The 120,118-nt window shown below is 42.2% G+C and overlaps 1 protein-coding gene, 2 long non-coding RNA genes and 1 other non-coding gene across 4 annotated transcripts; 1 reads left to right on the top strand and 3 right to left on the bottom strand.

The window, feature by feature from the left end:
• Positions 1–16,754: 16,754 nt before the first annotated feature.
• Positions 16,755–16,858, bottom strand: LOC125342247. Its single transcript, XR_007209185.1, has one exon. It is a non-coding gene; the product is annotated as a U6 spliceosomal RNA (small nuclear RNA).
• Positions 16,859–23,277: 6,419 nt separating this feature from the next.
• LOC125342223 lies at positions 23,278–25,850 on the bottom strand. The gene is made up of 3 exons (XR_007209176.1): positions 25,240–25,850; positions 23,832–23,835; positions 23,278–23,288 (listed from the first exon to the last, which is right to left on the bottom strand). It is a non-coding gene; the product is annotated as an uncharacterized LOC125342223 (long non-coding RNA).
• A 7,808-nt stretch (positions 25,851–33,658) lies between these two features.
• LOC125341794 (zinc finger protein 782-like) lies at positions 33,659–103,470 on the top strand. Its single transcript, XM_048333880.1, has 13 exons — positions 33,659–33,784; positions 39,425–39,551; positions 40,232–40,315; positions 83,934–84,047; positions 87,257–87,333; positions 88,317–88,382; positions 91,231–91,261; positions 92,962–93,041; positions 93,694–93,724; positions 95,556–95,635; positions 96,928–96,958; positions 103,110–103,271; positions 103,451–103,470. The coding sequence occupies exons 1-13, from the start codon at positions 33,728–33,730 to the stop codon at positions 103,468–103,470; spliced, it is 960 nt and encodes a 319-aa protein (XP_048189837.1). The 5' UTR covers positions 33,659–33,727.
• On the bottom strand, positions 56,665–79,624 carry LOC125342224. The gene is made up of 3 exons (XR_007209177.1): positions 79,614–79,624; positions 71,579–71,974; positions 56,665–56,677 (listed from the first exon to the last, which is right to left on the bottom strand). It is a non-coding gene; the product is annotated as an uncharacterized LOC125342224 (long non-coding RNA).
• Positions 103,471–120,118: the final 16,648 nt, after the last annotated feature.

The raw sequence follows: 120,118 nt of genomic DNA, 5'->3' as shown, positions 1-120,118 counted from the left end.
CTATCGATGTCTCTCTCTCACGCTCTCTCTGTCTCTCTCTCTTATTTGGGCAAGCTTCACACCTTGAGCCCCAGCTCAACTTCTGCTTTTTTCTTTTTGTGGAAGTTCTAGAACTTGAACTCAGTGCATAGCCACTTCGTCTCAGTTTTTCTTCTTATTTTTCCTCACAGCTAGCAGGCTCTACCACCTTAGCCACAGCTCAACTTCTGTCTGCTTTTTGTTTTTGAGTTGTTGTGGTGGTTAAATAGGAGATAAGAGTCCCAGGAGTAGTCAAGGCACAACAGAGACTTGAAATGTGAGGATGGTGGTTTGAAGACAACCGGGGCAGGAAAGTCCATGAGACTCTTATCTCCAGTTAACCACCAAGAGGCAGGAAGTAGTAGAGCTCTAGCCATGAGCAAAACACAGCAAGTTCAAGCCCACAACTGGCACACGCGAAAACCGGTCTCATGGACTTTCCTGTCCAGGCTGGCTTTGAACCACTATCCTCAGATTTCACCCACCATGATTATCTTGGATAACAGGCATGAGTCTCAATATTAAAATCTTTAATTGGCTCTCGTTTGCCTTTTCTTAAAATTTACAGTTCTGGTTATTGTTTTGCTGTTCTTGACAGTGCAAGTTTTATAACTTGTTATTAAAGGCCTTGCGATAGTCCCTGAACTTCTTTTCTTTCTCTCTCCCTGATTCTCTCTGTCTCTCTGTCTCTGTCCCTGCCTCTGTCTCTGTCTCTCTGTCAGTCTGTCTCTCTCTCTCTTTCTCTCTCTCTCTCTCTCACTCTCTCGGCATGGTTCGTCTCCGTTTTTCTTTTCTTTTTTCCACACAGATAACAGGCTCTACCACCTTAGCCACAAGTCAACTTCTCTCTGTTTTTTTTTTGTTTTTTTTTTTTTGGTTTTGGTTTTTTTTGGCCAGTCCTCGGCCGTGAACTCAGGGCCTGAGCACTGTCCCTGGCTTCTTTTTTTCTCAAGGCTAGCACTCTGCCACTTGAGCCACAGCACCACTTCTGGCCATTTTCTGTATGTGCGGTGCTGAGGAATTGAACCCAGGGCCTCATGTATACGAGGCAAGCACTCTTGCCACTAGGCCATATTCCCAGCCCCCTGTCTGTTTTTTGTTTGTTTGTTTTTGAGGGGTTTTTGGTGGTTAATAGGAGATAAGAGTCCTAGGAGTAGTCAAGGGACTATATAGAGGTTTGAACTCTGAGGATCATGGTTCAAAGCCAGCCTGGGCAGGAAAATCCATGAGACTCTTATCTCCAGTTAACCACCAAAAGACAGGAATTAGCAGAGCTCTAGCCATGAACAAAGCACCTCAAGGTTAAACCAGATGCCTGAATACACACACACTAAAACAAGTCTCATGGACTTTTCTGCCCAGGCTGGCTTTGATCGATGATCCTCAGATTTCAGTGACCGCAGCAGGTAGGGTTACAGGTTTGAGCCAACATTTAAAAATTATTGCCTTGATTTTCTCTTTTTTTTTTTTTTGGGGGGGGGGGGGCAGTCCTGGGTCTTGGACTCAAGACCTGAGCACTGTCCCTGGCTTCTTTTTGCTCAAGGCTAGCACCCTGCCAGTTGAGCCACAGCGCCACTTCTGGCCATTTTCTGTATATGTGGTGCTGGGGAATCAAACCCAGGGCCTCGTGTATATGAGGCAGGCACTCTTGCCACTAGGCCATATCCCCATCCCCTGATTTTCTCTTCTTTCACCTTCCTTTTCATTTATGTATTTAATTTGCTATTGTTCATAGAGCTTTGCCACTTTTGCTCAGTTTTTCTTTTTTATTCTCTGAAAACTAGCTTGCTCTACAATTTCTTTCTTTATTTTCTCCCTTCCTTCTCTTTCGTTTCTTCTTTCTCTCTTTCCTTCCTTCCTGTCTTCATTCTTTTCTTTCTCTCTTTCTCTCTCTCCCTCCTTTGCTCTCTTTCTTTCTTTTCTTTTCTTTTCTTTTCTTTTTGGCCAGTCCTGGTGCTTGGATTCAGGGCCTGAGCTTTGTCCCTGGCTTCTTTTTGCTCAAAGCTAGCACTCTGCCACTTGAGCCACAGCGCCTCTTCTGGCCATTTTCTAGATATGTGGTGCTGGGGAATCGAACCCAGGGCCTCATGTATACGAGGGAAGCTCTCTTGCCACTAGGCCATATCCCCAGCCCCCTCTTTCTTTTCTTTCTTTCTCTCCTCTTTCTCTCTCCAATCCTTCCTTCCTTCCTTCATTCTCTCTCTCTCTCTCTCTCTCTCTCTATCTTTCTTTCTTTCTCTTTCTTTCTGGTGGTTAATGGGAGATAAGAGTCCATAAGATGCCAGGGGGACTACACAGTGTCCTAAAATCTGAGGATAGGGGGCTGGGGATATGGCCTAGTGGCAAGAGCGCCTGCCTCATATACATGAGGCCCTGGGTTCGATTCCCCAGCACCACATATACAGAAAATGGCCAGAAGGGGCGCTGTGGCTCAAGCGGCAGAGTGATGCCTTGAGCAAAAAGAAGCCAGGGACAGTGCTCAGGCCTTGAGTCCAAGCCCCAGGACTGGCCAAAAAAAAAAAACAAAAACAAAAAACAAAAATAAAATCTGAGGATAGTTGTTCAAAGCCAGCTTGGCAGGAAAGTCCATGACACTCTTATCTCCAGTTAACCACTGTTGTGCCAAGACGCAAGACCACCCCCAAGAAGACCACCGAGATTCAGACACTCCGAAATGCAAAAGCAAGGCAAGGCTTTATTTAACGAGCTGCCAACTCGGGCCTCGTCCTACCCACCGACACAGCGGAGGTTAGGAGGAAGCCCCGAGCTGTGATTACACAGGGCTTATAAAGGCAAAGAACAAGGTTACAACAATCAGCTGTGCAAGCAAGATTAGAACACAGGTACAAATCTGATTGGCTCAGGGTTCGATACTAAAATAGGGTTCACGTGGTGGGGCCTGACTTCAAAGTCTGGCACCTCATTTCCCCCTTTTTCTTTTTGGTACCTTGGAGCCAATCATGGCTCCATTCTGTCCATTTCAATGGCTTGCATGTCTAGGGGATGATATAGAGGTAAGGCATGGGCCAGTAGGGCCCAATGTAGTAACCAAAGGGCCTGTCACCATTTCTTACAAGAATAGTCTCTGTACCTCTGTTTTGCATGCCTCTAGTTTATCCTGCCTCATCTTCACAAAAACAACTCTGGTCCCTTGATTTTAAAGGGGGGCTGATGGGTGAAGATCATCCATCTTCTGTAACTTCTTCAGGCTGACTCAGGGGCGTAGACCTTACCTAGCCAGGGACCTATAACCTTAGTCTCAGTCTAACTTTCTTTTCTTGAGGCGAAGGCAAGGTGGCTGAGTTGGGTGCTTGGAGACCTCCCATGTTCCATCACGGTAGTTGTCATCCAGGGCAAAGGGGGTCAGCTGGCCTGGCGTGGAAGCAATGAACCCAAGTGGCGATGCCATCTAGGGTCCCTTCCACCGTGGTTAATCTGTTGATTGGGGGCATTGGCAAGCTGACAGGCCTTTAACAGATCTCAATAAGGACACAACACAATCTCAGATCTACAAGCTTTCTTTCCTAAACAGATGTATCAGCTTAAAATTCTCACTGCCAGTCAGGGCTTTGAGTAAATGCGGGGGGTGAGATTTTAATCTATCCTCTCATTTGACAAACTTACCCTTACTAACCACTATCACAGATGACTGGCAAATTCCTGCCCAGTAGACAGACATGGGCATTGGAAAGGCATGCTTATGAACTATTCTTCTAGGACTTCCCGGCTTTAACTTTTGAAAGGCCAACAGTAGTGACTCTAGGATCTGACACCATCTCTGCCATCCAAGCAGTGGCTTACTGCCTCTGGATGCTCCATCACTTTTGTCCCAGGAGGAGTGACTTTCGGCTTGGACTCAGGGCCTGAGTGCTGTCCCTCAGCTCTCCAGCTCAAGACTAGCACCGTACCACTTTTGAGCTCCACACTACTCCATTCCCAGCACTCTGCTGGCTGATTAGAGACAAGCCTCTCGCAGGGACCTTTCTTTGCCCGGGCTGGCTTCGAACCGCAGATTCAGATCAATGAGTCTTATAAGGGGCCACTTTACTCCAATTATAAGCAACAAGGTGGTCCACACAGAAGTAGTTTTTAAGCATGCTCTCTTACCTGGAACTTATTAAGGGTCAGTATTAGATCTTGACAAACTTGTAGGAATCACCTGTGCTTCTCTGTGGGCCTGCTGGAAACTGTTACAAAAAAACCTACAAAGAAGCTGGAATGGCAATTAAACATTTTGGTAGCCATAATTCTCCTTTTCTCACTTTGCAATAATTATTTAGGACAATTTTACTTCCAAATTTCTTCCAAAAGGCTACAAAAACAAAACAATTAATACAAAAGGAGGAAAACACACAGGCCTAAGAAAAGTTACGAGTTGGAGATCTCCCAAGCTGGCCCACAACCTCCTACAAGGGTGCAGAAGGAATGGACCCGAGTTGGCCCACAACCTCCTGTAAGAAGGAGTGGACCCGAGTTGGCCCACAACCTCCTGCAAGGGTGCAGAAGGAGTGGACCCAAGTTACGAGTTGGAGATCTCCCAAGTTGGCCCACAACCTCCTGCCAGGGTACGGGAGGAGTGGACCCAAGTTGGCCCACAACCTCCTGCCAGATAAGCAGAAGGAGCAGACCCAAGTACAAGGTGGGCGGGTTGAGTCTCGTTTAGGAGGTCCTCCTGGTCAGTTCCGGCCAAAAACCAAACTGACTCGCGCCCTACAAGCAAAAGCAAAACAGACAAATTACAGGACAAGACAAATGAACAGTGCTGTTTTCTTACCTTCGGAGTCTGGGATCTCGGGGTCTCTGGGGCTATCCCGGACGAAACCCCAAATGTTGTGCCAAGACGCAAGACCACCCCCAAGAAGACCACCGAGATTCAGACACTCCGAAATGCAAAAGCAAGGCAAGGCTTTATTTAATGAGCTGCCAACTCGGGCCTCGTCCTACCCACCGACACAGCGGAGGTTAGGAGGAAGCCCCGAGCTGTGATTACACAGGGCTTATAAAGGCAAAGAACAAGGTTACAACAATCAGCTGTGCAAGCAAGATTAGAACACAGGTACAAATCTGATTGGCTCAGGGTTCGATACTAAAATAGGGTTCACGTGGTGGGGCCTGACTTCAAAGTCTGGCACCTCACCACCAAAAGGCAGGAAGTATTAGAGCTCTAGCCATAGGCAAAACATAGCAAGTTGAAGCCCACCCCTGGCACACACCAAACCCGGTCTCATGGACTTTCCTGTCCAGGCTGGCTTTGAACCACTATCCTCAGATTTCACCCACCATGAGAATCTTGGATAACAGGTATGAGTGTCAATATTAAAATCTTTAATTGGCTCTCCTTTGCCTTTGTTTATTTCATTTACAGTTCTGATTATTTTATTGTTGTTGACAGTACAGGTTTTTGACTTGTTATTGAGGGCCTTGCCATAGTCACTGAACTTCTTCTCCTCCTCCTCCTCCTCCTCCTCTTCCTCCTCCTCCTCCTCCTTCTTCTTTTTCTTCTTCCTCCTCTTATTCTTCTTCTCCTCCTCCTCTTCCTCCTCCTCCTCCTCCTCCTCCCCCCCCCCCCATCCTCTTCCTCTTCCTCCTCCTCCTCCTCCTCCTCCTCCTCCTCCTCCCCTCCCCCCATCCTCTTCCTCTTCCTCCTCCTCCTCCTCCTCCTCCTCCTTCTTCTTCTTATTCCCTTTGTCTCTTTCTGTCTTTGTCTGCCTCTGTCTCTGTCTCTGTCTCTATCTGTCTCTCCCTCTCTCTCTCTCTCTCTCTCTCTCTCTCTCTCTCTCTCTCATTAGAGCAAGCTTCACACCTTGAGCCACAGCTCAACTTCTGCTTTTTGTTTTTGTGGAAGTTCTAGACTTGAACTCAGGGCATGGCTATTTCGTCTCAGTTTTTCTTCTCTTTTTTCTTCACATCTAGCAGGCTCTACCACCTTAGCCACAGCTCAACTTCTGTCTGCTTTTTGTTTCTGAGTTTTTTGTGGTGGTTAAATAGGAGATAAGAGTCCCAGGAGTATTCAAGGCACTACAGAGACTTGAAATGTGAGGATCGTGGTTTGAAGCCAGCCTGGGCAGGAAAGTCCATGAGACTCTCATCTCCAGTTAACCACCAAGAGGCAGGAAGTAGTAGAGCTCTAGCCATGAGCAAAACACAGCAAGTTCAAGCCAACCCTTGGCACACACAAAAACCAGTCTCATGGACTATCCTGCCCAGGCTGGAGTTGAACCACCATCCTCAGGTTTCACCCACCATGAGCATCTTAGATAACAGATATGAGTCTCAATATTGAAATCTTTGATTGCCTCTCCTTTGCCTTTTTTTCCCATTAATGGTTCTGGTTATTTTCCTGTTGTTGTTGACAGTGCAGGTATTATGACTCTACAATTTGACCATAGACCAATTTCTTTCTTTATTTATTTTCTCCCTTCCTTCTCTTTCTTTTCTTCTTTCTCTCTTTCCTTCCTTCCTGTCTTTCTTTCTTTTCTTTCTCTCTCTTTCTCTCTCTCCCTCCCTTCCTCTCTTTCTTTCTCTCTTTCTCTCTCCCTTCCTTCCTTCCTTCCTTCCTTTCTTTCTCTTTCTGTCTGTCTGTCTCTCTCTCTCTCTTTCTTTCTCTTTCTTTCTGGTGCTTAATATGAGCTAAGAGTCCATGGTATGCCAGGGGACTACACAGTATCCTAAAATCTGAGGATAGGGATTCAAAGCCAGCTTGGCAGGAAAGTCCATGAGACTCTTATCTCCAGCTAACCACCAAGAGGCAGGAAGTATTAGAGCTCTAGCCATAAGCAAAACATAGCAAGTTGAAGCCCACCCCTGGAACACACGAAACCCGGTCTCATGAACTTTCCTGCCCAGGCTGGTTTTGAACCACTATCTTCAGATTATACCCACCATGAGAATCTTGGATAACAGGGATGAGTCTCAATATTAAAATATTTAATTGGCTCTCCTTTACCTTTGTTTTTTTCATTTACGGTTCTGGTTATTTTGTTGTTGTTGACAGTACAAGTTTTATGACTTGCTTTTGAAGGCCTTGCCATAGTCGCTGAACTACTTCTCCTCCTTCTCCTTCTTCTTCTTCTTTGTCCTCTTATTCTCCTCCTCCTCCTCCTCCTCCTCCTCCTCCTCCTCCTCCTCCTCCTCCTCCTCCTCCTCCTCCTTCTTCTTCTCCTCCTTCTTCTTCTTATTCCCTCTGTCTCTGTCTCTCTGTGTTTGTATTTCTCTCTGTCCTTGTCTCTCTGGCTCTGTCACTCTCTATCTCTCTCTCCCCTCTCTCTCTCTCTCTCTCTCTCTCTCTCTCTCTCTCTCTCTCATTAGAGCAAGCTTCACACCTTCAGCCACAGCTCAACTTCTGCTTTTTTGTTTTTGTGGAAGTTTTAGACTTGAACATAGGGCATGGCCACTTCATCTCAGTTTTTCTTCTCTTTTTTCCTCACAGCTAGCAGGCTCTACCACCTTAGTCACAGCTCAACTTCTGTCTGCTTTTTTTATTTTTTAGTTGTTGTGGTGGTTAAATAGGAGATAAGAGTCCCAGGAGTATTCAAGGCACTACAGAGACTTGAAATGTGAGGATCGTGGTTTGAAGCCAGCCTGGGCAGGAAAGTCCATGAGACTCTTATCTCCATTTAACCAAGAGGCAGGAGGTAGTAGAGCTCTAGCCATGAGCAAAACACAGCAAGTTCAAGCCAATCCTTGGCACACACAAAAACCAGTCTCATGGACTATCCTGCCCAGGCTGGAGTTGAACCACCGTCCTCAGATTTTACCCACCATGAGCATCTTGGATAACAGGTATGAGTCTCAATATTAAAATCTTTAATTGGCTCTCCTTTGCCTTTTTTTTCCATTTACGGTTCTGGTTATTTTCTTGTTGTTGTTGACAGTGCAGGTATTATGACTTATTAAAGCCCTTGCCATAGTCCCTGAATTTCTTCTCTCTCTCTCTCTCTCTCTCTCTCTCTCTCTCTCTCTCTCTCTCTCTCTCTCTCTCTCTCTCTCTCATTAGAGCAAGCTTCACGCCTTGAGCCATAGCTCAATTTCTGCTTTTTTGTTTTGGTGGAAGTAATAGAATTGAACTCAGGGCATGGCCACTTTGTCTCAGTTTTTCTTTTCTTTTTTCCTCACAGCTAGCAGGCTCTACTACCTTAGCCAGAGCTCAACTTCTGTCTGTTTTTCGTTTGTTTGTTTTTGAAGGTTTTTTGGAGATTAATAGGAGATAAGAGTCCTAGGAGTAGTCAAGGCACTACAGAGAGGTTTGAAATCTGAGGATCATGGTTCAAAGCCAGCCTGGGCCAGAATATCCATGAAACTCTTCTCTCCAGTTAACCACCAATAGGCTAAAAGTAGGAGAGCTCTAACCATGAACTAAACACCTCAAGGTTAAGCCATATGAGTGAACACACACACTAAATCAAGTCTCATGGACTTTCCTGCCCAGGCTGGCTTTGAACCCTGTTCCTGAGATTTCAGAGGCCTGAAGAGGTAGGGATACAGGCTTGAGTCAACATTTAAAAATTTTTACCTTGATCTTCTCATCTTTCACCTTCCTTTTCATTTATTTATTTAAATTGCTATTGTTCATACAGCTTTTCCACTTTTGCTGTTTTTCTTTCTAATTCTATGAAAACTAGCTTGCTCTACAATTGGGCCAAAGACCAATTTCTTTATTTCCTCCATTTCTTCTTTCTTTTCTTCTTGTCTCTTTCCTTCCTTCCTGTCTTTCTTTCTTTTCTCTTTCTTTTCTTTCTGTCTTTTTTCTCTCTTTCTCGCTCTCCCTCCCTTCCTGTCTTTCTTCTCTTTCTCTTCTTTCTTCTTTCTTTCTTTCTTTCTTTCTTTCTTTCTTTCTTTCTTTCTTTCTTTCTTTCTTCCTTTCTGTCTGTCTGTCTGTCTTTCTCTTTCTTTCTGGTGGTTAATAGGAGATAAGTGTCCAGGACATGCCAAGGGGACCACGTAGTGTCCCATAATCTGAGGATTGTGGTTCAAAGCAAGCCTGGGCAGGAAAGTCCATGAGACTCTTATCTCCAGTTAACCACCAAGAGGCAGGAAGTAGTAGAGCTCTAGCCATGAACAAAACACAGCAAGGTCAAGCCCACCCCTGTCACACAGGAAAACTGGTCTCATGGACTTTCCTGTCCAGGCTGGATTTGAACCACGATCCTCAGATTTCACCCACCATGAGCATCTTGGATAACAGGTATGAGCCTCAATATTAAAATTTTTAATTGGCTCTCCTTTGCCTTAGCTTTTTTCATTTACAGTTTTGTTTATTATTTTGTTGTTCACAGTGCAGGTTTTATGACTTTTTATTAAAGGCCTTGCCATAGTCCCTGAACAATGACAACTTCTTCTTCTTCTCCTACTGTTCTTCTTCCTCCTCCTCCTCCTCCTCCTCCTCCTCCTCCTCCTCCTCCTCCTCCTCCTCCTCCTCCTCCTCCTCCTCCCCCTCTCCTCCTCCTCCTTCTTCTTCTTCTCCTCCTTCTTCTTCTTCTTCTTCTTCGTCCTCCTCTCTCTGTCTCTGTCTCTCACTGTCTATCTCTGTCTTTCTGTCTCTGTGTCTCTGTCGCTGTCTCTCTTTGTCTCTTTCTCTGTCTCTCTCTCCCACTAAAGCAAGCTTCACACCTTGAGCCACAGCTCAACTTCAGCATTTTTGGTTTTGTGGAAGTTCTAGAACTTGAACTCAGGGCATGTCCTCTTTGTCTCAGTTTTTCTTTTCTTTTTTCCTCACAGTTAGCAGGCTCTACTACCTTAGCCACAGCTAAACTTCTGTTTTTTTTTGTTTGTTTGTTTGTTTTTAAGGGGTGTTTTCTTTGGTGGTTAATAGGAGATAAGAGTCCTAGGAATAGTCTAGGCACTACAGAGAGGTTTGAAATCTGAGGATTATGGTTCAAAGCCAGCCTGGGCAGGAGAGTCCATGAAACTCTTATGTCCAGGTAACCACCAATACGCAGGAAGTAGCAGAGCTCTAGCCATGGGCAAAACACCTCCAAGTTAAGCTGGAATACTGAACACACCAAAACAAGTCTCATGGACTTTCCTGCCCAGACTGGCTTTGAACCCTGATCCTTAGATTTCACTGACCTGAGCAGGCAGGGTTACAGGCTTGAGCCAACATTTAAAAATCTTTACCTGGGTCTTCTCTTCTTTCACCTTCCTTTCCAATTATTGTGTTTTGGGGTTTGTTTTTTGTTTTTGTTCTTTGCCTATTCATAGAGCCTTGCCCATTTCATTCAGTTTTTCTTTTTATTGTCTGAAAACTATCTTGCTCTACAACTTGGGCCACAGATTAATTACTGACCTATCTTTTTCTCCTAGAACACAGGTACTGGTCACTCACTTTTGTTTTACTACATTTATTCTTGGTGGTGTTTGTAAGGGCTTGAAATTAGGGCCTTGTGAGTGTCCCTGAGAGTCCCCCCCCACCCCGCACCGGCCCATCATGGCAGGCACACTCTACTACCTGAACCACAGCTCAAATTCCATCTTTTTCTCTTCTCGGGGGTTAATAGGAGATAAGAGTCTGTATCATAAAATCTGAGAAGTGTCTTTCGAAGCCAGCCTAGGCAAGAAAGTCCATGAGACTCTTACCTCCAATTAACCACCAATAGGCAGGAAGTAGCAGAGCTCTAGGAATGAGCAAAACAACACAAGTTCTAGCCCATCCCCGGAACTCAGCAAAACAAGTCTCATGGACTTTCCTGCCCAGGCTGGCTTCGAACTGCCATCCTCAGATTTCAGCTACTTGAGCCAGAAGGATTACAGGTTTGAGCCATAATTTACAAATTTTTAATTGGCTCCTCTCTTATTTCACCTTCCTTTTCTTCTATTTTGTTGTTCTTTTCTTCTTTTCTTCTTTAGTTCAGTTCCTCTGGCCTGATGTTAAAATATAGCCACTTAACCTCAGTTTTAGTTTGCATTTTTTTCAGTTTATAATACGAGACTCTACAACTTGAGCCACGGCTCCACTTCTGCTTGCTTTTCTCTCTCTTCCTTACTCTCTCTCTTTCTCTTTCCTTCCCTCTCTTCTTCTATTTCTTTCTCATTCTTTCCATCCTTCCTTCCTCTTTCTTTCTTCTTTCATTCTTTCTTTCTCTTTCTTTCTGGTGGGGAATTCGAATAAGAGTTCATGAAATGCCAAGGGGACTAAAAGTGTCCTAAAATCTGAGAATCATGGTTCAAAGCCAGCCTGGGCAGGAAAGTCCATGATTCTTATCTCCAGTTAACCACCAAGAGGCAGGAAGTAGCAGAGCTCTAGCCATGAGTAAAACACAGTAAGTTCAAGCTCACCCCTGGCACACACGAAACCCGTCTCATGGACTTTCCTGCCCAGGCTGGCTTTGAACCACTATCCTTGGATTTCACCCACCATGGGCATCTTGGATAACAGGTATGAGTCTCAATATTAAAATCTTTAATTGGCTCTCCTTTATTTTTGGTTACATTTACAGTTCTAGTTATTCTTTTGTTGTTGACAGTACAGGTTACAGGTTTTATGACTTGTTATGGAAGGCCTTGCCATAGTCCCTGTTCTTCTTCTTCTTCTTCTTCTTCTTCTTCTTCTTCTTCTTCTTCTTCTTTTTCTTCTTCTCTCTCTCTCTGTCTCTATCTCTCTTTCAATCTCTATCTATCTATCTATCTATCTATCTCTACCTCTATTTCTCTTTAGAGCAAGATTCACACCTTGAGCCACAGCTAAAATTCTGCTTTTTTGTTTGGAGAAGTTCTAGACCTTGAACTCAGGTCATAGCCACTTCATATGACTTTTTCTTTTGTTTTTTCCTTAGAGCTAGCAGGCTCTACTACCTTAGCGACAGCTCAACTTCTGTCTCTTTTTTGTTGCTTTTTTGTTTTCAGTTTTTGTGGTGATTAAAAAGGAGATAAGAGTCCCAGGAATAGTCAAGGCACTACAGAGAGGTTTGAAATCTGAGGATCATGGTTCAAAGCCAGCCTGGGTAGGAATGCCCATGAGACTCTTATCTCCAGTTAACCACCAAGAGGCAGAAAGTAGTAGAGCTCTAGTGATGAACTAAACAGTTCAGGGTTAAGCCAGATGATTGAATACACACACACTAAAACAAGTCTCATGGACTTTCCTGCCCAGGCTGGCTTTGATCAATGATCCTCAGATTTCAGTGACCTGAGCAGGTAGGGTTACAGGTTTGAGCCAACATTTAGAAATCATTACCTCGATTTTCTCTTCTTTCACCTTCCTTTTCATTTATTTCGTTAATTTGCTATTGTTGATAGAGCTTTGCCACTTTTGCTCAGTTTTTCTTTTTTATTCTCTGAAAACTAGCTTGCTCTACAATTTGGCCATAGACCAATTTCTTTCTTTATTTTCTCTTTCCTTCTCTTTCTTTTCTTCTTTTTCTCTTTCCTTTCTTCCTGTCTTTCTTTTCCTTCTCTCTGTCTCTCTCTTTGTCATTCTCTCTCCCTTCCTTCCTTCCTTGCTTTCTCTCTCTTTTTTCTTTGTTTCTATCTTTGTTTCTTCTTTCTTTCTTTCTTTATTTCTTTCTCGTGGTGAATAGGAGATAAGAGTCCATGAGATGCCAAGGGGATTACACAGTGTCCCAAATTCTGAGGATTTTGGTTCAAAGCCACCCTGGGCAGGAAAGTCCATGAGACTCTTATCTCCAGTTAACCACCAAGAGGCAGGAAGTAGTAGAGATCTAGCCATGAGCAAAACACAGCAAGTTCAAGCCCACCCCTGGCACACATGAAAACCAGTCTCATGGACTTTCCTGCCCAGGCTGGCTTTGAACCACGATCCTCAGATTTCACCCACCGTGAGCATCTTAGATAACAGGCATGATTCTCAATATTAAAATCTTTAAATAGCTCTCTTTTGCCTTTTTTAAAATTACATTTCTGATTATTGTTTTGTTGTTGTTGTCTGTGCAGGTTTTATGACTTGTTATTAAAGGCCTTGCCAGAACTTCTTTTATGTCTCTCTCTCTCTCTCTCTCTCTCTCTCTCTCTCGCTCTCTCTCTCTCTCATTACAGTAAGCTTCACACCTTGAGCCACAGCTCAACTTCTGCTTTTTTGTTTTTGTGGAAGTTCTAGAACTCAGGGCATGGCCACTTTGTCTTAGTTTTTCTTTATTTTTTTTTCTTGTGGTAGCAGGCTCTACTACCTTATCCACAGCTAAACTTCTGTCTCTTTTTTGTTTGTTTGTTTTTGAGGGTTTGTTTTTTTGTAGTTAATAGGAGATAAGAGTCCTAGGAGTAGTCAATGTACTACAGAGAGGTTTGAAATCTGAGGATTATGGTTCAAAGCCAGCCTGGGCAGGAAAGTACATGAGACTCTTATCTCCAGTTAACCACCAACAGGAAGGAAGTAGCAGTGCTCTAGCCATGAACTAAACACCTCAAGATTAACCCAGATGGTTGAACACACACACTAAAACAAGTCTCATGAACTTCCCTACCCAGGCTGGCTTTGAACCCTGACCCTTAGATTTCATTAACCTAAGCAGGTACCGTTACAGGTATGAGCCAACATTTAAAAATGTTTACCTGGCTCTTCTCTTCTATCACCTTCCTTTTCATTCATTCATTTATTTTGCTATTGTTATAGAGCTTTGCCACTTTTGCTCAGTTTTTCTTTTTTTCTCTGAAAACTAGATTACTCTACAACTGCGCCACATATAAATTTCTTTTTTCTTTCTTTCCTACCTTAAATCCTTTCTTTGTTTATTTGTTTGTTTTTGTTGCCATTCCTGGGGCATGGACTCAGGGCCTGAGCACTGTCCCTGGCTTCTTTTTGCTCAAGGCTAGCACTCTACTTCTTGAGCCACAGTGCCACTTCTGGCTTTTTTCTATATATGTGGTGCTGAGGAATCGAACTCAGGGTTTCATGTATATGAGGCAGGCACTTTACCACTAGGCCCTATTCCCAGCCCACATCCTTTCTTCTTTCTCTTGTTTTCCTTTCTTTTTCTTTCTCCTCCCTCCTTCCCCCTTCCCTCCCTACCTCTCTCTCTCTTCTGCCATTCTTCCTTTCTTTTCTTTTCTTTTCTTTCTTTCTGGTGGTTAATAGGAGATAAGAATCCATGGGTACTACACAGTGTCCTAAAATCTGAGGCTTGTGGTTAGAAGCCAGCCTGGGCAGGAACATCCTGGAGACTCATCTCAATTAACCACCAACAGGCAGAGAGTAGTAGAGCCTAGCCTTGAGCAAAACCTTACAAGTTCAAACCCACCCCTTGAACACATGAAACCAAGTCTCATGGACTTTCCTGCCCAGGCTGGCTTCGAACCGTGACCCTCAGATTTCACCTTCCATGAGCAGCTTAGATTACAGGTGCAAGTATCTATTTTTAAAACCGAAATTGGCTCTTTTTTGCCTTTTCTTTTATTGTGCTTGTTATAGCAGGTTTTATGGCTTGTTATTGAAGACTTGGCCACTCTCCTCTAAGTTCTCTTTTTTCTTTGCCTTTTTACAGCAGGCCTCACACCTTAAGTCACCATTCAACTTATATTTTGGTTTTGGTTTTTGGTGGAAGTTCTAAGGCTTGAACTCAGGGCAGAGCCACTTTGTCTAGTTTTTTGTTTGTTTTTTCTTTCTTCCTACCTAGCAGGCGCTACCACTTGAGCCACAGGTCAATTTCTGTCTTGTTTTGGTTTTTTTTGGTGGTTAATAGGAGATAAGAGTTCCATGCATACTCAAGGGCACTACAGAGAGCCTTGAAATCTGTGGATTGCGGATCGAAGCAAGCCTGGGCAGGAAAGTCCATGAGCCTCTTATCTCCAACTAACCACCCACAGACAGAAGGTAGCAGAGCTCTAGCAGTAAGCAAAACACCTGAAGTTCAAGCCCATCCCTGGCACACACAAAATACTAGTCCCATGGACTTTCCTGCACAGGCTGGCTTGGAACCGCCATCCTCAGATTTTACCCACCATGAGGTTACAGGTGTAAGTTTCTATTTTAAAAACTTCAATTGGTTCTTCTTTGTCATTCTTTTCATGTATTATTTTTCTTGGTGCTTTTTGGTCTTGTTGTTGTTAGTGCAGGTTTTATGGCTTGTTATTAAAGGCCTGTCCACTCTCCCCAAAGTTCTTTTTTGTTTCTTCCTCTCTGTCTCTCTCATTAGAGCTGGCTTCACATGTTGAACCACATCTCAACTTCTGTTTCTTGTTTAGTTTTTTTGGTGTGTAATATGAGTTAAGAGTCCCATGAGTTAGACAAGGGCACTGCAACGAGGCTTGAAAACTGAGGACTGTGGTTCGAAGCCAGCCTGGGCAGGAAAATCCATGAGACTCTCATCTCCAAATAACCACCAGTAGAAAGTAGTAGAACTCTAGCCTTGAGCAAAACACCTCAAGTTTAACCTCTAAAATAAGGTTCAAGGACTTTCCTGCCCAGGCTGACTTCGAACTAAGATCCTTAGATTTCAGTGACCTGAACACCCAGCATTACAGGTGTGAGCCAACATTTAAAAATCTTTACCTGGCTCTTCTCTTCCTTCATCTTCCTTTTTAATTAATTTATTGTCCCTCTTTTTGTTTAGGGCCTAACTACTCATTTTTTTCCTGTCCAAACTAGCTTGTGCTATAACTTGGGCCACAGCTCAGCTTCTGCCATTTTTTTTTTTTTGTTAGTAGGATGTAAGAGTCCCATTAGTAATCAAGGGAACTTCAGAGAGGCCTGAAAAGTGAGGATCATGGTTCAAAGCCAGCCTGGGCAGAAAAGTTCATGACACTCTTATCTCCAATTAACCACCTAGAGGCAGGACGTAGTAGAGCTCTAGCTATGAACAAAACACTTCAATGTCAAGCCCACCTCTGACACACATGAAAACAAGTCTCATGGACTTTCCTGCCCAGGCTGCCTTCCAACTGCGATCCATAGATTTCAGTGACCGGCAGCAGCTTGCATTACAGGTATGAGGCTAGATTTTAAAACATTTAATTGGATCTTCTCTTCTTTTTACCATTTATGTATTTACTTACTTAAGTGTAGATTCTCCAGTTTATATTTAGGGCCTGGCCAGTCTTGCTGAAGGGGTGTGTGTGTGTGTGTGTGTGTGTGTGTGTGTGTGTGTGTTAGCAGATAAGAGTCCTATGTTAGGCTATGCTACCACAGGGTCCTGAATTGTGCTGATCTTGATTAAATGTCAGCTGGTAGGAAAAGTCCATGAGACTCTCATCCAATTAACCTCCAAGAGACCAGAAGTGGTAGAGAGCCACCTTTGAGCAGAAAGCTCTAGTTCAATCCCTGAATTCATAACCCAGATCTGCACACACACACGCACACACACACACAATCACAAATGTGAAGTGGGCTTTCCTGTCCTGGATGGCTTTGAAAAGTGATCCTCAATTCCAGTCCTTTGAGTAGCTAAAATTACAATTGTGAACTGTACAAAAAATGTACCGACTGCCTTACATATGAAACTAACCTCTGTATATCACTTTGACAATAATTATTCAGAAATAAAAAGAATTACAAGTGTTAGCCACCAGCATTTTGTTCATTTTATCATTCATTCATTTCTTTATTGTCAAAGTGATGTACAGAGGGATTACAGTTTCACATGTAAGGCAGTGAGTACATTTCTTATCAAACTTATGACCTCCTCCCTAATTTTCCTCCCTCCTCCCATTCCTAATTCTCCCCCCCATAAGTTGTACAGTTGGATTACAACATATAGTTTTATAAGTATTGCTGTTGCATTGGTTCACATTTTACCCTTTGTCTCTCCATTTTCATGTTCTCTTTCCCTTCCCTAGTTCCAATAAACTTAAGAAATATGGAAGGCTTCACGAACTTGTGTGTCATCCTTGCACAGGGGCCATGCAAATCTCTGTATCGTTCCAATTTTAGTATAGGTGCTGCTGAAGCGAGCACATCATTTTGTTTCAATTGACTCTTAGTGCTTCTCTTCCACTCTGATTTTTACTTATTTATGTTTTGAGTGGTCTTAGTGCTAGATCTGTGTGTTTTTTCCTTAGCTTGTTTGGTTGTTGTTGTTGTTGTTTTTTAAGCTTGGCTGGGCTGTACCACTTCAGCTACCACAACTACACTTGTGGATTTTTGCTGATTAGTGGGTGGGAGGTAAGAGGCTCCTGGATGTCCTGCCCAGGCTGCCTTTGAATCACAATCCTCCAATTTCTGGATACTGTGTAGTGCCCTTGGCTTCTCCTAGGACTCTTATGTTCTATTATCCACCCAAACCGGGGAGGTGTGGAGGGAAGGGAGAGGCAGAAGTTGATCTGTGGCTCAAGTAGTTGAGCCTGCTAACCATGAATTTAAAAAAAAAACTTGCAAGTCCAGTTTTGGCACCAGTTGTACACCCTTCTTGATGTATGAAAAATAAAACAAAAAACCCAAAACATTTGGGCAATGACCAGGTGATTCCTGAACTCATCTCCCATAGGCTTTTTACGAGGCGAGCACTTTACCACTAGGCCATATTCCTAGCTCTCCCATAGGTTTTTTAGATATAGGTGGTCAGGGGCTGGGGATATGGCCTAGTGGCAAGAGAACTTGCCTCGTATACATGAGGCCCTGGGTTCGATTCCCCAGCACCACATATACAGAAAACGGCCAGAAGTGGCGCTGTGGCTCAAGTGGGGCTCAAGTGGCAGAGTGCTAGCCTTGAGCAAAAGGAAGCCAGGGACAGTGCTCAGACCCCGAGTCCAAGGCCCAGGACTGGCCAAAAAAAAAAAAAAAAGATATAGGTGGTCATTTGTGTCAGCTGAGGAGAGATTAAAGAGCAAGCTTTATGGGCAAGTTACGTGGGATTCAGCACTCAGGAGCCATTGGCAATGCAGAGCCGAGGAGGACTGCGACATTACCTGAGAAGGATCCACTGACACCATATCTAAAGGTGAGTGCCGGGCTCAGGTGCCTCACACCTGTAATCCTAGCCACTCAGAAGGCTGAGATCTGAGGATCGTGGCTTGAAGCTATCTAAGAAAGTCCATGAGATTCGTTGTTGTTGTAGTAGCTGAAGAACACTTGTGGCTAACTGCAACCCGAGGCAGTGAGATGGGATACTGAGCCAAACAAAAGTAGAAAGTACAGAGGCAAATGTAGAGAAAAAGAAAATCAGTGGGGAGCAGGGGTCCTAAGACTCAGCAGCACTTGGACTCAGCAGCAAGCATATCCATTTGAGTTCACACAGGGAAGGTGACCATGGATACCTACAAAAAAGAAAGCATTTCTATTTCAAGCAGACCCCAATACACAGTTCATGAGAAACACTGATTGCACATTTAAGCATTTAAGCAGAAATAACTAAATACCTTTGTAGAAGAAATTTAGCACTGATGCTTCAAGTCGCTAAGCACACACTTGTAGATGCAATTTCCCAGGTTTTCATAAAACTTCCTATATAGTCCTTGTAGTAAAGTGTCTTTTTGCCTCCCATTTTTATTTATTGCATTTGCATAATACATCATACTTAAGACCATTTCACCTCCTAATTAAACAGTTTTTACCTTGTAATTAACCACCCATGAGACTATCTCCAATAAACTATCAAACAACAACAACAAACAAACAAAAGTGGAGCTGTGGCTTAAGTGGCAAGCCTTGAGCAAAAGAAGCCCAGGGGCAGTGCCCAGGCACCAAGTTCAAGCCCTGGACCAAGCACCACCACCCCCAACACAACACAACATATGCACACAATCAGATGATGTATTTCAAGGTCTCAGGATTATTTGTGTTGCCAACAACTAAATCAAGTATCCATCTCTGTTCCATGCACCTGTGGTAATAGACAGCAGAGCTACCGTAGCTAAGCATGTAGCTAAGACTCTGTCCACAAGCAAAAGGCTGTCATACAATATATCCACCATGATGTCCATCCTTCTTGATGGTGGAGCTGCACATCTTGGGGACTTGATGGGATGCATGTGCTCTTCAACTGGCCTTCCCACCCTCTGTGCCACCTGCTGCAGTGATTCACCAGCCCCACCAGAGGAATTGGTAGGCTTTCACAAGCTCTCCCACGTGACCTGAAATGTCACGGAGGCCCTCGGGGGCTATTCCCCTTTGCAGGTAGGCCATTTTATCTCCAGTCCTCTCCTTGCAGATGTGGGCCAAGGTCTCTTGGAGACCACAGCACCCTAAGCTTTGGGAAGTCATGCAGTGAAGGGGTCCAGGTTAAGGAATGTGGGGGATATACACACCCCCTCCTCCTGGAGATTCTCCTGTGTGTTCTCTAGGACACTGTACAGAAGCTGGGTCTTTTAAAGGGAACTTGTGTGGAGATCTCTGTCTGGCTTGGTCCAGGTGACACAGAAGCGCTTTTCTCCATCCCCTCAATGGTTTTCACAAGCACCACGTGACTTGTGCCTACCGGTGTGCCTACCGGCTCAGGTGCAGTAACGGTGAAAAGGTCAAAGTGGCACAGACAGCTGTCCTTGCTTTGAGCCTGAGTCCCCATGCCAGGCAGGTCCCGCAACTCCACACTGGGGAAGTGAGAGGAAGGGTGGCTGGCTTGTGTCAGGGTGGTCTCAACTACCCCAGTAGGTGCTGACACCTCCTCTTCGTGTCCCGGGTCGCTCAGCACCAAGACCAGGGCCACCTATCACAACAACACTGACCTGGGCCCTGGGCATGAGCTGCAGGGTCTCCCTGTCATCAGAGACCACTTCTCCCACTTTCCCTCCTTCCAAGGCCTTGCCGATCTTCCTCCTTGCCTCCTCAGGTGAAATACTGCTGTCAACGTGGTTCAGAGCAGAGGGAATGCAGGGGACTCTGCCATGGTGAGAAGATAAAGCAATGTGCAGGTGTAGAATAGCCAAGGAGTGAAGATGGTTGTGCACACATGCAATGGCATCGAGTGACAAATAAACGAAGTTCATATTTTTTTTAATTCGGGTGCTTGAACTCGTAACCTGGGTACTCTTCCTGGGGTTTATTTTATTTTTCCCGCAAGGCTAGTGCTTTACCACTGGAGCCACAGCTCCATTTCCAGATAGATATTTTTGGTAGTTAATTGGAGATAAAAGTCTCAAAAGTTTTCCTGTCCAGGCTGGCTTCAAAGCTGTGATCCTCAGATCTTAATCTATATATATATATATTTTTTTATTATTATCAAACTGAATTACAGAGAGGATCTCAATCTCTTGAGGAGCTAAGATTGCAGAGGTGAGCCACTGAGCTTAGTAACAACTCATTTCTTTTTTTAAAAAATTATTAGAGGGCTGGGAATATGGCCTAGTGGCAAGAGTGCTTGCCTCATATACATGAAGCCCTGGGTTCGACTCCCCAGCACCACATATATAGAAAACGGCCAGAAGTGGCACTGTGGCTCAAGGGGCAGAGTGCTAGCCTTGAGCAAAAAGAAGCCAGGGACAGTGCTCAGGCCCTGAGTCCAAGCCCAGGACTGGCAAAAAAAAAGAAAAATTATTAGAAAGGTGATGTACAGAGGGGTTACAGTTACATAGGTCAGGTAAAGGGCACATTCCTTTTGGACAATGTCACCCCTTCCCTTGTTCTCTTCCAGTTTTTCCCTCCCATTGTGACTTTTGTGGCTAAGTGGAGGTAAGACTCTCCTAGACTTTGCTGCCCAGGCTGCCTTCAAACCATGACCCTCAGATATCGGTCTCCTGAGTAGCTAGGATTACAGGCATGAGCCTGAAATTCAGGGATGGTCTGAAGCTTGTTCTGTATTTGTTATGTCAGTACTCAGCCCTGAAGCAAGGCCGGGGGCCTGAATGGACTTAGGTAGTGAGTGCTAGGCAAGTCACTCATCTGATATGCTCCTAATTACTCCTAACCAGCTCTGAGAACTGCAGAGCAAGAGCCAGTGTATGCCAGCTCGCCGGAAGTCCTCACTGTATTTGTCTAATTCAACAACTTTATTTTCATGATACTGTAAGCACTCTTTTTCTTTCCCCAGAGAACATTTTTATTGGCAAATTACAATCATTACGGATTAGTAATGACATCAAGAATTTGGCTTTAATATCTAACCCACATAGGGGCTCCAAAAAATCGTATCAATATTAAGTTAGCATTTAAAGTTATATGTTACTATTATTACTGATAAAGTTCTCCCTCAAACACGTTTCTCTTGTTGGGCAAATCCTTGCGATGAGCTTGAAAGCATCTTCTTGGAACAGGATTGGAAAAGATCATTGGTTATTACCAAGAAGGAAGGATGGAGAAGTGTGAAGACCTGAATTAAGAGACTTACCATGGAGAAGTGTGAAGACCTGAATTAAGAGACTTACCAGTGACTAGGGAACATCTTCCACAGAGCACAGTTTGAACTCAGGGCTTCAAGCTTTGCCTCAGCTTGCTTGCTCAGCTAGAATTTTGATGACCAGAGCTATACTCCAGCCTGGATTTTTGCTTGTGAACTTTGGGGATGAGAGTTTCAATGGTTTCTCTGCCTGGCCTGACTTTGAGCCGGGTCTCAGCATCCTTGACATTTTCCACTCAATGTGATGGTCTATACCTGGAGACACAGTGCCACTCCTCCCTTTTTGGTTGTGCTGGTCCCTGTGTGTTTATTTGAGATTGTATACTTGAGGACTGCTGAGGCACTGATGTCATTTTGTGCTTGGTGATTGTAAACCTATATAGGAATATGTATTTGTGTATGGTTTTTCTTAGCATATAGTTGAATCTTACACAGCAAAAGTACCTCAATAGCTTCCTAAAGAAAAAATGCGGGCTGGGGATATGGCCTAGTGGCAAGAGTGCCTGCCTCATATATATGAGGCCCTGGGTTCGATTCCCCAGCACCACATATACAGAAAATGGCCAGAAGTGGTGCTGTGACTCAAGTGGCAGAGTGCTAGCCTTGAGCAAAAAGAAGCCAGGGACAGTGCTCAGGTCCTGAGTCCAAGCCCCAGGACTGGCCAAAAAAAAAAAAGAAAAAAATGCACCATCACAAACACACCTTTACACATACTGCATATACATTCTATCATCCAGGTATCACCAGAGCTATGCCTGGAGTTTGGTTTGTTGCCTCAGTTTTCCAAGTGGCAAAGCTCACATAGTGATACTAATAATCCACATACAAAAGCTAGTACACTGAAGGACAAAACACAGGCCCACTGAGAATGCCTATACTTGTCTTAGCTAATGGAATTAATTTGGCACACACTAATGGGATTATTAGACATCTGTAAATTCTGGAATGATGACTTAGAAGAGAGACCCCAACACAAAATTTGGCTAAAATATTTCTGTATAGTTTATAAGTGCAGCATAAGGAATGAAATGATCAAATTGTGACCATTTAAGACCACAGAAGACCAGTGAGGACTTCAATTTGTTGGGTATAATAATTTGCATATTCATTTTGCAAGTCTCACACACTAGGTTCAAAAACATGAGTCCCTTCCCCATGCCTCTCCTCTTTGAAGAGATCTGTCCCAAAAGTTGGGACACGGGGCTGGGAATATGGCCTAGTGGCAAGAGCGCTTGCCTCCTACACATGAAGCTCTCGGTTCGATTCCCCAGCACCACATATATGGAAAACGGCCAGAAGGGGTGCTGTGGCTCAGGTGGCAGAGTGCTGGCCTTGAGCGGGAAGAAGCCAGGGATGGTGCTCAGGCCCTGAGTCCAAGGCTCAGGAATGGCCAAAAAAAAAAAAAAAAGTTGGGACACACATCAAGTCAGAAGTTTCATGTTCAGTTTGGGGAATTAATCTGTGAGAGAGGCAATCTGCTAGGCACAACTAGTTTTTCTACCATATATCTGAACTTGGAAACAATGTTCTGCTGGTGTGGGCCCATAGATGTAGGAAAAGCACTCTTTTTACTCTGATCTTTATACGTGTGTAGCAGCACTTTTGTTGTTCTCCTCTTAATGACTACACCTCATTTAAAGGCAACTTTCAGGGGTAAACGACAAGATAGGTGGTTTTAGCTCACTGTAAAAGCTCCTGGGTCCTAAGAGAAAGAGTGAACCATGACTTGGATACATATCACCCAGCTGCTAACACTGGGGTTATATAATTTTTTTTTGGGGGGGGGGGGGGCAGTCCTGGGGCTTGGACTCAGAGCCTGAGCACTGTCCCTGGCTTCTTTTTGCTCAAGGCTAGCAGTCTGCCACTTGAGCCACAGCGCCACTTCTGGCCATTTTCTGTGTATGTGGTGCTGGGGAATTGAACCCAGGGCTTCATGTACAAGAGGCAAGCACTCTTGCCACTAGGCCATATCCCCAGCCCGGGTTATATAATTTTTATATAATGAGTTATATAATTTTTCAGAAAGTCAAAGTTATGTAATTTTTCAGAAAGTGGAAGGTCCTTCCACAAAGTTCATCCTGTAGTAATTTCCAAACTTAGGCTTTAGAAGATTTCTGCCTTTGTATTGAAGATTTCAATTCTAAATTAGATTATTTTCAGATTTCCAGTAACAGTTCAAGGAATGATGTTGTGTAAAGTACACAAACAAATTATGATCTGTGTTACAGGGATTCTGATATCTTTGGAGCGCCATCACCAGGGGCAGTGAATCCACCCAAAGTCTGAAGAGTCTGCTCTCCAGAGAGCTAAGCATTCAGCCAAGAAGCTCCAGTGCTATGGCCCTCTTGACCCTGATATAAAGGACAAAGGTCCTAGAGAATAGGATGACAGGTGAGCTCTGGTATTTTCCTGACATTAACCTGGAAGGATGCACCCTAACGTCTCTGGGAGGGACAGAAGCTGGGATGTTGAGCTAATATCACAGGATTTTCCCTAGACCCCCAGGGACCACCCAAAGTCCCCTTGCACTCCCTTGAGCACTCTCATAGCTTTGTCTCTGCACACCCCTAGGCCATCTGTCCATTATCAAAATGTTAACTTCATGTTTTCTTTCCTGCTTCTTTGTAACACATCTAACCCTAACCTCTGTTTTCTGTCCACCTCCCTCAAGTTCATTTTAATTTCCTTTCTTTCAGGTTTCTGGATCTCAGACGTCTTCGTAGGAAGTCCACATTGCAAAGATCTGATCCCTTTGACAAGATCACTGTCTTGGGCATCCCACAGCCAGCTTTCTTTTGGTTGACTTTGTATATGAGTTCTGAGGCAACCCAAGCAATTGCTTTGTAGTTCTCAGTCTAAATTAAACGTTTCTTGTCAAAAGTTTGTCATCGAGATCCATCTTTGTTTTGTTTTGTTTTGTTTTTTTGCCAGTCCTGGGGCTTGAAATCAGGGCCTGCACACTCTCCCTGGCTTCTTCATGCTCAAGGCTAGCACTCTGCCACTTGAGCCACAGCACCACCTCTGGCTGTTTTCTATATATGTGGTGCTGAGGAATTGAACCCAGGGCTTCATGCATACGAGGAAAGCACTTTACCACTAGGCCATATTCCCAGCCCCCGAGATTAATCTTCACTGGTGTAAGTTACTTGGGATCCTGTTAGGAAACGCCCAGTGAGGAGAGGGAGGGCCATGTACCAGCCAGGCCCTGCAGGCATCTTGGACCAGGAGGAAACAGCCCACAAAAGACCTCTGCTGCCCATCAGCCTGCTATCAGCACAGCATGGCACCTCCAGCAGAGGTCAGGGGGGATCAGACATTGCAGACTGGGGATGGACTAACGTCACTCTTTGCAGGCCCTGCTTATTCTTTTCTAATCTGAGATGCCACTGTTAGCATCAAACTACTTATGTGCTGGCATGTACTTTGGGTTTCTTCATCTTGCTCCATTGATTGATCTGACCAATCAGGATAGAACTATTTCTTTAAATTGTAACTGGAAAAAAAATTGTACATAAAACAGATGATTCCATTAGGACCTCAGAAAACAATTATTCCGATTCTGTCGGTCTCCATTTCCACTAAACCTCCAAGTTTCCAATTAAGTAATATCATTTCAAACATTTACTCAACCCATATGGATACATCTTCCATTCAATGCCATGTACCATTCCAGCCCTAGAGGAAGAACAGACACATTGAAAAGACAGGCCAGGAAGCCTATCTCAGAGTAGCAAGAGGTAAGCAGCCATTATACCTGCAGGAGGCTCCGGGTTATGAAGGTCCTCAGACTTGTTGACCCTGGAATGACTCAAACCTGCACTTCCCAGTTAGGGAAGAATCAAAATGGGCAATAGTAGGTTAATAATAGTAGTTGTGGGGTTTATGAGATACATGAGATATACCCCAATATTTATAAAATACCACATGTACCATTTACAGTCTGGAAGCTTCCTAATGGCATATAGCAAAGAAAACACTAAAGCTTTGTAATAACTTCCAAGTTTTCAAGAACTTTTTTTTATTTAAAGAACATAATTTAAAACAAAAAAGAACACTTAAGTGCTTCCACTTAACCTAACCACTTCTATCCTCTCTCTCCGAGGAACAAAGTCCACAGAGCAGTGGGAAACAGGCACAGAGGCCTCTCTTCCCCATAGCTGGAATTGTAGGGATGTCTGCCTGCCAGGTAGCTCTCATCTTCCTAGCTCCCATTTTCCTCCCACAAACAAGACAGCAATCAGCTAGTGTTAGTGGCATTTCTCAGTGTAGTGAGAGCAATAGAAGTAGCACCTTGCTAGGCAAACCCTGAGGAGCCTGTGTGTGTGCTCAGGTTTGGCCCTTGGAACAGCTCTGTAGAAAAGCAGAATTCTCCACAATAGTCTTTAAGTAACTAAAGAAATAAACAAGTCCTGTCCACAGGTGCTACACTGTGTCATTTTTAATGTTCCGTTTTTCTTAAAAGTTATTACATATGCAAAGAGACAGTGTGACAACTAGAGAAAAAGGTGGCTGTTGTGCCAGATACCAGACTTACTGGACTTGAAAGTACTAAAAAAATAGTGATAACAACATACAGGAAATATAGTCTATGTTGGATAATGTGTCCAGTGCTAGAAGTAGGGAAAATGGTAAGGGTACCTGAGTAAAAAATGTACACATAAAAAGTATATAGCCAATATTCCACTTATAATGGTGAAACCACGTGTATTTATATCCTAAGATCAGCAACACGATGAATATATCTACTCTCAGCACTTTTAAGTTGCACTGTACTTGTGTTGCTAGCACGGTCAATTTGACAATTGAAACATGAGTATCTATGTAGATCAGAAGGAGTATAATTATCCTTATGTGCAGATAACATTATCTTTGTATTTGTGCTGTCCTGGGGCTTGAACTCAGGGACTCTGCGCTGTTTCTGAGCTTTTTCACTCAAAGCTGGAGCTCTACCAGTTGAACTGCAGCTCCACTTCTGGCTTTTTTTTTTATGGTTAATTGGAAATAAGGGTCTCATGACTTCCCTGCCCAGATTAGCTTCCAGCTGCAATCCTCAGAAGTCAGCCTCTTGAGTAGCTAGGATTACAGTCACCAGCCATTAGCTCCCAAAGCTAACATCTTTTATTTACAAAATCAGAATTCACTAAAAATTAATATAGCCAATAACTGAGTTCAATGAAGCAACAGGATATAATATTTGTGTAAAACATAATTGGACTTACATCTGTGAGCAATACATAATTTGAAATAATGTAGGGAGTCAGTTGTATTTAACACTAGTATGAAAAATAAAACTAATGAATCTATCAAAAATGTGCCCTTGAACAATGAAAACTACACTACACAGCTAGTCTTGGAAGCACGTGGTTTTACCTAATCCTTATCTCCTTGCCTCTCAGGAATTTACTTTTAACTTTTACAGAAGGAAATTGTTATATTTTCCTTTATATTGTTAGAGGTGCTCTCAAGTTGAAATCTATACATCAAAACATACCCTATGATCTCCATTTTCATGAGGAATAACAGCTCAGGTCCACAAAAAGAGACCTGGAGAACCCATATACTAGAGGACTGAATATCACGCATGAAAGTTTCCTACCTAATCCTTTCCAATGGTGTTGTATATAGAGGATCATCAAAGATCACAGTAAACCTTTAAGAGTGAAGCATAGGATATCTGATATGAGGGAGGGAAACCAAAGACTTATTCCACAGTCTAATGGATAGTCTTGAAAGACAAGTCTGAGATTGCCTAGATATGTAGTCTAGAGTTATGAGAGGAATTTATAGGATGGGAGAAGAGGTAGGAATTCACAACACAGTAGGGCATGGAAAATGGAAAAACAAAAAAGGATGGTTATGGGGCAAGCCATCAAACTTCACATCAAGGTAGACCTACCCTAAACTTCACTCCTCTGCTCCCACCCATATTCACCCTGATCCCCCCCAAACCACCAACCCTTTGAAGAGCAATGGAGGTGAAGTACTATTCCCTAAGACATCCCTGTAAGGAAACTTTTCACTAGCTAGCTGAAGAAATTATTAAAGGAAAGGCAAGCAGAGCACAGCAAATGCTGACAGACAGTGCCCAAGCTCTGAGTTCAAGCTACAGGACCAATTGCAGAAAGCAAAAAACACCCTTAAACGAAAGGTGAAATTCAGAAACAAATAACCAAACACTCCTTAGTGTTTCATATACGGAAGCTGGGAATTTCTGGGGAATTAACTATTAGATTTTGAGAAATCTAAGTTGACACAAGGATTATGCTGTCACAATCCTGCTGTTTTATTCCAGTGGATACATTAGAGCAGGGGGAAATAATCCAAGCATCAGTTTAGTGGCTGCGAATAACCTCTTTTAAAGTGAGAGGGGAGCTATTCAAAAATGTAAGGCACACCAGAGACATACTTTACAGTCAATGGGACATTCAATAGTATCTGTTGAACAAAAAAAAAGAAAAAGAACAAAACCAACGTTGTCTCAGGGCCTCAGAGGCATGATTGGAAGTAAGAGTTAAAAAGCCTATTTATCCAATGCCCCCAATGCATTTCCACTTTCCGGCTGGTCTCACCGTGTTTCAGGAGGCCAACAGTGATTTCTGAAGAATAAACTCACCTTAGCTCCCCCATGCGTGCACGAATTCCAGGGTTCTAGGGTGCAGCACTGGTGGAAACCCCTTAGCAGCCCACTGCCTCCAGGGCGGCGCAGCGCATTGTGGGAGTTGTAGTCTCCATTGGAGCGCAGACCCTTTGAAAGTGCGGCTTGGTTTTTTGTTGGTTTGTTCGGCGGCGGCGGCCGGCGGCGGCGGCGGCGGCGGCGGCGGCGGCGGCGGCGGCGGCGGCGGCGGCGGCGGCGGCGGCGGCGGCGGCGGCGGCGGCGGCGGCGGCGGCGGCGGCGGCGGCGGCGGCGGCGGCGGCGGCGGCGGCGGCGGCGGCGGCGGCGGCTCCTTGTGCGCATGCGCATCCCCGCCCACTGTGGGTACTTTCAGTCCACGATTTCCGGCTTCTCTCCTTTCGCCTGGCGGCTGGGAGTTCTCTGAAGTGCGCTTGGCACAGCGTGGAGCCCCGAGGCAGGCGCCCAGCCTTCTCTTCGGTGGGCCTCGGGAGCTGTAACTTGAAGGAATCCCAGGCTGCGGATCCCGTGCCAGGTAGGAACCGCGAGCTGGGCGCGCCACCGGTGCCTGCCCTCCACGTGCTCCTCCAGCTTGGAGTTGCGGATTGGTTTCGGGGTTCATGAGTTTGTGCTGCCATAAGCCCCTGTGATGCCTTCCAGATGCCGGACACTGGCTCCCGAAGCTCCCAGAAGTAGTCGTTTGGATCTCCAGTCTAGGGGAGCCGGGGACCCAGAGGTTCTGCTGCTGACCCTTGTGACTCGATCCACTTTGCTGTAAGGTAAGCATGGTGGGCTGGGAATATGGCTTAGGCGGTAGAGTGCTGGCCTAGTACACCTGAAGCCCTGGGTTCGGTTCCTCAGCACCACATATATAGAAAAAGCCGGAAGTGGCACGGCGGCCCAAGTGGTAGAGGGCTAGCCTTAAGCAAAAGGAAGCCAGGGGCGGTGCTCAGGACCTGAGTTCAAGCCCCTGGACTGGCATTTAAAAAAAAAAAGATGATCACGGTAACAATTCTCGTGAAATTGTGAAGTGTGTCCCTGCCTTGGCTCCTCTTATATTGCAGTTTTCTGGGGTGTTTCTCCTAGAGGTGTCTCTGCTCTGCTCCTGCCTCTTAGCCTTCTCAGCATTCCTGGCTTGAGTTCACACGTGTTTGTACACGACCTTGATTCTAGAGACAGTTCTACCTGGGGTATCGTGAGTAGTGTGTGCTGGTCCTGTATTTTTAGGAATGAAGCCTAGCAGTGTTTTGGAGAGTGCACCCTATGAATAGGAACCTCCCTCCTAAAAGGACAGACCTTGTCAACTCTTCACAAGCCATAAAGAGCAGGGGCAGAAAAAGCACAGGAAGGGGAAGATGTTTTCAGCTTTCTTGCATTAACCAATCAATGGTTCTACTTCCCAGAGCGCTAGATTCACTTAGTACTCTTTCCTCCAACAGTGTTAATCACTTGGTGCAGTTGGAAGGTTTAGACCAACTTTTAGGAGGGGAAATGATCTGGGCTAAGAAATCAGCCAGAGCCTAGTTATCAGAGGGGACATAAGGCTCTGGTTTGGGGTGGAGGGATAACTGTCAGAACTTCCCTGTTCAGTTGCCACTTGCCGGAGCCAGCCAGCAGCGAAAGGGAATCCTGATTGAGGGGACGAGGATAACTTCCAGCTTATCTGCAGTTTAGGAACCAGGGAATAGCATAGTGTTACTAAAGTTTAAGAAAACAAGAAAGCCTTGAAGTCGGCAATAACAGGTGACAGTAAAGACAAAATAAGGTTGAACAGTTAACATAGACCAGACTCTTGTGCTGTCTTTTTAGGTAAGCCATATCCTTGCACATTCCTTGAGAAAACAACATAGCCAGAGGTCAGGATGAACTTTGCTGTTGGCTCCCTACAAGAACTGAACTATCTATAGTCTATATACTAATCCCTAATCCTGTTCTCACTAATTTATTAAGCCTCTTCCCCCTGTCATTTCTAGTATGTGATCTCTCAACCTTATTCCAAATGTTTCAACTATGGATCTGTTGATGTTAGCTCTAACACATTGGTTCTTCCTGGCAGGTCAGGAAGTGTTGGCCAGGGACATTTTGTCTTATAAGAAAAATCACAGAAGAAAACTTGTGGTACTGTATCTTGCTCAAGGTTGATTTATAGGTGTTACATAGCCTGAAGTTTTAGCTAGTGTGACCCGTTTTGTCTCGATCTGCTCAAAGGAATATTATTTCACTTAGGAAATTCTTTTTGGGAATGGAAGTAAACAGAAGCATTGTAATATGGAGGTCAGATCTGGCCAGCGCCATCATTGGCTGTTGAGGGGTGTCAGATTGACTCCATCTCAGATTAAAGAGCAGAAGCTGACTCCATCTTCACTAAGATCTCCCCCACCCTATCCAGGGAAGTTCCCCTTTGCTGTGATGTGATTGTGTAAACTGCTTGACCACCTGAGTTGTGGAACGTTTAAAGTTAAACCTGTGCCCTCCCATGAGTAGGCGTATCTGCCTGCATCATGAGAGCCCCGCCAAATTCATGCGCCAGTTCTAACTAAAATGATAGGTTGGTTCAAACAGTTGCTATAAGACAGATTGTAACTCCATTGGCCACCTGTGTGTGGCAGGCTTGACCATGTGGTATTTGCCTTTATAACCCAGCCCCTAGCCCGCGTGTGCTCCCAGCTGCCTGGGAATGGGCATGTGGTCAAGCCTGTTGTTTCGCTTGAGCTTGGGCAGTAAGGCAGGAATCAAGCCTTCATATTCCATCTTTAGATACATAAAAGGATCAGGGCCAAGAGAGGAGAGGCAAGTCCACATCCTTCAGATCCTGTATTTTTCCTCTGCTATTTATCTGTTCTTGACAAATTACAATTTCTCCACCATAGGGCTGGGAATGTGGCTTAGCAGTAGAGTGCTTGCCTAGCATGCATGAAGCCCTGGGTTCCATTCCTCAGCCTCACATATATAGAAAAAGCTGGAAGTGGTGCTGTGACTCAAGTGTTAGAGTGCTAGCCTTGAGCAAAAAACCAGGGACAGTGCTTATGCCCCGAGTCCAAGCCCCAGGACTGACAAAAACAACAACAAACCTCTCCACTATAATACTGAGCTTAATTTACATCACTTAAAATGAGAGAGACTGCCTAAACATGTATGCCAAAACAGTTGGTAATTTGAATACAATACAATACCCCATTTTTGTGTGGGAAGCTCAAGGTCTAGGCACTGACCCTGAGTTTCTGTAGCTCCAGGCTTATGTTCTACCATTTAAGCCACATCTCCACTTCCAGCTATTTTGGGTAGTTTATTGGAGATCAGAGTTTCCACGACTTTCCTATCCCAGCTGGCTTCAATCTGCGATCTTCAGATATCAGACTGTGAGTAGCTAGGACTACAGCCATGAGCCACAAGAGCTCAGTTACAATACTCTTGATACACAGATTATATTTCTAGAAAACTTTAAACATTTAAGGAGGGAAGTTCAGTCACTAATGTAAGTATGAGAACATTCTTGTGATGTAGAGAACCCAGTAGTAATGTTCACCCATTGCTTTCAAAAGATTTATATGTCTTTCCTAGCAAAAACAAGCTCACTGAAGTCTACAGAATAGATTTTCATTTTTGTACATGTCACTGTAAAAGGTTATATTTTATATTAAGTTTCCATTCTACATAATTGTGTAAAAAAAAAAAGCCCAGAACTGGATAATAGCATTTCATATGCAATAAACAAGTACAAGAAAAAGCACATACTTAAAAGCCATCTAATTTGTTTAAAGTTTCATGGATCTACATTTTGGGGTGGCCTCAGCTTAGCATTTTGTGTTGGTATTGTTTTTGTTTTTGCCACACTTGGGGCTTGATGAACACAGGACCTGAGCACTGTCCCTGAGCTTATTTTTGCTCAAGGCTAGCACACTACCACTTGAGCCACAGTGCCACATGTGGCTTTTTTGTTATGTGGTACTAAGGAAGTGAATCCAGGGCTTCATGCATGCTAGGCAAGCACTTGACCACTACTAAGCCACGTTCCCAGCCTTTAATATTGATTAGGTAACATAAGACTTTGATCTTCTGGTTCTTTGCCTGAGGATGGTTGGTTGGGATTGTGTATCTCCTGTAACCAGTACTTTATGTTATGTCTTTACTAGGCCCTTTATCTCCAGCACACTGGCTCACTTCTTATGAGAGTGAGCATTCGGGAGGTCTCAAAACTGTTATATCATCTTTACTCATGTCCTTTTGGCCAAAGCAGGTTAAATGGCTAATTGCAAGTCATTGCACAAGGGTGCTCTTGAGTATTTGGATACAGGGAAATGTGCCATTTGACAACCATTAAAACATTATAGCACAAGAAATATGCACTATATATGCTTTTCCTGTATAACTTTGGGTGAAAAATACAGAGTTATACATACTCTCCATGGCGTTTAAATATAGAAATGAATGAGGTAGAGCACGAATGCTCAATGGAGTCCTAGGATAACTTTCCATTAATAGAAAAATAGTTCATGTATCCCTAAATGTGTTTCAGTAACACCTAGTTTTAGAAAGATGTGGGTTTTTTGTTTCAATTATTTTTGTGTGAACATTTTTATGAATTCTGTATGTATAGAAGTGAATTGCTTTTATAATATCTATATGCCAACTGATTAACTGGATTCGTCTTTAGTAGAGAGTTTAAACACTCTGCTTGAGACAAAGATTCTTCTCCCATAAGAAGTCTTTATGCGGGGCTGGGGATATGGCCTAGTGCCAATGTGCTTGCTTCGTATACTTGAAGCCCTGGGTTCGATTCCCCAGCACCACATATACAGAAAATGGCCAGAAGGCCAGAAGTGGTGCTGTGACTCAAGTGGTAGAGTGCTAGCCTTGAGCAAAAAGAAGCCAGGGACAGTGCTCAGGCCCTGAGTCCAAGGCCCAGGACTGGCAAAAAAAAAAAAAAAAAAAAAAAGAAGTCTTTATGCTTGGGCTGGGAATATGGCCTAGTGGTAGAGTGCTTGCCTCAGATACATGAAGCCCTGGGTTCAATTCCTCAGCACCACATATATAGAAAAGGCTGGAAGTGGTGCTGTGGCTCAAGTGGTAGAGTGTTAGCCTTGAGCAAAAAAAAAGAAGCCAGGGACAATGCTCAGGCCCTGAGTCCAACTGCCATAACTGGCAAAAAAAAAAAAAAAAAAAAAGGCTTTATGCTTTATGCTTTTCCAACCCATGTATAATGGGTTTCTTGGTTTACTTTGGTTTGGTTTGGATTGGTTTTGCCAGTCCTGGAGCTTGGACTGTCCCTGGCTTCTTTTTGCTCAAGGCTAGCACTACCACTTGAGTCACAGCACCACTTCTGTCCCTGGAGCACTGTCCCTGGCTTCTTTTTGCTCAAGGCTAGCACTCTTACCACCTGAGCCACAGTCCATTTCCAGCTTGTTCTATATATGTGGTGCTGAGGAATTGAACCCAGGAACTTCGTGCATGCTAGGCAAGCACTCTACCACTAAGCCATATTCCCAGCCTCCATGTATAATGTTTTTTGTTTGTTCGTTTTGTTGGTCGTGGAGCTTGAACTCTGGGCCTGGGCACTGTCCCTGAGCTCTTCAGCTCAAGGCTAGCACTCTACCACTTGAGCCACAATGCTACTTCCATATATATATATATTTTTTTTTTTTTGTTTTTTTGTTTGTTTCTTTTTTGGCCAGCCCTGGGCCTTGGACTCAGGGCCTGAGCACTGTCTCTGGCTTCCTTTTGCTCAAGGCTAGCACTCTGCCACTTGAGCCACAGCGCCACTTCTGGCCGTTTTCTGTATATGTGGTGCTGGGGAATCGAACCCAGGGCCTCATGTATACGAGGCAAGCTCTCTTGCCACTAGGCCATATCCCCAGCCCTATATATATATAATGTTTTGAGCAGGAAAATCTGGGGTAAAATGACACAGGTTCTTTCCTGACTACCTCATTTGCCTTCTCTCCCAGCCATGCTTCCAGAATCTTCTGTTCATTGTCAGCAGCAAGAAAGAAGGAAAAGATCTCTGGTGAGCTGCTTTTTATTTCTCACTATGTTGTACATTCCATTTTATGAGCCTAAGGGTGTTCAAGATTGAAGAAAAAAAAACATTCAGCTTCAGGACCATGTTCATAATCAGATAAAGAGGGCTTATAGATTTAGCAGATGATAAAATGTCACATTCGGTCTAAATTGATTACAGATTTGCTTCAGTTTGTTTCTAGTTTTTCTGATAAGGGAAAATAGTCACACTTGTTATGTGATTCAGTGACACCGAGCGATGACTTCTCATGGAAGGTTCGCTAGCAACTGGTCAGAGATCACATCCTCGTGAGTAACATTCAACTATCTTAATGAAGTTTTACTAGATAGAGTTGCTGAAATAGTGTGGTCACACATACCTTCGAATGTTTCTAGAGGACTGAGTCAGCTATATGTACCTAAGTTACTCTCCATGCGTACTTCTGGGACTGCTTCATGGTCTTTGTCTTATTTGAAACTTAGGCTACATATTTGATGATACGGTCTATGGTCTTTCTAAAAATCCCTCTGTTTTTGATTCTGTTGTCTTTGTCTGCTCTAACCTCATTTGATACGGTATTACAGTTTTGTTTATTTCTTCTTCCTCCATTTGAATATTTGCATTCACTGCCACTATAAGATAGAAGCTGATTTTAATTTTAAGATTCTTTTTTTTTTTTTTTGGCCAGTCCTGGACCTTGGACTCAGGGCCTGAGCACTGTCTCTGGCTTCTTCCCGCTCAAGGCTAGCACTCTGCCACCTGAGCCACAGCACCCCTTCTGGCCGTTTTTCCATATATGTGGTGCTGGGGAATCGAACCTAGGGCCTCGTGTATCCGAGGCAGGCACTCTTGCCACTAGGCTATATCCCCAGCCCTAGAAGCTGATTTTGATAATCAACAATAAAATGACTAGGGTTTTTATATTTGAAATATCACTGGTGGCAAAATCTAACAGACATTTGCTCAGTAATAGACTTTGATCTCTCAGGAACGTCACAACTAGCTAACATCATGTGTGACAATATAAATCCTTAGAAATCTACTGGGAGAAAGAATCCAGGAATATATGACACATTTGAACAGTCATCATACAAAAACTAAAAGCAAAATGCACAGATGGTAATAATTTGTAGCTTTCATCCGTGTGTGTTATTAATGCTATTTGCAGTGTATGTTTCCAGCTAAAAACTGTTTTAACTCGTTTTAAAACACTTTTTTTTGGCCAGTCCTGGGCCTTGGACTCAGGGCCTGGGCACTGTCCCTGGCTTCCTTTTGCTCAAGGCTAGCACTCGGCCACTTGAGCCACAGCGCCACTTCTGGCCGTTTTCTGTATATATGGTGCTGGGGAATTGAACCCAGGGCCTCATGTATACGAGGCAAGCTCTCTTGCCACTAGGCCATATCCCTAGCCCCTTAAAACACTTTTAATTTGCTTGTTATTCCGGGAGTAAAAAGAGATACATACGTCACTTATATCTGTGATAAAATTCACAGAATCAAAAATTTGGTTCTTCCCTATTCCTTTTGAAAACAGGTGTTGCTGCATAGTCCTGGCTGTTCTTGAACTTGTTATGTTAGCCTAGGCTGGCTTGCAGCCAAGATCAGGGATTTATAGGTGTGTGGCTCTATATAAACCATGCTTAAATGTACAGTTCACTGATACTACGTATGGGCCACCTCGTTGTCCCTCCATCCCTTCTATCCATCTACATTGTTTTTCATCTTCCTTGTAGGAAGCTTTATAATAATTCAATATGCAGCTCCTCTTCCTCTCTACCCCAGTCTCTAGAACCATCTTACTTTTTGGCTCTGTGAGTTTGTTGATCCTTGGAAGCTCAGTAAAGGAAATCATACCATGTTTATTGTATTCAAGGCTCATCGCTACTGTAAAATTATCTTCCTTTTAGGACTCTCCATACCATCTTTGTTTTACATTCCTACCAGAAATGTACCACTGTTCACGTTTGTTTTCACATCCTTCCTAGCAACTTTTAGACTTTGGAAGATTTTTTTTTATTGTTTTTGTTTAAAACAATGTCCATACTAGCATGTATAAAGTAATTATTCAGGGCTGGGAATGTGGCTTAGTGGTAGAGTACGTGTCTAGCATGCATGAAGCCCTGGGTTCGTTTTCTCAGTACCACATAAACAGAAAAACCCGGAAGTGGTGCTGTGGTTTAAGTGGTAGAGTGCTAGCCTTGAGCAAAAGAAACTCAGCAACAGTGCCCAGGCCCTGAGTTCAAGCCCCAAGACTGGCCAAAAAAATAATAATAATAATGTAGTTATGTCAGTCATTGTAATTTTGATTTGAATTTTTCTCATGACTATTGATATGAACTTCTTTTTCTTTCTTTTTTTTTTTTTTTTTGCCAGTCCTGGGGCTTGGACTCAGGGCCTGAGCACTGTCCCTGGCTTCTTTTTGCTCAAGGCTAGCACTCTGCCACTTGAGCCACAGTGCCACTTCTGGCCATTTTCTGTATATGTGGTGCTGGGGAATTGAACCCAGGCCCTCATGTTTACGAGGCAACCACTCTTGCCACTAGGCCATGTCCCCAGCCCCTCTTTTTCTATTTTAATCAACTATTTTTATATATTCTTTTTAGAAAAGGCCATTCCATCTTTTTTCCCATTTTACAATCATATGGGGGGTGTGTAGGATTTTTGTTTTGCATTTCCTAATTCATTCTAGTTACTAATCTATTTAGAGTTATATTCAAATGTTTTTTCTCATGCCATGCTTTTTCTTCCTAGTTGATTGTGCCTGTGTTGTACAAAGTTTTAATTGTATGCACTTAGTCTTGCTTGGTATTGGATCAGGCACTTTTGGTGTCCTATCCTAGGAGTAACTCAAATCTAATGTCAGGAAGCTTTCCTCCCCTCCACCCCCCCCCCTTTCTTCCATTCCCTTTCACTCTTTTCCCTCCTCTCTGGTTCCCTCTTCTTCATTTCCCTGCCCCTTTGCTCCCCTTTCTCTCCCCCCTCCATTCACTGTCTTTTCACTCTCTGTCTGAGATGAGGACTTACTACTGTGTTGCCACCATTGGTGTGTGTCTAACTTAGAAACTCAGCCTCCACCATGCCTTTCTTGTGTCAGTGCTGTTGCTTGAACTCACAGCCTCGCATTCAGTCAGCTTCCTCATTCACTGTTGGCACTGTCACTTGAGCCATGCCTCCAACCTGTTTATTAGCTGCTTAATTTGAGTTGTCTACCCAGGTTGGCTTTTAGACTTCAGCCTCCTTCGTGGCTAGAGTGAGATAACCGTCCTGAGCCAGAAGCACTTGTTTTTTCTAACCTGAACATATTTATGTCGAATTAATATTCAACCTATAATCACGTTTCAAATATTTCATGTTTCAAATTACATGTTGTATTTTATTTCTGATAATTGTAACTGTTCTTCTAACTGTGGTAGATTTTTCTTCACTAAGCAAATAGCTTAGTCAACAAACAATGAAGGAATTGTTTTATAATTAATTTCATTTATTGTTATGGAGGTTATGTACAGAGGTTACAATTATATGAGTCTGGTAATGAGTACATTTCCTTTCATATACGCTATCTTCCCTTCCCTTCCCTTGTTCTCTCCTTGTTCCCTCCCTGCTTCTCCACCCATGAATTGTGTAGTTCACTTCCATCACTGTCCAGTGAGCTTTAGTGCTGGGCTTGTTCATCCTATTTCCCTGAGTTCTATGGCTCCTCCCTCCTCCCAAAATATATATGTGAACACACCATACATTAAAAGCATTTGTTTTTACTTCAAAAGTGAGGTAAGAAAGTAGCTACCTTTAATACTCTATAAATCACAATAACAGTACATTTCTTCTGCATCTGTTCTTATTCCCTGTGTTTATTTCACTCGTACACAGATCATAGAGATATGTTATTTATTTAACTTTAATGTATTTATAACTTAGAGCTTTATTTCTCATATTGATTTCTGCAGAGTTTGTCTTCAGATTTGTTTTTGCTCTCAGTGTGTCTGTCTTGGTAAATAGAACACCACAGTATTTTGTGAATAGCGTTTGCATTAAGATAATGACATCCATGAGTGTGTTCCTGTTAACTTTTTGCCTGGTTGTTCTATCAGTTAGTAAGAAGTGTATTATTTCTCCAGTGGTAATTAATGGTAGATTATTTTTGCTTGTGGTAACTTTATGTTTGTTTTTATTTCTCTATATTTAATGTATGTCTCTTTGGAGAGCTTATTGGGTTTTTGAGCCTTTTTTTCTTTTGTTCAAGTCAGACAGTACTTTATATATTTACTACATTTATATTACGACATTAATATGGTTTTATTTTGGTGACCATTTTGCTGTTCATTATGTTTGTCTCGCCTGATATTTATTGTTCTTCCATGTAACCTGCACACATCCTTCTGTACACTGTAAATGACCTCTAATACCACCTTTAGGCGTTCTTCTATAAAATTGTAAATCACCTATCGTATCTATTACAGTCCAAATCCTATGTAAATAGTTGTTATACTGCATTTTTCATAGGATAATGACAGTTTTTTCAAATACTGCACATGTAACACGGGTACCATACTTTTTCAAATATTTTGGTTCAGTGCTTCATTGAATCTGTGAAACTCACAAGTATGTGAGGCCTAATATATTCCATTGAAAAGGCCATTATATGGTAGCTATAATCTAGTCTGGTAGTTTGACAGTTTGCTTCATAAACAAGTAATCAGAGATTTTATGTACAGAACAAAGGCAGTTACCAGCATGTGACATCATATAATATAGTTACTTTTTAATGGAATAATTCCGTTTAGAACCTAAATCTATTGCCCTTTTACTTTTTTTGTTGGTAGAATTAATTCTTTGAGCTCAGGCCCTCACTTTTGTCAAGCAAGTACAATACTGATTGATTCATATGCTTAGTCCATACACTTTTTTGGGGGGGAGGGGTTAGTCCTGGGGACTCAGGGCCTGAGCACGGTTCCTGGCTTCTTTTTGCTCAAAGCTAGAATTCTACCACTTGAGCCACAGCGCCATTTCTGGCTTTTTCTGTGTATATGGTGCTGAGGAATCGAACCCAGGGTTTCATGTATGCTAGGAAAGCAATCTACTGCTTTATTCCCAGCCCCAATACTTAGTTTTAATACACTTATGTGTTTATATATTGAGACTTTATGCATTGTGGATCAGGAAGATGGTGTTAGAAGTTTTCCTTCCACAAATCATTTTAGAGAGATTAATTACATATATAATCTATGTATTCCTTTATATTTACCTTCACATTTACCATTTTAATGTCCTTGTACTATGTTGGCATCTTTTGTTATTCTCTTAAAGCAGAATAATTTCTTGTAACACTCTTAAAATGCAGATGGGCTGTTAATTGTCTTTTCCTAAAAATATTTTCAATCTACATTTTTAGAAGAGTTTCTCTGCCCAATCGATTGGGGATTGAAGGTTATTTAAACATTTAAAAATATATTTCCTTTTGTGTTTTAGTCAGCATTCATCTCTGGTATTGTCAAGCATGGCTGGCTCGGAGGGATTGTTAGCCATTCTTTATAGATAACACATCAAGCTCCACATATTTTATGTTAAACAAGAGCATACATGTAGAAGAGTACAATTGGTGTTCTCATGACTCTGAGCTAATTACTTGATGGAAATGTGCCATTACAGAAGGTGGTGTCATTTGCTGATGTGGCTGTGGACTTCAGCTGGGAGGAATGGCAGGACCTAGACATTGCTCAGAGGACCCTGTATAGAGATGTTACGTTGGAGACCTACAGCAACCTGGTGTCCTTGGGTGAGCAAAAGTCACATTAACTTGCAAGGCCAAGTAATTTGTTTTTAGTAGATATATGAATAGTTATGGTATCTGGGTGTAAGATTCAAGTCCATGGAAAGTGTTACTTCTTTCTAACAAAAATGTCAACTTAATTAGGTAACTCCTGAGGCAATTCTACTGTCATTCTTCAAGAAGCCAAATCAGCAGTTTGACCAAAGTTGTAAACTATGTTCCACTAACAGGAGACTGTCTTCCCAAACTTGAGGTGATTATTGTAGGTGGATATACAGTCTAGAAGAGAATGTATATCACTATAGGAAGTATGATCTGGAAATCACTATTTGGAAGTGGGTATTTATAATCCAAACCTGGCTCTGGGTGCAGTGTGGTTCACGCCTATAATCCTAGCTACTCAGGAATCAGAAAAGTCCCTATGAGACTCTCATCTCCAGTTAACCACTCAAAACTGGAAGTGGAGCTGGGGTTCAAATGGGTAGAATGCTAGCCTTAAACAAAAGAGCTGAGTTAAAGCCACACAACTCGTAAAATATATCCAAAGCTGGGCGAAAGTCAACCATGGAGACTGTGACAAATGAGAAACAAGATTTAGGAGCAACCTTGTGAACAGGATGTCTGAGAATCTTACAGCAGTGATGACCCAGCATGAGCAATAGTTCTCCACTATTTCTTATTAACAGGGTACTGTGTTCCTAAACCTAAATTAATTGTCAAGCTGGAACAAGAACCATGGATAGGAGAGGCCTCAGACAAGAATTTCACAGGTAAGTTAAAGCATGGTCTTGATGGAGCCAGAACCCAGCTGGTAGGTTCATCTTGGACCGTACTGAGCAATAATGTCCTGAGTTCCCTCTGAATCCTGTGTATATGGCAGAGAATTAGGTGATCCTTTGTCTCAAAGACTTGTAAATCGTGAATTCATACAGAGACATCCTGAATTCTGTGTGGTAGTAGAGTTAAAGTTAGCAGTTCTCTTTTTCTTTGTGGATATCGTTCTGGAATGAAAAAAAAATTCAAAATGTAGAAAATGAAAGATCTCGTTGTCTTTGAAACCAGACATGAGGAAATAGATGGAGGTATGAGGAAGTAACAAGTATGCCAGGGCTGCTATCCTCTCCTAAGGAAAATAGCTCATCGCTGGTGGGCTGAGACTAGGATTCAGAATCAAAGCCTTTCGTATAGAAAAGGTGATAAACTCGGTGGTGAGCTGGAGTATCTTTGGTCTTCCATGGTTCTGAGGGGCAGGAGTGTCAGAAAAGGAATTTTTATGAGACTTTGTCTAAGATGGAGAGAAACAAATTTCAGAGTTCCCACAGATACCTAAAGTAATTCTTAGAAGTTGGAACTGAAGAGATCTAAGTATAAATCCTTACTGTCAGGATCCATTCCTGCTTAGATGAAAGGTAAAGGGATTTACCAAACTCCCTTGTGGTCTACAGATCTAGAAAATAATGCTGTTCCTTACCTAATGGTTGAGAAACAAAGCAGCAAAATATATAAATTATTCAAAAAAAAGAAGTGAAAGTAGTTATGATCAAACTAAACCATATTTGAAAAATAACCTCAAGAATACTAAAGGCAGATGATTAGTACTCAGCTTGAATTTCTAGCAGTATATGGTTGAGTAAATTGAGTTAATATTTCCTTTGATATAAAAAGAGGAAAAATGAAACGCAGAAAAACTTTATTTTCCATTGTAAAATGTCAGTTATTTTCTTAATATATTAGCATTAGAAAAGTATTTATTTCTCATAAATCAGTTTCTACTTTGATATTTTTACATCTCTAATGGTTAGGATGGGAGAAAACGTTTTTACCTTTGCATTAATGAATCTTTAGATCTCATTTATTTTTTTTTTCCTGACTCTTTAGATGTCCAAGAAATGGAGGATGTGATTAAGACCTGCCAGGAAAGTCCAGATGCATGTCTGTATGAAGTAGCAGTCACAAATAGTAACACAGTGGAGGAAAGAATGAAATTATTGACAACTTTTAATTTGAGCTCAAAACATAAACCAGAACTAATTAGAAATAATGGGAATTCCTTAGGGATGAGGACTGAGGAGCTTGTTGAGTATGGGAACATGCTTCTCTCTAGTAAGCCTGATGAAATCCATGCTGCATGTAGGCCTGGTGTGTCTCCTGTAGTTGTAAAATCCCTCAAATATTCGGGGCATTTTAGTCAAAATTACAAGCATCCAAATGAGCTGCAGTATTTTGAATATGGTGGAGAAGGGGAGGTATTAAATTCTAAGAATGTATTTTGTAGACAAAAGCAGGTTTGTTTGGGAGAACCCTCCTATAACCCTAATGAATATAGAGAAGACTGTGCTAAGTCAGCTCTCCTTGACAGAGAAATACTTCTGGGAGAAAGCAAAACACCTGAAAGTACTATATGTGGAAATACATTCCACTTAAGACCTATAGTCACTACACATCAGAAAATGTACACAGGAGAGAATTCTTATACAGGTAATGAATGTGAGAAATCCTTCAGTAAGGAAATACACCTTAAAAAACCTAAGAGAAAATATCTGGAGAAGTCTGATAAATATATACAATGTGCAAAATCTCTCTCTCAGAAGTCAGACCTGACTTTCCAACTTGAAACACCCACAGAAGAGAAACCCTATCAATATGAGGAGTGTAGAAAATTTTCCACTGTGATGCCAGCTCTCGGCAGGCATCAGAGAACTCACACGGGAGAGAAATGTTATGAGTGCAATCAATGTGGGAAGTCTTTCAGACTGAGGTCATTTGTCGCTTTACATCAGAAAATGCACGCAGGAGAAAAGTCTTACAAATGTGACAAATGTGGAAAGTCTTTCAGACAGAATTCATACCTCACTTTGCATCAAAGAACACACACAGGAGAGAAACCTTATGAATGTAAAAAATCTAGAGACTCTTTATACTGCAAGGCACAACTTGCCATACATCAGAGAACACACGCAGGAGAGAAACCTTATAACAGGCTTGGAAAGTCTTTCACCAAGAAGGCAGATCGTCAGAGAAGACACACAGGAGAGAAACGTTATGAATGTAACCTATGTGAAAAGTCTTTCAGACATAAGTCATGCCTCGCTGTGCATCAGATAAGACACACGGGAGAGAAACCTTACGAATGTGACAAATGTGGAAAGTCTTTCAAATATAAGTCATCCCTCTCTCTGCATCACAGGACACACACTGGAGAGAAACCTTATGAATGTAACCGGTGCGGAAAGTCTTTCACCAAGAAGACAAATCTCACTGTGCATCAGAGAACACACACAGGAGAGAAACCTTATGAGTGTAACAAATGTGGAGTGTCTTTCACCCAGAAGTCACACCTTACTTTCCATCAGAGAGTGCACACAGGAGAGAAACCTTATAAGTGTAACAAATGTGGAAAGTCTTTCACCCGGAAAGAATTCCTTCAGGTTCATCAGAGAACACACACAGGAGAGAAACCCTATGAATGTAAGAAATGTGCAAAGACCTTCACCCGGATGTCAACCCTCAAATCACATAAGAGAATTCACACTGGTGAAAAACCTTTTGAGTGTGAGAAATGTGGGAAGTCTTTCAGAAAGAAGGCATACCTCACTTCGCATCAGAGAACACACACAGGAGAGAAACCTTATGAATGTAACAAATGTGGAAAGTTTTTCAGACAGAAGTCCGAACTTCCTTTGCATCAGAGAATACACACAGGAGAAAAACCGTATAAATGCAACAAATGTGGGAAGTTTTTCAGATATAAGTTATCGCTCACTTTGCATCAGAGAACACACACAGGAGAGAAACCTTACGAATGCAACAAATGTGGAAAGGCCTTCACGCAGAGATCATACCTCGGCAGGCATAACAGGATTCACACAGGTGAGAAACCTTATGAATGTGACAAATGTGGGAAGTTCTTCACCCAGAGTTCACAACTCAGCTCACATAAGAGAATTCACGCACATGAGAAATTTTAGGAACATAAATGTGGAAAGTCACCTGGAAGAACCCACACAGAGTGGAAGCATTATGAATGTAGCAAACATGCAGTCTTACCCAGAAATCACAGCTTATACTTCATCCTTGAACACCCATAGGAGAGGAAATTTCATTTATGAAACAAATGTGGAAAGTTTTGCAAGAAATCATACTTGGGTTTGCATCAGAAAGCGTATACCCAACAGACACCATGTGAATGTAACAAATGTGGTAAGTCCTTCACCAAGAAAGCATGGCTGAGTGTTTATAGCCCACACACAGGAGAGAAATCTTATGAATATAGCAAACATGGAAGATCTTTCACCTGGAAGGCATACCTCAGTATTCAAAGAACTGACACACATGGAAAAGAAAACTAAAATAACCTATGTGCAATGACTTTTAATTAGAAGTTCATTCTCAGTGCACTTGAGAACATACACAAGAGAAACTCTGAGTGTAATGTAGAAAAACATACAGCCTGAAGTTACGTTTCTACCGGCATCAGAGACCTGGACATAGAATCTCTAAATGTGTATATCGGAGGAAGTCTTTCAAGCAGAAGTCAACTTCAGCAAGCATTAGAGGACTCACCCAGGAAAAAAAACTAGGAAAGTCTTTGTCAGAAACCTCTAAATTATAGAGAAATCCTTCATGACAGAGGTAAACTAGGTATAATAGGAAATCATTCTTTACTCTTGGACACTCACTGACCCAACGTTTCTCTTCTTGAGTGGGAATGATGTACCTGAGTATTATCCAAAGGATTTGGACATAAGTGGTGGGCATTAATTACTTCTGTGCTTGACAAGTAATGAAGAGAGTTAAGTTGGTGACTTGTGTCTTTTATACTAAGGAATGGTTTCTCAAAGAAATTTGATAAACTAATCAACAATAAGAGCTCCAGCCAAGCATGGGTGACTCAAGCCTGTCTTCCTAGCTGCTCAGGAGGCTGAGGTCTGAGGGTCACAGTTCAAAGCCAACCAGGGCAGGAAAATCTGTGAAACTTTTCTCTCCCATTAACCACCAGAAAACTGGAAGTGGTGCTGTAGCTCTGGTAGTAGAGCACTAGCCTGGAGCCGAAGAGCTCAGGGACAGTGCCCAGGCCAAGAATTCTGGCCCTTTTTAAGACTGGAGTCTTATCATCTCCAAGGTGGTTTGGGAAGTGGTAAATTAGAAAAAGCCATCATGATTTGAGCCAAGGAACACTGGTTTCTCCACGGCTCCCATAAAGTCTCCCACTCACTGCATGTGTGGTCAGTGCATAATAACATGGTGGAAGATACCACTACATGTTTACTATAAAGTGTGCACAGTAGTTTTGTCCCCAAGCTGGTGTATGAAACATTGAGAACACAGGACACATGTTTGGGGGCACATTTTCTTTGTGTGTTGATACAAGTCCTGCAGCTTGAACTTTGAGCCTAGGCATTATCCTTAAGCATCTTTTCTAAAGGCTAATGCTCTACCACTTGAACCACAGTTCCATGTCTGGTTTCTTTGTCAGATAAAGACAAGTCTTGAGCATTTGGTTTTGGATGAGTAACCCCAAAATGACTTTGTTGCTTCCTATATATTAATCACTGGTATCACATGTGATTCTGTTCAGTTCTGTTCAGTGTTCTGTTCAGTGCCTTAAAATAAAACACCATGTGCATGATGTGAAAAGCCTGTGTTTTCTCACTTTTCTAGGGGTTGAAAGTGTGAAGTTCTCAGAAGAATGAATATGTTTATCACCACTACTGTCCCTTTCTCCAGCTCCCTGAAGGTGGTTGTGGATTATAATGTCTGGGTTCACTACAGCCCTCAAACCTCACAAAGGCAGTAGTCATAGCTCTCATCTTTTGTAGTCAGAGGCCAAATGTGAAATGAGTGTAATTCCTATCATCTATTGTCACGATTTATTGATTTGTCCATTGAACAGTATAGTGAATACTGCAGCAGTAAGCATGGTTGTGCCAGTGGCTTTACTGTATCCTGGCTTGTAATCTTTTGGATAGACATTCAAGAGTCGTATTGCTGGATCCTAGGATAGTGGTGTGTTCAGTTTTATGAGGAATCTACAAACTGAAGTGGCCACTATGGTTTAAATATACTTCATGTGTTATAAAGATCATTCTTCCTGAATGAAACAGGGATGTATTGGGAGGCTTCAGAAGCAGCATGCTCATGAGATCTTGGATGTCATGAATGGATTGTTGCCATTTCAGTGGGAGTAGATAACTTCTTGTGAGGAGCAGCTTGGTATGAAGGCTGGTTCAGTGGTCACTTGCTCTCTATTTGGCATCATTGATGCACAACCTAATAAGAAGTCCCAACACTTTTGTAATTGGGTTTCTCAGTTGTTAACACTAGGAACTAAACTAATTTTCTGTATTAAATATTCAGTTTGGGGAATTCTGTTGCAGTAGCACAAAAAGACTGAGGCAGAAAGAAGTTTCAGTTCACTTTGTAAGTTAGTCTGGTTAACCATGAATGCTGGTTTTCTCTAGTCTTCTTAGCTATTCAGGACAAAGAGAGAGGAGGGTGGAGTCTTCAGGCCATCCTGGGGAAAGAGAGAGAGACTATCGGAAAAACTAAAAGCAAAAGGATGAGGGAATGGACCAAGCAGTAACCACTTGCCTAATAAGCCTAAGGCTCTGCCTTCAGTGCCTACTACTCTAAAAAGTAAAAAGAAATGTCCAGTTAAAACCCCTCAGTCATGAACATGACATTTATTTGCAATATGAAAGCAACACTTTAGCAAATGGAAAAAATCATCCATATATCACTGATTTATGTTTTTGAAAAATGTTTATTGTTTCAGCCATATACATACACACACACATATGGAATACAATATGGAATACATTTGACTTTAAAATTAACATTTTATTAATAACAGTTATGAAAAACAACTTTCTGCAATAATTTAACTTAATTAAAAATTCTGAGCCTAAATTTAACTTTTAAAATGTTTTCATTTTTATTGAAATAAGATTGACATTTTATATTTTAAAGAGTATATTAAATGATTGGTTTGTTCACCTAATGAACCCCACTAACACACATCTTCATATTCTATGTGTGCTGAGAATTCTTATGACTTACTTCACTAAATTCCAAGCACTGTATACTGCACTTGGAACCTTGCAGAACATTATATCTCTAGAACTTACTCTTACTGCACCACTAAAACCTAATGTCTTGGTCCAGTAACTCCCAGTTCCTGAAACCCCACATCTCTGGTAACTAACTACGCTTCTTCCTTGTCTTTGTGAGTTGACATGGTTTGGATTATAAAGTTAAGTAAGTGTCCACTCTAAGTGAGATCTCTTTGTTCTGAGTCTGTTTCTCTTCCGCATAATGCTGTCTAACTCCATAAATGCTGAAGCCAATGTTTTCCTTGTTATTAAAAAGGATTAACATTTTGGCATAATAACACTGGTATGTTTGTATGAGACTTGAATTAAAAAAAAAACTCAGGGAAATTAGAGAATGTTTCTTTAAAATTTTATTTACTATTTAGTGTTTTTTAAATTAGGTATAAATTTAGGGGAAATGTTATTAGACTAAGATATTAAATGTTATTAGATTAAGATATTAAAGTAAATTGTGATGTGTGTTCACAGCAAAAGCCATTTGCAAAGAGTTGTATCACAGGCAAAGTTAATCCTATCCTTGTTTGTCTGAAAATCTAGACTAAATAAGTAGCTATACAATTTTTCTTACATAAAATCAGACATAGTATATCAAGATGAAAGTGAAATAATTCTCTAAACTCAAATGTCCTACAAGGAATGCCGAAGACAGTTACTTCTGTAACTAAAACAAGTGAGAATAAATAGAAATTGTACAGTTGCACCATTGATTAAAAGAACAAATATCAGTATGTATGTAATACACAAAAATAGAGTGGATAGCAACTGAATTATTGACATTGCAGGAAATAAGTAAACTCAAAGTGAGAGACTACAGATTTTGTCTTACAGTGGTAGTTGTTTCCTTAAAGAGATGCCTGATGTAAAGGAGCAATTATCAGGGCAGGAGGACAAGATACAAGAGAAAGGTAAAAGGATACATACAAGATACAAGTTCTGATGAGAGAGATATTTTAGTAAACAGTAGGATAAGTTCACAGCCAAAACTGCAGGAAAAAAAAAAGTGGAATCATTGCACAGAAAGAAAAGAAGCTGCACAAGTTCTCATGAAAAGCTCTGATGAATTTCATGTCAAAAATGGAACAGAAAACTGTAAGGATAGAGCAATGCCACTGAATTCATGAGAGCTCTTGAGATTTGATGTGAGGTATATTTCTAGAAAATACGTTTTTTCTCAAATAAGGAAAACACCCTACAGAAAATGAGCCAAGGCATGGAAGGACTTCATCAAGTAAAATATGGCGACAGGAGATGGCAAGCACATTTTACAAATACAGTAATGAAAGAATTAGTGGATTGTCCATTAGAAGAGAAGGTAGTATGTCCAAACAAAAGATTTGAGTTGTTGGGGTTTTTTTAAATTTTTGGTAATAGTATATGCATACATGGTTATAAGTAATAATGCAAATAGGTCTTAGGTAAATTTTACACTCTTATCCTAGTGATGAAAGTATATCTTATGAAACTATGGTACCATATCTCAATTATACTTTGATAGTGTCAAGATACATATCTCCATTTCTACAGTTGTTCCAGTGGTTGAAGTTTTATATATATTTCTTAAATCTTTGGGATATTTCTGTTATCTTCAAATACAATTCTAATGATCAGGAATTCAGAATAGCAAATCCTATCTACTAAGTTATATACTAGAAAGTCATATACTCCTAAAAAAAACTGTGATGTCAGAACACAAGAGCAAATGACTAGAAAAATGGAAAGTGATTGCTCACGTTCAGAAAAAACAGCTAGGTGTTGAAGGGAGACACCCCCCCCCCCAAAAAAAAAGAGACAAAGTGATCAGGATTTTATGCCAGCTGAGCTGGCGTCAGATACTAAAGTCCTGAAATACACGGCATCAAGACCTTTGGGAATATTAATCCTAAGAAGGCTTCCACTGGGAAACAGATTTCAGTTAACAAAACACCTAGAAAAGCGCTGACTTGGGGAGAGATGATAGTACCAGCTACACAGTTACTATGTTCAATGAAGACAGAATGAGTGGAAGAACCTGGGTGGCGTTGGGCACCACTCGGGTGATGAACTAAGTTCTATTTAAGATTTGTCCTATGGTCCATTGTATATTATAAAATAGATCTTAATAGGAAAATATACTAAGTGAATACTACTTAATAATGTATGAACAGATGTATAAGATTAAAAAGAGAATGGCTAAACTGGATGCTGGTGGCTCATGCCAAGATACTCAGGAGGCTGAGATCTTGAGGATTTTAGTTTGAAGCTGGTCTGGGCAGAAAGTCCTCATGAGACTCATCTCCAAATAACCACTCAAAAATCTGGAAGTGGAGTTGTGGCTGAGTTAGTAGATTGCTAGTCTTGAGCACAAAGAGGCTCAGGGACAACACCCAGACCCTGAGTTCAAGCCTCCTGACTGACCCAGAAAAAGACTGTTACATTATTCATTATTTTAATATTATATGAAATTATATTATTAAATTATATTTGTACTATATCTAATATTACTCTTAATTCAGTATTAGCAAAGTTGTAATATTTTAATAGCATTATTTATACTTGGTCATTTAATTATGTTGATATATTTATGTTATATTTAACTTATTTAATCGTGTAATTTAATACAATTTTAGTATTGGCATTTTAATCTGTTAAATTCTATTTAATATATCAATTGCATATTACTAAATTACTATATTAAATCTTATTTAAATTTTGTCAAATTATTTTTGATACATTTTAATAATAGATTGCTTTCTTGACAACTAATTACAGAATATAATGTGTTGTTATAGATTAGGTGTGTATGTCTATATCTGCTGATTTTAGGATGACCTTTTAAAATTAATATTTAATTGCATTTTAATATATTCAATTGCATATTAATTTATACTTTGATTTAATTAAGATTAATTTAATAATTTCAGTATTAATATTTCAATGTAGTGTTGATATTTGATTATATTTTAGTGTATTATATGTTTATACTAAATTATATTTATATTATATTATTGATCTAACAACAACAAACAACTCTATAAACAATTAAAAACTAAAGCTATGGGGCGGGGGGAGGGTCAGGCAAGTAACACAGCTCCACATTCCGGAATTCAGGCCTCTGTCTCCTCAGATTTCACGTCAGGGTTCTGCAACAGAGAAATAGGAATGGATAAGTAGAGATGAGAGATGGCGATTCAGGTGGCTAAGGACTGTGTGGAGGATCATAGGTTCTGCATCCTTGAAGGGAACACCTTGGCCTCATGTAACTCCTGGGTTGGGGATTGGAGGCAGCAAGCCCTTTCTGCTCCTCACAATAGAATTCTTTCTGGGGAGAGAGTATCGCTCAATATCTCCCAGGAACTAACTGCTTTGGACCACAGCCGAGGAGCCAAGTGAGCAGCTGTGGCTCTGATGGTGAACTTGAAAGTGCTGGGAAGGGCACTCTGGGTCTGTAAGGTGGAGATAGTTAGCTCCACACAGCCGGGTATGCTAAGCAGCATGAGACGTGTGGTTCAGCCCTGCCACCCACACTGTAAAGGATCCATCTGGAGACCTGGTTAGCCATGAGCATACTCTTGGAACCATTTTCTTTTGTTTGATGGTAATTATCTCTTTAGCATCACCCTCATACCTGGCCCATACACTGAGAATGAAAGCAAATGTGTGTATAGGACGTGTAGACCCATCCAGGTACCTGGGCATGGAATCAGTCTACACTTGCAAAGACACACAAAGGGAACACAAGTCACTGCTGAGAAGATGGATTAAATGGCTGACTCTGAGAGACCCAGAAAATGAAGTGTCTGCAGGAGACTGACACAGCCAACTTGAGAAAAGATGATTGAAGAGAGACAGAATTAGGAAATGAATTACATTCTCTTTAGTGGTCTCTCTCCATATCCACGCTGGAGGACTCGCTGGAGGAAGTGTCATCAGAATCCAGGGCACTGAGATATATGGAGTCATCTGGGGAAAGGAAGGATAGAGTAAATGTCCACACCAGGGCCTCGACTCCTCTTTCTCCTGGTCTCATGGAGACCAGACTCGGAACTCTATTCTTCTCCATCCCTGTGCTGCTATTTCCATCTTCCAGTTGGTTTATATGGCAGTGAGGAAATTGTCCAGCATCTTCTGGTGCTTTTCCAGTGTAAGACTCTGCCACCAGAGCAGGAAGTGTGCAAGTTTTTCTTTTGCTTGAAGAAGACACTCTATGGACTTACCTTAATGTGACTCACTTCCATCCATCACTCCCCATGCATACCTATCTCTTTTCTCTTCCTAATGAATTTCCTTCTCCTGCAATCCTGAACCTTCCTAGGTTTCACTTACACAGAAGAGCGGATGAAAAATGAAGGATATAATGCCTCCTTTTGTAATTACTCGTTTCTTTATGCCCCAGGGTAACTGCCATTGACTTGGGTTCGCTTTGTTCTCATGGGGGGAATTACATTCACCACAGGTAGCATGAGTTTTCTCAGGTGTGAGATGAGGCTAGTGACTGGGGAGACATTAGATCATCACAATTCCCTACCTGTCCTTGGGGTTATACCTGGTCCCAGGAGATGGGGTTTGGCTCGAGTGGAAGTAAGAAATGGAGAACACATGTGTCACCATTCCCCTCCCAAGGGGCCCTCAAAGTGGCCAGGTGCCCCTTAGGAGTGGTCTCTATCTCATTGCACCTGGGTGCTATCCTTTCAATCAGAGAATGTGGAAGCAAAAGGGATGCTCTAAGCAGCATGCCGATGACTCACACTAGTAATCCTACCTACTCGGGAGCCTGAGATCTGAGGGTTATGGTTCAAAACCAGCCTGGGTTGAAAAGTACCCATGAGATTCTTACCTCCGATTAACCACCAGAAAATGAAGTGGAGCTGTAAGTGGTAGAGCCCTAGCCTTGAGTGAAAAAGCTCAGGGACAGCACCCAGGCCCTGGGTTCAACCCCCACAATTGACCCCTCCCCCCAAAAAATGAACAGGAAGTGATGCTCTGAGGCCCAAAAATACAGAGGACAAAAATGGACTTGTTACTCAATTTTCTGACAGAGCTGAGGAAAACTCCATGTTGCCCTGCATCACAGAGCTAAGCCTGCTCCACTAGACTCATCCCATTGTGGGCAAAACATCGCAAGCTATGTCCATCCAAATGCTGTCATGTTTGCCAGAGGCAGAGGCAGGAAGAGGAAAGCGTGCCGAGAACATGGTTGTATAGACAGAAGCATTGACACAGAATGCTGGATACCTCTAATCATCTGGCAGTTATTACTATGTCACTAATTATGAAGGGGGTACACACTTCTTGTTTTCATTCCATTCTACCTGCTTTGGTCTTCAGAGCAGATGCAAACCATATACTTCCTAGGAATCTTTACCGTTGGGTCTTCTGTTAAGGAGTTTCCCTACCTGAATAGTCTTCCTCGTCACTAGTCCAGTCATATTCCTGCATATCCCAGGCTTTGGAGACACAAACGGTTGGTAGAAATTTATTAGAGACACTAAGTCAATCACTGATTCTACATTGGACCACCTTATAGTATATGTGCCCTATGTTGTTTGGATGTGGTTTGAGCCCAAACTGGCACATTTTGGAGTCTTGTTCTTGTGAGTTAACAATGTTGGGAGTTGGAGAGACCTTTCACGGGTAAGGCCTCATGCAGTTCTTAGTGCCATGTGGGATTGCCACCCTGGGTATTTATGTCCTTTGACCAGGTGTTTATTCATTCCCCAGAGTATGGTGCACACTAATTACAAGAAAGCTTCTAAATCCATAGCACATCCTCCGAGATCATGTCATCTCTCTCTCCCTAATATGCAAGAATATGTGGCTAAAGATATCTGGAATCAGAATGGCTATGTGCACCAAGAGACCAGACACTTCTACATCTCTCACCATCCATGTCCTCCTCTTGCACGTGACTCAGTCCATCCTCACTGTCACTTCCACTTACTCCTGCGTCGTCCTGCAATGACAAGAAAGCCGTGCCTGTGAGCACAAGACTGCGCTGTCTCCTGTGCACAGGTGTGTGCATTTGGTGACATCAGAGAGCAGATGAGAAAGAGATCAAGGCAGGACAACCCAAAATTTCAAAGCAAAACGACTGCTGCAAAGAAACACAAGATATTCTTGACCTAGGCAAAGTGAGAGTATTAGGGGGCTTGAGCTCAGGACCTGAGCACTGACCCTGAGCTTCTTTCACTCAAGACAAGCACTCTGGGGCTGGGGATAAGGCCTAGTGGCAAGAGTGCTTGCCTTGTATACATGAAGCCCTGGGTTCAATTCCCCAGCACCACGTATATAGAAAACGGCCAGAAGTGGCGCTGTGGCTCAAGTGGCAGAGTGCTAGCCTTGAGCAAAAAGAAGCCAGGGACAATGCTCAGGCCCTGAGTCCAAGGCCCAGGGCTGGCCAAAAAAAAAAAAAGACTAGCACTCTCCCTCGAGCCACAGCACCACTTCCGGCCTTCTGTATATGTGGTGCTGAGAAACTGAACCCAGGGCTTCATGCCTGCTAGGCAAGCTCTCTACCCCTAAGCCACCTTCCCAGCCCATGGATAACACTTTTTGTGTTTGGAAGAAAAATACTTCTCTAATTAAAGTTCATAGTGACATGCATTGTAAATGATGGAGGCCAATTTTGAATGCTGTCTGCAATCAGATCTCAGTTGGGAAATACCTCTCCATTGCTATTCCATTGTGTGTGTGTGTGTGTGTGTGTGTGTGTGTGTGTGTGTGTGTGTATAAGGAAAATGTCATCCATAATACACCTACTCATCCATAAGATACCTATTCAACTCTCCCTATTTTACTACAGAAAAAGAAAAATCAGGAAGCAATGCTTTTATTCCCCACCAAGACACGACACTTACTGCAGATTTTGTCTGCTCATCCTCGTTTGTCCCGAGTTGAGGAAGAGAATTCTCAATGGTTTCAGAGGCTACTAGGAAGACACAGGTGGATGGTCAGTACAGTAACAGCGTTGTTTGAGATTATTCAATTATCATTAGTTGGGTCAGACTTGAGTCAAGAATAGAAGGTTAAGAAGAAGGCCAAAGAAACCTCATTGGTGAAAAATGGGTTCGAGTGTGAGAGCACTCTAGCTGGGCACTAGTGGCTCATGCCTCTAATCCTAGATATTGAGGAGGCTGAGATCTGAGGATTCTAGTTCAAAGCCAGCCAGGGCAGGAAAGTCCCTGAGATTATTTCCTCGAGTTAACCACTGCAAAACTGGAAGTAGAGCTGTGTAACTCAAAGTGGTAGATTGATAGCCTCGAGCAGAAAAAAAGAGCTCAGCAACAGTGCCCAGACCTGGGGTTCAAATCCCACAATGGACAAAACAAAAGGTATGGGGGGTGGGGGTGGAGAATGCATGGTCTGCTTCAATGAACACCTTCCCTTTCAGAAGCTGAAACCGATTTCTACTAGCTTGGTACTATCATATCTGTCTACTCATTTGGAATTCTTCGTATCGAAGGCAACAGTTATTAGGAGACCTGTTTTAAGCCTCAAGTCTTTCTCTTCCATATACCTCCTAGTCCATTCTCAAAGGGTAAACAGTAAATAAAGAAAACAAAAACAATGAACTGATGCCATTAGGAAAATTTACTAACATGTCATTTGGTTACTTATGTGGAAAATGTGTGTGTGTGTGTGTGTGTGTATACATGTACTTCAAGTAAGTAGCCTCCCAAAACTCACAAGTCTTCCTGGGATTGGGCAGGAGGTAGATAGGAATGCCATCCAACCCAGGTGTCCTAGGGACTGGAAGCTTGGGGGATATACACAGGAATTGCAATCAAGATGAATCTTGTGGGGCTGGGAATATGGCCTAGTGGCAAGAGTGCTTGCCTCATATACATGAAGCCCTGGGTTCGACTCCCCAGCACCACATATATAGGAAACAGCCAGAAGTGGCACTGTGGCTCAAGTGGCAGAGTGCTAGCCTTGAGCTGAAGAGCTCAGGGACAGTGCCTAGGCCCTGAGTTCAAGCCCCATTACTGACCAAAAAACACAAAGAATGCATTGGTAATGGATTACTTTGTAAATCTCTACATTGGTATTGCCTGTAGATGTAGATTTTATAGTGAAATGAACCCTCAAAAATATATTGACAAGCTTTCCATTTACAACCAACCACACACCAAAATGACCTAGCTGCTTTCAGGAAAAAAAAATGGAGATGGCCAGAGGTTTTGTTTTTTTCTTTACCACAGTCCTGCTCAGCACAAACTCTAATTCCTCTTTTGCACCAGGAAACTTGCATTGAGATGGATTTCAGAACCGAAGTCCAATGTTTCTCGGCACTTAGGTGTTTCAGAGTGAGTGAGTTGGGATTACTTACAGTTTCCTGATGCTGTGGAGTCCACCTGAAGTTAGAGAAGAGAAGACACAATGAGAGACAGATCGTGTCCAGTTCTGTATACACAGAACTCTCCTTCAATATAGTGACATTAGGAAACTACAAGGGAGCACTTGGCATTTCAGTGTATGCCTGGAATAAAAGTTTACCAACAAATCATACTTAGGAACACAAGAGACTGAGTCTGAATTAGGCAATAGCACAAGAGTGTTGGGAATTGCTTCGTAAACCATTAAGGTAAGTGACATAAAAAACATTGGAATCCTGAGATATGATGTAATGTGTTTAAAAGATAATCTCACTTCTCAAACATAAGGCATACACATACACACAATGATGCAAAGCATGCATTGATCAGCATAACAGAAACTAAACGAACCGAAGTTAGGAGAGAATATGCAAACATTGAAATCAATTCAGTAGTGAAACAAAGAGACATGAGAAGAAAGACTGTGTCTTACAAGACAAAGGAGTTAATGAAGGCAGTATTTTCAAAGAACTAAACAGATGATAGTAAAAGATTTGGGATACATTTCAAAAGTTGAAGACCACCCTAGAAGACTACATGCATAAACAATTGAAGTGCCAGAAAATGAAAAGAAAAATATCAACAAAGGTCAAAACCCCAAACAAATCATCAAACTTGTTATTAATTGGTCCTTCTGAAAATAAGGTGATTTGCAGCTAATTCTTCATAGAACAGTAACTGAAAATGATAAAGGACAACAAGTCATATTCTACTGAATCATAGCAAGTCATATCCTATTGTACTACAATTCTGGGCTTTGAAAAGCATCCTTTGCAGTTTTGGGATACAATTGCAAATGACATGTAAGAGAAGAAAGAGAAAAACCCTACATTGAGAAAGAAACCCCTGAGTGCTAAAACGGACAGAGAACACTGAAGACCACATGAGGAGAGATGGGGATAATAAATTAGGTTCCAGCCAAACTATCTTACCATCCAAGACATCGGAGACAGAGGTCATTTTTATTGTTTGATCCCTTCCACTGGGATAAACAGATTTCTGTCAACAAAATACCTAGAGAAGCACAGACCTAAAAACAATTGGCAAGTACTAAGTAGGTAGTAACTGTATTCAATATGTCAACATGAGCAATGTGGGGGAAAAATGGGTTATGAAGGAGGTCGCTAGGATGATTGCTTTATAATCCAAAAAAAGTGCTACCTCTTTTTAAGTGGTTTGTCCTACAAAACTTGTGTATCCGAAGAGAATTTTATTAAAACATGCAGTAAGGGAATATTGTTTACTATGAACATATTTACAACATAATGAAAGAGAAGAACAAACAAGTTCAAATTAGAAGAATTGATAATTAATATAGAACCAGTAGGATGGCCGCTCTATGTTCAAGAATTCATGTCTTTTTGTTTGTTTGTTTGTTTGTTTGGCCAGTCCTGGGCCTTGAACTCAGGGCCTGAGCACTGTCCCTGGCTTCTTCCCGCTCAAGGCTAGCACTCTGCCACTTGAGCCACAGCGCCGCTTCTGGCCGTTTTCTGTATATGTGGTGCTGGGGAATCGAACCTAGGGCCTCGTGTATCCGAGGCAAGCACTCTTGCCACTAGGCTATATCCCCAGCCCCAAGAATTCATGTCTGCTGGGCGCTGGGTGGATCACTCCTGTAATCCTACCTACTCAGGAGGCTCAGATCTGAGGATTGCAGTTCAAAGCCATCCTGGGCAGAAAAGTTCGTGAGACTCTTATCTCCAATGAACCACCAGAAAACCGGAAGTGGTAGTGTGGCTCCAGTGGTAGAGGTCTAGCCTTGAGCTTGAAGAGCTCAGGGATAACACCCAGAAATAGCACTGCTCTGCCACCCCTACTGTATAACACATCCATCCTGAGACCTGCTAGTTCCATGTGAGTGGTGTCTTGGAACATTAAGTATCCTCATTATTTCCTATACACCACCACATGATTTACTGGCCCATGATTTACAATGTAGAGCTCAATGACAGACAACCAATGGGACTAAATTGACACACTAACTGTGGACACTTGAAGATGCATGAGAATTGAGTGGACTCTCCAAGACCAAAGAAAAGACAAAAGAAAGCAAAGACAGGTTTCCGAAAGCTGCTGACATTTGGTTGGAAAGGAATGAAGAAGCATAGAGATGAGTAATAAACCTTGAGGAGCTCAGAAAGTCAAATGTTTATTGCAAACCAAAGTTTTGAGAGGAACATTGGGGAAAAGTGGAGGGGAATATTCTGTAAAGAGAGAACTAAGAAAGAGTAGTTGGCAGATTATAGGATACACAAGAGTCAGAAGCAAGGCTTACGTTCTCATTGGTGGTCTCTCTCTCCACATCGTCTGCATCATTGGAGCAGGGTTCCTCAGGAAAGACAGCAATGGTGTCATCTGAGAAAGGAAGGATAAAGAGACAGCCAAATTATCCATTTGATTCCTATTTTCCTGGAATCAAGGCTGTGCCTTATCTTAGTCTGAACAGACGTAGGCACTTTATGAATTGGCCTTCACAATATTAACTTCTCTCACTTCCCTACCCAAAACTTTCTCTTTCCTAATTTCTAACCATCTTCTTTTCCTTTTTTTTTCGGGGGGTGGGGGCGGTGCCAATCCAATCTTGAGACTTGAACTTAGTGCCTGGGTGCTGTTCGTTAGCTTTCTGCTCAAGGCTAGCATTCTATCTCTGGTGCCACAGATCCACTGTGAGCTCTTTTGGTAGTTAGGAGGAGATGAGTCTCACAAACGTTCCTGGCTACACTGGTTTCAAACCATGGTCCTTAGATCTCAGCCTCCTGAGTAGCCAGGATTATAGGTCTGGGCCACAGGCATCTGGCTGGTTGGCTTATTCTTATTTTTATTTTTCTGGTCCTGGGGCTTGAACTCAGGACCTGGGCTCTGTCCCTGAGCCTTTCTGGGCTCGAGGCTAGTGCTCTACCCCTTGAACCAGAAACCCACTTCGGGCTTTTTCTGTTTTTTGGTACCAAGGAATCAAATCCAGGACTTCATTCATGCTAGGTAAGCACTGTACTCCTAAGCCACATTCTCAGCCCTTATTTTTCTTTTCTTTCTTTTTCCTTCCTTTTTATCTGAGATTTTGGACATGAACTCTTTATTTTTTGTGTCATTTGTGGGGCTTGAACTTGGAGTCAGGCTGCTGTCCCTGAAATCTTTTGCCCGAAGCTAACACTCTGCCACTCAGAACCATAGTACTACATCCAGTTTTCTGGTAGTCACTTTGAGATAAGAGTCTTATGCACTTTCCTGCCCAGGCTGGCTTTAAACCCTGACCTGCAGATCTCAGCCTCTACAGTGATTACAGGTGTAAGCCAACAGTGCCCAGCAGTACTTGAGCTCTGTATTTTTGCCTTTTACTTTCTTTTTTTAATCATTTTTTTATTATAAAGATGATATACAGAGGGGTTACAGTAGGGTATGGAGTGCATTTCTTTTGGAACAGTGTTACTCCTTCCCTCATTTTCTCTGCCCTCCCCCAGTGGACTTGATCTGACACTTTGGTTCATTGACTGATGTTCTACCAACCGTGCCACACTTCCAACCCCTAACAATTTTTTCTCCTTGTGATGCTGGACCACCATAAGGTTCTCATAGATTGAACACAGGGTGAAAGTTGAGGAACATAATGTCTTCATTCGTAATGACTCTGTTTCTTAAAGCTCTGACTATCTGGTATTGGCTTAGGTTCCTGTTGTGTTCTGTTAGGTAGAATTACAGCCAACACACCTGTAGCACAATGTAGTTTTCTTAGTCCCTGATTCATTCTCTGGAGTATATATATACTCTAATTGTAAAGCCTCTGAATCCCTGTGGTTTCTCCTATAACATGTAATCTCTCTCCTTGATATTCATAAGTATATATTGTGAATGAATCTACCAACAGGCTAGCAGATTATAAGAAGACACAAGGCATTCTTACCCTTCTCACCATGCAGATCAGTAACTTGCATGTGACTTGGTCCATTTTCATTGTCATTTGCACTTCCTTCTTCATCCACCTGTAATGACGGAAAGGAGTTACTGTGAAAATGAGGCTGTCCTGTGTCCTACGCACTGGTCTTTTCATTTGGTGGCATTAGAAAACAGATGGGAAACTGATTAAGTCAACAGAGCCCAAACCCAGTGCCGTTGGCCGAAGTCTGTAATCCTAGCTACTCAGGAGGCTGAGATCTGAGGATCGTGGTTCAAAGCCAGCCCAGGCAGGAAAGTCCATGAGCCTCTGCTCTCCAACAAACCACCAGAAAACCAGAAGTGATGCTGTGGTTCAAAGTAGTACAGCACTGGCCTTGAGCTGAAAAGCTCAGGGACAGTGTCCAGGCACAGAGTTCAAGCCCCATGATGAAGAGAGAGAGTCCAAAGATACACAGCAAAAGTACCATTGCAAAGAGATATGAGTCCTTTATGGGCTGTGCTTGACTGAAGATATTTCTGTTCTTTCTTTTTTGGCAATTACAGTTTTTCAAGGATTAAAAAATGCTGCTGTGGATAAAGTTTATTGTGATAACTCTTATCAATTACTAAAGCCAGTTGTTTTCCTCCCTCTTTCTCTCTTTCTACTCCAGGGTAGCTATCTACCACCTGAGTCACAATTACACTCCTAAAGGCAATTTTTAATGTTGTCCACAATCAGATCCCCATTGGAAAATTTCTGTCCCTTCACAGTCCCTTAAATAAAATGAATATGATTTATCATACATGTTTACAGGATCATAGTGTAATAGATTTGACCATGAAAAACAAAGCAATACTTGTATGTCACATAAAGACAAGCACACCTGTACCTCAGCTTTCAGTTGATCCTCCTCACTGGTCCTGGCTTGAGGAACAGAATCCTGTGTAGTCTCAGAGGCAGCTAGGAAGGTGCAGATTAATGGTCAGTACAATGACAGTGTTGCTTGGGATTATTTAGGATCAGTTCATTGGTATGGACATAAGACAGGAATATGAGGGAAGGAGAGAATAAATGAAAAGCATGAAAAACTTCACTTTTCCACCTAGAGGAATCCTATTCCATGAGGTAGTGTTTAAATGGTGTGTGAGCAATAAGATTCATGCGGTGACCATATGCTCAATAAAGACCAGATCTATCTCCTCCTCTTTCCTTTCAGAAGCTGAACTCCATTTCCATTATTTTGTTGATCACCTCCAAGATCGGTTTTTCTCTCCCCTCCCCAAATAGTCTCTCATTCATTGCTCTCACCATATACTCTCATATGTATTCTCTTTACAAGATTAAAAATAACCATTATTTTTATATTGAGTTTTATTTGAGTCTAATTATTCTCTGCCAATTTCCCAATCACTTTTAAAGAATAATTGCTAACTATATAACAATACTGAAATGCTACCGTTTTCAAATATTCACTACCGGGCTGGGGATATAGCCTAGTGGCAAGAGTGCCTGCCTCGGATACACGAGGCCCTAGGTTCGATTCCCCAGCACCACATATACAGAAAACGGCCAGAAGTGGCGCTGTGGCTCAAGTGGCAGAGTGCTAGCCTTGAGCGGGAAGAAGCCAGGGACAGTGCTCAGGCCCTGAGCACAAGGCCCAGGACTGGCAAAAAAACAAAAAAAAAAAAAAAAACAAAAAAAAAAATCAAATATTCACTACCAACATGTGATTTGGTTCTTTCCTGATTTGAGCTTCTAGACACAATATAAGGAGTATTAGTAGAGCCAGGGACCCCAACTCATAATAAACTCCAATAATGGACATTTCTTCTTGGAGGTTGGCATGGGGAAGGAATAGATACTCCCTAACAAATCCATCCCAGAGATTGAGCCCACCAGCAATGGGCCCCCGGATTGTAATCAAGTAGTACCTTGGGTTACTTGTTATCTGATCATACCTAGCATTCTGTGTTCTGTTGAATCTGAGTGTTTGCAAGGCTTGCAAACACCATCAGATAACCTCACCGTGAGTAACAGCACATGTTCTTCTGCACTGTTCTATTCCATGCCTCATCACTTGGAAACCTGGGAGATAATCCTGACACAGTCTATAAATGGGATGGTGATGACTGGAAAAGTCTGCTCCTATGTGTTCTATGGGGGATGTGACCACTGCAACCTACTCAAATGACAGATAGCACTCTGTAAGCTATAGCCAAAGCTTAGGCTTCGGAGCTGGAATACCCTGACATGTAGCTCATAGGATCCATGCTAGGCTCACTCCTGGCTTCAAAATATTATTGTTCATTACCAGTATCAAACTATGGACTGTGTTTCTCTGCATCATAATCATATTAGGAGTGGTAATCCTACTTAACCATTCGTTTTAGGTTGGGAGGAGAGTATGAGTGATGGTCAGTGTATCTTGAGACTGGATCATTTTTCAAAATTTATATTGGTATTGCACTATTCAGGTTCTAAAATATGTGTGGGAAAAGAGAGAGACTCTCACAGAGAGGTAGATAATAACTCTACATAGACACACTTACAGATAACCTCCCAACCCTCATTCACACAACCACACTCCAGGAAATTGACCAAGTTGTTTCCAGGGACAAAATTAGATGGTCAAGCATCTTCCTTATATCTTTGCTCCTGCTCAGTGCGCCTTCATCCCTCTTTTCCACCAGGAAACTGGAATCAAGACCGGCCTCTGAACAAAAACCAGCAAGAAAAGCTAAGCTTTCTCAGCACTTAAATATTTCCTAAGCCTGGGAGTGAGTTGAGAATACATACGGTTTTCCAGGACTATGTCATCCACCTACAGATAGAGAAGAAAAGACACTCTGAGAAACAGGCCTATTGTTCACCATGGTTATATTACAGTACTAAAGAAAGAAGGGGTCTGGCATTGTAGTCTACAGTACACCTGAAATAAAAGCTTCCTTAAAAAAAAAAACAAACAAAAGTAAGAGGAGGTAAGTCATGTATGGCTTAGGCAAAAGCATCACAGTTTGAGAAAGAAGGTCAGAAGATAAATTTGGCTCTTAAAAGGGAAAGTCTTTTTTTTTTTTTGCCAGTCCTGGGCCTTGGACTCAGGGCCTGAGCACCATCCCTGGCTTCTTTTTTCTCAAGGCTAGCACTCTGCCACTTGAACCACAGCACCACTTCTGGCCATTTTCTATATATGTGGTGCTGGGGAATTGAACCCAGGGCTTCATGTATACGAGGCAAGCACTCTTGCCACTAGGCCATATTCCCAGCCCAAAAGGGAAAGTCTTGATGTCATTTCCGGTGCTGGGAATAGGGCCTAGTGGCAAGAGTGCTTGGTGTCATTTCCAACCAAAGCTTTTATAAGAGAAAACTATGATTCGGTACAGAATAATACGCTAAAGCATGAAAATTTTGAGTTTTGAAGGAAGTTAGGTATTGTAGTATAATTCCTTAGAACAGCTAAATCAACGTCAACAAAAGAACCACCAGGAAACAGATACTTTAAGGAATAAGAAGGAACTCAAAGGAAACAGGTAGTGGGCTGGGGATATAGCCTAGTGGCAAGAGTGCCTGCCTCAGATACACAAGGCCCTAGGTTCGATTCCCCAGCACCACATATACAGAAAACGGCCAGAAGCGGCGCTGTGGCTCAAGTGGCAGAGTGCTAGCCTTGAGCGGGAAGAAGCCAGGGACAGTGCTCAGGCCCTGAGTCCAAGGCCCAGGACTGGCCAAAAAAAAAAAAAGGAACCAGGTAGAATGAAGAAAAACAAAGGAGGGGAAAATGTAGAAAAATTCAATGCATAGCTTACAAAATTAAGAAAAGTGAGCACAGGAGGTTGTGAGGAATGGGTAAAATGTTCAGATGTGCAACACTGAGCAAGGCATATTGTATTTATAAACTGCTGAGTTAAATGGCAATTCCTTTGTGCAACAACATAAATACATTGGATAAATAAACAAAATAAAGATAAGACCCTACAATAAATGATGTAAGGAGTGCAAGCAACATTATCAGAATGATAGAAACTCAGAATTAAGGATATCAATGTCAGCAAAGACTAAGGTAAATACAATAGGGAAACAAAGATAAGCTTGGTGAAGGATTTAAGGATTGCAAGAAAGAGGCAAAGAGGTCAGTATTTGCAAAGAAATTAACTAGGATAGCCGAAGGTTCCAGATAAATTTGAAAATTTGAAGATAAACACCATAGAAATGTCAGAAAGTGAAAAGACACCAAAGCAAAGGCATAAGCAAATAATAAAAACTGCTTGCACCGTAGTTTCTACTGGAAGCAAAGTAATGATTTGTAATTGATTAGTTAAGACACAGTTCCCTTGACTGGGAAAGACCAACAGCAAGTCATATTCGTATAAGTCATATCTTAGCAAGTAATACATGTGGTATCAAGTGAATCCTTCCAAACTCTGAAGAGTAATGATACACAAGACAATGAGAAGAAACTTCACATTTAGAATGAAAGAGGAGACATGGTGGGCATGGATTTGATACCAGCAGGGATAGCTTTTGGTGTACACACCTTGGTCCCCTGGCCTGAGTAATTGTACTTCTATGATCACTTCTAGTGAACCAACAGACTCTTATCAACAAAATACACAAGAAACACAGACCTATGGATAGAAAACAAGTACTATGTGTGTAGTTATTGTGTTCAATGAAGCCAACAGGAGAGATTTGGAAGAACTGAGTAGCCGCAAGACTCAGTTCTATATCTGTTTAAGGGTTGATCACTTCACATATTAGAAAATAAGACAATCAGAATTTACAGTTAAGGAATACTGTTTAATATGAGGTATTAACAAAAGTAGCAAAAGAACAAGATACTTTTTAAAAACTAGCTAAATATAAATAATTACAATTGGATCTGTTCACATGGGGGGGAAGAATGCAGCTTTAAGTTCAAGAATTCAGGTCTCTATTTTGGGACACTTTGCTTAAGGATCTACAATCTACAACATGGACTCAAGGGCAAGGTGTGTGGGGAGACACCAACAGAAGGGAGTAGAACTGAGGAGTGGGTGAAGATTCAGAAGTCCCTTAGCCTTGGGACATGAACTTGAGCCCTGATAACTTCTATGTGAAGGATTGCAGGTGCCACTTCCGCTCAAGGCTGAAGGTGCTTTCTATGGAACCATCATGTCCGTATGTGTCTTCAAGGAGAACACTGCCATGGGGCCAAACCTGAGCAGCTTTAGAAGCTATTGCTGGGATGGTGAACTTAAAGTGGAAGCAATGGTACCCTTGGTCCAGGAGACACAGAGTTTCAGTTAGCTGAGTCCACTGAGGAGAATGATACCCGCTAACACAGACAGGGGACACGACACTACCCTGCCACCCTGCCTGCCCCATAGCTGACTTATTCTATGACCTGCTGGTTAAACATGAACAGCTTCCTGGCTGCTTTTTATTTTTTTTCAGCATCACCAACAAATATGAACTATGCCTTGCAAATCAAAGCAATTCACTGGAGTCAGGTACATATTATAATGGCAGAATCATGTACATGCAAGGGCTCGGGTTCAATTTCCACTACCAAAGAAAGATGAAAAGAACCCAAGTGAAGACTGTGGAAGAGGTTTTCATTGGCTAAAGTAAAAAGTGAAAATACAAAAAAAAATCAAGTTTCTGTGCAGACTGATTGTGACCCCAAAAACCAATAAATGTGGAAGAAACCCAACAGAAAAAAAAAAACACTATAAAGTAGTTAATGTGGAAAAGGATATGAAAGAGACAGAAATAGGAAATACATTACATTCTCATTGGCAGTTTCTATCTCCTCGTCTTCAGTATCTTGAGACGAAAATTCGGCATGCACCTGGGCTATGACAATGATGGTGTGATCTGGAGAAAGGAGGATAGAAATAATGAATGCCCTGGAGAACACTTGAACGCCGGTTTCTCCTGGGGCCATAGGGAAGACACTCAGAACTGAGTGCTGCCTCTTGCAAGGGCCCCTCTCACCAGGCTTCAGTTAGGTTAGGCTGGAAGGAAGAAAGCATCTAGACCTGTAGATTCTTTTGTAGCTCAGATTCTGCAACCGTATCAGAAACTAGTGCCTAGGCCAGGTTGCTTAAAGAGTGCAATGGCTTTATGAATTTACCCACATGAGACTGACCTCCTGTTTACACACACACACACACACACACACACACACACACACAGAATTATAGTCTGTCTCTGCGTAGCCTGATTTTTTTAAGGTGTGCAATGAGGAGAATGACTAAGGACACATCAGATCTTCATGATCCCATAGCTGAGCTCAGCGGTTACACCTTGTCCTCTGAATGTGAGAATTGGATTAAGGGCAAGGTAAGAATGGAGGGGACATTTCTTTCCACGCCGTTCAAGAAGATCCCAGAGCGTGAAGGATGCCCATAGGAATGTTTTGAATCTCACCTGGCCTGGCCAGTGCCCATTCAAAAAGGAGAATACAAGAAGGGCAGGATAGGATAGAACATGCTTTCACGGGGCCCAAATTTTCAGATTAGCCAGTTCCGCACAGATGTGTCTATGTTGTCCCAGGACATGAGACCCAGGCTTGTTCCATTAGATTCCTTCAAACCTGGGTCAACATCCCAAAACATGAGAACAGTGACCTTCAACTGATGGGATGTTTACCAAAAGCAGAATCACAAAGAGTAGGCTTGTGGAGAATATTGTGCTTATGTAGTCAAGAAAATGAGCCTGCATGCCCAATATCAGTAATTATCCTGAACCTGCCCTGTTACTCCTAATGCTACTAAATCATGAAGAGAGCCCCTAATCCTTGCACTTTGTATTCTCTTCTCCCTGCTTTGGGACGCTTTTTCCCCCCCAGCCCTAGAGCTTGAACTCAGGGCCTGAGCATGATCCTTGGCTTCTTTTTGCTCAAGGCTAGCACTCTACCACTTGAGCCACAGCACCACTTCCAGCTTTTTTCTGTTTATGTGGTTCTGAGGAATCGAACCCTGGGCTTCACGTATGCAAGGCGAGCACTCTACCACTAAACCACATTCCCAGACTCCTTTGGAACACTTTAACATTGGTTTCAACTCAAGAAGAATTCTACCTGCAGTGTCTTCTTCTTCACTAGATGAATCGTATCGTTTCGTATTCCAGGCTGTAGAGACACAAACAATGCCAATGAAGTTCCTGGAGACAGTACCTCAGTCACTCTTTCTGGGTCAGACTAGATTGTGGTATACCTCTATGTTGTTTCAAGGTGGTTTGGCCCAAAGATTGGATGTTGAGAGACAGGGAAACCTTTCAAAGGTAGGTTCTCACAAAGATAAAAGTTAATTTGGGCACACTGCCATAGGAATGATTTAAGCCATTACTCAGGCCCTGTGTTGTTATATATTCTAAATGTAACCCAGGCCTCTGAATCCCTGGGTTTTTCTTCTACACCACATGATCTCTCTCCTTGATAGGCACAAGCAGATACTGTATAGAAATCTGGGGTCACCGCTGGCTGTCCATGAGAGGAGACTGGCCACTTTCCCCCGTCTCACCATCCAGATCGATCACGTGCATGCGACTAGGCTCATTGTCATAGACATTTCCACATCTTCCTGCATCCCCCTGCCGTAACAGAAAAGGAACTGCTGTAAGCACCAGGCTGTCTCGTGTTCCATGCCGCAGGTTCAGTGGTGGATGACGGCTGGTAGCCACAGACATGAGTTCCTTGAGCAAACCCTTCAGAACCCGCCACACCTGCCTGCAGACCCGAGGCTTTGTAGTTGGGTTAGAAGGCATAGTTAGTTCTCTTAGCCTTTGAAGCTATCACCAAAGCTCAGATAGGTTCATTTGCAAGCCATTACATCTTCATGTAAATTGCCCTGGCTGGAACATCCTTGTCACTAGATCACACTCTCTACTTGCCTTTACTTGTGCAAATGGGTGTGTAAATAAATGTGCTGACCTTCAGCCTCAAAGACTTTTGGATGCCAACAGCCCACGGGGGCCCCAGCTTTCCCTATTATGTGTATGTGTATATTTTCCCAATCTCTTACAGTCTTCCCTCAGAGACAGCTTGATTCAGCTGTTCCATGGCAGTTGACATTAGAAAGCAGAGAAACTAGGGCTGGGAATTATGGCCTAGTGGTAGAGTGTTCGCCTCATATACATGAGCCCTGGGTTTGATTCCTCAGCACCACATGTATAGATAAAAGCCGGAAGTGGCGCTGTGACTCAAGAGGGAGAGTGCTAGCCTTGAGAAAAAAGAAGCCAGGGACAGTACTCAGGCCCTGAGTTCATGCCCCAGGACTGGAAACAAAAATAAAACAATTTAAAGAAAGAAGAGAAACTGATCAAGCCCAAGTTAACAGTAAAATAATGGTTATAAAATTCTTGCTGCCAAGAAACACATGATTTTTCCCAGTCTAGAATGAAAGATTATTCTATCTACAGAATTTAATTTTTTGATCCGTTTTTATCTTTAAGTAGTTGCACAACAGAATTTTTATTAAGGAGGAAAAAAAAAGATATTCTGGATATGCTCATTGGGAGACCCTTTGTAATCTATTGACAGCAATCTTTTTATCATGGTAAGTTCTCAGTTCTCACCTGGAAAATAACTCTGGCTACATATTACTATATAGTAAGGAAACCAAAGTTTATGAATCGTATACAAGTTTATGTGATCGTAATGTAATTCATTGGGAAAATAAATAAATCTTCTCCCCACCCGAAAAAAAAAAAAACAATGCTTGTATTTCACACCAAGACAGGAAAACTTACTTCTGCTTTTGATTGGTCCTCCTCATTTATCCCATGATGAGGCAGGGAATTGAGCGAAGTACCAGAAGCAACTAGGAAGAGAACAGACGGACTGTCAGTAAAATGACAGTGTTCTTAGGCTTATTCAGGATCATTAGTTGGGCTTGACATGAATCAAGAATACAGAGGAAAGAGGGGATCAGGAAGGAAATGAGCAGCCTGAGAAGCTTTAGCGGAGAAATTTCTCCATTACATAAAAATCTCATCAGTTGGCAATTGTGAACACATTTATGAACACCAAGGCTTGTGCTCTGCTTCAATGACCAGGCCCAACTCCTTCCCTTTTCATTAAGAAACTGAATTATATTTCCACAATCTCATTAGCCACTTCCAAGAACTTTTTCTGTCTCAACATGCCCATCTATCTATCTCTTTCTTTACTGGATTCTTACTTGCTTAAAAGCCACCACTTGTGTAACACTGGATTCTTTGTTGGATATGCTTTCTAATTTACAAATCCCCCCCTTTAAAGGCTAATTTGTAACTACAGAAGGTCCAAAAACACTGAGATGCTAACATTTGCAAATAATTCCTACTAGCACAGGATTGTTTTGTTTCCTGAATGATTTTTTTTTTTTTTGCCAGTCCTGGGGCTTGAACTCAGGGCCTGCGCACTGTCCCTGGCTTCTTTTTGCTCAAGGCTAGCACTCTACCACTGAGCCACAGTGCCACTTCTGGCCGTTTTCTGTATATGTGGTGCTGGGGAATTGAACCCAGGGCTTCATGTATACAAGGCAAGCACTCTTGCCACTAGGCCATATTCCCAGCCCCTTGCTCTTATATCTGAAAGGTGATCCCAATCCTATGGCTTATGAATTTCACATTAACTGCAAGAAAGTCTGCTGCTGAGTGTCAGGTACAGTATGTGAAGACTGTGGAACTTCGAGTGACAGATAGCACTCAGCCAAGTTTTAATAGTGACAGTGTAGGTTTAGAAGCAGGAACTCCCTAACATGGGGACTAGGGATACCAGGACAGAAGGATGGATGCAAATCTATATATAGCTCAGATGACCAACAATGTGCCCTTGGCTGGCTTCAAATATTCCTTATCCATTTACAGTAGGAAACACCTTGACTATTTTTTTTCTGTCTCCTAACCAAGTATAGTGTGGATATTAATCTTCAGCTGTGCTGAGAAAAGTGTGAATTAATCATCTACATATGTCTTACAGAAACCTCCCAGCCCTCAGGATCACAAATTGCACACCACCACCATGACATAGCTGCTTCCATGAAAAGAATGAGTTTGCCGGCACCAGTTGGCTCACACCTGTAATCCTAGCTACTCAGGAGGCTGAGATCTGAGATCGTGGTTCAAAGCCTGCCCCGGCAGAAAAGTCCATGAGACTCTGATCTCCAATTAACCACCAGAAAACTGGTAGTGGTGCTGTGGCTCAAGTAGTAGAGCGCTAGCCTTGAGCTGAAGAGCTCAGGGACAGTGCCCAGGCCCAGAGTTCAAGCCCCACGACCCATAACAACAACAACAAAAAATAATGAGATTGTCAAACATGTTCCTTGTTTCACTGTTCCTGCTCAGCACACTCTCATTCCTCTTTATCTCCACAAAACTGGAATCAATGTGGATTTCTGGACAAAAACAGGCAAGAAACCCCAACCTTTCTCAGCACTTAAGTTGTTTTCTGAGCCTGTGAGTTGAGAATACGTACAATTTTCATGGGCTGTGGAGTCCACCTGCAGTAAGAGAAGAAAAAACATTATAAGGAACCGCTCATGTCCAATCCTGTATGTTCATGTCAATTGCTCACTATGGTGACATTAGAAAAATAAAGGGGATGAACTTGTGTTTCATCACTGACCTGGAAAAGAAAAATCACCTGGTAACATAACTCTGAGGCTAAAGGACTGGATCTGGATTGTGCATAAGTACAAGGTAATATAGAGAAAACTAACCACTAAAAATACCTATTAGTGTAGCTGACGTTGTTTCCTAGAAAGTAGAAGTACTTAGAAAATATCAGGTCTTGAGTTCAAACCCATATTATGTCAAAAATAAAAGAAAAACAAATAAAAAATACCATGAAAACAAAACTGCCTAGGAATCATAGTTTGAGAGAATAACACATATTCAACTTTAGGTGGTGTTTTCAGGAAGTATATATGTTTAGTATTAAGTTCTCTCAAGTCTGTGTCATGAAGTACATTGAAATCATTAAGAGTGACAAAAGTGCTTGTGTTCCTAGCAATTGCTAACTGATGTTGTCATATTTCAGCACCATCTAGAAACAGACAGCAGAATTGTGGAATTGTTCTCTCTTGGCATTCTCTCACAACGGAAGTTGCAGAAGACTTCCATATTAAACACAAAGATTAAGCTTTTATTAATGCATATGGTAAGTTTCATGCCTGAAATTCATTGGAAAAAAATAAAATAAATAAGGTTCTTCAGACAAAATGGAACAAGTTTACCTCATCTTCTTCGTCCGAGTAATCACAAGGCACTACTTTCATGATGACCTTTGTAGAATCTAGGAAGAGAAAGTGTGACTGTCAGTCCACAGGCTTCATGGCAGAAAAATTCAGAGATCTTCTTCTATATAGACATAGAGCTTGTGTGGGTGAAGGTAGATGACTCAGTTGCTGCCAGATGCTCCTTAGTAAATTAATTATCTATTTTTTGCTGTTACTGGAGCTTGAACTCAAGGCCTGGGCACTGTCCCTGAGCTTCTTGTGCTCAAGGCTAGTACTCTACCATTTGAGCCACAGTGCCACTTCCGGCCCTTTTCTGTTTATGTGGTGCTGAGGAATCAAACCCAGGGCTTCATGCATGCAAAGCAAGCACTCTACTGCTAAGCCATATTCCCAGCCCCCCATGAGACTCTTATCTACAGTTAATCACCAGAAAACTGGAAATGGTGCTGTGACTCAAAGTGGTAGAGCACTAGGTTTGAGTGAAAAAGCTCAGGGACATCTCCCAGGCCCTGAGTTCAAGCCCTACAACTGACAAAAAAAAAAAAACACAAAAAAAAAAAAACAGAAATACATCTTTGTGAGTTCTTAAGAGACCATAAGAAAAAAATAACCAAGACTAGATTAGAATTAAACAGCTATGTTATATGCCAAATAGGTTGCTTAAAATACATGATAAACTGAAAACCTAAGGCCAGAACCTCTATAGTGGATAATATGGCATCATTGCTGAGATCAGCTAACCATTTAAAGTTCACTGGAAAAGTATATCCACCCATCCTGTAGTCTCTGTGTTCCTTTACGAACTGGATGTGACAGACTGAGAAGGGGATATTGCCATGTGATTCAGAAATAAAGGAAGGGGGCAGGGAAGGTGGCTTAGCGGTAGAGTGCTTGCCTGGCACCCATAAAGCCCTGGGTTCGATTCCTCAGTACCACCAGAAATGGTGCTGTGGCTCAAGTGGCAGAGTGCTAGCCTTGAACAAAAAAGAAGCCAGTGACAGTACTCAGGCTCTGAGTTCAAGTCCCACAACTGACAAAAAATAAAATAAAAGAAACATAGAAGAAATAAAAAACAGAAGAAGACACCAGAATATAGTAAGCCCTCATGTCAGAGAGTGGGTGAATTACTACCATGAACATGGCCATCCTACTAAAAGCCCATCAAAGTGGTATTCTTCACAGAAGTAAAAGTTAAATTCTGTGAATTTAAATATCCTCAGAACATGCAATGAGAGGAAAATTACATGCCAAACAAAATAGGTGAAATAAATTCATTTAATTATGAAAATATAAAAATGAATTTTATAATTTGAACTGACCCCACTGGAATCAAAATATTCAACAACATAGGCTATCATGAAATAAAAATACCACCAGGTAAAGTATCTACAAAAAATCATTACCAGAGGAATGCTTCCACCTAAATGACATTTTTAGGCAAAAAGGACCTCATCCCTTTCCCTCCAAACTGAAAAGTGAAACATAGCAGAAGGAAAACTCAAGTGGAAAAGTCTACAAAACTTTTCCAATCTCCAATTAACCACCAAAAGAGCTGGAAGTAGTGCTATGGCTCAAGTAGTAGAGCACCAGCCTTGAGCAAAAAAGCTAAGGGACCAGCACCCAGGCCCTGAATTCATGCCCCAATACCAGCATGAAAGAGAAAGAAAGAAAAGAAAAAAGCAAGCTAGCTGAGATCATAATCTAATATTTTCATTAGCTATGAAATTAGCAGTGGTGCACTCTTCTTTTATACTTGCAATTTTCCTAAAACTCTCCGTTTGTTATCAGAAACAAACTAAATCCAGGTTGTTCCCTGTACCTATTGGTACTTTGGTGATGACTTTGAAACTTCAAAAGTCATCTTCAGATCATACTGATGTTATGAGAAGCCCACCTGCTAAAGCTTCTTGCTTTCCTCATGTGATTGTGGTGACATTCTGTCTCAGACAACTGTACTTTCTTATGACATGGGGAAAATAGAAACTACTTGAATGAGGGATTGCCTGTCCTGCTGCTCTACAGAGATATAACCTTTGTAAAGAACACAAATAGCAGTTGTCATACTAAGATGTGATTATCTTTCCCTGTCCATGAACTTATTGAAGGGAGATAGTGAATGAATTATTATATTGGGAATTTTTTATTTGTAAGATCTAGTGTAAAATAAGAACTTGCAACTTTTTAGACCTGTATGTTGCCTGTTTAATTAATATATTTCTCTATGATATTACTTAAAGTTTAAAAAAGTTTTCTATCCACTGTCAAGTTTCAATTGGATAACATTTTGTCTACTTTTTTTTCCTGACTGTTATTTGATGCTAGCTGGAATTTAAGAAATGACATTGACCTTATTCAAATAAAGAAATATTTTAGGGCTGGGGATATGGCCTAGTGGCAAGAGTGCCTGCCTCATATACATGAGGCCCTGGGTTCGACTCCCCAGCACCACATATACAGAAAATGGTCAGAAGTGGTGCTGTGGCTCAAGTGGTAGAGTGCTAGCCTTGAGCAAAAGGAAGCCAGGGACAGTGCTCAGGCCCTGAGTCCAAGGCCCAGGACTGGCAAAAAAAAAAAAAAAAAGAAAGAAATATTTTAGTAAATTTGCTTTTTTTCTCCATTAAAAAAAAGTTAAATTCAAAAATTAACATGGAAATATAAAAGATACCGAAGATCAGAAGCATAACTGAGCCAGACACTGCTGGCTCATGCCTGTAATCCTAGCTACTCTGGAAGCTGAAACCTGAAGATAATGGTTCTAGGCCAGCTTGGGTTCTTATCTCCAATTAACGACCAAAAGCCAGAAGTGAAGCTGTGGAACAAAGTGGTACATCACTTGCTTTGAGCACCATTTTTCAGGGAAAGTGCTCAAGCACAGAGTTCAAGCCCCAGAACTAGCATAAAAAATGCTTTTCCTAAGCATAAACAATACTGGAGGTATCAAAATACCCTATTTATGATTGGACGTATAGCTAAAGTGGAAGTGCATCAGACTAGTAATCACAGCACCACGAGTTCAATATACATATTTTTTTCTTTTTTTTTTTGCCAGTCCTGGGGCTTGAACTCAGGGCCTGAGCACTGTCACTGGCTTCTTTTTTGCTCAAGGACAGCACTCTGCCACTTGAGCTACAGTGCCACTTCTAGCCTTTTCTATGTGTTTGGTGCTGAGGAATTGAACCCAGGGCTTCATGTATACAAGGCAAGCACTCTTGCCACTAGGCCATATTCCCAGCCCCAAGTTCAATCTCTAGTACCACAAAAATAGTGGATTTTAAGTTATACTACAGAGCTATTGTAAAAAAAAAATAATAAGATAAAATAAAAAGCAGAATTTTACCAGCAAGAACACAGACACAAAGACTTATGAAACAAAATAGTAGTCCCAGGAATTCAACCACATAGATACAGCCATTTTTTTTTTTGGAAAAGGAAAAAAATGCACCATCTTCAATGAATAGCATAGGGAAAACTATCAATTTGTAGGAGACTGCAATGATTTCAAAATGGATCAAAGATCTGAATGTAGAATGTCAACTAGTGGAACCTCTACAGCAAAATGCAGAGAAAACTAGAACATGTACACACAAGACAATATTTTCTGGACACAGTAAAATATAGAAAAAACTCTAGATCATATACATATAAATTATTTTCTGCCTAGAAAATTTATAAACAAGTATTGACAAGTAACATCCAATTAAAAAGTTTCTACACAGAAGACAAACAATTGCCATTTAGAGAAAATCATTTTTAATGTACAGCATTTTATGTTGTAAATGTATCTTCACTTAGGCGATTGTATGAATTAAAATTTGCACTCATTAAATATAGAAGAACATAGCCTGACACTGTTATCTTTTTGTTAAACTTTATTTCAATGTAACTATGCTTACAGAAATACACTCGTATTGGTTAATAGAATGCACTTTGAGTTTAACTTACCCTACACAATTTCAACCAAAAATATTGGTACATGGTTTACAATTTTTTTTTTTTTTTTGGCCAGTCCTGGGCTCAGGGTCTGAGCACTGTCCCAGGCTTCTTTTTTGCTCAAGGCTAGCACTCTGCCACACTTGAGCCACAGCACCCCTTCTGGCCGTTTTCTATATATGTGGTGCTGGGGAATTGAACCCAGGGCTTCATGTATACAAGGCAAGCACTCTTGCCACTAGGCCATATCCCCAGCCCCGGTTTACAATTTTTTAAAAAATTTGCAATTTTATAATCTACTACAAATGTATAAAAAGATCCTCCATCAAATGCTGCTAAAGAAAGCAGCATGAACCTTGAGAAATATACCTTTGGTTTGCCTCAGAAAAATAACAAGTATTTCACTGTAAAAGTTTATAAAATTGGTGCAACAAAACATTGTTGTAATGTTACAATGCCAGTTTACCAAGTTCAGTAACTACTGGATGTGGGACCGAGAGCCTATGTACACATATGAAACTGTAAGAGCTATCTGATTCAGTTAATATTGCAGGTATATTGTAAATTTACACAAACCAAGATTCAGATCATTTCTTAAATCTGAATTAACACTATCAGCTAGCTCACTTCATCTTCTGAGGTGAACAAGGACACTACACACAACAGCTGTAAGTTTTTCTGACTTATGCACCAAAGAAAATTAAGTTTCCTCTTCAGCTATCAGTCCAGAAGTAATACCATACTAAAGCAAGGTATTCCTTCCACTGTCAACATTCAATGGGGTGATGGAAGTTGAGGTCAATTTGGGTTGTAATTTGTATCAGCACTCATATGCAAAACAGCTCCCAAAGTTAATGACCACATAACTGTAGAAATGACTCTAAAATGTAAAACAGCCCATCTTGGAAGACATCCAGTCATAGTTATAGGAAGCTTTATCAGACAACTTAGCCCCTTAGGAATTACACTTCAATTTAAAAAAAAAAAAGTAGCCCAAAATAAGAAGCAGCTCTGAAAAAAAAAATACATAACTTAAAATATCTTGGAAAATGTGAATATAGTTCAAAAATAATTAAGAGATATATTTTCATAAGACTATACCTAGGATTAAGTTTGTAATCTAGTCTAGCATTTCAAGTTTATCACTAGTTACTATTTATCAATATACAAAATAACATGCTCTTGTTCCCTTCCTTTATCAAAAGGGAAAAATTCTAGCTTCACGTCTAGGAATAAGGGGAGACTAACAAGATTCAAACAGTTTCATGCAAGTATCACATTTTTCAAACGGTAAAACTCTCAAGTGGACTACAAGTTCTGATTCCTAATATACTTTTCATTGAAACAACTTTTCATCAGTAAAAATACTTGGCATTAAGGTCCAGGACCTAATATAGCTCTGACAATCCAGTCCACATTTTCTGAAAGTCCTCAAGTCCCAATTCATTTCCAGTAATGGTGTTTTTACAGTTCAATTTAATAAGGGGTTTAAATTTCTTGTTTTCACTTTTCTAGTCTTAAAGGTTTGATTAAAAATCAGTTCAATTTCCCAGAAGGCATTTTTTTTCCTTTGCAGTATGAAAGAATCCACAAAGACTCCTTCCTCAAACAGACTCCCAGTCTCTAACCTGTGCTTAATGATGACAATTTCTCAAAAATGTAAAGGGGTGTTATCTTTTCTTTTGCAACATAATACACTCTATCCTAGTCATCACTGAATGGACACATGACTGAATTTCCCCAGTACCTTCATTTGGCTCTAGCTCAGGGTCTCCACTATTGGGTGGCCAGAGACGAATTCTTCTGCCATAATAGTCTGGATTACTCGATGACGATCTCGATCTCACAGGTGGTGATTCCTCACGACAGCAACAACAACCTGTCAAATATATTACAGTAGATTCAGGGGTGGACATCTTGCTTGGCAGAGGTTCGGTGGTTAACAAGTAATGATTTGTTCCCATTAAAACATTGGGTTTTTTCCCCCTAATAATTGTGCATATGCTGGAGTATAGTGTGATATTTGAGAACATGTCCATGTGTATAGTGTGTATAGTGTGCATAGTGTGTATAGTGTGTAACATGTGTATAGTGTGCCTTTGGTAGTATATCTTATACTTTAAATTATCTGTCTTGGGGCTGGGAATATGGCCTAGTGGTAGAGCGCTTGCCTCATATACATGGAGCCCTGGGTTCAATTCCTCAGCACCACATATATAGAAAAGGCTGGAAGTGGCGCTGTGGCTCAAGTGGTAGAATGGCAGCCTTGAGCAAAAAGAAGCCAGAGACAGTGCTCAGGCCCTGAGTTCAAGCCCCAGGACTGGCAAAAAAGAAAAAAGAAAACATCAGAAAAATTGATATTGGGGAGGATAAAAACACACGAGGACAATGTGGTAAGTAAATTGGAACTAGACCATTCAAAGGGCAGCATTGAGAAAGTCAGCATGTACATACTTTTACAGCAACAGTTCAGGTTTCCCATCTCGCAGCAGTGTAGGTATCACTCTGAGAGCACCCCAACTGCCTCCGCTAAGAAGCTCAAAGCAGAGTGACAGTTGGGTTGGAAGGCATCCCCACATCCCCACGGTGACAGGCCCTCGTAGAATGCTCACCATCAGCCGCTGACACACGGCAGTTGGCCATAGGACAGTACAGGTTTTGATTCAAAATTCAATTGCAGGTAATGTGGAAAAACAAAATTTTAGGCATTTGAATTTTATACCTTTCAGATAATTATGATTATACTTTGAAATTTTAATGTATTATATCAGTATTTCCCTAGGTGTGTTTTTAATGGAATTATTCAAAATTAAAATTTTTCATTCTTACAAAAAAAAAATTCAATTGCAAAAAGAAGCCAGGGACAGTGCTCAGGCCCTGAGTTCAAGCCCCAGGACTGGCAAAAGAAATAATAATAATAAGTTAAATTAAAAAGAATTGTGAAAAATAACTGCTGAGGCTTAGGGATTTTAATCTCGGAGGCCCAGGTTTGTGAATCAGGTTATCTACCAGGCTTGGTTATTTTTGAGAGAGGGCCTCTCTTGTACATGAGCTGGCCTAGATTATGATCCTCCTGTTTGTCCTTGCTTCTGTTACTGAGAACACAGCATGTCCCTCCCGATCCAAGCAGTTTCCAGACAGACTCTAAGGTGTGAGCTGGTCTTGAAACACAATCTCCCAAATCTACTTCCCATGTGGTTAATGTGACAGACTTGATTCACTAAACCTTGCTAGATTTGGGTTTTGACATTGGCATTCAGAAGAGTTTGGCCAGTGATTCTCCTCTCGTGGATTATCTATTTCTACATTTATTGTCAACCTTCTCTTGAGTTGATGAAAGTAGTATGGTTGTGTAACTTTGTGTTTATTCTCCAAAAGAAAATCTGCAACATTGATATTAGGAAATGTTCATGTTTCTAAATGTGCATAATTTTAGGACAGCTGCTGGCAAAGAGGAAGTGTAAGATATATTAGAGAGTACTGGGAATGTGGCTCAACGGTAGAGTGCTTGCCTAGCATGCATGAAGTCCTGGGTTCAATTCCTCAGCACCACATACACAGAAAAAGCTGGAAAAGGCACTGTGCCTCAAGTGGTAGAATGGTAGTAGCCTTGAGCAAAAAGAAGCCAGGGACAGTGCTTAGGCCCTGAGTTTAAGCCCCAGGACTGGCCAAAAAAAAAAATCATTAGAGAAATTGGAATTGGGGAGGATGGAAACACACGAGGACAATGTGGTAAGTAAATTGGAACTAGACCATTCAAAGGGCAGCATTGAGAAAGTCAGCATGTACATACTTTTACAGCAACAGTTCAGGTTTCCCATCTCGCAGCAGTGTAGGTATCACTCTGAGAGCACCCCAACTGCCTCCGCTAAGAAGCTCAAAGCAGAGTGACAGTTGGGTTGGAAGGCATCCCCACATCCCCACGGTGACAGGCCCTCGTAGAATGCTCACCATCAGCCGCTGACACACGACAGCTGGCCATAGGACAGTACAGGTTTTGATTCAAATCTGAATTATCAGACACATAGATACAGAGTTCAAGCCCCAGGACCAACTCATGTCTTCGTGACATACTAGAGAGTCTCACCCTTTTATTGGGATGAGGCATTTTAGTGCCAGGAAAGACTTTGCCCTCTTAAGTCCAGAAAAACCCATCACTTCATTTCCTGTCCTTTATACCCTCAAGTAATTGAATAGATTCTTTAGACTCACTGGGATTTTAATATTGTGGGTTCCATGAACTAGAAACTTGGCCTGATTTCTATACTGAGCAATCAAAAAGACTCTGAAATCAAGAATTTGCTTTGTAGAATAAGACTGAAACAATAGCATTTGGTCAACTCAACCGGATCCTCCTCTAAGCACCAGCCTTAAGATGTTTTCCTGGACAAAACTTTAGTCTGCATGACCATGACAGAAATAAAATAGCCCCAGAAGCCCCTATACCGTCAGGCAACTGCCAATGATCCAGATTGTCCCTTCATGTTTCCTTTAATCTGTCGGAGAAGGACAGGTCCTAGGATTCCTTCACACTTCTTTTCATAACTATACCCTCATCTTTACTGGCTCAAGTCCAGATTTACAATGAGAATCTGAGAAGTCGGGGCCGGGGATATGGCCTAGTGGCAAGAGAATCTGAGAAGTCAAGAGTATACTTCATATGGCATATTATAACCAAATTACATCTTTGGGAGAGGGAAAATTCTGAACACTTCTAGAATATGTACCAATGAAAACTTCATTTTATAATCATTATGATTATAATTAGGAGGAGGAGTATCATTAAGTAGTGGGGCAAAGGAGTTGTCATTTGATAAAGAAGTTTATGAATACAATATCAATATTTTTAATGCCACCCCTTTCAATATTCTGACCTATCCCTCTTCTTTTTCCCCTCACTCTTCTTTTTCTTTTATTTTTGCCCGTCCTGGGGCTTGAACTCAGGGCCAGGGCACTGTCCCTAGCTTCTTCTTGCTCAAGGCTAGCACTCTACCACTTGAACAACAGTGCCACTTCCGGCTTGTTCTGTTTATGTGATGCTGAAGAATCGAATTCAGGACTTCATGCAAGCATTCTACTGCTAAGCCACATTTCCAGCCTTAAAAGAGATTCTTTTAGTTGCTAAACTATACTGTGTATATAGCAATTGTTAGGCCCAACAGCATGAATTGTGATCCAATCTGAAAGTTCTGTGACATAGTGTTACTACAATGATGTGATTATATACATATTTTCCTGGTACTGAATGTCACTGTCTCTGTTGAATAGTTAAAGCTCAAGTAGCAGAGAGTTTTTTGTAGCAGATTGGTTTCATTGCCATAATTTCACTATAGGAAACTTAATTTGCTGCGGAAAAGGTATGTCAGTATTTCCCATTCAATGTTGTCCCTTCAATTGGATTAGTTAATATGTCTCAAAATACTACTCTAAAAAGTTTCTCTGAATTATAACAGAAAGTTAAAATTGTATTTTAATATTATTTCATTATTCAATTCGTGTATTTGAATCTTCTATCTAATACCTTGTCTTTAGTCATTTCTTCATTAATAATATATATTGGACTGGGAACATGGCCTAGTGGCAAGAGTGCTTGCCTCGTATACATGAAGCCCTGAGTTCGATTCCCCAGCACCACATATATAGAAAAGGCCAGAGGTGGCACTGTGGCTCAAGTGGCAGAGTGCTAGCCTTGAGCAAAAAGAAGCCAGGGACAGTCTCAGGCCCTGAGTCCAAGCCCCAGGACTGGCACACACACACAAAAAAAGAATAATATATATTAATACCTAATACAAACCACTAGTCAAGCTTTCCCAAATAAATATTTCAAAAAGTAAATATGACAAACTACTTTATTTTATGCTGCTCTAGGGCTTGAACTCAGGGACTGGGTGCTGTCCATGTGCTGCTTGTGCTCAAGGCTGGTGTTCTTATCAATTGAGCTACAGCTACATTGCTGGCTTTTTGGTAGTTTATTGGCAACAAGAGTCTCACAGACCTTACTGAGACTGGCTTCAAACCATGATCCTTAGAACAGCCTCCTCAGTAGCTAGGATTGCAGATGTCTAGGCCACTAGCACCTGGAAATAGCCTTTTGTAACGCAGGCTTCCACATAATTTAGATTCCATAAATTGCAATAATTAATTTCAGCAAATTGGTATGGATACAGAGGGAGGGGTCATTTTGAGACTTTAGACACAACGGAGCATGCCTGTTTTGTGTTCTAGTTCTTCCTAAAGAGGAATCAGCAATCCAACAGGGAGAGGTAAGATGACCTTTCTTAGTTTGTGATACAAATGTTACTATCATATTTGAAATGTTTTCATTAACATAATATATAAGAATAAGAACGGTTGTACATTTACTATGGTAAGAGTATTAGGAATCTTGTCACGCAATCCTCTACTAAATAGAGCAAAGAAAATTGTAGATGTGAGGTCAGGATCACATTAGGAGGCCTTTTCATTTGAAAAAAAAAAAGTCTTGTTCTTATTCAGGTTAAGTGTTTTATCTTTTTGTTGTTGTTTGCCAGTCCTGGGTCTTGAACTCAGGGCCTGGGTACTGTCCCTGAGCTGCTTTTGCTCAAAGCTACTAGTAGTGCTCTGCCACTTGAGCCATAGCGCCACTTCTGGCCTAGTTTGTGTGTGTGGTACTGAGGAATCGAACCCAGGGCTTCATGCATGCTAGACAAGCACTCTACCACTAAGCCATATTCCCAGTCAAGAGTTTCATCATTTTCACTCAAATGTTTTCAGATAGAATAACCATAAAAAGTGTTAGCCTTTGTTAGAAGTAGCTCAGCCTGTTTGGAGTGTAGCCTAGGAATAAAGCACTCAAAAGGGACTCCACTTCTACAGAAGGATGCACCATCAGTTCCAAATCTACAGAAGGATACACCATCAGCTCCATATCTGGCAAGTGAACACAGTGGGCCTAACACAGCAGGGCCTGCCCCTCTGCTCAGATTGGCTGAGCTCAGCTCCATCTGTAAAGGATGCTATGTCTCAATTAACAGTAGGCCACAAAAACTCAAGGAGATTCAAACAGGATGTCTTCATTAATGTGCAGCTTTAAAGGGATGTAACCAAAATGTAACTACCAAGGACCAAGCCACCTAGCCAAACTTTTTAGAAAAAAACATAATTCCCACAAGATTAATAGAAAGGAATCCAATTCACTGGATAGAAAAGACACATGTTTTCCATAGATGCCCTCTACTATTGCTTCTGGGGCTTTGGTGATTTGACCTTGTTCCCCAAAAGTTCATGAGTTTCGTAGCACAATGTGCTAGCATTGTGACTATGGAACTTCAACCCAGGAAGGCTTGAATAACTGAATAGAACAAGACTAATGACATCAATACAGTATAAGTTATTGTTCACAAGAAGGGCCATTATAAAGCCATAGTCACCATACACACTCAGACATTTCTCCACATAGCTGTTGGCCCTTCATTCTCTCTGCCATCCATATTGTGTTAGGGATCATCTCAGGAGGCCAAACAAGTGGTGCTATCTGATCTTGGGCATTGAATCAACAAAGGGATGAACTATACATTCTTTAAAAAGCATCTAACCTCTGACATTTTCTTTTGTCTCCAAATCATAAGAGACTATTTCGGGGGGCTGGGAATATGGCCTACTGGTAAAGTGCTCGCCTTGTATACAAGAAGCCTTGGGTTTGATTCCTTAGCACCACATATATAGAGAAAAAAGCCGGAAGTGGTGCTGTGGCTCAAGAGGTAGAGTGCTAGCCTTGAGCAAAAAGAAGCCAGGGACAGTGCTCAGGCCCTGAGTCCACGCCCCAAGACTGGCAACAAAAACAAAACAAATAAACAAAGAGACTATTTCGGGGCCACTGATTTGAATACTCTTTTCCACCCTAGTTACTTCAAAAAGTTTTGCAAACAAGACTCACGAAGATCTAGACTTACTCTCTATTTCTGTAATTGCAGGTGACCTCAAGGAAGAGGAGAATTTGTATGTATTCTGGAATCACTAGCTGTAGATATGCAGTATGTAAAATATGCATTGTAATACACAATATAAATATACAGTGTGTAGATATACATTGTGTAAAATATTGCCTTGCTTTTCTTGAGCACAACCTTGATGTGAACTTTCTGGTGGGAATAAGAGTTGGGAGTTTGTACAAAGAAGTGATTTTCTTTCTTCTTCTTCCCGGCCCCCCCCCCCCGCCCGCCCCTCAAGTCCTGGGGCTTGGACTCAGGGCCTGGGCACTGTCCCTGAGCTTCTTTTTGCTCAAGGCTAGCACTCTACCTCTTGAGCCACAGCACTACTTCTGGCTTTTTCTATGTATGTGGTGCTGAGGAATCGAACCCAGGGCTTCCTGCATGCTAAGCAAGCACTCTACCACTCAACCACATTCCCAGCCCTTCACTGGATCATGAGAAGCACTCATTTCAATGTAGTTGGCAGTGGTGGGATGATGGTGGAGAAAGTATACACTCAGTCCTCAGAGGACCTCAGTTGGAGGAAACAGCCATATTTGGGATCCAGGATGGAAAGCTAGAGGGAAAGTATGGTTTAAGATTAAGACTATGCCCTTCTGGGAATATCAAAATTGAGAGGCAAAGGATAAAAAGACAAATGACTCCAAAAGCAATACTTATAAAAACCATTTGATAAAAACCAACTGAATGGGCTGGGGATATAGCCTAGTGGCAAGAGTGCCTGGCTCGGATACACTGAGGCCCTAGGTTCGATTCCCCAGCACCACATATACAGAAAACGGCCAGAAGCGGCACTGTGGCTCAAGCGGCAGAGTGCTAGCCTTGAGCGGGAAGAAGCCAGGGACAGTGCTCAGGCCCTGAGTCCAAGGCCCAGGACTGGCAAAAAAATAAAAAAATAAAAAAACCAACTGAACAACTCATGGGGGGAGAGGGAAAGAGAGAAGGGGGAGGGGGAAATGAGGGAGGAGATAGCAAATTGTACAAGAAATGTACCCATGGCCTTACAGATGAAACTGTAACCCCTCTGTACATCACTTTGACAATAAATAAGTAATTATTCAGGAAAAAAAAAGAATATGCCGTTCTCTGAGGCATCACCTCCAGAGAAATCATTTCTTCTCCCTGTAAATTGAGATGTGAAGATCTGAGGAGAACGTGGGGAGTCCTCCCCTGGTGTCTCTCAGACACTTAGCCCAAGCCATCAGGCACTAGATTCCATACTCTCAGTCCCTGTGTCTTTTGACTTTCTGTACTGTCTCATCTACAAAGAGTTACTGTCCACATGATTGAGTATATTAAATGCACACTAAACTCTAGGAAAGCCCCACTGAAATGACTGCTTCAGTCCAACAGATATCCAGATCAAAAGGTTAAATCCATATATTTTCCCTTTGGTTTTCTACCATTAGGCTGACTTAACTCTTTTTTTTTTTCTTTTAGTCGGTCATGGGGCTTGAACTCTGGGCCTGGGCGCTGTCCCTGAGTTCTTCAGCTCAAGGATAGCACTCTACTACTTGAGCCACAGGGCCACTTTTGGTTTTCTGGTGGTTCATTGGAGATAAGAGTCTCACAGACTTTCCTGCCTGGGCTAGCTTTGAACTCTGATCCTCAGATCGCAACTTCCTGAGTAGCTAGGATTACAGGTGTGAGCCACCAGCACCCCGCCCTAGTTGTGGTTGTTGCTGTTGTTTTGATTAGCCAGGGGGACTTGAACTCTGGGCTTGGGCACTGTCCCTGAGTTCTTCAGCTCAAGGCTAGAGTTCTACCACTTTAAGCCACAGTACCACTTCCAGGTTTCTGGTGGTTCATTGGAGGTAAGAGTCTCACGAACTTTCTTGCCCAGGCTGTCTTTGAACTGCAATTGTTAGACCTCAGCCTCCTGAGTATCTAGGATTACAGACAAGAGCCACCAGTGCCTGGCTTAACTCTTTTCTTTTTAAATATATTTCTCAGTATCTACTTTTACAAAATGCTTCCAAAGAAATTGTAACAAGGTCATCCCAGAGACCAAAATTCCAGTTGTCTTCACCATCCATGTACAGCGACAAGCACATGATACTACTGAAGGTACTGTGGACATTCGATCATTAGCTTGACTTCAGAACAATACTTACGTGATTCCCTTTTCCCAGTAGGAAAGGGGAAACAAGGAAGTGTTTAAGTAATATTTTCAATATGTGACATTTTCCATTTACCTAACCATTAATGCTATCAAGGCAGATTTAGAAAACACAAGGCTGACTCCCATGTAATAGCAAAGAACATTTTTACCTAATGTCTATATGTTACTCAATAGTCAACATTTGCCATTTATAGGTTTTTGCAACTGTAGTGCAGTATTGTTAGTATTAATAGACTATATCTATAAATAGTTGGAACTGAAAAAAATATAGAATAAAAAGACACTGAATTCGCATATACTTCCCACTTGAAGTATATTCACAGCCCAGAGTCACACATTCTCCAGCTATTTAACAGAAACCTGTTTTATAAATCAGTGTGCATTTAAGATTCCATTGTGTCTTTTTGTATTATGTCAGAGCTTCTGTCTTCAAACACAAACCATATGGGTAAATGAAAATTATCCATTTCCCTGGCACTGGACATATTTGCTTCTAGTCTGGGGTAGAACAGTTTGTATAAAATTAACTTTTCATGTCAATGGATTAAATATGTAGGAGCCTAGATGTTAGATTAAATGATTAACAGATGTTTCCTTCCTTAAATGTTTTGTAGATTCTTTCAATTCAGTTTTCTGGAATTGGGGATTTCTTTTTTGTAATGTAATGAATACTGGCTCAACTAATTTAGAAGTAGATGTAATTCAGATGATTTTTATTTGAGTGAACTTTATGAAATGTAGTATGCCAAGAAATTGTTTCATTAAGGATATCACAACAGCAAGCATAAATCTGTTTATATTTTTTAGTTTCAATATCACTGGAGTCATTTGAGCCACCTCCATTACATTTATTACTTTTTACTTCTAACCTAAATGACCTCCTTTCTTCATCTAGATTTACCTTCTCCCCATGACAATTATAATCTGAATCCACAAATGAACCATTCCCACATTGGGTCAGATCACTCATGAGACAATTTTGTCTACAAACTGCTAGGGATCTTTTGTTTGTTTATTTGTTTTTTGCCAGTCCTGGGCCTTGGACTCAAGGCCTGAGCACTGTCCTTGGCTTCTTTTTTTTGCTCAAGGCTAGCACTCTGCCACTTGAGCCACAGCGCCACTTCTGGCCATTTTCTATATATGTGGTGCTGGGGAATTGAACCCAGGGCTTCATGTATACGAGGCAAGCACTTTTGGCACTAGGCCATATTCCCAGCCCCTGCTAGGGATCTTTTACTCATCTCATTGGTGTTTCTCAACTCAGTGAAGCGGACAGGCTAGACTAACCATCATATGTAACTTGACTAGAGTCTCATCTGTTTGATCATCTCAAGGAACCAGCTTTTGGATCTTGTTGCTTTTGTAATCATTTTGTTTAAAAACTTTATAGGTGTGCGTTTGGTCTACTTGCTAATGGAGCATTGCTCTACTGATAGTATCTCCAAATTAAAGTCTTCAATTCCTGACTTTGCTGAATGAATTCTCCTCGCATTGCTGCTTGTGATGAGAGATTACTAATATGTATGAAGTGTACTGAGCTTTCTTGAAGTTTTCTTTATATATATATATATATATTTTTTTTTAATTTCTGAGTAGCAGTTCTGGTGTTATACCTCAGGGCTGATGCTTGGTAGACAGGGACATTGCCACTGAGCCATGATCCTAGCCCTCTGATTTTCTTGTGATTTCCTATCACCAGTAACGATGCAAAACCTTTTCATGGAACTCTCTTTTTGTGTTGGAGAAATGTTTCAATTCTTGGCCTATTTAGAAATCTACCTGAAGCTTCCCTTCCTACCTGTTTAGAATTCCCATGTCAGCTGAAATTGAGTTAGGAAGGAATCCCCAGTCTTCTCTGATCAGGCTCAGTATATATGGAAAGTCCTGAAACAACAGAAATAAGTAGAACTATAAGTCAACACTATTAACATCCACTTTTTCTTTTATGTATTATGTGTCCCAACATTCATCCTTTACCTCAGGAAACCACAAGAACATCATTACACATAACAGTTTTAATGAAATGTCAGCTTAAAAATATATTTTTTCACCTAGGAAGTTTGAATGGTTTCAAAGACAAACAAATATAAAGCAAACAGACCAAATAATGTATCTCCTGAAAATAGGCTTTGTGTTAGTGCCATTGAAGTCCAGCTCCTATGCACTTGGTATCAATGGTTTTGGTTTGCACCATGCATGTGATTAGTACTTCTAGTTATTACCACAAAAGCATGAGTGCATGGTGCTACAAGATAGTATGCCACAAAGCACGTGGCTTTTACTGAATTCAGATTTTCTTCTTAAATGAATCATTTTTGCAACTGAACAAAGCTTTAGAGAATTGCAAGAATTCTGACCCGCCTTAAGATGTATTGAGGAGGAGAAAATTTTTGTCACTTTGTATTCTGCTGTGTTCACTCATGCCACTCCACAAACCATAGTCATTTGAATGTTCTGGATCACAATGACAGATTCTCTTCAAGAGTTTGTATTAGTTGCTGTCTAGCATAAATTATAGGTTGGAGAGCTTCACCATATTAGAACATCTTACGTCCAAGCTCCAAAGCAATTAATGTGAACATTTACAGTCAATTTCTTGTTAGTTTGCGTTGCCACTAGCAAAATGTTCAGGGATCAGTTTCCCATTTTGTTCCTACCTCTCATTTAGTTGTGCCTTTCATTGAGGGAAATCCTCTACACAAAAGGTCTATTTGCTGTTCTTATTTTTTTCATTTTTTAATTGTTATTGTAGTGTTGATGTCCAGAGGGGTTACAGTTACATGAGTCAGGTAATGAGTAATGAATACAATTCTTTTTTTGAACCATGTTTCTTCTTCCCTCACTTTCTCCCAGTATTTCTCTCCTATCTCCACTCAGAAGATGCACAGTTCATTTTACACACACACACACACACACACACACACACACACACGTCATTCAGTGTGTTTACTTGTAGATTTATAGCCACATTCTAGTTTCCTCAAACAAGGGAAAACATTGATGTCCCTCAGTGGACAAGTGGATCAAGAAAATGTTTACCATTTTTAGAGTAATAACTCACATGCCACCCTGTGGACTAAACTAATCAGAGTTATTTGAGTAAATTATGCATCGAATGAGCAATGAGTAACAGTTGAACTATTTGTGTTTCTAGCTGTCTTGAAAGGCTCAATTGAAAAGATACGTAAAAGGAAGGATGATATGGTTGAGGGGTTGCTGCTCACTGAAATGGTAAGGCACCATTTCTTCATCTGAAATAGGAATCTTGGTTTCTTTATTTGTCTCTACTAAACTAACATCTGTAATTAAAACATGAGCCAGGAAAACCAGGTTATGTCTGTAACCCTAGCTGTTCAGGAACCTGAGATGAGAAAGAGAATGTTCCTAGGCCATCCTGTGCAAAAATTTCATGAAATCATCTGAACCCATGACCAGTTGGCTGTGTTAATATGTGCCTGTTTTGTCAGCTACATGAGAAACATAATATAAGCAAATATAACTCACTTGTGAGGCAGCTCTAGGCCTGAGTTCAAACCTGAGGACAACCAAGATGAACAATACAAACAATAAAAACTTTAAAGTATACTCTATAGGCATTAGTGTTTTTTTTTCTGGAATAGTGGAGAAGTCGATATTTACAAAGGATGTTGGCAAGTGGCAGTGTAATGTTACAGACCTTATGCTTGGAGTCTTCCTCTTTGGAAATAATGGTCCTGCTTGGACTAAGTATTAAAAGAATTGATGTTCAACATGGAGTTAATATATATATATATATATATATATATATATATATATACATACACACACACACACACATATATATATATATATTCAGAGAAAAGCTCATATGTTTTCAAAACGTGTACCTATTCCTTGCTTTGGCACTTGACTTGTCAGTGTTTTTCATATTGTTTAAGACTCATAAAGAGTACAAAAGCAGGAGCTGGGAAGGAGGCTTAGTGGTAGAGTGCTTGCTAGCATGCATGAAGCCCTGGATTCAATTCTCCTCAGTACCACATAAATAGAAAAAGCCAGAAATGGTGCTGTGGCTCACGTGGTAGAGTACAAGCCTTGAGCAAATAAAGAAGTGCAAAGACAGTGCCAAGGCCCTGAGTTCAAGCCCCAGGAATGGCAAAAAAAAAAGTACTAAAACAATGTACAAACAAGTCACACACAGTAAAACAATGTCCTCCTAATGTCTTTTTTTTCTGTAGTTTCAGATGGCTTCAGAAGAATTAGAAAATGGTATGCCCTCCAATATAGATGCTAAGATACATGTGGTAAACTTAGTTGCTTCTCTCTTGAAATGTCACTCCAATTCTACATTACCAGAAGGAACCAGTACAAGAACTGCCAAAAAAAAAGTTGATTGGGTAAAAATTTATGGTTTCTTTGGTTCCTGCATCAGTTGTGCAGCTTATTTGAGGTTCTATAATTGAGGATTGCTGGAGCTTTGTGTGATTCTATGTTTCAGGATTGTGAACTTAGATGTGACTCTATATTTCTCTTAGGACAGACTTCTCTCTCCCAAAGCAACAGTACCTAAGCAACTTTCTAAAGATAAAAGCCATCACAGACACACTTGTACCAGGAGTTTGGTTTGTTGCTTCACTTCCCTAGGTGATAAACTTTATGCATCCATATTAATGACCCAAGCTCCCAAATGTATGCTTTTAAAGACAAAATTAAGCCCTGGTGAGTATACCTATACTGTTGCACTTAGCTAATGTAGTGGAACGATGTGCTCATCCCTAGTGTAGAGAGTTTACCATTCCTATATTAGCCTTAAATGACTCTATTCTATAGAGCAACTGTGTACCAACTTAAGTTGCTTTATATTGTCACATAAGCTAGGGTAATCACAGATCTTTCACATAAACTTTGCATCTTCATTCATGTTAAATGCCCCTAACTATACCCTGATGTTTCTGACCATGTCATAGATTCTTGGAGAGGCACACGTGACCATGTAGGACAATGTGGTCCAGATGTGTCATTTCTGGAATGCTATCTTCAAAGCCAATATAATTTATAATGGCAGCATAAGCAATAGAATGCTCAGCTTGTGACCATTTAAAACCACAGAGGAGTGATTAAATAAGGACTTGAATTTAGTTGTTAGAATGATATCAATATTACTTTGTGAGTCTCATACATCTGGGTAAAGAACATTAGTCCCTAACCCATGTGTCTCCTATGTTATTGGCGATTTGATTGTGGTTTGCACCATGAGTGTGATTGGTACTTATAATTCTGACCACAAAGTACATGATGCTAGAACAACATCAAATGCCACAAAGCTTGCTGCTTTTACTGAGTTCAAACAATTTTTTCTTGAATAATAACTTCCTAAACTGAAAAAACGCAAAGCTTCAGTGAATTCCAGAATTATGAAGTACCTTGAGATGTGTTGAGGATGAGAATACTTTGTCAGTCTCTGCTCTGATGTGTTCATTGACGTCACTCCACGAACCATATTCCTTTTAATGCTTTTTGGGTCACAGTCAATGACAGATTATCCTCAGTAGTTTTATTAATTGCTGTTCAGCATAAATTATAGCTCCAATTGATTTGCAAGATTTAGAACATTTTATGTCTACGTTTCTAAGCAATCAATGGGAACAATGAGACACAGTTACATTTACAGAGATTACATTGTCATTAGCAAAATTCCCATAGATCAACTTCCCCTTCCTTTCCTACTTCTCATTTAATTTCTCCTTTCACTAAGGAAAATGCTCAACCCAAAGTTCTAGTTAGACTTTTCAGAACAACACCTTGCACACTGCCCAGAATGCTAATCTCAGTTCTTTGAGTACACTATATATAGCATTCACAATGACTTACAATTAAACCGTCTGTGTTCTAGCCACCATGAAACGCACAGTTAAGAAGACATCATGTGAACAAGAGAAAGATATCCTTGAGGAATTGTTGCTTGCTGAATTGGTAAGGTACCTTTTCTTTGCCTGAAAGAGAAAGCCAGCTTTATTCCTTTTTCATCTTATAAAGTGAGATCAGCAATCCAAACATGAGCCAGGAAAATCAGATTTAATCTATTCAGGATCCTGTGATGAGAAAGAGAATGTTTCTATACCACCCTATGCAAAAATTTCATGAAATATCATCTTAGCCCAGAAACAGTTGGCTGTGGTGATCAGTGCCTGATTTGTCAGCTACATGAGAAGTATAACTACAGGAATTGTACTATAGAAAGATCCAGGCGGGGAAAAAAAACCAAGACTTTAACTGAAAATAAATTTTTAAAAAAAGGAGTTTTTGCGGTAAAGGACTACATCACAAGTGTGAGCACCTGAGTTCAACTTTGAAAACTACCAATAGAAATAATGACTTGAGGGTTGGGAATGTGGCCTTGTGGTATAATGCTTGCCTAGCATGCATGAAGCCCTGGGTTCCATTCCTCAGCATCATATATACAGAAATAGCCAGAAGTGGTGCTGTGGCTCCAGTGGTAGAGTGCTAGCCTTGAGCAAAATGAAGCCAGGGACTGTGCCCCGACCCTGAGTTCAAGCCCCAGGACTGGCAAAAAAAAAATGAATTGAAAATATGTATTAGAGAGGCATTGGAATGTGTTTGAATAGGTGGAAGAATAGATTGCAAAGGGAAACATAATGTCATCAACTTCATGCATGCTGCCGCCTCTTAGGAAACACTGGGTCCTGCTTGGTGAAGTAGTTAAGAACTTATGGTCTTGCTTAGGCACTGGTGGCTCATGCCTGCAATCCTAGCTACTCAGGAGGCTGAGATCTGAGGATCACAGTTCAATGATAGCCTGGGCAGAAAAGTCCTTGAGACTCTTATCTCCAATGACTCACCAGAAAACTGGAAGTGGCACTGTGGCACTAGCCTTTACCACGAATGCACAGGGACAGTGTCCAGACTGACATAAAAAAAAAACACAAGTTTTGATGATCTAAAGTGAGTTAAATCATATGTACCCCAAGGAAAACTTATGAATTGTCAATAGATGTTTGATTTCTTCCTCTTTGTTTTAGCTCTATGTTGTGAATGTTTCTCATATCTTTTTGATAAGCATGAAAGAGAAATAAAACTTTATGTGAAAGTCAGTCACAAGACAACAATGTCATAATGTTTTTGTTTCTCTAGTTTCAGGTCCCCCCAGAACAAGTAGAATATGGTAAGTGTTCTGGAGTTATTAAATGAGGAAAACAGTGTAGATGATAAGATGCATGTGGCAAACTTAGTAGCATTTCTTTCAGAATGTCATCCAAATTATTAAAAATAATTTATTATTGTTAGTGTTCTTGTTGTTATAATTATTATTATAAAGATGATATACAGAGGTGTTACAATTACATAAGCCAGGTAATTAGTACATTTCTTTTTGGACAATGTCACCATTTCCTACACTCACTCCCAATTTTTACCTGAAGAAATCAGTATGATACAAAGTTTAGATAAAAGGTGATTGGGGGGAGCAAAAACTTGAGTTTCTTCAGTTGCTTTGTTAGTTATTTGGTCCTTATCTGGTTATTTTTTTTTCCAGTCATAGGGCTTGGACTCAGGGCCTGTGCACTGTCCCTGGCTTCTTTTTGCTCAAGGCTAGCACTCTACCTCTTGTGCCACAGCACCACTTCCAGATTTTCCTGTATATGTGGTACTGAGGAGTTGAACCCAGGGTTTCATGCATGCTAGACATGCACTGTACCACTAAGCCACCTTCCCAGCCCTCAATGTTAGTTTTATTTTTTTTATTTTTTGCCAGTCCTGGGCTTGAACTCAGGACCTGAGCACTGTCCCTGGCTTCTTTTTGCTCAAGGCTAGCACTCTGCCACTTGAGCCACAGCGCCACTTCTGGCCATTTTCTATATATGTGGTGCTGGGGAATCAAACCCAGGGTTTCATGTATAGGAGGCAAGCATTCTTGCCACTAGGCCATATTCCCAGTCCCTCGATGTTAGTTTTATAAGTTTAATATATCTGGATTAAAGGACACTAGTCCTTACCAATACTCGCTCTCATTGATGACAAGCTGTGTCACCAAGCACTGGCACAGACATCAGATCACTGAGCACACAAGTGACAGATGGAAAGATGGAAGGAAACCTACCATATGATGCACGGTCATTTTTAATTAGCAAGTAGCAGTATTTTGAAACATTTCATATATTATTATATTTTATCTAATATTAATGGGTTAATATAATAAAATATTTTGCCAAGAATCAAGTCTAGGAGTCTCTTTTTTCCATGGTATCAATTAATAAGTAAAGATACAACTTAGACTATCTCATCAGTCTTCATATATGTTAAACAAAATAGTGACCACGAGGCTGGGAATGTGGCTGAGCAGTAGAGTACTTGCCTAGCATGCATGAAGCCCTGGGTTCAATTCCTCAGCATAAGCAGAAAAAGCCAGAAGTGACAGAAAAAAAATTTCTGTTTGTCTTCATTCTCCTATGATCACTAATGTCATTTCATGAATCCTATTTGTTTGGATGTTTGGGGGTCACAGGCAGTGACAAAATTATCTTCAGCAGTTTGTATGAATTACCAATGAGCATAAATTATAGCACAGATTGTTTCACAGGTTTTAGGACATTTTATGTCTAAATTTCTAGGCAATCAAGAACAACGAAACTCTATTTCATTTACAGGTAAGCTTACATTGCAATTAGCGCAATGCCCTGAGAGCAGTTTTCCTTTACTTTCCTACCTCTCACTTGGTTTTTCTACTCATTGAGAAAGATGCTCTACCAGAAGTTCTATTTGCATTTTTCAAAACATTAGCTGACACACCACCCTGTGGACTCATCTGAGCTCTTTGAATTCATTATGCTTAGCATGAACAGTCATTAATAAACTGTCTGTTTCTAGATGTCCTGGAAGGATCCGTTCAAAATTCATCTTGTGAAAGGGAAGAAGATATCCTTGAGGAGTTATTGCTTGCTGAATTGGTAAGATACACTTTCTTTTTCCTTTTTTGTCCAGAAATGATCTCATATGAGCCAAAAGGCTGGGAATGTAGCTTAGTGGTAGACTGCTTGCCTAGCATGCATGAAGCCCTGGGTTCAATTCCTCAGTACCACATAAACAGAAAAAGCCAGAAGTGGTGCTGTGGCTTTGAGCAAAAGAAGCTCAAGGTCAGTGCCCAGGCCTTGAGTTCAAGCCACAACACTGGAAGGGAGGGAGGAAGGGAGGGAGGGAGGGAGGGAGGAGGGAGGGAGGGAGGGAGGGAGGAGAGAGAGAGAGAGAGAGAGAGAGAGAGAGAGAGAGAGAGAGAGAGAAGAGAAAGAAAGAAAAGAGAGAAAGAAGGAAGGAAGGAAGGAAGGAAGGAAGGAAGGAAGGAAGGAAGGAAGGAAGGAAGGAGAGGGAGAGAGAGAGGGAGGGAAGGAAGGAAGAAGGAAAGAAAGAGGAAGGAAATTAATTGATGATTGAAATTTATTTGAATCATACATATTTTAAGAAAGCTCCTGAGTTTTCAATATGTGTGCTACTTCATGTTTTTGCACCCTATCTTGTCTATGTTTCTCATATCTTTCCACTACTCATGAAAAAGAATAAAGCCATGTACAAGTAAGTCACAACACAATAATATTGTTTCTACAGTTTCAGGTCCCCACAGAACAAGTAGAATATGGTAAGTGTTCTGGACTTATTAAATGAGAAAAACAGTATAGATGCTAAGGTGCATGGGGTAAACTTAGTAGCTTCTCTTTTGAAATGTTACCCAAATTCTAGGTTACCAGAAGGTATGAGTACAGTATAAGGTTGGATAAAAGTTGATTCTTTGGATAAAGACTTTTTATGGTTTCTTGGTCTGTTGATTGGGTTGTGCTGGTCCCTGTCTATTTGTTTGGGGTTATATAATTGAAGACTACTGGAGCTGTGATATAATTATGTGCTTGGTGCTTGTGAACCTATGTAAGACTTTATACATCTGAAATGGGTTTTCTTTTCTTTTCTTTTTTTTTTTTTTTTTTTTGGCCAGTCCTGGGCCTTGGACTCAGGGCCTGAGCACTGTCCCTGGCTTCTTCCCGCTCAAGGCTAGCACTCTGCCACTTGAGCCACAGCGCCACTTCTGGCCATTTTCTATATATGTGGTGCTGGGAAATCGAACCTAGGGCTTCATGTATATGAGGCAAGCACTCTTGCCACTAGGCCATATTCCCAGCCCTGAGATGGGTTTTCTTAAGACATATTTTTATTTTGCATGGCAAATGTGCCTCAATAAATTTCTGAAGATAAAAAAAATCCATCACAAAAAAACTCTTTACACATATGGAATATAGATTATCTACTCCTCACTACAGTTTTACCCAGAGTTGAGTTTGATGCTCCATTTCTCCAGATGGCGAAACACACATATGGATATTAATAACCTACTTTCTCAAATTAGTACATTGAATGACAAAACAGGAGCCTATCTAATATACCTATACTATTGGTCCTCACCTAATGAAATTAACTTGGGATACACCAGTGGGCTCATTAGCCCGAGTACAGAGAGCTTACCATTCCAGTAATAAGCTTAAAGTCCTCCATCCTGTAGAATCATTGTCCCTCAATTTAAGTTGCTTTTTTAGTATCACATAACCAAGATAGTAATACATTTTCAAACGGAGTTTGGAATTTTCATTCATGGTCAATGCACATAAATGTAATCTGATATTTCTGACTGGTTCAGTTTCTTGGAGAGTTACAAGTGACTATGTGTGGCAATGTGAGAAGACAGACCCCAGGGCTGGGAATATGGCCTAGTGGCAAGAGTGTTTGCCTCATATACATGAAGTCCTGGGTTCGATTCCCCAGCACCACATATATAGAAAACGGCCAGAAGTGGTGCTGTGGCTCAAGTGGCCAGGCCCTAGACTGTCAAAAAAAAAAGACAGATCCCAACACATAAACATCTGGTTAAATATTTTAGTATATTTTAAGGGCACCATGGACAATGAAATGCTCAAATTGTGACATCTGTAAACCCAGAGGAGCGATTTCAACTTGTTTGTTAGAATGATATCCATATTACTTTTGTAAGTCTCATACACCTGGGTTAAAGAAAATTAGTCCTTAGCCAGGTGCCCTGTGAGGATCTGGGAATGTGGCTTAGGGGTAGTGTGCTTGCCTTGCATGTATGAAGCCCTGGGTTCAATTCCTCAGTGCTACATGCACAGATAAAGTCGAAAGTGGCGCAGCGGATCAAGTGGTAGAGTGCTAGCCTTGAACACAGAGAAGCTCAAGGACAGTGCCCAAACCCTGAGTTCAAGCCCCAAGATTGACAATAATAATAATAATAATAGTAATTCCCTTTGCAAAATGCCCAGACATCAGTTTTCCTTTACTTTCCTATCTGTCATTCTAGTTCATAAACAATATACCTTACATACCACGCTGTGGACTAATTTGTGCTCTTTGAATTCATTATGCTTAGCATTAGCAATAATGAAAAGTTAAACTGTTTATGTTCCGAGATTTCTTGGAAAGCTCAGTTACAAAGGGATCTTCTGAAAGGGAGGAAGATATCCTTGAGGAGTTTTTGCTGGCTGAATTGGTAAGATATCCTTTCCTTCTTTTTTTTTAATTAAATTTTATTGACAAGGTGTTGTGTAAAGGGGGTACAATTATATAATAAGGCAGTGAATACATTTCTTGTGATATCTTACCCTTTCCTTCTTTTAATTTAAAACCAACAATTAAACATTAGCCCATTACACTAGCTCATGTGTGTAATCTGAGCTACTCAGGAAGCTAAGATGAGAAAGTGTTTCTAGGCCATCCTGGGCAATAGATTCATGAGATGTTTTCTCAGCCAAAGAAAGGATGGATCTGGTAATCAATGCCTATCTTGTCAGCCACTTGTGATATGTAATTATGAAAATTATTGTCTAGAAATTGTCTAGAAATGCCCAGGCAAAGAAGCAAGCCCTTAATTGAAAAAATAAGTGATACAAAAGGGCTTCTGATATGGATTTGAAACTGGTAAAGGAAACCTCACAAACGTGAGCCCCTGAGTTCAAACCTGAGGACCACCAACATGAACAATACAAACAAGAATTTCTTTAAAATATTCAGTGTAGGGCTAGGAATGTGGCTTAGTGGTAGAGTGCTTGCCTAGCATGCATGAAGCCCTGGGTTTGATTCCTCAGTACCACATATATAGAAAAAGCCAGAAGTGGTGCTGTGGCTTAAGTGGTAGAGTGTTATCCTTGAGCAAAGAGAGGCTCAGGGACAGTACCCAGGCCCTGAGTTCAAGTACCAGGACCACCAAAAAAATTCAATGTAGGCATTTGAATGTGGTTTATGGAATGATTCCTCAGTACCCCATAAACAGAAAAGGCCAGAAGTGACACTGTGGCTCAAGTGGTAGAGTGTTAGACTTGAGCAAAAGAAGCTCAGGGACAGTGCCCAAGCCCTGAGTTAAAGTCCCAGGACTGACAAAAAAAAAAAGTATGAAATCTAAAGATCACAGTTGAAAGCCCAACTAGTTAGGAATGACTGTGAAACTGTTATCTCCAAATAACTACCACCAAAATTGCCACAAGTGGAGCTGTGATTTAATGACAAAATGATCACTTTTGTTCCTTTAGCACACATGTTCAGGGACATGACTCATTCCCTGAGTAGAAGCCCTTGAGTAGAAGGACTGGCACAAATTCAAAAAACAAGGTGGTGATGATCAAAGTTGAGTTTAGTGATATATATTCCAAGAAAGCTCATTTTCCTACTTTGGGCACCCTATCTTACCATGTTTCTCATAACTTTTCAATACTCATGAACAAATTAAAACCATGTGCAATAAATTCATGACACAACAATGTCATCATAATATCTTTGTTTCTCTAGTTTCAGGTACCTACAGTACAAGTGGAATATGGTAAGGAAAACAGTATAGATGATAAGATGCATGTGGTAAACCTAGTACCTTCCCTTTTGTACTGTCACCCAAATGGTCATTCTTTCTGATGGACAAATAGAATATATGTGTGTGTATACATATATGTATATATATATATATATATATGTATCACATTTTCTTGATCTAGTCATTCACTGAGGGACATGTCTTGGCTATGGTAAATAATGCTGTAATGAACATGGTTGTGCTTTAGTGTGGCCTGGTTTGGGGCCCATTGGATAAATGCCCAGGAGTAAAATTTCTAGGTCATAGGGAAGCTCTATGCTTAGTCTTCTAAGGAACCTTTATACAGCCTTCCAGAGTGGTGGAACAAGTTTACATTCCCACCAACAGTGTAATAGAGTTCTCTTTTGTCTACATCTCTGCCAGAATTTATTATCGTTAGTTTTCCTGATAATGGCCATTGTAACCGGAGTGAGGTGGAATCTCAGTGTTGTTTTGATTTGCATTTTTATGGCCAAAGATGTTGAACACTTGGTGTGTCTATTGGCCATTCTTTTTTCTTCCTCTGAGAAGTCTCTCTTTAGGTCTTTAGCCCATTTATTAATTGGGTTGTTGTGTTTTTGAAGGTTTATTTTAATTTTTTGAGCTCTAAGTATATTTTTTCTATGAAGCCCTTGTCTGATGTATAGCTAGTGAAGATTTTCTCCCATTCTGTGGGCTTTCTATTTATCTTGATGGCTATGTCCTCTGCAGGCAGAAGCTCTTCAGTTAGATATAATCTCATGTATCTAGACTGTCTGATTTGTTGTGATTCTGGATCTCAGTTTAAGAAGTTTTACCCCATGCTCAGTAGGCTAAGGGTTTCCCCTACCTCTTCCTGTAATATTTTCACAGTATCTGGCCTTACATTGTGGTTCATTCTTGTGCAAGGTGACATATGGGTATCTAGCTTCAGTTTTCTGCATGTGTATAGCCAATTTTGCCAGCACCATTTGTCAAAGAGGCTTTCTTTCAACCTGTGTTTTGGGGCCCCTTATCAAATATTAGATGGCCATATGTTTGTGAGCTTATTTCTGGGTTTTTCTATTCTGTTTCATTGGTCCTCAGGCCTCATCTTGTTCCAGTAACAAGCTGGTTTTGGCTTTGTAATCAAGCTTGAAGTTTGGTAGTGATATTCCTCCAGCGCTGTTCTTCCTGCTAAGGATTGTTTTTGCTATTCTGGATTTTTTTATCTTTTCCATATGCATTTTTGGATCGATGCCTCTATTTCTTTGAAGAAAGTTACTGGGCCACTAGTAGAACTCCCCATTTCCTAAGGTGGAGAGGCCAAAGATAAAAGGGCCAGGAAGTGCTGTTGGAGCAATCCCTTTCTCAGTGTGGTTGCTATAATTTTATAAATGCTTTATTGAAAATGGACAGTCATGATGAGTTCAGAGCATTTAATTTCTTATCTAAAGTTATACACACACACACACACACACACACACACACACACACACACGAAGTACTTGGATGCCATCATACATTCACACTTTACTGTTTCTTCTTATGACTTAGTTCAAAGTTACTATTTCTGATATGGCTTTTATACCAGGGACCTTATGTGTTGCCCCTAGGGATGGTTATAACTACAGTGCTTTTAGGTAAGACCCCTCTTCCTAAGGAATGTTTATGCTTCAGCATGAGTGAGGCGGTGGAAGGAAAGCTATAATGTCAGAGCTGCTGTTCAGTTTAAATCAAGGGCTTTGTGTGATTGACAGGGTGATGAGCTTTCCTTTTGTCTAAGCACTAAAAATTGAAGTCAGCCTTCCTTTTATCCAAAAGGATATTTGTTTTCTCTGTAGTTTTGGACTCATTTTTAACTTTGTTTTTAATAATCATGATGTCTTTTCTGATCTTTTTTTTCCTCCCTGCTCCCCTTTTAAACCAATAGGAAGTGAAGGGCTGGGGATATGGCCTAGTGGCAAGAGTGCCTGCCTCATATACATGAGGCCCTGGGTTCGATTCCCCAGCACCACATATACAGAAAACGGCCAGAAGGGGCGCTGTGACTCAAGTGGCAGAGTGCTAGCCTTGAGCAAAAAGAAGCCAGGGACAGTGCTCAGGCCCTGAGTCCAAGGCCCAGGATTGGCCAAAAAAAAAAAGGAAGTGAAATGTTCCCTGGTCTCCCAAGTGCTTGGCACAGAAGTTGCAACCATGTCTGAACAGACTGTTTTGTTTATGCTATGCACTAATTAGTGCCTCTTGGATAGAGTATCCCATTTGCTTGAGTCCCAAGCCTTGTAGTTCTTAAGGATCAGTTTTTCTCATCTGTAAAATGAGCATATGTACTCACCCTTTCTACCTCATAGTTTGTTATGGGATTAAGAATGGAGAACAAGGGGCTGGGGATATGGCCTAGTGGCAAGAGTGCTTGCCTCCTATACATGAGGCCCTGGGTTCAATTCCCCAGCACCACATATACAGAAAACGGCCAGAAGTGGCGCTGTGGCTCAAGTGGCAGAGTGCTAACCTTGAACAAAAAGAAGCCAGGGACAGTGCTCAGGCCCTGAGTCCAAGCCCCAGGACTTGGAATAAAAAAAAAAAAGAATGGAGAACAACCTTTAAAAACTTAGGGTTGCCTTGAGGACAATAAGAAGCTATTCTGACCTTGGTAGATCGAGCTCTGGGGTATATGTCCGTAATCCCTCATGTCTTGGAAGCTGAGCTTACATTCATTCTCTCTTTATGCCTGCCTTTATGCCTGCCTAGCAGCATCTGTGTTGCTTACTGTAAGCCCTTTACCACACTTCTAGCCCCAGTCCTTTCCTTGTCCTTAGGCACTTGATTAAAAGAGCTCTGTCTCCAGATGTTCTCAGAGGGGTGTGTGTAGATTTGGATGACAGCCTTGCTGTGATCTTTGTGTACATACACTTCCAGAGATCGTGTTGAAATACATTGCCAGTAATCAGAAAACATGCAATTTTCCCAATATTTCTAATCAGGTAGTCACAGGCAATGGGGGTAGCAAATGAGGACGAAAGGCAATTTAAGAAATTGAGTAGAGGCCAGCTTACGAAATGAGGACAGAGGGAGACATTTTCACAGATTCTTGCCTAGTTTTATTATAAGCACCAGTAAGTTAATAGCTCTGTATCCTTTTGCTGTTTGCACTATGTAATGCTTCTGGTGCCTTTTGATTTTACTGTTTTTGTGCATTAAATGTTTTTCATTTAAAAAAAAAGAAAGTTGCTGGGATTTTGATGGGTATTGCATTGAATTTGTAGATTGCTCTGGGCAGAATTACTATGTCTACCATGTTCATTCTTCCCAACCAGGAGCACGGACTGCTTTGCCATTTCCTTAGGTCTGCTTCAATTTCTTTTTTTTTTCTTCAGGTTTTCACAATAGAGTTCTTTCACATCTTAGGTTAAGATAATTCCTAAGTGTTTTATTTTTGAAGACTTGGAAAATATTATATTAAGTGAAGTACGCCACACACACACACACACACACACACACACACACACACACAAATAGGCTTCATGGTTTCCCCCATTTGTGGTAAATAGAATATACCTATAAATCTATGAGTAAAACATACTGAATGACAAAAATAAATAAAACTGGAGCATGATAAATTATATAGGGCCCTGGTCATTAACATACAGAGGCCAAAGAAGGCTAAGCATAGGAGTGGTGGGCAAAGGATCAATAGCTATGGACAGTTGATCCCATTACTCTATGAAATGAACTCCAAGAAAAGGAAATAGACATCCTTTACTTGCCATTGTTGCTGTTTTTGTTTTCTTTTCCTTTTTCCTTGTTTGTTACTTTGCATTTGGAAGGGTCAGGGAGAGCACAAAAAAGGTGGAACAAGGATGAACAAATACAGCAGTGATACTCACTAGACGCTATGTAGAAAATAAACTTACCTTATGAGTGGTGATAGGAGGGAAAGTTTGGGAGAGAGTGACAGAAGGGGAGACATATATAACAACTATACAAAAACAATTTTTAAAAATGAAATGACGGGGGGCTGGGGATATGGCCTAGTGGCAAGAGTGCCTGCCTCGGATACATGAGGCCCTGGGTTCGATTCCCCAGCACCACATATAGAGAAAATGGCCAGAAGCAGCGCTGTGGCTCAAGTGGCAGAGTGCTAGCCTTGAGCAAAAAGAAGCCAGGGACAGTGCTCAGGCCCTGAGTCCAAGCCCCAGGACTGGCCAAAAAAAAAAAATGAAATGACATCCAAATTCTAGATTACCAGAAGGTATAAATATAGTATAAAGGTTGGATGAAAGTTGATTCTTTGGATAAAGAATTTCTGTGATTTCCTTGGTTGTTGGATGGGTTGTGATGGTGCCCTTCTGTTTATTGGAGGCTGCATACTTGAAGACTGATGGGACCTTGGTGTAAGTTTATGTTTGGTGATTGTAAACATATATGTGACTGTGTATCTGTGATATTTCTTGAACATATTTGTATCTTATACAGCAAAAGTTCCTCAATAGCTTCCTAAAGAAAAAAATCCATCACAAACATATTTTACACATGACACCAAATATACATTACATTATCTAGTCATCTTGTACCTGGAGTTTGGTATGTTGCTTCACATTTCCAGGTAATGAAGCTATCAATATTAATAACTCAAGCAAAGTTAGTACATTGAAAGACAAAACAAAGGCCCATGTGAGTATGTCTATACTGTTTGTCTCAGCTAATGAAATTAATTTGGGGCTCACTAATGGGCACATTAGCCCTTGTGCAAAGAAGTTACCATTCCTGTATAAGCCTAAAGTATTGTATCATATAGAGTCACTGTCCCTAAATTTAACTTGCTTATTTAATGTCAGGTAAGCCAGTGTAATGCTAGAGTTTTACACAGTTTGGTATCTTTATTCATGTGAAATATACATAAATATATACCTTTATGTTTCCAACTAGTTCCTAGGTCCTTGCAGAGGTGCAAGTTATTATGTAGGACAATGTGGCCCACGTCTTAAAGTTCTGGAATGATGTCTTAGAAGACACATAAAATTTGGCTAAGTATTTCAGTATGCTTTATATCAGCAGCATGAAAAATAAAAGTCTCAATTTAAGACCCTAGAAAACCAACAAATTAGGACTTCAGTTTGTTTGTTAGGATAATCCCCATATTACTTTTTTTCTTTTTTTTTTTTTTTTGCCAGTCCTGGTGCTTGAACTCAGGGCCTGAGCACTGTCCCTGGCTTCTTTTTGCTCAAGGCTAGCACTCTGCCACTTGAGCCACAGCACCACTTCTGGCCTTTTTGTATATGTGTGGTGCTGAGGAATTGAACCCAGGGCTTCACGTATATAAGGCAAGCACTCTACCATGAGGCCATATTCCCAGCGCCACCCCACCCCCGACCCGCCATATTACTTTTGCAAGTCTCATACACTATGTTCAAACACATTAGTCCTTGACCCATGCCTCTCTTTCATGATGGGACCTGTCACTATGAGTTGGGACACACATCAAGTCAGCAGTTTCATGTAGAGTTTCAGGGATTAATCTTTGAGAGAGGCAATGTGCTAGTAGGAAGAACATTTTTTTTCTGGCATATATTTGAATTGGAGTCAATATGCTTCTGGTGTGGGCCCATAGATGTAGGAGAAATACTCTTTTCCATGAACTCAGGGCCTGAGAAGTGTCCCTGGCTTCTTTTTGCTCAAGTCTAGCACTCTACCACTTGAGCCACAGCGCCACTTCCAGCTTTTTTTTTTCTGTATATGTGGTGCTGAGGAATCGAACCCAAGGCTTCATGCATACAAGGCAAGCACTCTACCACTAGGCTATATTCCCAGCCCCTCCATTGAGGATTTTAATTCTAAATTCGATTATTCTCAGATCTCCAATAACCATTCAAAGGATGTTACAGGGATAAAGACTGTGAATCGAGGGCTGGGGATATGGCCTAGTGGCAAGAGAGCTTGCCTTGTATACATGAGGCCCTGGGTTCGATTCCCCAGCACCACATATACAGAAAATGGCCAGAAGTGGCGCTGTGGCTCAAGTGGCAGAGTGCTAGCCTTCAGCAAAAGGAAGCCAGGGACAGTGCTCAGGCCCTGAGTCCAAGGCCCAGGACTGGCCAAAAAAAAAAAAAAAAAACAAAGACTGTGAATCGATACCTACATTGTATCTGTTGTGTCTGTGTTACAGAGGACACTGATAGCTTTGGAGCACCGTCACCACCAGGGGTTGTGAACACCACCCAAAGTCCTGACCCTGAAGAGTCTGCTTTCCAAAGATCTAAGCATCCAACAAAGAGATTCCAGCACTGTGGCAATCTTGACCCCAATAGAAAGGGTAGAAGTCAGGATGGTAGGTGAACTGTGATTTCTTCCTGACATTACCCTAGAAGGATGCACCCCAGAATCTCTGGGAGGGACAAAAGCTGGGATACTGAAGACATGGGATTTTCCCTCCACCCTCAGGGACAACCCAAGTCTACCTCGCACTGCCTTGAGCATTCTCATAGCTTTACCTTTGTCCACCTCTAGGTCATCTGTCCTCACCATAATAAGCACAGTGGTAAGTGTGCACTTTCTCCTGCTTCTTTGTAACCATCTTAGCCTTCCTTCTCTTTTCTATCCTCTCCATGAATGTTCAAGTTCATGTACTTTTTTTTTTCCTTTCAGTTTACCAGCTCTCAAACATCCTTATATGAAGTCCCACACTGCAAAGAGCTCAGTCCTTTTCACAACATCACTGTTTGGGCCACGGACAGCCAACTTTGCTTTGGCTTGTTTCATATGAGCTCTGGACCAAACCAAGCAAATTCCCTTATAGCAATCAGTCTAAATGACAAGTTCCTTACCAAAAGTTTGTTATCAAGACTCCATGTGGAATGGTGGAAGTTAGTTGGGGTCCTGGATTGGGCCAGCACTCAAAGCAGGAGGTGTTAGAATAGGGGACGTCATGCAGGCGCCTCCGGACAGGAAGGAACAGTCCACAACAGGCCTGGAGCCCCAGGGAGTGGGGAGGGGAGTGACCCAGGGAGAAGCTCTGCTTGAGAGCTCAGGGTGGGAACAGCCCAGCGGCCCCCAGGGAAAGCTCAGGGCAGGTGCTAAGTCTTCCCAGCAATCGCCCACCTGGGGGCTTCAGGTCGCTGCCCTTTCAGCAGATTTTGTTGTTGTTATTTTACTGGGTCCTGGGACTTGAACTCTCTGGGCCTAGGCCCTGTCCCTGAGCTTTTGTGGTCCAGGCTAGTACTCCACTACTGAAGCCACAGCTCCACTTCTGGCCCTTTGAGGTTCATTGGAGATAAAATTCTCTCAGATTTTTCCTGCCCAGGCTGGTTTTAAATTGCAGCCTCCTGAGTAGCTGAGATTATAGATGTGAGCCACCAGCACCTGACTAAAACCGATTTTTTTTTCTATGTTTCCTTTTTCTGAGCCTCAAGTTTCTCATCCATGAAATGGATATAAATAGGTGTACATACCAGTAGTGACCATTTCTGCAGCATTCCTTTGTGTGAAGACGAGTGTTAAATATTTTACATGTATGCTTAGGCTTTTGTCTCACAAACATGGGGGGGGGGGTCACTTCATTTATTACCCAGAAGTTATTAAGCCAGAGGTGGAACTGTGGCTCAAGTGGCAGAATGCTAGCCTTGAGTGGAAAAAGCTAAGGGACAGTGTCCAAGCCCCTAAGCTCAAGCCCCAATACTGAGGGGATGGAGAGAGGGAGAGGAGAGGGGAGGAAGAGACAGAGAGGAGAGGAGAACGAACGAACAAGATTAAAGGCAGAGGGCTGGGAATATGGCCTAGTGGCAAGAGTGTTTGCTTTGTATACATGAAGCCCTGGGTTGATTCCCCAGCACCACATATATAGAAAATGGCCAGAGGTGGCGCTGTGGCCCAAGTGGCAGAGTGCTAGCCTTGAGCAAAAAGAAGCCAGGGACAGTGCTCAGGCCCTGAGTCCAAGGCCCAGGACTGGCCAAAAAAAAAGATTAAAGGCAAAGAAGTCAAGCCTTGCAATATGTGCATTCTCAACTATGGCCACCAGAGGGTAGCAAAGACAGGCAAAGGAATCAGCCTTAATTTCAATGAAAATATATATATATTTTTTTTTTTTTTGGAGGGGGGGCTAGCTACAAATTTACTATTGCATCATTACCCTAACAATTTGAGTTTTATGTGTCAAATGATTTACAATCATTAACTAGGCAAATTCTCATCATAACCCTATGAGATGATTTCTTTTTCTTTTTTTAAGATCTGAGACTGGGACTTGATACCTGATCCTTGGCTGGCCCTCTACTAACTGAGCCACGCCTCCAACTCCAAGATTTGCGATTTCTAATTTATAAAGGAGGACAATGAGACAGGGCTGTCATTTCCCAGTCGGAGAACGTGACATGAATTAAACACCTGGCATAACTGTTTCCAACACTTTTCTGTGCTGATACATTGGGAAGTGTGTGCACACACTTGTTGTGTTGGTTGTGTTGGTTCATGTGTGTGCGCATGTACCTCTGGATACCACGTCCATTGATATGTGTGTTTTGAAAATTCTGATCACAGTATTCTGTGTGTGTGTGTGTGTGTGTGTGTGTGTGTGTGTGTGTGTTTTAACCTTCCTGTGATGTAAAAAAAAAAAAAAAAAAAAAAAAACACTAACATGGGGGCTGGGAATATGGCCTAGTGGTAGAGTGCTTGCCTCGTATAGATGAAGCCCTGGGTTCGATTCCTCAGCACCACATATATAGAAAAAGCCAGAAGTAGCTCTGTGGCTCAAGTGGTAGAGTGCTAGCCTTGAGCAAAAGAAGCCAGGGACAGTGCTCAGATAGCAAGACGAGAAAGAGAGGAAGGGGGGCGGGGGGGGGGGGGGGGGGGAGGGGGGAAGGTTAACAGGATCCAGAGCCCCGCTGGGGACAGATAAGAAATGACAGCAAATTCCCTTGAGGCCAATACAGCCGAGAGGGCTTTGTCTGTGCCTGGGGTTCCAGTACTGAAAAGCCAGCATTCTAACAGATTCCAGTGACAAATCCTGCCACCACACCCACACTAGAAGCCCCAGGGTGACTCACGGTTCCATGACCTGAGGATGGGCAAGGAGCGGTGCAAATGAGCAAAGGAGAACCAAGTGTGGGAAACAGTTGGGGGGATAGGTGAAGAGGATGTGGAGTATGGCAATCCCTAGAAATAGGGGCTCCCCCCCACACCATGGGGTCCTTTCCACCCCACCCCACCCCCACATCATGGCCACACCTGAGCCCACCCACTGCTCCCTGCCCTTTTTTACAGATAGGGAAACTGAGGCATGGTGAAGTACAAACATATCAGGGTCTAAAACAAACAATGGAAGCCGGGCACTGGTGGCTCATACCTATCATCCTTACTCAGGAAGCTGAGGTCTGAGAATCACGGTTCAAAGCTATCCTGGGCTGGAAAAGTCCTTGAGACTCTTGCCTCACCAAAAGAGCCAGAAGTGAAGTGAAGCTGTGGCTCAAATGGTAGAGCACTAGCTTGAGCAAAGAAGCTCAGGGACAGCACCTGGGCTCTGAGTTCAAGTCCCAGGATCCACACACAGAACAAGAAAAGAAAGAAAGAAAGAAAGAAAGAAAGAAAGAAAGAAAGAAAGAAAGAAAGAAAGAAAGAAAGAAAGAAAGAAAGAAAGAAAGAAAGAAAGAAAGAAAGAAAGGAAGGAAGGAAGGAAGGAAGGAAGGAAGGAAGGAAGGAAGGAAGAAAAGAGAGAGGAAGGAAGGAAGGAAGGAAGGAAGGAAGGAAGGAAGGAAGGAAGGAAAGGAAGGAAGGAAGGAAGAGAGGAAGGAAGGAAGGAAGGAAGGAACAAGATGGAATTGGGTACACAGAACAAGAAAGAAAGAGAGGAAGAAAGAAAGAAAGAAAGAAAGAAAGAAAGAAAGAAAGGAAGGAAGGAAGGAAGGAAGGAAGGAAGGAAGGAAGGAAGGAAGGAAGGAAGGAGATGGAATTGGGTACCAGTACCTCATACCTGTAGTCCTAGCTTACTCAGTAGGTAGAAATCTGCGGACTGCAGAAAATTCCCCGAGAGTCTTATTTCCAATGAACCAGTTAAAAAAAAAAAAAAAAAAAAAAAAAAAAAAAAAACACCCACAAGTAGAAGTATGGCTTAGAGGGTAGAACGCCAGCCTTGAGTGGAAAAAGCTAAGCAGAGGTGTAAGGCCTGAGTTCAAGCCCCAGTACCAGCACACCCTCTTCCCCCCCCCCCCAAAAAAAAATGGATAGGTGTAGCAGAATGGGGAGAGGGTGAAGAAAGAGATTGAGGCGTGGAAAGCCCCTAGAAGAAGCCCAAAGGAGTCCGGTAGGGCCCAGCAATAGAGCTGACACGGGATTTAACCAGAGAGATCTAGAGGAGTGATGTTCTCACCCACCCACTCCAGGGGTGGCCGGCTCCCCCTCATCATAGTTTATCTTTCAGCTGGGGACACAGCTAGCCATGGCCAGCAACTCAGGCTCCATGGCAGGCAGCTTCTGAACTTTAGACAAGTAAACAAGTCTTGGCTTGGCCTGGTGGCCCTGCCCTGCCTTGCCCAGGAAACATAGGGGAATTGGGGGGGGGGGGAAGGAATCCTGCAGACCTGTGTTCCCCCAGTAGGCATGTGTGCAGTGGGTGTTCAGGCTTAGGAGGCAGAAACCAGGCTCTGCCAATCCACTCGTGGTTAGATGTGGGGACTGAAAATGTCCAGTCTATGTATCCTGCCGTCAGCCTGTCTGTCTGCCTGTCTCTCTGTCTGCCTGTTTCTTTCCTGTAAGAGGACTAGGTTGGACCAGGCTCTGATGATTCACTTAGCCTCACTCAGGAAGCTAAGATCAGAAGATCACAGTTCCTAACGTATGAAACTGTAACTTTTCTGTACATCAGTTTGATAATAAAAATTTGAAAAAAAATAAAAAATAAAATAAAATAAAAAGAAGATCACAGTTCAAAGCCAGCCTAGAAGGGGAAACTCTGTGAGATCTCTTATCACCAGTTAACCACCCAAGAAGCCAGAAGTAGAGCTGTGGTAAAAGTAGTAAAGCATTCGCATTGAGCAAGAAAAGCTCAGAGACAGAGCCCAGGCCCTGAGTTCAAGTCCTAGGACCAGCCCTAAATTAAAAAAAATTTTAAGACCAGGTTGAAATCAGGAATTGCAACATGAACTTGGGGCACAGAGCAGACAGCCAAGACCAACAAGCACAGACGGTACAATGACACCTTCTCTGGGCCTCAGAGGCCTCTGTGCTCGGGCCTACAAAGGCCCCAACACCCCACACCACCACCCTGTGTCTACTACACTTCTAGAAGTTTCCCACCCACTCTGCCTGCAGCTCTTCTTATCTTGGGTAGACCAGGAGGCAGCTGACTAAGCCCCACCCTGGGGGGAAGAGGGGGCAACCAGATCAAGGGACCCCTGGGCCTGCTAGAGCCTGATAGAGATTGCTGAATTGGGGGGCGTGGTTATCAGCTGGTTCTGTGTGGTGAGGAGGCCAGGTGAGCTGGGTCCTAGGTTCTGAGTGGTGGAGATACAACATTCAACCTTTTCTGATTTGTCTATTGTGGTTTTGTCAGTCCTGGGTCTTGAACTCAGGGCCTGAGCACTGTCCCTGAGCTTCTTTTGCTCAAAGCTAGCACTCCACCACTTGAGCCACAGTGCCACTTCCAGCTTTTTCAATGTATGTGATGCTGAGGAATCAAACCCAGGGCTTCATGCATGCTAGGCAAGCACTCTACCACTAAGCCACGTTCCCAGCCAGTAATCAACTATGTAATGAACTGGATCATAGCATCCAGAACAGTGTGGTGACTTAGAGTAGTCTCTAGCCACAGATTTCTTAATTGCACACCAGTCACAACTTAATCCCCCTGATCCTCAGTTTTCTCAGCTCTGAAACCTCCTGTGATGTAATGGCTCATGCCTGCAATCCTAGCTACTCAGGAGGCTGAGAGGTCCAAAGATGGTGGTTCGAATCCAGGCTGGGCAGGAAAGTCTTGAGACTCTCATCTCCAATTAACCACCAGAGAACCAGAAGGAGTGCTGTGGCTTAAAGTAGTAGAGTGCTAGCCTTGAGCAAAAGAGCTCAGGAACAGTGCTCAGGCCCCAAGTTCAAGCCCCAACACTGACAAAAACAAGATGAAAAAAAAATTTTTAGCTGAAGATGTAAAGGTCCAAAAAAGGTAAATGATGTTTCTAGAATCCTGCAATGAATGTAGCTTCTTTTTTTTTTATTAAATGTCATTGACAAGGTAGTGTGCAAAGGGGGTACAGTTACATAATAAGGCAGTGAATACATTTCTTGTGATATCTTACACCCTCATTTTTCTTTCGCTTCCCTAGATCAGGTAGGCATATACACAATATCTAGTGTACCAAAATCATATTAACCACGTAGTGTACGCCACAGTGAATGTAGCTTCTAAGCTGAGGCTACAAGCCTACTCTATCTTTCCCCATCCCTCCCTGAGACTTTGCACAAAGAAGGTAGGTATTCTACAGGGAGTCCCTGCATGTACCCTCTAAAAGGATTCAAGATTTTGATGATGATGATGGTAGATGACAATACTAGCTACCAAATGAAATGATTATCCTCTACTAGAAAGATAATTACACAGTTCTTTTTTTTTTTTTCTGGTCCTGGGCCTAAGCACTGTTTCTTAGCTTTTATACAGATTCGTTCATTAGTCTGCACAATGTCCTAAGGGACTGAGTAAAATGCTTATTCCATTCTACACATAAAAAAAAAAATGGTGTGCCAAGAGCCTCTGGCTCCTGACTGTAATCTTAGCTAATCAGAAGACTGAGATCTGAGGATCCCAGTTTGAAGCCAGCCCTGGAAGAAAAATCAGAGACTCTTATCTCCAATGAACCAACGAAAAAAGCTGGAAGTGGAGCCATGGCTCAGGTTGTCGAGTAGCCAGCCTTGAGTAGAAAAAGCTAAGGAAGCCAGGTGCTGATGGTTCACACCTGTAACCCTAGCTACTCAGGAGGTTGAGGTCTGAGGATCATGGTTCAAAGCCAGCTGGTGCAGAAAAGTCCCCGTGAGACTCTCGAATTAGTCCCTCAAAAGACAGAAGTGGAGCTGTGGCTCAAAGTGGTAGAGCACTAGCCCTGAGCAAAAGAGCTCAGGGTCAGCACCCAGGCCCTGAGTTCAAGCCCCACAACCAACAAAAACCAAAGAAAAGGAAAAGGAAAAGCTAAGGAAGAAGGAGAGGCCCTGAGTTCAAGCCCCCAGAATAGGAGTGCACACACATGGGCACACATACATTCTCTCTCTACACACACACACACACACACACACACACACACAGCTTTGAGGATAAAGGAAATTGATACCATCTTCACTGTTGATGGCTATGTGCTTCCTGGAGGACAGGCAACCTCATTCCCGGACAAGACGAGCACCTTCCAGATGATGTAAAAACACTGGATGGGTGTGGCTTCACCAAGCACAGTGGGGCTCAGTCTTCTGAGCAGATGAGGCCTCAGAAGTCCTGTGCATGGGGCTCTCATACCTCCAGATGCAATGAGGCCTCAACTCCAGAGATAGCACCAAACAACCTGCCATTCAGTGGAGGCTGCAGGCTCACGCCACAGGCCCATTCCTCCCCAATCAAAGAGATCTGGGAAGCTAGGCACTGGTGGCTCACATCTATAATCATAGCTACTTAGGTGGCTGAGATCTGAGGGTCGTAGTTCAAAGCTAGCCTGGGCTGGCAAATCCATGAGACTCTATCTCCAATAAACTACCAAAAAGTTAGAAGTGGAGCTGTGGCTTAAGGAACAGCACCCAAGCCCTGATTTCAGGTCCCAGGACCAGCACTACATTAAAAAAGAGATGTGGGGGCTGGGGATATAGCCTAGTGGCAAGGGTGCCTGCCTCGGATACACGAGGCCCTAGGTTCGATTCCCCAGCACCACATATACAGAAAACGGCCAGAAGCGGCACTGTGGCTCAAGTGGCAGAGTGCTAGCCTTGAGCGGGAAGAAGCCAGGGACAGTGCTTAGGCCCTGAGTCCAAGGCCCAGGACTGGCAAAAAAAAAAAAAAAAAAAAAAAAAGAGATGTGGGCATCTTCTGGGTTGCTGCCTTTCTCTACATGTGCCTTCCTACCTGCCCCTCAAAGGCACCTTGGGAAGGCCAAACTGCTCCCATCAGCCAGCCACAGGACAAGCAAGGACTGACCACCTCTGGGCCAGCCTGATAAGGCAGGGGACACAAGACCACACACATGGATGGCCACACCCAAAGCCATGAGTCTGCTGTAAGTCCAGATTGACAGGCAAAGGCCAGGAGCAACAGTGGAGACTGAATCTCGAGTCTTAGAATCTCATGTTTACAGCCTAGAATTCTATGCAATTTTTTTTTTTTTTTTTTTTTTTTTTTTTTTTTTTTTTTTTTTTTTTTTGCCAGTCCTGGGCCTTGGACTCAGGGCCTGAGCACTGTCCCTGGCTTCTTTTTGCTCAAGGCTAGCACTCTGCCACTTGAGCCGCAGCGCCACTTCTGGCCATTTTCTGTTTATGTGGTGCTGGGGAATCGAACCCGAGGGCTTCATGTATACAAGGCAAGCGCTCTTGACACTAGGCCATATCCCCAGCCCCAGCCTAGAATTCTGACCTGGGAAAAACCCCAGCGACTTACACTCAGGGTAATAGAGCACTAGTCTTAAACTGAAGAGTTTGGGAACAGCACCCAGGCCCTGAGTTCAAGCATCGGAACCAGCACGCGCATGCGCACACACATGCACAAAGAAAGATTGAGAGGAAGAAAGGGAGAAAAAAGGGAAGAGAGAAGGAGGGAGGAAAAGGGAAGGAAGGAGGGAAGGAAGGAAGGAAGGAAAGAAGGAAGGAAGGAAGGAAGGAAGGAAGGAAGGAAGGAAGGAAGGAAGGAAGGAAGGAAGGAAGGAAGGGAAAGGAAGGAAGGAAGATCAAGAACTAATGAGGGCGAAGACTGTGATGAGCTACTTTGGCATTCAAGGCCTGCCTTGGTCTGGCCCAGCCTGCAGTGTGTACCTGGCCTCTCACTGCTCTGGATTCTTCAGCCCAAGGCTCACAGCTTTTTTCTCCCCACCCCCAACCCCAGTCCCCACCCTCCAGAATCTCTACTTTATAGAAGGCCCCCCTCCCCAGCCCAAGCCATAAAAATGTGTGGGATGAAATGAACTATACAACTAGTGGGAAATGACAGGAGAGGGAAAGAAAGAAAAAAGGGATGGCATGGTCCAAAAAGAACTGTATTCACACAGGGCACCTGTAACCTTAGCTACTCAGGGGGCTGAGATCTGAGGATTGCAGTTCGAAGCCAGCCTGGGGAGAAAAGTCTCCATGAGACACATCTCTAACTAGCCATTCAAAAACCCAAACGTGGGGCTGCAAATATGGCCTAGTGGTAAAGTGCTCGCCTCTTATACATGAAGCCCTGGGTTCGATTCCTCAGTACCACATATATACAAAAAGGCCAGAAGTGGTACTGTGGCTCAAGTGGCAGAGTGCTAGCCTTGAGCAAAAAGAAGCCAGGGACAGTGCTCAGGCACTGAGTCCAAGGCCCAGGACTGGCAAAAACAAAAACAAAACAAAAACCCAAACATGGCACTGTGGTTCAAGTGGTAGAGCAGGAGTAGCCTTGAACACAGGCTCAGAGACAGGCCCCAGGCCCCAAGTTCAAGCCCTACAACCAACAACAACAAAATTGTGCTCACTACCTGAATTATGAAATGATAGCCCCTCTGTACACCTTAATAACATATATATAATGTCCTAGGGCTTGGACTCAGGGCCCGGGCACTGTCTCTGAGCTGCTTTTTGGCTCAAGCGCCACTTCTGGCTTTTTCTGTTTGTGTGGTGCTGAGGAATCGAACCCTCAATGCATGCAAGGCAGGCAGGCACTCTACCGCTAAGCCACATTCCCAGCCCCATAAAATATATGTCTAAAAAAGAACCCATGTGTATATTATGTATATGCATATATGTAGTATATATTTCATTCATCATTCCTATTCCAAAAATTTGCTAAGTTACCCGGTTCCACCTCTCAAATTCACTCCGGTGCTTGCGCAAATCAACAAAAGCAGGCCTCAGGTCGGCTCTCTTAGGCCTGTGAACCCCCCCTCTCCCGCACCCAGGGCTCCCCAAGGCTTCTCAGGCCCGCCCCGCCCGCGCTCCCGGCCAGGACGCCCGTCACGCCAGGCCACGCCCTCGCCGACAATGGTGGGCGGAGCCACGGACCACGTGTGCGCCCAGACTCCCGAGCCGGCCGGGAAAGCGGTCTGTATGGGGGTGCGGGGAGGCGGGGGGAGGGAAGGGCGGAGCCCCCCTCCCCCGGCAGCGCGGCTCTCCACCTCCGCCTGCACCCGCAGCTGCTCGCCCACCCTAGCGGGGTCCCCACGTTCCCTCTGTCCCCCCTGCTCCCCACCCTCCAATCTTCGCTAGCCCGCCCCGCCCTCAGCCGCGCGCGCGCGGAAGCTGAGTCATCCCTGCTGCTGGGTGCTGGGTGCTGGGTGCAACCCGGCCTGGAGATCAGGCCTGAATCCCTGCTGGCCGCCGTCCCGGCCCGGAGAGGCCGGAGGAGGGGGAGGCACCCAACCCGGTTGGGTGGGGGACACCCGGGAAGGCCCACGATCGCCCCACCGCGCGCAGAATGGAGGCACACATATTCAGATACAGCCAGCATGAAGGTGGCACCCAGGACCCGGCAGCTCGCCATGCATCCCATCTTTTATGGGACCCACATAGTGGGGGCTTTGTTTTGAATCTTTGACACCCCCCCCCCCCTTGTCAGTCTTTACTCATCAGAACAGCCAGGAGCTTGTTGTTGACTTACACCTATCATCCTAGCCACTCCCGGGGCTGTCATCTGAGGATGACAGTTCAAAGCCAGCCCAGGGAAGAGAAGTCTGTGAGACTCATCTCCCAAGTAACCACCTGAAAACCACCACACATGGCACTGTGGCTCAAAGAGCACCAGGCTTGGGGGGCCGGGGGGGGGGGGGGAAGCTCAGGGAGAGCACCCAGGCCCTGAGTTCAAACCTCACAAACAACAAAAATGTGACAACCTTTCTTGGGGGGGAGGGGGGTTGAATCAGATGACCAGCTCTTGAAAAATTAAAATGTATGGCGATATGTTTCCCATGGAGAATTTTATTGTCTAGTTTGCCAGGGTCTCCTTTACTCCCTCCTTCCATCCTCCTAAACCCTGCCTTCCAGTAGCTGGGATTATAGACCCACTGATCTTTCCTATCAAATCATTCTACCTCTATTAACATGCAGGCTAAAAATAGAAATTCTCTTTATGCTTATTAATTATCTTTATGCAGTTGTGCCAAGGAGTGTGAATTCAATATGTCAGTTTAGGAGTACAATGCATCTTGATCAACCCCATTCATCCCTTCCAAGTTTCCTGGTAAAAATTCTCTTGAGGAAAATAGGTCCCGGACAATGATATGTGATCAGAGCCTTCCCTCCAATAGAAGATGACTTGGACCAATAATTAACCCGCTTTAGATTTATTCCTGGACAAGGGCCGGCGGGTGCTGAGAAGACTAGCAGAAGCACAGTGTACAGTAACTGCTCCTTGGAGCTGCAGGGAACTTCTCAGCAGATGGATGGATAGATCCCATGGCATATTTGGTGAGAGTAAGTTCTTTTCAAGTCACTGGGCCTATGAAACTCCAGCTGTTGGCTATAGGTTTCAAAGGCAATTGCCATTGGGCTGGAACTATTCTGTAGCCTCGTGCTCATCAGTTCATCCTGGGTAAAAGATTCTTGTGGCATACAAGCTGGATTCAGTACAGCCAGGTTCTATACAAGCCTCATCATGTCTCTCTTCTTCCCAGTGAAGCTCATCCCCCATCACAGCTGTGGCTCCTGGAGCACCTTGCCTATTAATGATGACCAAGAGAAGACTCAGGCCTCACAGGCTCTGCTTAAGTGGGGCACCAATGGCTTCCGCCTGTAATCCTAGATACTCAGGAGGCAGAGATCTGATGATCACTGTTCAAACCCAGCCCACTCCAATTAACCACTCAGAAACCTGTAGAGTACTAGCCTTGAGCAAAAGAGCTCAGGGACAACACCCAGGCCCTAAGTTCAAGCCCCATGACCAACAGGCTGGGTTCGAACCGTGACCCTCAGATCTTATCTTCCTGCTTTGCTAGGATTACAGGCATGAGTCACCAAGTGCCTGACTGTATTTTATTTTTATTTATTTTTCTCATTAAACTTTAACAGGTCTCAAAATACATAGAATGCTTTGTGAATTTTCATGTCATCCTTTGCACAGAGGCAGGCTATTTTTTTTCCTCTATCATCCCAATTTTACTATATGTGGCATAGAAGAAAGCACCATTTCATTTTATTTTATTCCCACACATTCTTTTTTTTTTTTTTTTTTTTGCCAGTTCTGGGCCTTGAACTCAGGGCTTGAGCACTGTCCCTGGCTTCTTTTTTGCTCAAGGCTAGCACTCTGCCACTTGAGCCACAGCGCCCCTTCTGGCCATTTTCTATATATGTGGTGCTGGGGAATTGAACCCAGGGCTTCATGTATACGAGTCAAGCACTCTTGCCACTAGGCCATATTCCCAGCCCCTATTCCCACTCATTCTTACTTGGATATTTTGCTCACGATTGTTTACTATTACTTGAGCTATACCTCCAGTCCAGTTCTGTTTTTATTGTATTTTATTTTATTTTGTAAATACAATATGGTTATTTTGCAGCATATTATATAATTTATTTAAATTAATTGAAAATATTACACTGGGCTGGAAATATGGCTCAGTGGTAGAGAGTCTGCCTAGCAAGCATGAGGCCCTAAGTTCAAACCTCAGCACCACCTAAAAGACAAAGAATAGATCTTGAGCTGGGCATGGCTGAACATGCCTGTAATTGCAGCAATCTGCTGGCAGAGGTACAAAGACGGGCTGCATAATAAGGCGCTAGTCAAAGACTAAAAGCATCAGATACCAAGTTTGAGTCCCAGTCTCAAAAGGGAGGGAGGCAAAGAGAGAGGGAAAGAGGGAGGAAAGAAAACAAAACAGCCAGACACTGGGTGGCTCATGCCTGTAATCCTAGCTACTCAGGCATCTACAGTTCAAAGCCAGCTTAGACAGGAAAGCTCATGAAACTCATCTCCAATTTAACACACACACACACAAAGCCACAAGTGGAGCTGTGGCTCAAGTGGCAGTAGGGCTGGCCTTGAGCACAAAACCTCAGGGATAGCTCCCAGGACTGTGCACAAAAAAAATCAAACAAAAGAAAGTATATTAACAGTATTCACTCTGAGGTTCCATAAGAAGACTTCCAAACTATCCTGAGCATCTTTTCCATTAATGAATTTTGCTCAGTAGTTGAGATTTAACGTTCACCCTCCAAAGAAAAGGACAGGACCAACAGGTTTAATCTGTTTTTCTCCCCAAAGGGATAGCCCAGCAATGCCAAATAAAATAGAAGGATCCAGTGTATCTCCTAGTCTGTCAGCCAAACTGGCATTGCATTCTTTCTCTCTTTTTTTTCCCTTGTGAATACTAAGGCTTGAACTCAGGCCCTGGGCACTGTCCCTGAGCTTCTTTTGCTCAAGGCTAGCACTCTACCACTTGAGCCACAGCACTACTTCCAGCTTTTTCTTCTTATGTGGTACTGAGGACTCGAACCCAGGGCTTCATGCATGCTAGGCAAGCACTCTACCACTAAGCCACATTCCCAGTTCTGCCTCGCAGATTTTTATGCCTATTTCTACCTCCCAAGTGGCTAGGATATGTGGCTATGTCATCACACCCGGCTCATTTTCTTCCTCTGGACGACCATGGCTCACCATTTGGCTCGCTGTTGAGCTCACCTGAGGGTGAATTGTCAAAAAGCCATCAACCAAGTAAATCAGAATCCAATGCAACTGCCTAGTAGTCACCAAGAATGCTGTCCACCAATAGATCTGCCCAGCATGAGATTCAGAACCTTCTCAGCAACCAAGTCCACCATCTAAGTTCACAGGACAACACAAATTACCTTTTCCACAATAACAGCACCCAACTCCCTCAGCAGAGAACAGGGGCCACCACACACATACTTCTCTGTTATATATATATATATATATATATATATATTAGATCCCCAGATTCCTGGGCTTGCTTTTTATCCAGCCCTAGGTCCTGACATAAACTACCACAGGGTGTGCTAGAACATTCAACAGACCATTAAGTTGTTACACTAGCTGCTTAGTGGGAACTCAGATATCCAGGGTGAAAGATCCAGCTCCCTTCTGCTACCTTGAACATATTCCACAGGTGGCTTGCGTCGATAAATAGCATCAATAGTATTGTGCGGAAGGAGAATCTGGACAGCAGCAAGTATGTACAAAAGATGAACCGGGAGGTGGAAATAGGGAAGCTCATAGGTTCAGGCCAGCTGAGACACAAAGTTATGGAGACTCTTATTTCAATCAATAAGCTACCTGTGGTGGTGTGGGCCTGTCATCCCAGCTATGTGGGAGGTTATAGGTGGGAGATCAGGGTCTGAGGCCAGCTCTAGGTTTAAAAGAAACCCATGAGAGCTGAGTGCAGCAGCCAGGCCCAGAGTTCAAGCCCCACAACTGACCCAAAGAAAAAAGAAATCATGAGATCCTACCTGAAAAATAACTAAAGCAAAAAAGGGGCTGGGTGGGCTGGGAACGTGGCTTAGTGGTGGAGTGCTTGCCTAGCATGCAGCCCTGGGTTTGATTCCTCCCTACCACATAAATGGAAAAAGCCAGAAGTGGCGCTGTGGCTCAAGAGGCAGCGTGCTAGCCTTGAGCAAATAGAAGCTCAGGGACAGTGCTCAGGCTCTGAGTGCAAGCCCCAGGACTGGAGAAAAAAAAAAAAAGGAGCTGGAGGTATAGTTAAAGTGGTAGAGCACCTGCCAAGCAGGCACAAGGCTCTGAGTTCAAACCCTACTACCACCAAAAAGAGAAAATTCATCCAATGCTGGCCCCACTGAGTGGATGTGATCAACCTGTCACTGAAATCCCATGGAACCCCCGGGACCCATTAGTATCCATCAGGCCCTGTAGATGCCACTCATTGTTAAATCCTCAGACGTACAGCATCCATAATGGTCTTTGAGCCCTAGGAAGAGGTATAGTTTGCATGTCTCCATGGTAACTGTGCACCAGACTTGACTGCCAGTAATATCCTCCAATGGTATACCATGCCTGAGATCAAAACACAGTCATACTTCCTATATAGTTGATTGCTCTTGAGATTTTTTTTCTTTCCAGTCCCAGGACTGGAGCTTGAACTCAGGTCTTGGCCCCTTTGCTTGGCTTTATCTGCTCCAGGCTAATATTCTATGACTTGAGCCCATACCTCTACTTAAATAGATTCTGGTGGTTAATTGGAGATGAAAGTCTCCTGGACTTTCCTATCCTGGCTGGCTTGGAACTGTGATTCTCAGATCTCAGCCTTCTGAGTTGCTAAGATTGCAGGTGTGAGCCCCAGCACCCAGTTCTCACCTTTATTTTACAGAAAAAACTGACACAGAAATGAAAGGCAGTAGATGGTAGCCCAGGACCCAAGTGGAATGGTGTGGGAAGAAGGGTACAGCCTGTTCCCCAAGCCAATTAATTTAGATAAAGCTGACTACGTTTTCCATTCTGGGACCAAGGAAGGCTGTAAATCAGGGTGGACTTCTTGAAGGAAGCAGGCTTTCTACAGCATCTGGAAGGTTTGTTGACTTCACAGATACATCTCAGGCTTTTATCTAGAAGCAAACCTCTCATTAAACCCTTGAATACTTGATTAAACTGTATACTCATCTCTGATTCATTGTTATCTGTACAGAAGAAAGAGAAACACAGAGAGGGGAAGTGACAAGTCCAAGGTTGTACAACCAATGAGCACTGTGATAGAGATTGGAGTTCAGCTAGCCTGGCCCTCGAGCAAACTCACCACAACCACCATCCACCTTGCCTGCACTGGACAACAGTGCCTACTGCAGACCCCTGTGGCATAGAGACCCAGCCCTGATTTGCCTTTATTGGGGTCTGGTTGGTGGCCTGGTTGTATACATGGAAGACATAACAGGCCACACCTAGCGGAGCCACAGCTCCACTTCTGGTTTTCTGGTGGTTCATTGGAGATAAGAGTCTCAAGGACTTTCATGCTGGGGCTGGCTTTGAACTGTGATCCTCAAATCTCAGCCTCCTGAGTAGCTGGGATGACAGGCGTGAGCCACCAGCACCTGGCTTCATCCATAATCTTTTTAAAGTCAGTGTTGAACAGGTCACTGCTGGCTCATGCAGGTAATCCTAGCTATTCAGGTGGCTGAGATTTGAAGATCGCAGTTCAAAGCCAGCCCAGGCAGGAATATGCATGATATTTGTATATGAACAACCAAAAAGCAGGAAAAGAAGATGGGCCTCAAGTGTTAGAGGCCCAGCTTTGAGCAAAAAAAAAGCCAAGTGAGCAGGGCACTGGTTGCTCAAAGTAGTAGAGTGCTAAACTTGAGCAAAAGAGATCAGGGATCACACCCAGACCCTGAATTCAAGCCCTACAACTGACCGAAAACAAAACAACAACAAAAACTCACTGAGAATGTAAGGCCATGAGTTGAAGCTTCAGTATAGGCACACACACCACAATGTCAGTGTATACTGGCACATGCCTATAGTCCCACTTATTCAAGAGGCTAAGGCTGGAGAATCCCTTGAGCTCAGAGCTCCAGGTCAGCTTAGTCGACACAGCAGAAGCCATCTCAAAAACTACCAAACAAAACTGAGCACTGGTGGCTCACGCCTGTCATCCTCGCTACTCTAGAGGCTGAGATCTGAGGATCCTGGTTCAAAGCCAGCTGTGGGCAGGAAAGTCTGTGAAACTCTTACCTCCAACGAACCACCCGAAAACCAGAAGTGGCACTGTGGTTCAAAGTGGTAGAACGCAAGCCTTGAGCAAAAAAACTCAGGGATAGTACTCAGTCCCTGAGTACAAGCCCCAGGACTGAAACACACAGATATAAATAAGGGTAAGGCATGGTGACAAGTGTGTATAATCTAGCTATTCAGGAAGTGGAGGTAGAAGGATTAAGGCCTAAGGTTAGTCAGGCCAAAGAAAAGAAAAGAAACAAAAAGCAAAAGGACTAGGGGAGTGGCTCAACTTCTAGACTGCTTTCTTAGCAAGTGCAAGGCTCTGAGTTCTATCTCCGGTAAGGCCAGCAAACAAACAAGTCTAGGTTATGAAACCAAGG

This window comes from Perognathus longimembris, chromosome 25, assembly GCF_023159225.1.
Source record: "Perognathus longimembris pacificus isolate PPM17 chromosome 25, ASM2315922v1, whole genome shotgun sequence".
NCBI classification, from domain to species: Eukaryota; Metazoa; Chordata; class Mammalia; order Rodentia; family Heteromyidae; genus Perognathus; species Perognathus longimembris.
Note: the sequence above shows the minus strand (reverse complement) of the source record. Positions and strands in the feature narration are given on the sequence as shown.

Coding starts and splice junctions, on each gene's coding strand:
- LOC125341794 (XM_048333880.1), top strand. CDS start 33,728: ATGCTTCCAGAATCTTCTGTTCATTGTCAGCAGCAAGAAAGAAGGAAA. Junction 84,048..87,256: donor AGCACATGATACTACTGAAG/GTACTGTGGACA, acceptor TTGTGTTTCTAG/CTGTCTTGAAAGGCTCAATT. Junction 87,334..88,316: donor GGTTGCTGCTCACTGAAATG/GTAAGGCACCAT, acceptor TTTTTTCTGTAG/TTTCAGATGGCTTCAGAAGA.